The sequence below is a fragment of the Panthera tigris genome, chromosome A3, assembly GCF_018350195.1.
Source record: "Panthera tigris isolate Pti1 chromosome A3, P.tigris_Pti1_mat1.1, whole genome shotgun sequence".
Lineage (NCBI taxonomy): Eukaryota > Metazoa > Chordata > Mammalia > Carnivora > Felidae > Panthera > Panthera tigris.
Genome location: NC_056662.1, coordinates 20,097,053 through 20,241,231, shown reverse-complemented (window position 1 = coordinate 20,241,231; position 144,179 = coordinate 20,097,053). Strand labels below are relative to the sequence as shown.

Here is a 144,179-nt window from a genome sequence, read left to right as displayed (position 1 = left end):
CTATATTCTGAATAGTCTCATTTTTAACACATAGTCAGTGTAAATATTATTTGATGCAATATTCTAAATTATTTTTGGTTGTTTTTTTTTTGCACTGTCTTCTAAACCCGGTGTGTGTTCTACACGTTTGACCCATCTCCGTTAGGATTAGCCACATTTCCAAGGCTTAGTAGCTGCATGTGTCTTGTGGCTATTAAGTTGGATGGGGTAGGGTCTAGAGAAAAACACAGGAGGCTGACACACAGGATGAAAATATCACTTTAGTGCAATCTTTGCTCTCACATCAGCACAGGGTGTGTCAAGAGGGTAACTCAAAGGCCAGGAAAGAGGAATTCAGCTGGGAGGGCATCAGGTTGGAAGGCAGGTACCAATGGGTTCGGTGCCCCCTAACTTCGGTTATTCTCCACACCCCACCACTTGCTTATCTGATTTCTCGTCCTGTTTGTACGTGTCCTGCTGTCTCTTTTTACAGTTTTCTTCACATTGAGTTGCTTTTTAAACTTAGACAAATTCGGCCAACCACGGAACTTTTGGATGCTACCATTAATGGAAAAGCAGGACTGATTGTTATAAGTAAATTAGCCATAAAATAAATAGAAAGCAAACAAAACAAAGTTATTGGGTTCCAGCTGGATATTCTTGCCAGTGTAAAGCTTTGGGGGTCTGCTTTATGTTTGTTTAAAAAAGGAGGGGAGCGCCTGGCTGGCTCAGTAGAAAGAGCATGCGACTCCTGATCTTGGGAGCATGAGTTCAAGCCCCGCACTGGGCATAGAGGTGACATACATACATATGGATATACGTACGTACATCAATGAAGGGGCATAAGGAGAGGGAAGTTCTGCTTTAGTGCAGGATGGAGTATGAGACATTGTATTTATGGTCCCACTAAAACAAATGAAAAACCAACAAAATGCATGCAGTAATGGTTTTCAGGATCTGGACAAGAGGCCACAAAGGATGATGATCCCTGAGAGGTGGTTAAAAAAAAAAAAAAATGGAGGTGAGCCCTGAGATTGTCCCGCTTCCTGTCCGGGGAATAATCGGCCCTACGGTGAGTGCTGCTCTCATCCCACCCAACCAATCTTAAAAACAGACCCCAAAGGACCCAACTGGTTCCAAGTAATTTAACCTCATTTGAGAACAAAGCTGAAAACAATACTTCCAGGAACATAAAAACCACCAGGCTGCGGTGCAGGGTGGAAAAGCCCAGGTGGAGCCTGGCAGCTGGGGAGACGGAGGTGAGAGTCAAGGGGAGGAGGGCAGCTGGAATCCCCAGGACAGACACCTGGAGAGGGGAGAGCTGCACGCAGGGCGGATCCCAGGTCTCTGCAGAGAGCCCCCCTAGCCCCCCTCAAGCATTCAGCTGAGGAGTGACCTGGTGCATTCGTGAGACAAAGGGGTTAAAGAGTGCCCTCTGCTCACACAGGCTGGGAACAGTGCCTACTACCACTAGCCAGCCTGGAAAAGCTCATGACTCATGGAACATGGGGTAAAGTCCACGAGCGTTCTACCTCAGTAGTAGGGAATAATGAGTCCTACGCTGATTTTTATTTTTTATTTTTTTTAAATGTTTTTGTTTATCTTTGGGAGAGACAGAGCACGAGCAGGGGAGGGGCAGAGAGAGAGAGGGAAACACAGAATCTGAAGCAGGCTCCAACTGTGAGATCATGAGCTGAGCCGAAGTCAGTCACTTAACCAACTGAGCCGCCCGGGTGTCTCACTACTTTTTAAAAAAGTATTTATTTTTGAGAGTGAGGCCGTATGCACATGAGGGGGGAGGCAGAAAGGGACAGAGAGAATCCCTAGCAGGCTCCTCGCTGTCAGCGCAGAGCTGGATGTGGGGCTCAGTCCCACAAACGGTGAGATCATGACCTGAGCCGAAATCAAGAGTTGGACGCTGAACAGACTAAGCCACCCAGGCTCCCCGATGAGCCCTACTTTAAAGTGGGTACCTTTCTGATCCCACTTACACATATTAGAAGCAATATCCTAGAACCTGTTTTCCAGGCTCTGTTTTCCAGGCTTCTTTAAACTGTTTTCCAAATAACAGCCTCCAGAAACAAGCTAAAGGTATTTTGGGGAATATAAAACTCTCCTCCACCCAAGAAGGGAAAATTGACAATGTCTTGCATACAGAGATCACCAAGTAGCAAATTATGATCCATGATGAGAAGTCGATTGAAACCGAAAACCGACGCAGATGTTAAAACGAGTAAGAACATTTAAAAAGTTATGATAACCGTATGCCAAGTTTACCTCGATAAATCATGTTTTAAATTTTTTTAATGTTTTTATTTTTTATTTATTTATTTTTTATTTTATTTTATTTTATTTTTTTTAATGTTTATTCATTTTTGAGACAGAGAGAGACAGAGTATGAACGGGGGAGGGTCAGAGAGAGAGGGAGACACAGAATCCGAAACAGGCTCCAGGCTCTGAGCCATCAGCACAGAGCCTGACGCGGGGCTCGAACTCACAGACCATGAGATCGTGACCTGAGCCGAAGTCGGACGCTTAACCGACTGAGCCACCCAGGCGCCCCTATTTTTTATTTTTGACAGAGAGAGAGAGAGAGAGAGAGAGAGAGAGTGAGCATGAGCGGGGGAGGGGCAGAGAGAGAGGGAGACACAGAATCCAAGCAGGCTCCAGGCTGAGAGCACAGAGCCCGTCGCGGGGCTCGAGCTCACGAACCTCGAGATCATGACCTGAGCTGAAGTCAGACGCTCCACCGACTGAGCCACCCAGACGCCCCTGAAATCATTTTTTTTTTTTTAAAGGAGGAGCTCCGTGTTCAAAAACGTTCGTCTAGTACTAAACGGTCTTGTCAGTATCAGGGGAGGAAGAGAAAAGGACTTGGAAAGGGAACGGCTTTCTATGGGAGGCGTGGCTACCAGAAGAGGCGTCCCTGAGCAGCAGGCATTCGTATTCTTCTCCCAGGCCCGCCTTGGGAATATCCTACACTCTGGAAAACTCTCAGCCAGACTGTGCTCAGCAGCAGAAGCCAGAACCGCGGGGGCGCCTTCGGCCACTGCAGGGAGGTCATGGCGCTGGAATGTTCAGTGCAAGGGAGAGACCGGGGGGTGAGGCTCCTGCTGGAACCGGGGGCCGGCGGGAGACTTTTAACGACTCTGGCATGACTCAGGTCAGCACGCTGGCTCGGCTACTGGCCTACGTTCAAAGCCTGTTGTCCTGTAGGAGCTTTTGGAACTGGGACAAGCTGAACCCTCTCTCCGAACGTCCTCTCCCTCACTGACAACCCGAGAAAGAATAGCAACGGCGCAGAGGGACGACCCGAGAGACGGCGCTGGAGAATGTAAGTGGCTCAGGGCTCTCTCTCCACTTCCTCGCGGCACTCCACACCGTCCGCAAAGACTGCCGTCAGCTGGAGTTGGATGTTGCCGAAATGCCACACCCCTTAGCTCCCCAGCCCCGAAAGCGAAAGTGGGGATCTTGTCGTTTCTGTGCCGGTTGCATCCCCAGCGCGTGGTGTGCCCAGCACCGCACAAGGAGTTGGCGCTCGGAAAAGACGTTTGGAGCCAAAGGGCAGCCCCCGGGAGCAAAACGCTGCATCTAGAACCCCGTCGACGATCGGCATTTTTTTTTTTTTAAAGTGTTTATGTAGGTTCTTAGGACAAGGCCACGGCATCAGAGGTTTTGATTTGACTGTTCCACCAAGATCTTGCCAACTTGTCGGCTGATAACGGAGGCAAAGTGGGACCAGCACCGAGGTCCCCCTAAGTTCACCACTTCAAGCAAGGTCAAGCAAACTTTTTCTGCCTTGAGCCAGGTGGAGTCATAGCAGATTTAAGGAAAGAAGCAAGTAAATCAAATGTTCCATCTGATCTGCCTGGATGAACCACACAGTCCTGGCCCCAGGAGCTGCCCCCCTGGAAGGGTCCAATAGACCATGGCACAGAAGAGATCGTTAATAATAAATTACAAACGTGGTGGGGCAACCACAGGGAGACCCTCTATCCCTTCCCCAGGCCCCTCACGTTCACTCCCTGGCCTGCTGTACCCCATGGGCTTAATAGGCATCAAAGCGAAACAAATCCAATAAAACGTTTCCCTGAGCTAGGAGTGAGTGCAGGAATTCATTCTCATTCATTCTCCCTCTCCCTCAATTCTTCCTGCCAAACGGCCGATCATAGCTGACGGAAGAACAAAGGAAGAGGCATTTCAAGGAAGCCTCCTTTGCTCTCTCGCAAGAAGCAAGACCCCGCCCTAAAGCTTACCAAGGCGTCATGACGCATGCCGTTTGGATAATGGGGCCACGTGTGTCCTCCCAGTGGCAGACACCGATGGGACACCTTGTTGCTACCTTTGCGTTGCCCTGTGGTGGCTGTGAAAATGCAGGTTTTTTTAGATTCCCTGCTGCAGGGGATGTAACTGACAGCGGATCCCCAGCTGCGGTCCTTCTGGGTCCGCACAGCACAGACACCTGGGCCGTCCTTCCCCCGGGATGCCGAAGACTGAGTACAAGTTTGGGGCACAAAGGCAGGTCCATTCCTTTCATCGATGACATTTGTTTCTTTGCTCTTTCTTTTATTTTTAGCTTTATTGAGGTATAACTGACACATCAAATTATAACATATTGAGAGTGTACGTTGTGATGATGTGACCTATGTCTACGTTGTGAACGGATTCCCGCCCGCGAGTTAATGATGCATCCATCACCTTGCAAATTTACCCCCTCCCTTTTATTTTTTTCTTTATTTAAAAGAAAATTTCTTTTAACGTTTATTCATTTTTGAGAGACAGAGAGAGACAGAGCATGAGTGGGGAAGGGGCAGAGAGAGGGAGACACAGGATCCGAAGCCGGCGCCAGGTTCCCAGCTGTCAGCACAGAGCCCGACACGGGGCTTGAACTCATGAACTGAGAGATCATGACCTGAGCCGAAGTCGGACGCTCAGCCAACTGAGCCACCCAGGTGCCCCTATTTTTCCTTTTTTTGATGAGAACACAAGTTCTACTCTCTTGAAAAACTCCAACCGTACCACACAGATTTATTAACCATAGTCACTGGGAGATCCTCAGACCTTCATCCTACTGCTAAAAGTTCAGACCCTTTGATAACAGGGGCCTTGGGTTCGAGAAGTTGCCATTGGCCCCGGCAGAGACCCGCTGAGAGTGCTCCGCAGTCTGATAGTCCCCTTTCCGAGCCTCCTTCCTGCCCCTCCCCGTCACACGCGGCAGGCCCGAGGGCTCCCCCGACCCCCGCCTTCCCCAGAAGCCTCATCCTACTTCTATTTAAAAGTTTATTTACTTATTTTGAGGGAGAGAGAGAGAGAGAGGGAGTGAGCATGCATGTGAGTGGGGGAGGGGCAGAGAGAGAGGGAGAGAGAGAGAATCCCAAGCAGCCTCTGCACTGTCAGTTCAGAGCCCGATGCAGGGCTTGATCTCACCAAGTGTGAGATCATGACCCGAGCCAAAATCGAGTCGGACACTTAACTGACTGACCCCACCCCCGCAGGGCGCCCTGGCCTCATCCTACCTCAGAGGCATTCCCCGCACAAAATCCCGGCCACATCAGGTTCTGCCTTCTCAGAGAAGGATGCACGTGGGCGGCCCCAGGCAGCAAGATGGGCTTGGGGACAGGCTCACTCACCATTCGGCTGGCAAACCGCACGTCACCCTGGAGTGGTGGGGGTGGGGGGGGCACAGAGAGGGTCCCCGGCACACGTTGGCGGCCCAAGCGTTCAAGCCCTGTGGTGACCTGGGAAGCTGTCTCAGTGGAAGGAAACCCTTTCAGTGCAAAGACTCAGACATTTGGAAGAGATATCGGGAACAATGCCTACAGAGACAGTAGAGAGGGAAAGGTCCTCCCGGCGGTCGAGCTCAAAGCAGTCTTGTTGGCGTGCCAGAGCTCCCGTGACGAAATGCTGGAGACCCGTGGGCTTAAATAACCGGAATGATTTTCTCACAGTTCTAAAGGCCAGAAGTTGGAGACCAAGGCGTCTGTGGGTTTGGCCTCTTCGGAGGCCTCTCCTTGGCTTTGCAGATGGCCGCCCTCTTGCTGGGTCCTCTGGTGGTTTTTCCCTTGTGGACCTGTAGCCCTGGTATCTCCCCGTGTGTCCAAAATTTCTCCTTTTATAAGGACACCGCTCAGACCGGACTAAGGCCTACTCTAAAAATGCCTCATTTTAACTTAATTACCTCTTTAAAGACCTTAACCTCCAAACATAGTTGCATCAAGAGGTCTTGGAGGGCATGACTTCAACACGTGGATTTGGAGGAACACAATTCAGCCCATCACACGGTTACCATCTCCTTTGTGTGGGCAGAGAAGCAGCCCAGGGCGAGAGCATTTCTAGATTCCCTGGGCAGGGGCCTGGCCATCTGCTCAGGGGACTGGAGAGAAAGACACAGGAAAATCGGAGACCAAGAGTCTGGAGTAGAGGCATGCGGGTGGGTATACGAGAGTGCGAAGACAGGGTAGGGACTTCTGCATCGCACCTCAGTCTCCCTGGAATGCATCAACCACGGACGAGGCACTGGACACCCAAGGAGACAAAATGACTTAACAGTGGGCCGTAGCCAGCTCTCATCATCTGTCACTCCAGAACGGATACAATGAGTAAACAGAACAGTCACAGTGACAGAAATGGAAGCCACTCCGGGCCCACTAGTATGGCTTTTCAGGTGCACGGGCCATTCCTGCTGTTGCTTCCCTGGGTATCTGACTTGCCAGGAGCTGTGGCCACCAGCACTGAGCCCCCAATGTGGCACTCTATCTTGAAGAGACCAAGCAGCCGTTTCGTAGCGAGGAGGCTTCACGTGGCCCCTTCCATGTTGGAAGGGCAAACAGATTGATGGGTTTGCCTCTTGTGACCCTTGAGCTTCCATCAGCACCCAAGTTCAGGGGGTTATGGAATGCCTGATCCAAACGCATGGCTGACCACACAACGTGGCATCTGACCAAGATCCCCACTGCCCCGTGGAGGAAGTCCTGGAATGGGCTCTTGTCTTTCTAATCTACTGGCTTGGGTGGACCTTTCTTAGAACTGCTCAGCGGTCTGAGACTTTTATGACCGAATCTTCCTTTCTCCCTCCAGTCCTTCTCAGACGTCGGACTCGCAGAGAGATCTGAAAGCCCTTTGGCCTTCTCTAGCTTGTTCTCCTTTTACCACAAATAAAGCTCTCGTGTTTCTGATCCTGCTTCAGCAGCTGATTTCTGAGCACCTGAGCTAACGCGAATCCTTTCTCAGGGAACGATTTCTCTTTCCCCTTCGCTTCTATGTGGTCAGCTTCCATAGGGCAACTGACTTGATCGCATCCTTTTATCACCCTAAATGACTGTACTTACAAGTTTTTAATTCGACTCTGACAATCCCAAATGTATTGATAGTTTTAATCACCTTTTCTTTAGGAGAAAAAAATCAAATTTTGGCTCAAATCATTGGACCACAATAAAAAATCACAGAACTCTTCTGTTAATGCATTATACATAATTATATTTGAACTTTCTGTCTTAGGAGGAAATTAATATTTTGCGCTAATGGATACATTCAAATTATTTCGAAAACTTATCTTTTGGCATAGTAGCAGTTAGAATCTTGAACATTAATCTTTTCCATGACATCGTATTTCATGGCTTTTGTAATGTGTTCCAAATGTTATGTATCTTAAGTTTAACGGTGACTAAGGTGATTTTCTCATCCAGGAAAACCAGAATAGCAAAGTTTCCACTTACTTTCTGTTCTCAAAATGTTTCTCTTTTAGGATAATATACACTCAGAGGTATAAAACAACAATCGACGGGTTCCCAAAACATATGAATAACTGGCTTATTTGCTCTACTCGCTAGCTTTCAATTAATTTACATTCAGCTAAACATACACGTTTTGAGGGTTTCGAAAGTATAGTATTTTCCCCCAATTTACCACGGGAAACAACTGACTTTTTTTTCCAATTTAAAAATTACTCTTGATTTCCTTTAAATTCCTTCCAAAGCATTTCCACATCTGTAGTCTATAACAAAAAAAAAGTGATAAAAAGATAAAAAGATAAGATTTTATTTTTCTAAGCATTCCTGAAAGCACAATCTACTGAATTCCTGTATTTCTTCTGTAATTCTTGAGGCTTCCAGAAAATCATAAGATTCTTGTGGACAGAAGCGACATCATTTTTCATGTGTTTCTGTCGTCACCAGTAAAGCAGCGGGCAAGTAGTTAGTGCTCAATAAATGTTTCCTGGTTCTCTCTCAGGTACTCCCCTTCCTATTTTGAGAAAAACCTTGCTCTGAGGAGCAAAGACAGAAGAGATGGACCGTTTCCTGCATGGATGGGGCTTGTTCGAATAGGGAATGAGGAAAATTTGAAAGTGCTTGAAAAAAAAAGGGCTCCAAGCTTTTGGCTTTCCAAAAATTCTCGTGTTTTCCGACTAAAGCCCAGTGTCCAGAGAATCCTGATGCTTTTTTCAATTATATTCTTCTGTAAAGTCCCCTTTTGATCCAAATTATGCTAAAAGGTCGCTCCCATGATCTGTTCAGCATCGAGATAAGGTCAGGCGTTAATTAATGTTGAATTACGAAGAATTCCTATGGAAATGCCTATGACATCTATATTATAACCATAATTAGCTAATTAACCAATCAATTATAATGATTAATGTGATCATAATGAACGTATGGCAAATGGTTATTAATTCCTAGAGTTTCCAAAGTGAATGCATTAATCACAGTTGAATCCATGGCACAGTATAACCTGGGTGCCTAATTGTCTTTTTGAACTCTGGGTGCGATGTCATAACTTACATCTGCTTAGAACTTTAGCAGTTTAACAAATACTTGGTCACATGTTACCTTTTCCCCCCCGCCTTCTAACAAACTTGTGAAGCCCCGGAAGAAAAGTGTTGTTACTGCTGATGTTTTGTTTCCATTTCACAGGGGGCAAAACTAAGTTTCAGAGAAGTTGGATGACTTTTTTCCAACATCACACCGTTTTGTAGTCCCTCTTCCAAATAGGCCTTCCAACAATCTTCGCCGGTATTTGGAGTTCTGGACGTGGACACTTATGCTAAGCTTTCCCCATAATTTCCCAGACCTCTTATTACATAATGCTGTCTGGTGTTTACTTAAAAAATTAATGAGCTTGTCATCACAAAATAGGTATAAATGGGGAGAGAATTTCACCACCGAATGAAAGAAATCCTGAGTCATCAAGGAGAAGAGAAGAGACGTTGGGGGCTGGGAGCCCAGTGCTTCCACTGTGTGACTGTGGGCAGTGGAAAGGTCAAGAATCCTTGGGTTATTTCCCCTAATTTTCCTCCATGGCATATCTTGTGACACCCAGCTCCATTCCAAATGCATCGTAACAATGAACAGGCTGCCTGCTGACTCTGACATACCTAACTGGGTGAAGAACAAAACCAAGGCCGACCAAAACAAAACAAAGGAACCCCCAAATACTGAAGGGTGCTTTGGAATCAGACACCGAGCCCTAGAGTGTAAAGAGATACCCATCCTTCAGCAGTATTCAATTATTCTTTGATTTCCCCTGGGACGTCCGGTAACTTTCGAAGACATGATGACTAGAAATGTGGAATAAGTCAATAAGGGAGTGTCACAGGACGTGGCCGTGGAGTGAGGCTCAAGCACAGGCTTGGGGTGGAAGGAAGAAGAAGGAGGTCATTCTAGACCAATGGGAGAAGTGGGAGGCAAGACAGGTCTTGCAGAAGTTAGGTTAACATCAAGAAGCGGTAGAAGACGGTGCAACCGGAGGGCCAGTGGAGGGAGAGTTCGTGATGGAGGCACCGGAAGACCAAAATGGGGGCCGAAGTACCACGTGGTGGAAGAAAGATCCCGACCCGCTGCAGCCAAAGATCTCCATCAATATCGGTCTACCAGAAATGCTTTCACGTTACAAGGTGTCGGAGCAGTGGATGAACTTTTTGAGGTCTTGCTCTATTTCAAAGTCATTTACTCTAAAAACGACACAGACATTAGAAATGGACTCTGAACTTGTGGCAAGCTTTGGCAAGAAGCTTGGTAACTAATATCAGCCGGATAAGTCACGTCCATTCCGAACTGGGAGGGGCTGCCCGGAAGAGGATCTGCAAATCGGGATGGCCGTGCTCACCTGTGCCACACCTGGCCAGGGAGCGCACTTCCTGCTCATCGAGGAAGAGCCAGGTGTTAAAGTCAGATTTGTGGGTGCACTTAAGAGAGGCTGCAGTTAGACTGTCTGTAGTGTGGGTTTTTTTTTAAATCCACAGTTAATTTTCAACTAACGACGGTGTTGCAGGCATAGACACCAAAGTTAAAGTACCTTTACCAAAGTGTTACATTGATTTCATTTCAGTTCATTTCTCAAGCATTTTTTTATTTAAAAAAAATTTAATGTTTATCTATCTTACAGAGAGACAGAGACAGAGAGAGAGAGAGAGAGACCACGAGCGAAGGAAGAGCAGAAAGAGAGGGAGACACAGAATCCGAAGCAGGCTCCAGGCTCCGAGCTGTCAGCCCAGAGCCCCATGCGGGACTCGAACTCACGAACCATGACATCGTGACCTGAGCCGAAGTCGGACGCTCGACCGACTGAGCCTCCCAGGGACCTCTCGGGCATTTTTATAGTGCCTAGTATACAATGGTGGATGCCAGGAAGACAAGGAGAAGCATAGCATGTTTGTCCCTCCAGGAACTCTGAGCTCAGTAGGTCAGGCAGACATCTGAGCGACTAGGTGCCTATGGAGGTGGTTCCACCCGGCAAGTTGCTCCTGGTTGAAGTGTGCGGAGCAGCGAGCCTCTCTGCCTTACAGTCTGAGCTTAAAGAGATGGATTCAGGACTGTGTGCTTTAGCACATGTTAGCACCTGGCGTGTGGGAAGAGGTTTTACCAACAGTTCTCACCATATTTAACTGCATCCAGAAAGTTCTGTCACCATTGGGAAAATGGGATCGTGTATGGTGGTTAGGAACACAAACACTGAAGTAAAAGGCTGTACTTCTTGGTCTCGCCCCTAACACTTATTGGGTGGGTTGCGTTGGATGAGTTAACCCTGTGATCATCAATTTCCTTTCTGAGAAAAGGGCATACTGATGCTTATTTTAGATGGACAGCTGGGGAATAATAAAATACGGCGTATAAAGTACACACAAAAAAGTGCCTGGCATTTAGTAATCTTAGTCTCGTTGCCCTGGAACAGAATTCCAGAGGAAGTGCTAAGTGTTTTACTGGAAGCTGCGATCCCAAGGCTGTAAGAGTGAGCCTGGGAAGGATGAGGCGAGTACCTATGGAGCCACGCTCCCGTGAACAGCCAGAACCAGCCACTCAGCCACGAAGGAGAACTCTGTTCAGAAACACCGTGCTTGAGAACAGTCCGAGAGAGAGGCGTGCAGAGGGGCTTTACCTGCCAGATCGCCCCCTTCTTCTGCCGCCCGTCAGAGTTTACCAGCCCGGTCTCAGAAATGTTGCCTGTTGAGGTAGCGGTACGGGGGTGGGGGGGCGTCAGTATTGTTCACGGAGCCCCCAGACCGGGCTGGCGTTAGGAATATCGGCTGTAGAATCACCGTGTTGCATGACTCCGGCCTGGGGTATCTTGTTTTCGCCTGATGCCTGGTTTTGATTAAAGGCATATGTCATGTTCAAAGGCCCCTGCTCAGATCAGCCTCTGCGTGCCCTTATGTAATTAGTTTATTTAAACAGTGTCTCCATTTATGTCAGGTCTTGACTGTGGCCCTAAGTACAAGAGTGTAATAGGATATACCTATTAAACAGATGTTGAACCTTAATGGATATGTTTTGAACAATCAATCGGAATTAGACTTTCAATAACTACCGTGGAGCGAGAAAATGTATCTCATTACGTTAAGCAGAGCAATATGGCCTCTTCCTGATTCTCAAGAGTGGTGGCTTCCCCAGATGGGGTGAGTATCAGAATCCATGAGAGGGCATTTTAAATTTCAAATTTTTAGGCCCCCATTCACCAACAGATTTTGATTCATGGATCTGGGGTAGAACTTGGGCATCTGTTCATTCTTCATTGGTTTAGTATCTATCCTCTGAGTCCCTGATAAGCACGAGTTGCTGGACTGGATTCTGTTGGGATATAAAATATGTTTGCCTGAGACACGCTTCTGCTCTAAAAAGTGTCTTCAGTTAACTGAGGGTCGGGAGGTCACATGTTTATTCAGCATGCAGTCTGGTCCATGCACGTACTTTCTGCTTTTACATGTGACATCTTATGACAGCCTAAAGAGGAACCATGCTCATTTTACAGGTGAGGCCCCTGAGTTCACACAGTTTAAGTAACGGATCCACGATCCCTCTGTCTGTAAACGCCAGCGGTGAGGGGAAACGCTGTGCGCAAAGAAAGTAAACATAGAGAAATTGCCAAATCTTATAAAGCAGTCAAGATAAGGAATAAAGTGGGCTAATGAAAGGGAGGGCTCACTTCCAATGTGACCGGGCAGAGGGGAGAAGACAATTGCCCAAGCTCAGAAGCACACAGGGCAAGACATTTCGGTCAAACTGGACACTTAAGGCAGGCGTTCTCCCACCAGGCAGGAAACCTAAATCACCTGGGAGCTTTCGAAACGATTCCGCCAAGACACGGAAGCAGCACAAGCCGCCCACGGATCGACGAAGGGACACAGAAGAGGTGGGAGGCACACACAACGGAATATTACTCAGCTGCGAAAAAGAATAAATCTGGCCATTGGCAACGACGTGGATGGAACTGGAGGGTATGATGCGAAGTGAAATTGGTCGGAGAAAGACACATACCATGTGATTTCACTCATATGTGGAACTTAAGAAACAAAGTGAACAAACAAAAGGAGAAAGATAATAGAGAGAGAGGGAAATCAAGTCGAAGACTCTTACCTACAGAAAACACACTGACGGTGCCCAGAGGGGAGGTGGTGGGGGGGAGGATGGGTGAAACAGGGGTGCACTCGTCACGATGAGCACTGGGTGTTCTATGGAATTCCTGAATCGTTGTACCATATACACCTGCCACTAATAGAACACCGTATGTTAACTCACAGGAATTAAAATAAATAAACAAACAAACCACTTCTGATTCTGGGGGGGGGGGGCCAGTGGTCAGGTGAGGCCTTGGAATCTGTATTATTTAAAAAAAATTTTTTTTTCAATGTTTATTTATTTTTGAGAGAGAGAGAGAGAGAGAGCACGAGCAGGGGAGGAGCAGAGAGAGAGGGAGACACAGAATCCGAAGCAGGCTCTGTGTCAGCGCAGAGCCCGACGCGGGGCTCGAACACACAACCCGCAAGATCGTGACCTGAGCCGAAGCCGAACGCTCAACCGACTGAGCCACCCGGGCGCCCCGAAATCTGTATTATTTTAGAAGCAACTGAGGTGATTCTGAATTATCGGCCAGGTTTGGGAATAAGCTACTTGCGCACAGAAAGGATAAAGGCAGCAAAGTGCCTTCAGGCACTTATTCAATATGCAACTTAACTCTGAATGGAATCCAGTCATTCAGGAGTAGTCTGTATTTGATATCTCAGCAAGCCCTGCCCTCCCTGCACCCAGGTTATCACTTTGATTCTGCTCTCCCTTCTCCAGCTCCCTGGCTCCTGCTTGGCCTCGACTGTCTCGCTCCTGACTTAAAAACCTCTAGTCTCTTCCTCTTCATTTTATATATATATATATGTGTGTGTGTGTGTGTGTGTGTGTGTGTATAAGTTTATATATATATTCATTTGTATATATTCATTTATATATATATTCATTTTTATATATGGGACCTCCACTCATGACGGCTTTAATTCTCTTTCTAAAATTCCACTGATCATGGCGTAAGATGGCCGTAAACCCAGTTAAAAACTGTCCACCCTGCCCGTTGCTGGATTCCTTAGAATGGCCTCTAAGGTGTTTTCAGTCTGATGCCAGACCACTTCTCCATTTATTTGTTCATTAATTTACAAAATGTACTTAGTGCCTATGATTTGCAAACGCTGCATTAGATGCTGGCATTCCAGTGGTCAAAAAGACAAGTCTCGTAGTTCGTAGGCTCACACAGTACAATAAACACTACCAAGAGGTAAATTCAGGCGTTGGGCAACACAGCAGAGGAACTTCCAAGCTGATCTTTAGGACTTGGGGAGGGCTTCCCGGAGGACAGGGCTTCCCGGAGGACAGGGAAACTCACCTGGTTCTACCCAGGGCAGGGCATTTGTGATAGGACACGGGACGTACAAGGACATGGCGGTAGGAGGGAACCTAATTTGTTTCGACAACTTACCACAGTTCTGCATAAATAGCTGTGGAAGGGGTTGAGTATTGAGAACTTATCAAGAGCAAATATACACGTAATTCTAAGGCTGATTTGGGGAAGAGTGGGCGCATCCCAGATCCAAATCTAACTGAATAGATTGAAATAAATGGACACATTTTGCATTTTAATTGCAAAGGCTCATACATTGACCTAAAACCCAACTACGCCCTCACAGGCTGGGAGAACGTGCCCTGACATCAGAAGCACATATGCAACATGTTCGGAGTAGAGGTGATGTCAATGGGAGGAAATGGCCCCAGCACGGAATGTCCAGAAGGGCCAGGATACTTGGGTCCTTGTGTTCAGGGCTAGAGTCACAGCACATATGGCATAGAGAAACCGTGAATGCCCAGAGGTGGGGTACTGTAGAGGAGAAGGGCTAAACCATACCCATGAGGAAATGTTGGAGAATTTGGGGCTCCTCCTAGAGATCCTTAAACAGCTGATTATCCCGAGAGCCGGCTTGTAAGGGGGAACTAGCCTCTAGGGGGCAGGGCTGAGTCCAAAGGGCCGCGGTCGCAGGTGCACAGATCTCTGAAATGTGTAAGAGCTTCCTTAGGACAGGAAGTATCTTCCCAAGGTGTGATAAAGGAGAGCGATGAATTGGATAAAGGACGATATGCAGCAGCATTTCCTTATCAATTTTTAATACCCACTTTATTGAGGTGTATAATTGGCATGTACAAATCTGTACATATTTAATGTATACAACTCAGTGAGCTTGGGGACAAGCGTGCAACCTTGAAACCATCCCCACCATCAAGGCCGCGAACATATCCATCACCTCCGAGAGTTTCCTCCGCTTACGTTATTATTTTTGTGGTAAGAATGCTTTACATAAGATCTTCCCTCTCAGCAAATTTGAAGTATATGGGCACAATACCGCTTGCCGTAGGCACTATGCTGTATGGTAAATCTCCAGAGCTTACGCATCTTCTTTACGTGGAAATTTGTGCCCTTTGACTACTGTTTCCCCATTTCCCCCCTCCCCTGCCCCCAGCCCCCGGAACCATCACTCTGCTATTCACTTCTATGAGTTTGACTGTTTTAGGCACTATGTGTAAGTGAGATCACACAGTTCTGTCTTTCTGTGCCTGGTTTCTTCGACTTAGCACGCTACCCCCCAGGTCCATCCACGTTGTTGTAGATGGAAGGTTTTCTTTCATTTTTTAAAAGGCTACATAATATTCTATTGCGGGTATGTGCCACGGTTTCATTATCTATTTATCCATCAAAGGGCATTTGGGCTGTTTCCACATCTTGACTATCGTGAATAACGCTGCAACGAACGTGAGGGTGTAGATATATTTGGGGGGGTCCTGACTTCGGTAGATACGTGGCCGGGAAGTGGGCTCGCCATTGTCATTCTTGCACCTGCCAGGTCTGAGTCTCTGATCAGAGAAGCCATTTTCTGGTAAAGCCAGGGTTGAGTCATATTTAAAGTGGTCAGAAGAGTTAAGAGGATGTTTTCCGGAAAAGACCAGATGCGTACTCCTCAGTTTTGTGGGCTACTTGCTTTCTGTAGTGACTATACAGCTCTTGCTTTGCAGCCGGGGAGCAGCCACAGACAATAGGTAAACGGATGCGGCTGTGTGCCAAGTTTTTTTGGCGGGGGCAGTCTTCTGCCCACAGGCAGGATTTGGCTCTCCTCTGTCTTAGCAGATGGTGAGAGCCCCACCTCTGAAGCTATTTGGGCAGCTTGGAGGGTTTGCACTAAAATGATATCCGTAAGAGAAGATAACTATCCATGCAGGGCAATCTCAGCAGAGAACTTAGAACTCAGAGAGAGAATAACTCAGATCAATTCTCCTCCTACAGAAGACGAAAACGAAGCCCCCAAAAGAAAGGGACTCACCCCAAACACAGAGAACCAGATAGAAGCATTTGCTATACTTCAAGCGAACTAATAACGTGTTATTTATTTCCCTTCTATCTGCATATTCAAGATACAGGGGAAAAAAACCACTCGTTTTGATGGTTTATAACAAAAGTCTTCCAACTTGCATGCCTTTGATTAAAGCCTTTTCTAACTGGTTCTAGAGCCTTCCTTGGGGCGGGTGAACCGGCTCGTCTCCAGTAGATTAACATGCGCATTATGAATTCACTGTCAATGTCAGCCAGCGAGCTTTTCCAATTTTACGAACGTCTTTTCTTTCAGGAGCTGGAAATGTTCTCAAAACTGTCCTGAAAGCAAGTAATGCTTTCGGTCGTTGTCACCTTCGTGAAGAACAAGCCGCAACTTTGCTTTCTGACTTCATTCTCTGGGTGACATTTTTCACACAGGCTCTGACAGAGACAGCAATTATAAAAACATCCAGGTTGGCATTCAAGGATTCTTGAAGTTAACAAATTGTCCGGGGATAAATGACAATGAAGTTGGCAGACTACACGTCCCCCCCCCCCGAAAACGCACACACAAGGGGGATGGGAATCAAGCCTTGAGGAAGAGGCCGGCCCCCACCCCCACGTCCAAGGCCGGGGTGCGCTGGGGTTACCCCCAGGACTTACCTGTTCAGGAGGCAACGTGGCTCAGGCTGGCCGGGCTGTGGGCACCTGAGCGGCTCTGAAAGTCTGGAAGATTTGGGTGGGCTGGGGGCGGGGGGGCGGGGGGGAAACTGAAAAAATACATACTTGAACAAACGCAACACAGCTTCTGGATTTGCTGACGGTACTCAAGGGGGAAAACGTTGTTTATTCAGATCTAATTCCCTCCTGAATAAACCCACCGTGCGTTGGCCGCTCACTGCCCGAGTGTCGTCCCTGTGCGGCCCGACCACTTCGGCATCTTAGCGTTTTGGCTTCGTTCTGCTGCTTCCCCTTTGAGTGTCCTCTTTTCCAGGTGTTCAGCATCCTGGGTCCGTCCGCCTGGGATTACCTCCCCAAACTGCCCATTGACCATTTCGGCTCTCAGCCCTACTCTTTCCGTGAAGCCTGCTCTTTTCATTCCCAGGAGAGCCGTCTTCATTCAGGACAGAGCCGGGGTTGAGGGGACTCACGGTAGTGCCTCAGGTGCCCTGGCATCGTGTATGCTTCTCCTGACAAAAGACAGAGAGCTTCTGCACAACTTGGACTCCCGAGTCCGCCGTGAGGCAGGGAGCCCGAATGTGCGCAGCCATTAACTGGAGCAAACCCAGTAACTTAGTGCTGCTCAGTGCTCAGTGCTCAGTGCTTGTAGCGTGGGGGGCCATACTTACCGCTCATAGAATCTTCACCGTTTCAGATCTCTGAGACGCCTGCTCCTATACGAGCCCTGTTTTATAGAGGAGTAGATGGAAAAATAGGTCTAGAACTTCTCCTGGGTCTCACAACTAGTACAAGTGATAAATAAGTCAAGATTATCCACGGCTGCAGGTGGCCAATGTGAAGGAAGGTTGGGCCAGGGGTTTGGAGGGGAAAGACTGAGGAACCCCTAAACCTCTGTGCTCATCAGCACCATCCATTTGCTCTGAACACTTAAGAGGTAGCCCTCTCTAGACTTTCTTCCAAGGGTGGTAGCTGGAGTTGGTTAGAGTTCTTTTCTAGAACCTTCCTAACTCTTAACCCCTCAGCCTTTCTGCTGCGTGCAGAAGGGCTCATCCTGCTCCTTTTTCCAGGGCACCCAGAAGTGCTTCCTGGGTTGTGCGGTTAGCAGGCTTAGTCCTCATTGCCACCCCCATTTTGCCCATGAGGAGGGTCAAGCTGAGAGTCATGGAGTCCGGGGCTGCCTAGCAAATAAGAGGCAGGGCCGGTTTTCAGAACCCAGCTCCTCATAGCTCTGCTCCGCTCCCCGGAGAATGTGCGGCCCAGCGGCCCAGGCCAGGCTGGGGGAAGACCCCGGGGCTGGGGGCAGTTCTCATTCTCAACATCTCTTCTGGAAATCGGTGCTGCTTTGTGACAGTAAGGCTTCGGAAGGCGCTGTGAGATTCCATCTGGGTAGAGAGGTCTTTTCCTCCAGGCCAGTTCTGTCTTGGTAGGAGAGAAAGACTGGCCATGCTGTCGGTGAGTCATGTGGCCGTGGGTGTCCCCCAAATACCTGACACAGGGCCTGTCACCATGGGGACACATAGTCAACGGTTCTTGAATGCAAATGGAAGGAAGTCACAAAGGGCACACTAACATATGTGGCCGGCTCCGACCTCTGACCTCCCTGCTTTAGGTAACTCCCGCTCCAAAGCTTGGAGAGCACCCCAATACCAGCCAGACTCTCTCCCTTGTGTCTCGGGGCACCCAACTCCTCCCCTGGTTTCAATGCCGCTCAGCCTAGGGCTGTAACGACATTCCTCCCACCTCCCTACCACTGCGTCTTTTCACCCACCCGCTCTCTTAATCTCCAGCTCAGAACCAGCCCAGCCATTTTCTGTCCCCGCTCCTTCCCTGGGTCTCGAAGTCCCCCTGAGGAAAAATCACAGCTGTGTGAAATGATCGTCTTTACGAATGTGTAGTTCCAATCTCCCCCGAGTCCTGGACTTTGAAGGTATTTTGCTTCTTTCCCATCACCCACCGCAGGTTTTGGGGGGGGATGTGATGGGAGGGGGAGGGGAGATGACACGGTGTGCTCGGGGTTTGCCGGTGCTAAGTTTTAATGTTTTGCATTGAGGAAGAGGAATAATTTTTACTCTCCCCCAAACCGAACAGACCCTTAACTCCTGTTTTACAGCGTATTTTCCGTGCTTCGGACAGAGTCATCACGTCTATGACACTTGACAGCTGTTTCTCCCCCGGCTGCTGGGTGGGACGGGACAGCCCCACATTTCGCTCAAAGCTACGTTTATGTCTTCTGCCTGAGCGTTCTAAAATGTCCTTGGTCCCCATAACACATTTTGTATCCTCTTGTCTCAAATCCGCTTGGTTACATTTGAGAGCTCCCCTCCTCGCTCTCAGCATATGGACTTGGGTCTCTGTATATACCTTCAGCCAGCACAGTTCTCAAACTTTATTGTGTGTGAAAATCACCAGAAGGTTTGTTCACACCCAGACTGCTGGGCCCCATCCCCAGGGGTTTTGATTCACTGGGTTTGGGCTGGATAAAGAATCTGCATTTCTAACTCATCCGCAGGAGAAGCCGATGCTGCTGGCCTAGGGACCCCGCTCTGAGAATGACCACTGTGAACTCCATCTCCTTAATTCAGCAACACACGGGGCCGAGTTGGACCCTCTGCCCTTCTGGAAACTTCGCTCCGGTGGGAAGAGATGCTTCCTCGGGGGTGAGAATAAATGTGATTAACTCTGAACGGGGGAAAGTGTTGCTTTCCCTAAACGCGATGGGGAAAACATGACGAGAGTTTGCCTACATGACGGTAAATCCTATCTGGATTGGAGAGCATAGCATATCCTACGCTGACGTTGTCAGATTAAACAATCAAGCGATTCCCCAAACACTGGGACAACCGAAGAGAGCTTGACTCGTTCAAACGAGGCATTTCCAGCAACAGAACGTTGCTTTCCCTTTGCAAACCGATCCGTGGGGCTCCGTAGATGTCAGCGTGTTATTTGCCAAATAGAGTTGTTTACTCCTCGCTTTCGCGTCTTTTGCAGGGTATTTCAGTGAGACACAACCAAAAATAAGATCTAAAAAAAAAAAAAAAATCTCTATACATACACATATACGCAGGAGGGTTGGCGGGGAGATACAGCAAAGACCTTTAAGGCAACTCTTAAATCATTTGATCTTTCTGAGGCTTTTGCTCCGTTGGGAATCTCAGAACTCTGCAGTCCTGTCCCCAGCGGAGCAGGATGCAGGGGGAGGCAGCAGAAAACCAACACGCCAGGTTCCCCCGCAGCGGCCCAGAAAGCACTTGTGAATGTGGCAGGAAATGAGGTCTTAAGTCGGTGCATAAAACAATCAAATCCATCACAGCCTTGGAATGGCCCCTCATAACTCAGGGACTGTCGTAGCATTCTGTGTGCACAGAGGCGGTCGCGGAAGGAGTGACAAACTGAGCTCGGAGTCTGCTAAATCCATCCTGGCAGCCGGAGGAATATATTTCTGAAGCCAAGTCACATCATTTTCCTTGAGCTCATTTGACTGCGGGCTAAGAAGCTATTGCAGAAAACAAAGGGATGCTGATGGGGGTGCTGGGATAATGAATATTAATGAACTCAATTCTCTGGCTTGTGGTTGGTCTAGGACCGGAGCAATGTGAAGGTGGATCAAGAAGAACAAATTCAAACTGATGTTTCAGAACGCACGGGTGGTGTCGGCCACCCATCGGTGCACCTTATCGTGTGCCTACTATGCGCCTCCTACCGGGGCTTGGCAAAAGCGATCACCTGCCCTCCTTCCCCAGGGACCCCATAGTCTGTTGGAGACGTGGATGTGCAAGTGATCGTGACAGTTCAGGGCTTTGCTTTGCATTATTGAAAACACACGAAGCAGAGGGGGAGTCAGGGAGACCACCCCAGAAGATGTGGCTGCTTACACAACCCCCCCAGCAGACATGTCGCCTGACCCTCCTTGTGGGATGAACTTGAGATTTGGTGAAAGCTGGCACCGTAAAGGTATAATAACCAGACCTCCCGATTTCCCGGCCAAGTCTTGGCCACACCCATTCCTCCCGATGCCCCGTGTTGTGGGTCGACTTGAGTCCCACAAAAAGAGATGCCTGAGTCCTAACCTCCAGTACCTGTGAATGTGATCTCGTTTGGAAACAGGGTCTGTGTAGATGTAATCAAGCTAGAATGTGGCCGTGGCATTTTGTTACAGCAGCCCTACGTTTACAATTTGATTCGGAACGTGTGTCTATATTTTAGTGTTCACCAGGATCAAAAATGAGGCTGGGAAGAGAGCTCCCAGGGTTCTTTCCTGCCCTTCCCGGTCCCCGCCGAACCCGTCCTGGATCCAGTCTTGGATTAGGAAGTTGGCTCCTACCTCTACTTGGCATGGGCACCCCACTGACCGTGTATCTTCAGTTTCTCTTGGACTCGGCGGAGCGGCCCTGGTCCTAAGCACTCGGCCTTCGCCAAACATCTGTTGACTGGATTTGATTTTAGGTGGACTCCAAGTAGAGTCCGAATGTTCCATTCCTCCCAGAAATGTACTGACTTCTCTGCTTTGGATGAGGCCAGAACCTCCTGGCAGGTATGTTTGAAACCACTGAAGAGAACAATTTTCATAACCGTGGACCCTCAATTTGGGACAACACTCTCAGATGACTGCCATTTGCAGATTATATTAGCATCTACTTTGGGGAAGCCATTTTGTATCTTCATCAATCTCTATAAAATGTTTGGATTCTTTGATTCAGTAATTCTGCTTTCGGGAATCTACCCTGAAAACCACCCCGAAATGCAGACAAAGTTGTTACCGCACGGATGTCATCATGGTAAAAGAACTGAGATCAAGCAAAATGTCCAACAACAGAGGAATGGCTGAGTAAACCGTTATAACGTATTCATTTAAAAAAGAATATTATACAGCTACTTAAAAGGATGACTTGGAACATCGTGTAGCCAACATTGAAATGATTGTAATGTGATGTTCACTAAAAGGAACACGTTTAAAAAATTGTGTACCAGGCTGGTAATTATGTTAAGTATCCACTGAAACCTGGCTGGAGGGAAATCTGCCAAAATGGTAATTTTATTTGCATTTGCTCTTAAGAAATCCCTTTTTTCATCTCTGCTTTTATATTTTTCTGTGATGGGTTTTTTGTTTTTGAAATTTAAAATACAAGGGAGTAGACCAGGAGAATAATTTATTTATGTGCTTAAAACTGATGGACAATAGCAAATCATTTTTATCTGTTCATTAATTCAACACCAGTTGCTATTTCGTGGGCATGCATAAAGTAATCTTGCCTATTTCTACCGCATGTCCTATAGGGAAATTACCTTCCTTTAAACTATGACCCCTGGCTGCCCAATCCAGCCCACTGCCTGTTTTTGTAAATAAAGTTTATAGGAACATAACTACATCCATTTATTTAAAGCTACATTGTAACAGCAGCACTGAGTAAATCATACGGCCCGCAAAGCCTAAAATATTTAATCTCTGGCTCTTTACAGAACGGTTCTTGACCTCTGCTTTGAAACATTCTTCTACTCTGACTTCAAGTAACTCTGCTTGGTCTTCTCCACTTAGTTTCCTGATAGAAAAATCTGTTTGATCTTTTGGAGTATGCAATTGACATGAGCCGAATCCATGAACCCAGGCCTTGATGTTTTTTACACTATCATTTATGAGAGGATTTATTTTGGATGCGGTTGGAGAGATACCGTATATCGCTGGAGAATTCCAAGTTTGTTTCTTAAATTCTTATACTGTGACATCCATGCTTCTGGACACATCCCTCCCATCCCAGCCAAATAGGTTCTGGATAACTAACTCCCATTCCCATGCTAAATCCATTCCACGTCGTCGTTAAAACAAAGGTCCAGGGTATGGGTATGATTGTTATTATCCACGTCTATAGATACGATTGAATTTGATTAGCAATAGAGCAGGAAGGTTGCTCCTCCAATGACTACATAGTCTTACCCAAAAGCAGTTCAAGTTCATTAAAATCATTATTATCTGGCTCTCAGTTAAGTGCGATGATAATTTAATTAACAATGGCCACTTAATTGTTGGTGGCAGGAAACTGAGACAGGCTGGCTCCACCGTGGCCAAGGCAGCTCTACCCTGGAATGCAGGAGATGATTTCTGAACCAGCCAGTTCAGGGAACTCTGTGCACGGCTTTGGCAAAGGAAAGACCAGAAATAAACAAACCTGGATCTGCTTTAGAAAATCGAATTCTGACCTGGGATGGTGATGCTGAGGATTTACACGGGATGCCCAAAATGAAGATCCTAGATCAGCAACCTGAATGCTTTTCGTTAATTTCATTCATTCATTCATTGACTTTCTGTCTCTTATTCTTTCTGTCCCTCCCTTCCAACGTCTATTAAAACCTGAAACCTGTTAAGTACCTAGGTGCTTTGTAGGACACCAGAATGAGCAAGGAGCCACCTTTAGGACTGAAAGAGGCCAGGGTGGTCTGAACTTCAAGGAAAGGAATGATCATGTTGATGAGCACAGTTTATTGAGCCCTTATCGTGTACCAGGCACTATGCTAAGTGCTTCAATCTCATTATTCTATTTTATGTTCACAAAACAAACCTAGTTCAAGTTTGGTAATATTGTTTGTATTGCACCAATGAAAAGGAAGCTGGGGCTTCGGGAAATCTAGTAACATCTCTAGGGTCACAGGGCTAATAAAGGGCAGAACCCAGATACACCACTGATTTCTTGGATGTTCTTACTCTTAAAAACTGATAAATGCTTCCTCCTTCCTGCTCTTATCCCGATGGAATGGCACAGGCTTGCACTGTCCCTATGGGCACCTCCCCTTAGCAGACACACATATGCGTGTATCCTGAGAAAGGCGTAACCTGCAGCTCAGGGGAACCAGGTCCCTGCCTTTTATTAAACATCCTCCTTTCTTGCTGCTCGAGGTTTCTTTTGTGGGAAGTCAAGTACCCAGCAGGACAGGATTTAGAAGAACAGGGCTCAGGGCAACAGGGTTCTGTTTCACTGGGACATCGCCCGGTGACCTGGGCATTATTTGCTGTCTCCCGACACCGTGATCTCCCACCTCAGTTCACCCCCTCTCTCACTGAGACACAAGGAGCGTGCTTCGGCACGGTCCATCAATCCCTGAAATTGTTCAAAATCTGGTAAAAAATGCACATGTGGCTTTTTCCAGAATACCTTCCATAGCCTCAGCAGATTCTCCAAGAAGTCTGTACGAGGTTAATAAACATGCATCCAGCCTCTTCAAAGGTATTTCTCAGATCAGCGACCCACACACCACCGAAGTCATCTTGTTAACAGTGCAAATTCCTGGGCTCTGGCCTAGAATTGGCTCTCTGGCGGGTGCCACCCAGGAATCTGCATTGTTGCGCAACTACCTTTCTCAAGAGATCCTGATCTTCCAAGTGCTGTCGCCAAGCTATGGTGTCATTTGCAGTCTTGGACCGAAGTCTTCCCATGACCTTGCTGGGATCTGGGTCTGGAGGAAAGCCAAGGTCCTGCTGGGGGCTGGAGGGGCTGGAGGGGAGGGGCCCGCCCTTTGCAGGTGCAAACAGGGTTGGATTTCTCAGTGGCCTTCTCCCGGTGGCTTTATTCTGCCCATTGTTCCTAGAGACTGTGAGTTTCCCCAGCCAGTGTGTGGGCGAAGCTTGCCTCAAACTGAGTGACCAGCTTTTGTTTGGAGCAGCCCCCGGGGCTCTGTTTGCAAGGCAAGCTGGAGGCCTTTGGGGCCAGGGTTACAGTTTCCTCCCTTTGGGGGCAGAAGGAGCACGAGTTGACCTTTCTCCAGCTTTCTGTGGCCATGTTCACGTTGGAGTTTGTGCGTTTGCTAGTTCTTTACAATGCCCCCAGCCCCTCAGGTACGCAGCTCAGGGGGCTCAGTGGCTCTGAGGCCCTGGGCAGGAAGCCTTCACTCTGGCTTTTCTGCTTGCTGGACTAGGGTCAAAGCTGGTCTGGCGGGTGGCACAGTGTATACAGCTTCAGGGGGTGAGGTCTCAGGTCACAGAGGAGTTAGTGACACTAGACCCACCCCTGACAGCCAGCCTAATGGCTCCGTTCTGGGGCTCCTCAGCACCCAGTGGAGAAGAGGTCACCCCACGTGGCTGACCACCGGCCACTTTGGTCTTCGACTCAACTTCCCTCTTTCAGTACCTCGGGCCCAGAAAATGGTGTGAGGGCTAAAAAGCACCAGGAATTCCCTCCTGGGTCCTGGTTACCGAGAGCCAACCTTCTAGAACTTTCTCCCCAAGTTTCTGAAGTTCAAAACCAGTCATATAGAAGACAGTCATTGATAATTTAGTGAGTATTTATTGATGAGGGAGCATAAGGCAAGCGGAGGGCGAAGCCCAAGCTAGCACCGCCCCCGCCCCCAGCCCCCCAAACTCAGGTGGGATATGTGTAATATTCCTCAGGCACTCCTGGCTGCCCAAAAACAAAGGAAAGGAAAGAAAACACGGTTATTTGATGGAATTCACAGTCCTGCAGGACCCGAGTCTCCATCAGTTTACAAATATCTTAGTAAATCACAAGAAAAAGGCAATCTTATCAATAGTCTAATCTCTAGAAACCTAGACTCAGTTTCCTGGAGCCCCCACACCACCTTCCCCTCCATAGTGATGTGGGGAACAAAGGCGAGAGGAAGTGGCAGGTAAAATTAAATTTCTTTATAATCTGCAGCCCATTGACAAATACTTGAGGCAAATACAGAGTATAGCATTTCTCTAGGAACCCCCTACCTTCCTAATGTTAATGCCTTACTAGAGGAAAAACAAACTTAGCCTGACAATAGCAAGGCCTCAGGTGTCTTAAGAGTCCTCTTCGGCAGAGCAAAGTCCTTCTGGAGGCCTCCTTTTTGACGTTACTTCCCCCAACTCCACAGTGTATAAGCAGTCACGCTTCACAACCCCAGTGCAGCTCTTTCGGCCCACGGGTCCTGTCCCCTTGGTTTAATAAAATCACCTTTTTTTGCACCAAAGACATGTAAAGAATTCTTTCTTGGCCTGCACCTCCGAATCCCCACCATTCCCAAACCTCATCACTGGTTTGTGGGTGGAGCCCACGGAAGGTAAACAGCATTTCCGGGAGATTAGGCATTTGCCTCTTTTTTCACCCCAAAATGTTATCCTTCCTTCGGAGAAGTTTCCCGGCCCCTCAATTCCTCAGGAACCCTGTTCAATGCTCATAGCACTTTATGGCATTTATCTGTCTATAATTATACATTTTCCACACGATTCTTCTTAGTTTAAGTTAAAAAAATGTTTTTAACGTTTATTTTTGAGAGAGAGAGAGAGAGAGAGAGAGCACGAGCAGGGGAGGGACAGAGAGAGAGGGAGACACAGAATCGGAAACAGGCTCCAGGCTCTGAGCTGTCAGCACAGAGCCCGATGAGGGGCTCAGACCCGTGAACTGTGAGATCCTGACCTGAGCCAAAGTCGGACACTTAACCGACTGAGCCACCCAGGCGCCCCAATGTGGTTCTGTAATTCATGCCTATCTCTTCCAACCCTACTGGGAAGGCAGAAACCCTGCTTGGTTTTTTGTCTCTTTTCTGCTCTGATGCTCACCACTCTACCAGGCCCACTATACCAGGCCGGCCTCTCTTTCTACTGAAGGAACCTACTGAAGAAAAGAGTAACTTCCTGCATGAAAGCAGTTTGCTGCCTGGATTGAAAACATTGAAATCCCCTCTCTAACTCTTACTAAGCAACTCTTAGCTGATAAGGGAGCATGGGGCAAGTGGAGGTTAAAGTAAAGGCTAACACCACCGCCCTCCCACTCCCCAACCCCTCCCCTTCCAACCCCACCCCCCCCCCCCCCCCGCCCCTCCGTGGGATATGTGTGATATTCCTAGGACACTCCTGGCTACCCAAAACAAAGGAAAGGGATTTACGTGCTTGCCTATGGTGATGTGGGAAACCAAGGCAAATGAAAAATTAAATTCCCTTACTGCCTACAGCCCATTGACAAGTCTTTGAAACGAGCAGAGTGACCTCTTTCTAGGACGCAGCTGCCTCGATGATGACACTTTGCAGGGGGCAAAAGGGAATCTTGGCCTAACATTATCCTGACTCCCCCAGGATCCTGTGAGTCTACTTTAACATATACAAATTCCTTTGGAAACTTCCTTTATCTCAACTCTCCCAAGATATATGCCGGTAATCATACTCCAAGCTGCTGGCCCCCTGATATACATCTGAAGGGCCTCATGGCTGAGGTTTTACTAAATGGTACGTAATAAATGGCGTTTCCGTAACAGCAGCTAGCCTCTCCAAGTCCTGGAAACCTTGCTTCCAAAGTTCCTTAGAGACTTACTCTATCCCTAACCCCCTCCCAACCTGAGCGTATATAATCAGTTACCCCTCACAACACCAGTGCAGTTCCTGGTCCTGTCCCTGGGCTTTAATAAAATCACCTATTTGCACCAAAATGTCTTCAAGAATTCCTTCTCGCCTGTCAGCTGTGAGCCTCACCCACCATCACCCCAAAACTTGGTCACTAGTGATGTGGAAAACAAAGGCGGAAGGAAATGGCAGATAAAATTAAATTTCCTTATAGCCTGCAGCCCATTGACAAATACTTGAGGCAGGCAGAGGAAAACATTTCTCCAGGAACTCCCTTCTGTCTTAAAGTTAATGCTTTGTTAGAGGGAAAAACAACCTTAGCCTGACGATAGGTGGGCCTCCAGTATCCTGTAAATCTTCTTTAGCATCTGGAATTCCCTTTGGAAACTTCCCGTGGTCTTTACCTCCCCCACCTCCCAAGTATATCATCAGTCTCTCTTCAGGGTCTTGGGGCAGCTCTTCCTGCCCTCCGGTCCTATCCCTGTGCTTTAATAAAAATTACCTTTTTCGTACCAAAGACGTCTCAAGAATTCTTTCTTGGCCGTCAGCTCTGAACCCCCGCGGCTCCAAAACCCCATCACTTGGATTTGTGTGACAAAAACCCACGCAAGGCTCAAACCCACCTTGGGGACTCTGCGGGGCCTCTAGGTCACCAAGAGCACATGGCTTGAGCTCGGAAACAATTAGCCTGACTCGGGCTGCATTGGATTTTGTTAAAATGTGTGCCGATTGCTACGGACATTGTTTGCATGTAATCAATCTTCAGCCACAGAGAGCCGTCTGGTGGGGGCGGGCACGTCAGGCCGGCTGCTCCAAACCCTGAACTCGGGCTGAGGACACTTCCCCACACGGCAGAGGCCGCAAACCCCGCACGCCCTTTCCCAAGGGGTCCATTGTGCGAATTATTCTCCCTTTGCTCTCTGGAAACCCGATGGGCCTAAATGGGGCCCGGGGTGAGGGAAGAATGTGAGGCAACGCAGGGAAGGAGCCGGGTGAACAAGGGTGCAAACAGCGGTGGGGTCCGGGACATGCGGAAAGGATGCTGGAATTGCAGCCATCACCGCTGGGCTTGTTTGACTGGGGACACCGCACGGCCAACTCCGTCCTGAAGCCAAGTCCAATTGCGCAGGGTCGGTAGGCCGCCTGTTTCAGGGCTGCTTTATGCCTGTCCTTGTATCTGTGACGTGTAGTGGGCGTGGCTTCTACTTCACCAGCTGATTGGAAGGATCTGTAGGGATGGTCCAATCAGAGCAGCCGGAACAGTGCCCGGCAGGCGGCAGCCACCGACTAGACGGTGCTTTTGGTGCCAGGTCTTCATGGGCTCTTGAGCCTCCACTGCTCCTTCTGCTGCTCATGTTCTTGTTTATCAGCCATGGCTGGTACCAACCCGTCTGGGGAGCTGTTTACAAATATGAATTCCCTGGCCTCATGGAATCACAGTTACCCAGGGGATTGCAGTCTGGACAGCTGAAGAAAGAAAGAAAGAAAGAAAGAAAGAAAGAAAGAAAGAAAGAAAGAAAGAGAAAGAAAGAAAGAAAGAGGGAGGAAGGAAGGAAGGAAGAAAGAAAGAAAGATAGAAAAAGGAAGGAAGGAAGGAAGAAAGAAAAGAAAAGAAAGAAAGAGGGAGGAAGGAAGGAAAGAAAGAAAGAAAGAAAGAGAAAGGAAGAAAGAAAGAGAGAGAGAAAGAAAAGAAAAGAAAGAAAGAGGGAAGAAGGAAGGAAGGAAGAAAGAGAGAGAGAAAGAAAGAAAGAGGGAGGAAGAAAGAAAGAAAGAGAGAGAGAAAGAAAGATGGAAAAAGGAAGGAAGGAAGAAAGAAAAGAAAAAGAAAGAAAGAGGGAGGAAGAAGAAAGAAAGGTAGAAAAGAAAGAAAGACAGAAATAGGGAGGGAGGAAGGAAGAAAGAAAGAAAGAGAGAGAGAAAGAAAGAAAGAAAGAGGGAAGAAGGAAGAAAGAAAGAGAGAGAGAGAAAGAAAGAAAAGAAAGAAAGAAAGGGAGGAAGGAAGAAAGACAGAAAAAGGAAGAAAGAAAGAAAGAGAAAAGAAAAGAAAGAAAGAAAGAAAGAGAAAGAAAGAAAGACCTCCATTGATTTTGATTCAAAAGCACAGTCGGTGCAGGGGCGGGGGGAGGGGTGCTTAGGGAGCTCAGCCTGTTAAGTGTCAGACTCTCGACTTTGGCTCAGGTCATGATGTCACTTGAGATTGAGCCCCGTATCAGGCTCTGCGCTGGCAGTGGGGAGCCTGCTGGAGATTCTCTCTCTCCCCGTCTCTCTGACCCTCCCCTGCTGGAGCTCTTTCTCTCCAAATAAATTAATTAAAAATAAAAACAAAGCAAAATAAAACAAAAGCACGGTCGAACCCATCTGCAGATCTCATTGGGAGACAGGCTTGCCTCAGTTCCTCCTCCTTTGCTTGAGGCCACGTGTGGCTCTGTCACTATTTTATAACAGGTCAAGGTAGAAACTTGATAACTCTAGTGCTTAACCTGAAGGTAAGTTCGTGTGCATTTCTTGAACAAATGTATTCCCATTTAGCCAAACAATATACCTTTCATCTCTGAGTACTCTCTTTGTGTCTTTGTCCACATACAAACATACACTGGAAATATAATGTGTGCATTACTGCATATCCGTTAAGTTAGTTCCCAGTTTTATAAACATGTGTCTGTGTTTCCATTTTAGTGAGAAAATGTTAATCGTCGCATACAGCTACAGCGACTATGTACATAAACCGAAATTAAGTTAAATTAACCGTAGCCCTATTTTCGGATATTTAGGTTGCTTATGAATTTTTTTTTCACTGTTATCACTAATGCTGGAATTTAGATCTTCAAACACATAGGCTTTCTATATTTAGGAATTTTACTTTGAGTACATTCCCAGAATGATCGTCGCACAAACTTTTTATTGGTCTAGGAATCTACAGCCAAGGTTTTTTCTGAAAAAGCGTTGTCAATATATACTCTGACAACTAGTTATTAACGCCTGTTTCATCACCTCCCAGACAGCATGGAGTCTACGCACTTTATTTTGTGTTTTTACTAATTTAATAATTAAATGTGGCACTTCACGGTTGCTTTATTTGCATTTTGGAATGTGTTTTCGACATAGAAACACCTTGCTGCTGCACGAACCTCCCCTGTGGCAGTATTCTCTCGCCCCAATCTGATAGGCGCAGAGTTCTGTTCTTTGGATTAACTTTGTAGGGTTTATGTCAGGAATTGCCTCAGGTAAGAACACCACCTTTGTCCCCTCCTTTGCCAGCTGGGGAGCGGTAAAGGCGAGGTCACCATCCTGATGAAGCTGATGAAGCCAGGGGAGTTGATGGGACAGGCTCCTCTTCTCCCCAGCCTGGAGCCTGGGTTCGGCCCTGGGACATTTGCCTCTTAACTCCGCTGGCAGGCCCATGCTCCAGCCTCTCTGCCATTCAACACCTGCATCGACCCTCTCTTTGGTAAGGGGAGCCTTACTCACTTCCCTCACTAGTTAGTTACTAATTCATTTAACCAACAAGTATTTATCGAACACCTATCACCTGCCAGGCAATGTGCTGGAGCAGAGGCTATAATATCGAAGGGGAGAAAAGTAAGCGACCAATCAGATCTTGCCTGCATGGATTTGATAGCCCACGAGGAGAAGAAGATGTCCATGAAGTTATCACACGCAACTGTGTGTCACTCATTCCGTCCCACCTGCCCGCTCCATGCCCGGAAGGTCAGTGGTCTTTTCCCACACCACTTCCCCTCTGCCGCAGAGCTACCTGTGCATGCTGATCCCCCTGCAGGCTGGGAGCTCCCCTCCCCAGAGTTCCTTCCCTGCTCCTCCGTTCTCTCCAGCTGTGCTCGGATGTCACCTCTGCAGGGCAAACTCTGAGGACCGTCCAGGCTCCCCTGCCCAGGCCTGCTCCCTAGCTGCCTGTCCCAGCATCATTTTTCTCCATAGCACTCATCACCATCCACCATTTACTCGCGTACATGTTTGCTTATTGTTTCTTCCCTTCACTAGGGATAAGGTCTGCCTTCGCAGGAGCTCTGTCTGCTTCGTTCTCTCCTAGGAACAGTGCCTGGCATGGATTAGCCACCTCATCAGTCTTTCTTGAATGAAACAGTGAACGAATGAATGAATGAGTGAATTTTTTTCTGATTCCCACTTACGGAACTTGTATGGACACTTGTTAGCTGTGGTGAGCCTGGGGGCGACGGGTGGGGTGGGCAGCGAGCAGGGGGAGGAAGTCAAAACCCCCTGTCCACTTTGGGGAGCTTTCTGCGGACTGCTACTAAGTCACGTGATCTGGCTACTCGCCGACGGATAACAATGAAAACAACAGCAGAGCGCCAGCATCTCCTAGGGCCCTGGCCACCGTCCTCTTCCTCGCAGCGGGACTAGCAAGAGAACCAAGAACCAAGGCTTTTTGCTCTTCACAGAAGGGGACCCTGGGCTCCTGGCAGTGGCTCAGGCATTTTCACATGACAGGCAGGGACTGCCATTGATTTCTGGAGATGCTGAAGGGTGGCTTTGAGGAGGCAGAGCCCAAGTCAGCCAAGAAGTCTGTGATTTCCTGTCTGCACAATTAACATCATTATGGAGGTGTAATCTCCCTAATTAGTTTATTTCATCAAGATTTGATTGAAGGCTTTTCTCATCTGCCTCTGTGGCCTCCTTCTACCTAAGGCTCATGAATAATAGGAAGCAAGATGTTACATCTGACTCGGCTCCCTCCTAAAGAGACCAGCCCATAAATAAAACATCTGGGTCTTAGTGGGGAGGGGATGGCGAGAGGGGCTCTGAGTGGGAGCCCACTGATTGATGCAGACAGGAGAGTGTTTTCTTAAGTGGGGCAGGCGGTGATTTCGTCTCTGGACCTGGGCCACGGAGCCTGGCTTCCCTGCGAGAGCAGCCGGCCTGGATGTGGGCACCGATCAGTGGGGCAGGAGGGCAGGAATTAGGTAGCTGCAGTACAAGCCCACAGCCTCACTCTCTTTCCTTGTTTGCCTTTTCTATTTCCTAACTAGACTTCCCTTAGAGGAGAGGATAATTTATGCCTCCAGAAGTGTTTGCCTAACAGATTCTAACAGATCTTCATGTTGTCGTGTAGTTAACCAACAATCTCGAGGATTTTTCGGCAACATACAGAAAGAATGGGTCCAGTGCTGTCCTTGACTGGACCAGGTTTCAGCGACTCGTCTGTGTAGGTTGGACGAAACATCAGATGGCACCTGTTCCCCTCACCAGCAGCAGGCACGATCGATCACAGCTGCTGACTTAGCAGGGTGCCCTCTTGTCGTAACACCCAGAAGGCTATTTTCCGTAGATGAGACTTGGTCCGGGAGAACCGAAACCTAGTCCTCATCCCCGGAATCCGTGATCCTTTAAGAAAAGCCTTAAGTTTTCCTCTGATGATGGCTGGGAAAAACAAAAAGCAAAACCACAGGGGTGCCTGGATGGATCAGTCGTTAAGCATCCGAACTCTTGGTTTCAGCTCAGGTCATGATCTCATGGTTTGTGGGATCGAGCCCTGAGTGGGGCTCCACACGGAAAGTACGGAGCATGCTTGGGATTCTCTCTCTCCATCTCTGTCTATGCCCTTCCCCCACTTGTGCACTTGCACGCACACACATACACACACAGACACACACACACTCTATCTCTCAAAAAAAAAAAAATCAAAACCACAAACATATCCAAGGCACCCTCTCCCCTTAGAGGTAAGAGACCACCTATAAACCAAAGCAGCCATCACAACCCAGAATACTAAGGGGAAGTCTTTGTCAGGAAGATGCTGCCTTGGCTTGGGGCCAGAGAGGCACTCTTGCCAGTGGGAATCCCCATTCCCCTGGGTCCTGGCCTCTGCTCATCTTGTCCTCCTGGCTCATCATAACCCCCCGTGACCCACAATGGGCAGTCCTCCTGGCCAGACGTGGCCTGATGAAGTGGAAGAGAATTGGAGGAGGACTCAAAACACCTGGACTTGATTTCAGTTTTGCCCCACGTGGGATGCCTGGCCTCATGCACCTGCAAGCCTCAGTTTCCTTCCTGGGTCTGGGAAGTGGATTTGGTATCACGTCCTTTTAGCTGTGCTTGGGTGACCTCCCTCTCACCTCTTTCCTCTTGTCAGTTGGTTGCACAAAAGGGTAGAGGGGTGGCCATATGCCGGTAGCATTAGGCGGCTGTGGAGAACAGAGCCTTGGGCAACGATTCTAGAGTCCTCTGGTCCCTAATGGAGACTGACTATAAAGTCATAGCTGACCCAGAGTCTCTCAGTCAAGTCCCCAAAGAAATGAGACAATTACCTGGGGAGGTCTCCCAAGCCAGACTCGTCCCCACAAGGTAAAACTGGCCAACTTATGTAAAACAGAGACATCTTCTTAGCAGTGTGAAGTCTCAGGGCTCATCCCCAGAGCTTTGGGGGAAATGTGCTATTTAAAAACTCATCGATGCCTTCCGCATCACCAATCTATTTAAAGTATGGTTGAAGAAGAAGTTAAAAAAAAAAAAAACGATTGAAATTGAGAGTAAAAAAAAAATATCTCTCCATCCCAGAAACCCAAGGGGTTAATCCTCTCCTGTGGCTGAGGAAATGCCAGCAAGCCTTTGGCAACCTTCCTCCTTCTTTATATAACGGCACTTCCAAGAGCTGACGCTAGGACCGCCCAGTAATGCTTTTAATTTGTGTGCAGTTGGGGAGAGGCCAGGATTTAATCGAAATCGTTAGGATGCCTTTGCTTGGAGTAGCTGAGTGCTCGCAGTGGAGCGAGCTGGGCAACAAGGTAGCACTGGAATAATTAAAAGAAATACCTAAGGTCGTCACTGTTGCATGAGCTATTCCAGATTCCAGGCTTCGGAGTAAAAATGGTGGAATTAAATAGCACTTTTGTGGCTGAAATAAAATCGGTGCACAGTTACTTTCCAATTACGCTTCAATTTTCTCTCTTTCCACCCACCTACTATAAGGAGCTGGGGCTCCATGTTTGTTTAATGGGGGTGAGGGACAGACCCTGGGAACCGCCTGTTCCTCAGCCAGCCCAGGTGCTCAAGGTTCCTATTCTGAGTCCCCTCTGCACTGTGGGTGGTCTGAACTGGTTCACCCTCCTGAATTGCACATGGTACACAGCTGCACAGAGAACATTCCACCCGCCCAACCTTCCCAGGGTAGTCCTACCCGCATGAGTCCTATCTGTGGGCAAAATGTGGAAAAAAAGGCACAGGCATTGGGATTTCCATACCTGCCCTCATTCCCATTCTCTTTCTAAGGGGAGCGATGGCTCCCAAGGCCCCCAGACAACATATGGTCAAGATTAGGAATCATGTCCCTAAAAGACTGAATAATTCAGGTGAAAAAAGGAGCACATCTGTGAAGTAGAGATATTCACCTGACTTATTTATATGTTATAAACACTTATAAGTGTCACAGGGGACCAAGCATATGCCATGCCAGTTATTCACTCAATCAACAAGGGTTCATTTACGTCTACAAACCATCCATTCCTTCTTTTCCCCAATTCTGTAAAGCCTCGTGCTAAGTTCTATTGTGAAGGTGAGAGAAAGCGGTGAGGCTTCTGAACACTGGCTAGAGACAGGTGTCACACACAGAAGGGCTCAGATTGGTGTTTGTATGATTCGCTTGGGTCAATAGGGCATCTCTCTTTCTCTGAGACGATGCGTCACCCGTGGTATCGAGGGCGAAGGCTTTAGTAGATACTCAAGGCACACTGTGGTCCAACTCTATTTTGTTTTTCAAACTCAGCTCTTCAGGAAAGCAAGGTCACTGCTCTCATTAGGTGGCAAGAGGAGGACCGTGATGGTGGGAACAGGTGTGACCACAGAAGACAGGCGCATGGCTCTTTCCTCTTAGTAAATATACCCATTAAAAAGAAACAAAAAAAAACTGTGACCTAGGTGTTATATTGATTTCCATTTTATGTCCCAGAACACTGCACTTAGAGAATTTAAACAATTCACCTAAGCTCGCTCAGACGGTATGTGGTGGATCTGAAGCTCCTACCCAGGGCTACCTGAGCCCACACTCAAGACCCTCAAGGGGAGGAGAAAACAGCAAGTGAGCCAATAAGTTGGTAGCTCGGAGGAGTCAAGAGATGATTTGAGGAGAACTGATGTGTATATTTGAAGAGCGGAAAATCCATGAAGACAGGGAGATACACAAAGGAGAAGACAGCTGAGGGTGCTGGTCCTAGAGCAGGGAGTGGATGATAGAATGAATCATGAGTACCAGTCACCTTGGCCAAGAGGGACAGCTCCTCCTTGAAATGGAGGGAGGATGGGTGAAGCTCTGGGTGGCAGGGGGCGGGGGCACATGTGAGAAAGAGGGAAGGTAAGATGGCAAGCTCTTGCGGTTGTAACTTTGAGTTTGGGAAAGAATCAATTATCTGCTGCTGCAGAACAAGCCACTGCACAAAATAATGGCTTACAGCAAGTCTTTATTTCTTTCCCCCCGGCTGCACTCAGCGGATGGGTCAGCTGGGAACGCTGCGAAGGCTGGGTCTCTCTCAGCGTTGTCTTTCATCACGGCTTCTTCAGGGTATGGTGGCCTAACGGTACCAAGAGGGTAAGAGTGGAAGCTGCAAGACTCCTCAAGGCCAAAGCCTTGGAATGCACACAGAGTCACTTCTGGCACATTCTAAAGGTCAAGCCAAATCACAAGGTTGAGCCCAGGTCCATGGAGGTAGAGAAATGAGCTCCACCGCTCAATGGGAGGAACTACAAGTCCCACTGCACAGGGCGAGGATAGAGGGAAGTCTAGTTTGTTGACACCATTATTTTAGCCATCTATCATGAGACGGAGGCTCGTGGTCCAAGTTGAGGTTCGAGGAGGTGAAGGTAGAAGACATCAGAAGAAGATTTAAGAGGACTCCATGGGAGGACCAAGTAAGGACATGTCTGTTTCCTCAGATAGCCCAGATGCAGTTGCGTTAATTTGGAGCGGCACCCCACTTCTGAGGGTCAAGTCTGGACTCCTGAATGAGAACACGTAAGCCATGACCTAGCCGTGGCTAGAGCTGCTACAAAGCAGGTGCTTGGGAAATGCTGAGGATGGGACACCACTTTCCATTTCCTGTCTATGTCTTTCAACTCCAAGGTGGGATACAGGAAGTGACATTTCCAGAATGCCGTGGGAAAGGAAGTGAGCATGAGAGCCTCTCTTAATCCGAGGGTCCTCTGCTTACTCAAATCCAGCCACAGCCAGACTTTCCCCCACGGGGCGTCCCGCCTGTAGGTTGTCGGCGCTTGCGGCTAAATAGTTGACCTCCACAATCAAATCAAGTTGGTTTTTCAGGAGGATACACTCATCTGGGCAACTAAATGCCAATAAAGTCCATTCGGTCCAAGTCTGGGATGTTGACTCTTTCTTTTTTAATTTATTTTGAGAGACAGAGAGACAGAGAGAGAGCGAGAGAGCGACCAGGAGACGGGCAGAGGGAGAGAGAGACAGAATCCCAAGCAGACTCCCGTGCTCAGTGTTGAGCCTGACGCGGGGTTCGTTCTCACAACCATGAGCTCATGACCCGAGCTGAAATCAAGAGTCGAACGCTTAACCGACTGAGCCACCCAGGCGCCTCTAGGATGTTGACTCTTAATTAAGGGCCAAGGTAAAAACTTCAAGGAAATGCAGCGCGGCTCAACAGGGAAACATGGAGGCAAAGGGAAGTATCTCCCTTTGAAGCAAAGATCAGAGGCACTGGATTTCACTAAGGAGGCTGGAGCCCACATCCCAGCAAGCGGCAGGCCCTCCGGGCTGACCTGCCAGAAGCAGAGACTTTAGTCGCTGCTACCAGTTCCCTCTGCAGGGGAGCCTCCTAACTATGGTTTCCTCACAGGTCATGTTTGATCTGCCTGTGTATTAGCTTATGTGATATTTTACACACACACACACACACACACACACACACACACACACCATTAGGGGATAGACCCTAACACTGAATTCTCAGCACATTTGCTTTGTTCACAAGTCCCTTTTGAAGCCATCCACCTAGCATCCGACATGCACCGTGGACTCCATGGGCCAAAATGTTCCTGGGTTCCCTCCGCTCCTTCTTGCTGGCCTGTCTCCTATTTTCAACCTAGCCCACACTAGCAGTCCTTGTCAGTGCCCTACCTGTTTGGTAAGTCTTGCAAGGCCAAGGCAAGGTCAGGGCACACCTTTGCCTGGGGCCTCGCTGCTAGCCCCACCCCCACTCCACCTGCCGGCCCTACATGACCTTTCTACAGCCCTAAACCCCCCTCCGGGATCTGCGCTGCTCCTTCTATTGTAGACACAACGTCCAACTTCCCTCTCAGCTCTCCTCTCTACCTCTTGATAAGCATTCACGTCGAAATCCAGCTCTGCTGGCATGTTCCTTTAGCAAGCAGGGTGGGGAATGGGGGAACACAGCTCTTAGTTTAAGGTTTTCCTTTCGGGAGAGGCGCGCTTTGCCATGCGCATGCGCCCTTTATCTCCGCTACATTTGCGTGGGTTGCACCTGCCGGCCTGGGGTGGCCGCCACCGGCAGGTAACAGAGGACCCACAGCACCCACGGAGCTCCTCATTCCCAACCCGAGGGCCCGCCACTTCGGGTTTGTGTCAGCTGAGTCGTTTCCCTTTCCGCGATGGGCCCCGTCCTCTGTTTTTCCCGAAAGAAAAGGATGAAGTTGTTTCCCACACTTGAGGGCAACTCTTTTGTCAGCAGCGGCAAACAACTTAATTCTTCTTCTACAAGGCAGGGCTGGAGCTGGTTCAAGCACTCCACCGATGGCCAGCAGGAGAAAAAAAAATCATTAGAAAATCAATTTCTACTTAATTGGAGATTCTTCCTCCGAACAGGAACAAAGTGGGATTTATCACCTCGGTTGCCTCGCAGCCCGGGTGATGACCGCAGTTTTGCCTGCCCGGGTTTCCCTTGGTAGATAAGATGTCCCCGGCATCCAGGCTTAGCAGTACCACGCGGACTGACTTCTGAGGGTCAGAGGGTGCTCGGGGCGGCAGTACCCCGGGTGATGAATCCACTCGGGATGTGGGCAAGAGTCACTGCATCAGAGGATGATGAGGAGTAGTGCTCAGAAATGGGAGAAATCAGGGAGATTGACCTGCCGGTCTCTCTCTTCTTGCGGACAATTTAAAGTACACTTCTCCCTAGAGCTGACTGTATTTCTTCGGCACCTGCTGTGGAGACTCCTAGGAAGTCCCGAGCCAAGGTCCCCAGCATCTGCTGGGACAAACCTGGAGTGCCAGCAGTCGTGGACACCACCCTGGGGCCTTGATCCCCCAGGAGTGATGAGCAGGATGGTGCCTCATCCGAGAACGCCAATATCTGAGGGACAATTGGTGGAATTGGGGGCATTTTGTTTTGAGAAAGGGAAGTTAAGAGGAGTGAGGAGAGCTGTCTTCACACCCGTGAGGGGGATGGTCTTGCTCAGAGTGGCTGACATGGGCAGAACCAAGGTGCTCCTTGCAGAAAGACAGATGATCGTGCAAGTAATGAAGATACTGGGGCTGCTCAGAAAAGTGTAGGATTGGTTTAGGAAGCATAGGCTTGAGGAAAGTAACATTTTTGAGGTCCTAAACTTTCCATTTCCCCCCCAAATACAACGTTTTTCCCCCTTCCTTTCTTCCTTCCTCTTTCTTTCTTTCTTTCTTTCTTTCTTTCTTTCTTTCTTTCTCTTTCTTGGTTGATTGCCTTCTCTTTCTTTTCTTTCTTTCTTTCTTTCTTGGTTGCTTGCTTTCTCTCTTTCTTTCTTTCTTTCTTTCTCTCTCTTTTCTTCTTTCTTTCTCTTTCTTTCTTTCTTTCTTGGTTGCTTGCTTTCTCTTTCTTTTCTTTCTTTCTTTCTTTCTTTCTTTCTTGGTTGCTTGCTTTCTCTTTTCTTTCTTTCTTTCTTTCTTTCTTTCTTTCTTGGTTGCTTGCTTTCTCTTTTCTTTCTTTCTTTCTTTCTTTCTTTCTTTCTTTCTTTCTTGGTTGCTTGCTTTCTCTTTCTTTTCCTTTCTTTCTTTCTTCCTTCCTCTTTCTTTCTTTCTTTCTCTTTCTTTTCTTCTTTCTTTTTCTCTTTCTTTCTTTCTTTCTTTCTTGGTTGATTGCTTTCTCTTTCTTTTCTTTCTTTCTTTCTTTCTTTCTTTCTTTCTTTCTTGGTTGCTTGCTTTCTCTTTTTCTTTCTTTCTTTCTTTCTTTCTCTTTCTTTCTTTCTTTCTTTCTCTTTCTTTTCTTCTTTCTTTCTCTTTCTTTTCTTCTTTCTTTCTTTCTTTCTTGGTTGCTTGCTTTCTCTTTCTTTTCTCTTTCTTTCTTTCTTTCTTTCTTTCTTTCTTTCTTTCTTGGTTGCTTGCTCTTTCTTTCTTTCTTTCTTGGCTGCTTGCTCTTTCTTTCTTTCTTTCTTTCTTTCTTTCTTTCTTTCTTTTCCTATCTATCTACCTACCTACCTACCTATCTGTTATCATCTATCTTTATGTAGTGATTGAACAGCAAATCCCAATTCAACAGGCATTTTAATAAGAGATCCCTTCATAACATAGACCCTAGAGAAATCAGGCCATGCACCTTTCTTTACATGGAAGGGAATGCAGTGTCCTTCACAATCTCGCTCCAAATGTCCCCTGTGCTTTGCAATCTTCCCTTCTCTCTTCTATAAGACTTCTTCTCCATAATGCAGACACAGTGACATTATAGTCCTCTTGCACGAATGCTGTGCCTCCTCCTATCCGCTCACCTCTGCCAACCCCATCCTGTGTGGAGACCCTTTCTCCCATTTTCTTTGGGAAATACACATTCATCCTTCCAGACTCAGAAGTGGTGTGTCTGGCCTTTCTGTCTCTGGGACACTCTTTGGATGTTCTTCAGCACATTATACTATGAGCTTTTATTTATGCATTCGACCCATTAGACTAAGACTGTATTCAAGGGTAATTATTATATCTTACTATTTGTTTGGAAAAGTGGTCTCCACAAGGCCTGTTTGAAGGGGCAGCCATTGCTTGTCAAACGTTCACGCCCAGAAAGGCATTAGTTTACATCATGAGTTACACGCTGGGGAATAAAACAGGGCAGAGCTAAATATCAAGTGGAAGTATTTAAGAGGACTTTAGATTTGCCCAAGGGGTATCAAATGTGGTTGCCATGGCAGATGAAGAGCTATGAAGGAGCACTGAGTGCCCTGTGAAGGCTGGGAGATGAAAATAAATACTAGGGATCATTTAATTAAGAAAACTGGTGACAGTTACCCCATTAGGAGCTTCTGGGGATATTGCCTTATTACTTACAATACAATGAGAGAGAACTACTCTCCTCATTTTATGAAGGAAAAGACCAAGACTCGCAGAGTTTACTTTTACCGCCACACAACTATTAGTGTGTTGATACTTGAGTTTAAGCTCCGATTAGATGTGAAACACCATGTTCTTCCACACTATGGAATCATACCTCCCTGGATCAACTAAGCTGGCTTCAGAAACCTGCCTCTTGGACGGACCCGTGTATTTCTGCACAACAAAACGTCTCGAAACAAGGAACACTTATTAGCTCATTTAGTTTTGGTGGGGCAGGTAACTGGGTCTGGTCCGGGTCTCTGGTGAGGTTGCAGGAACGCTGGGGCAGGAACGATGGTTTCTTCCGAAGCTCACCCACGTGGCTGTTGGCCAAAGACATCAGTTCTTGGACATGTGGGCCCTCTCCACAGGGCAGCTCGTGATATGGCAGCTGGCTCCCCTCAGAGTGATCAGCAGAGAGAGTGAGAACAAGGGAAGGTGAGCAAGACAAAGTCACAGTCTTTGTGTAACCTCATCTCAGAAATGACAGCCTGTCACTTCTGTTAGAAGTGAATCTCGAGGGGCTCCTGGGTGGCTCAGTCGGTCAAGCATCTGACTTCGGCTCAGGTCACGATCTCGCGGTTTGCGAGTTCAAGCCCCTCGTCAGGCTCTGTGCTGACACCTCAGAGCCTGGAGCCTGCTTCACATTCTGTGTCTCTTCCTCTCTCTGCCCCTCCCCGGCTCATGCTCTGTCTCTCTCAAAAATAAATAAACGTTAAAAAAAAAAGTGACTCTTGAGTTCTACCACACTCGAAGGGGAGGACAATACAAGGGGGTGGAGGTCACAGGAGTCATTTCAGAGGCTGCCTCCTGCCCCCTGACTTGTTGCAGTGCTTTAGAACGGGTAGGGTATTTGGGGTTGGGGATGTGAAAGTGAGGCTGCCCGTCACCGAGGACCTGGAAGGCATGGGCCTCCCACAGTATGGAAAAGATTTTCCTCAACTTACCAGCCGCCTTTGTGAAGACCTCTGCTTCACAAGAACTCTCAGAGGCAGGCAAGACGGGGATGCTCCGCCCATTTTCAGGTGTGCAAACCCAGGCTCAGAGAGGCCAAGGTACGGGAATCTGCTCTTCAGGGCAGGAGGCACTGTTAGCAGTGTGGTGACCATCAAAGGCAGAGGAAGACAGGCAGACCATTCTTAGGCTGCACCCAAGAGAAGGCCAGCGGGAATGGGGCACATGGCTAGTGCTGACCTCATCACACTTTCTCTGTGTCTGTACCGTGTTCTTCACATGGCATTTGTCCCCAGGCTGCTTGGAGCCAGCTCTCCCAAGGTGCGGGGGAATCAGAATTGGAGTCTCTACATAACAGTATTTTGACAGTGGGGTTCTCTCAACTTTAGTCACCAAGAGCAAAGCCTTGATCGCTGCCATAGGTCACTCCCAGCTTGGCTAGACCGTCAGTCGTCCACAGATGTCTGTGCGGCGGAAATACGTGGTGAAGTTCTTCACCCATTGTGTGCCCACTTCCTGGAAGTGATTCAGGATTGACTTTGCGGCTACCTGAAAATATTCTCAGGTCACCTCTACCTTTCCTCCCTACTGGGGTCCCCTACAAATGGCCATTTTGGATGCCCCCAACCCCCCTGCAAGATAACCATTGCCGACGGTTCTGGGTCTAGAGAGTTCCGAAGTGTGTTCGCTCTCTAACCAACTGGTCTAGGAGATTCAGTTTGAAATAAGAAAGGGAATGGGTCATCGGGGTAAATCAGATCTGGGTGAACTTATCAAAGTTCAATAAACATAAAAGTGATGAATTTTGAAGTCACATAATTAACTCAGGATTACATGAGCAATAACTGAGTAATTACACCTTTAATAATGCATTGAACTTGTCAGGAATACTTACTCATTCTGCTCAAATTTTTTAACAAGATAGCCTATAGCAAGTGACTGTAATTAGATATTGCCTCTGAAAACATCGACAGCAGCTAATTGATACCTTTTATTATAAAGCTAGATGCCAAACATTGCTGTTGAGTGGATTAAGGAATAATATTAGATGTGTTAGGATCCTAATACCTACTTGCAAGAATCTAATGCAAGTGGGAAAAAAAAATCCCCCTCGACCCATCAATCACCCACATAAAGTTGGTTCAAGTTTGCACTGGTTTGCTTTAAATTACAGCCTGACAGCAATTGCTGCTGCCTGGTCTGTCAGGAAAGGAAACCGGGGGCGGAGGGCTGGGATGCAGACAGGGTTCCTCCCCGCTTCCCCGCCTCCAGGTGGATGGCGGCGAGAGAGGGTTCTGGAAGGACGGAGCTGGCAGAAGGTCTCCGTGTGGGGAGGGGAAGGGGAGACTGTATACGCTTTTGCCTTTGGAGGAGAGATTATTTTTTCTCACTTCAAGCATGGTTTTCAGGGCTTTTATTTGTTGTTTTATATTTCTCTACAGCTCATGAGACAGGGTTCTAATGTTCATAAAGGTAAAAGAGAGAGAGGGAGAGGCTGCCGTTTGGGGGTGCCAGGGAGGTTCCCTACCCTCTGCCCTGGCCCCGGGATGTCTTGTCTGGGCTTTTTGTTTTCGCTAGACCTACAATTCCTATTAACAAGGAAGCCTTGAGAACCTTCTCAAGGAGGCAGGTGTTTTAACCGGATCAGGGAGCATGTGCATCTGCCCCCAAACAGCAAACACTTCCAAAGGCCCAGGAGAGGCAGCCTCTTGGGGTTTAAGAACCCTGCACCTGCCTTGTTTGGATTCAGCTGAGAAGGATGTCAGGCAAATACTCTGACCGCTCCGTGCCTCAGTGTTCTGGTCTCTAATATAGGCTTACGCTCCCGACCCTTGATGTTTGCCGGGCCAAGGCAGGGGTACAAATAGAAACTGTCCTACTAATGACGAAATATTTAAAAGCTGTGCGTCAAGGTAGTGAACTCTTAAAGCCAGTATTTTCTATCCTCCTCCTTTGATAAGTACACCTTCAAACTGAAAATGTGTAAGCTACGGTATATATAGGACTAAAAGTGATCAAAATGTAAAGGATAGCTGAATTTAATTGTTACCGGTCTGGGTGTGCTGTTAGTGGAACAGAGATGTTGGGTGAGTAATACAGGCAGATGCGATCCATAAATTACTTTGTGTTTATTCCATAAAATTTATCTATTCCTTCAATTTCTTAGCAAAATCACTAATGATGTTGTTATACTCAGATTTCACATAATTTTTATTCTATTGGCAATGACGACCTAAATAAACATTATAAAGTTATACTCAGTGTGTATATGTTTTCACATATTCATATTTTATATCCATCAAAAATGCAAACTAAAGTCAATGTTGAAAATGTAAATATCAGTGTAGAGAATAAAAAAGTAAATGTAAAATATAAATTTTTTTCATGTTTTAAAACAATGTTAGTATTCTCATATACTGAAAAGCCCTTATCAAAAGCAAAAGGCAAAATAAAAAGTTCATTTAACGAAGCAAAAGGCAAGGGGTGCCTGGGTGGCTCAGTCGGTTAAGCGTCCGACTTCGGCTCAGGTCGTGATCTCACGATTTGTGAGTTCGAGCCCCACATGGGGCTCTGTGCTGTCGGCGTAGAGCCCACTTGGGATCGATCCTCTGTACCCCCGCCCCTGCACCCCCCGCTCTCTACCTCCTCCCCCCCTCAAAAATAAATACACATTTAAAAAATTTCCTAAAAAAGCAAAAGGCAAACAAAATTAAAATGAATACGTATCAATAATTTAATAACACTTGAATAAAACTGCGTTTGCGATGTATTGAGAATTTAATTAAAATTTTGCAGAAAAATTAAAAACAATCACCACTCTGGGATTTAATATTCATCTAGCTGTCTGTGCAACGAAGTAGTATCATGCTTCATGCATGTTATGTCTAGACTTACGTATATTCAAATTTCAGAGAAATACGAATTGCTTAACATTGCAAAATATTCCGCAGCGGCTATGTGCACTGTTTTGAATACTGCACTGATTTGTGAATAACTAGAAAACTCTAAATTGGAACACGAAAAGAAGCAAGAAAATGGATGCTTGTCACCACCAAAAAAAAAAATCATACTTTGTTGTACAAGAATCTATTGCATTCCTGCCCAGAGGAAAGATTTGACAACCTAATTAATGTATCTCTTCTCTCCTCTCAAATCGTCCCCAACTCCAGGGCCGTGTCCATCTCTGAAGACAACAGCCACATCCCACACACCTCATGACATCCAAACACAGTCTCTCCTTTGGGAAAGAGCAGGGACACACCTTTCCCTGGGAACTTTTTTTTTTTTTTAATGTTTATTTATGAGAGAAAGAGAGAGAGACAGGGCACAAGTGGGGGAAGGGGCAGAGAGAGAGAGAGAGAGGGAGAGAGGGAGAGAGAATCCCAAGCAGGCTCCTCACTGACAGCAGCAAGCCTGACAGGAGGCTCGAACTCACAAACAGTGAGATCATGACCTGAGCTTAAGTCAGATGTTCAACTGACTGAGCCACCCAGGCGTCCCTTCCTGGGATCTTAATAGTGTTAATCATAACAGTGTCTATATAGGACACTGGTTCCCATGTGACAGAGGCACTGTGAGGTATTTAAAATTTAAAAAAAAATTTTTTTTTAACGTTTATTTATTTTTGAGACAGAGAGAGACAGAGCATGAACAGGGGAGGGGCAGAGAGAGAGGGAAACACAGAATCGGAAGCAGGCTCCAGGTTCTGAGCCATCAGCCCAGAGCCCGACACGGGGCTCGAACTCACGGACCGCAAGATCATGACCTGAGCCGAAGTCGGACGTTTAACCGACTGAGCCACCCAGGCACCCCTGAAATTTTTTTTAATAAACTTTTCATTTTAGAATGGTTTTATATTTACAGACAAATTGTGAAGATAATACAGAAACTTCCTAGACTTCCAGTTGGCCCGATTTTTAGCATCTTACATTAATATGGTATCTTTGTTACACCTGAATCAATATCAATACGCTGTAATTAGCTACAGTCCATACTTTATTTAAATTTTTCTCAGTGTTTTTCCCAATATCCTATTTCTATTCCAGTATCCCATCCAGAATATCACATTATATTTAACAGTCTTGTCTCCTTAGGGTCCTCTTGCCTGTGACAGCTTCTCAGACTTCCCTTGTTTTTGATGGTCCAGAGCAATTTGAGATTTGAATTTTGAAATGAAATTGGGATTTGTCTGATGTTGTTCCTATGTTTTACTGGGCTTATAGGTTTTGGAAAGAAGACAACAGAGGTGAAGTACAGTGCATACTATCAACGGGACTTAACCACTGCTGACGTTGACCTTGGTCACCTGGCTGAGGTGGTGTTTACCAGGTTTTCTCCCCTGTAAAGTTACTCACCCCTGCTTTCATACTGTGCTCTCTGGAAGGAAGTCACTGTGAGTAGCCTGCACGTTAGGTGTGGGAGTTACGTCTCCCCTCCTCGAGGGTGAAGTATCTACATAAATTATTTGGAGTTCTTCCTTAGGGGAGCTTTGTCTCTTCACTTCCATTTGTTTCTTTGTTAAATCACTTTTTAGATCAATGGGGATATTTGTCTTATATTTTGGGTTATAATCCAATACTACTTTAAACAGTGCTTTGCCTGAATCGCTCCAACTTTGGCCATCGGGAGCCCTTTCCGTTGGCTCCTGTGTCCCTTAGGTGTACTTCTGTCTTTTTCTTTTGTTTGTTTTTTAACTTTTTTGAGCACATCCTTAGTTACTGGCACTATGGGATGTTACAGGCTCATCTTGTGTATTTTCTGCCCCTGTCCTAGGATCAGTCACTTCCCCCAAAGAGTCCATGAGATTTTAATAAAAGTACTTTTGTGTGTGTGTTTGCAGACTCTCCAAAGTGCAGAGTCCGGGAGATGGTCCTTTCCTGCGGGTCCAAGAACGATACCGTTCACCCTCCCTCCATCACGAAGTTGAAGGGGCAGTTAAAAGAGTTAGTGTGTACAAAGTACTTGAAGCAGTTCCTGGCACAGAGCAAAAACTCAATAAATATCAGCTATTATATAATCGCATGCAATATAGACTTCCCCAAGTCTTGCCAGCCAGCCCGCTAACGGTGGTGACACAGCGCGAGAGACGAGGGCCAATATTTGAAATGGCACGCGACAGTGTGAAAGCACCCGGGAATTGGTCACATTCAGAGATGACTCCTATGGTTCGCTCTCTGGGGTGGATCTTTGCAACTTGCATGCAGGTGGGTTGTCCCATAAGTAAAATAACTCTCCTGATACCCTGTCCCGCTGGGATGGGTCGGCCGGTGCCTTTCATTGTAATTCCTCCTTACATCTGAAGGTCTTATGTGGTGTCCTATTCTATTCAACTTGCACTGTCCTTACTTTCCTGGCCCACACTCTTCATGCTTCGTTGGCGGCTCTGTGCCGAAGCCGTTCCCTTCCCCACATTCGCTTCATGCTTCGTTGGCGGCTCTGTGCCGAAGCCGTTCCCTTCCCCACATTCGCCTCGGAGAGTAGACCCCGTGCTTTCTGGCTATAAAAGCTCTCAGTATTTACGAAAGGAGAAGAACCCCTGCTGGAAGCCGAGGCAAAACGCGAGGAGGTGACAGCTCCCGGGGACAGCGGCAGAGTAACTAACTGTGCGTCCAGGGCTCGCTGAGACCACTGGAGATCCCGCCTGAGTCCTTCGACATGTAACACCTTCCTGCCCCACCCAGGTCCGACTTGCAAGATATCATTATGCTGCTGTAAGAAAATATAAAGAATTTGGGGGAGTTGGGTAGATGAGACAAACAGATACAACCGTAATAGCAGGCATTATACAGGAGCTGTCAAATTACTGCGAGGGACAAAAATTCTGGAGGAGGCTGGGCAGGAGTGGGGACAGAAGAGGGACGACAAGTACTCACTGAGTCTAGTCTCAGGGCTGCAAGGGCGTGGATGCTGGATCCGGGCTCCGTTCCCAGCTCTGCCACTTGTAAACCATATGACCTTGGGGAGGAGATTCTGCCTCCCTCGGCTTCCGTTCCTCCTCTGTCAAATGGACATAATGATATAACCTGCATCAGAGGTTTGGGTATGAAACAAATCAATGTCCTTAAAACAGAGACCGGCACATATAATGGCTACAGGAAGTTGTTACCATTTTTACTAAATGCCACGTGCGGGGCGGGGATACCTCATTTTGCCTTTCGGGCAACCTTGTCAGGCTACTCGATCCACATTTGAAAGACAAACTCAGATAAGGAGAGGCTGGGGATCCCGGAGGCTGGGTACTGGTAGGAATGGATTTGGCATCTATGCAGGCAAAGTCCAGTTCTGGCAGGACCAGGGACTGGCACAGGACAGGCTGGGACATGCTGAGGTATGGGGGTTGGGGAGGAGAGGCGGATCCCGCATCATGGGATGAGGTGACCCAAGACTATCTGGGGCGACCATCTGCCTTTTTTTTTTTGTACCTACTGGGTGACATTGGGAGTATAACTTCAGTACCTTGAGCTTCCATTTTCTCGTCCGTACGGTGGAGATAGACTGACCTACCTTTCTGGTTGATCGTATGTTTAAGTGCACTTTCGTGTAGAAAATCATGTATCTTGATACGTGTAAAAAAGCATCTATACGTGTACAGCTTTGTACATGTTAGCAGCGCCTATCTGGTTCATATCACGTGTCTTCAATTCTAAGCTGCTGGTATTCGCAGTATCCACCATCAATTCAATGGCAGGTGTTTAGAGGCCCAAGAAATACTGCCACTTTAAATGTAAATGTTACATTTTAAATGAATCCTTATTACAGAAATGATCAAATACAAAATGAGAGTCCTTCTAAGAACGCAGAAATGGAGCATTGGAATCTCATTAAGTGCCCCGTCCTCTCTCCCCTGCCTCTTCGGGTAAACCCTCCTTCTAAATTACAGACCTACTCTCTGGGACCTGACCCACCGCCCTGGGCTTTGCCCAAACTCCACCTGTGCTGGCCCAAAGGTGAGGCCCGCAGCGGGGAGAGGGTGGGGTGGGGGGTGGGGGGTGGTCTCGGGGCTCACAAAGATGCTGCGGAGGACGGCCAGCTCCAGGGAGGTAGAAACCGCCTTAGGGGCTGCACAAATTCCTGGGCTTTGAAGAACTTCAGAGTTAAACATCATTAAATCATTAAACAGTCCACCCAAGGGGCATTAATACACAGAGAAGCAAAGCTAATTTGGGCTCTCAGGTGACTGACTCAGAATTGCCCACTTAAACTCTGACCCTTTAATTCATATAAATATGTCCCAGAATGTATTTCTCCAGGGAAGATTGTTCTTCCCGAATTCAAAGTCTGGTCCTCCCTGCTAGCCCGGGTAGAGGGCGGAGGTAGCCTCCCTGGAGCCGGCCTCACCATCCAGAAAATCTCCGCTAATAATCTGCAGAGCAGAGGGCTCTCTTGGTGAGAGTGCAGATTATCAGCTCCCCCCTGGGGACGCCTCACCAGCCTCGGATTGTCAGGGGTTTCAGACACAGCTCTCTCTTGCCGGGACATCCTGGGATAAGAGGAAATCAACGCTTCCCGACTGGGGGGGTGGGGGGTGGATTTTGCTCCCCCTTTCTGCCCAAAAGGACATTTGGAAAATTCTGCAGGTGGTTTGGGTTGTCTCTTGACTTGGGGTTTGGGGGGTGGGCGCTACAGGCAGCTGGTGGGCAGAGGCCAGGAATGCACAGGCCAGCCGTTACTGGAGAACCACCTGGCCCCCAATGTCAACAGTGCCGACACAGGGGCACCCGGGGTTAACCGCCAGAATGGGCCTTCTCGCGAGGCCGCTCTTCCCGAAGGCAGAGGGACACAGAAGGCGCCCACTTCCTTTGCCTCCAGTTTCTGCCCCGGAGAAGATGTGGAGAAGCTGTGTCTGGGTTCCCGAGTCAGGCTACCTCGCCTTGAAGCTCCGTTCTGTGACTCAGTAGTTACAGGATTCGGGGAAAGCCCCTTCGCGTTTTTAAGTCTCAGTTTCCTCTTCTGTAAAATGGGGGTAAGGACAGTCATCAGCGGGTTGTTGGGCAGCGGCATTTAGTCCTCATGCAGTAATAAGCCCTGAACGAATATTCCCCGTTAAGCCTGAGCCGCATTCAAGCATCCGTGTTTTGGAAAACCTGGGTTTCATACGCGATGCTGGATGCTGCCCATACCTGAACGTGCTTCCCAACTGATGCAGGCTTTTCGCAAGGTCACAGGCTTTCGACCCCAGGCTCTTCTCCCCGTCGCCGATCCGGGTCCGCTTCCTGGGCTTCGTCTTCCACCATGACCGTTGCAACAGGGCCGGGTCCCCAGCCTCCCCGGTTTAATCAGAATCTCTGCCAGAGTGAGCTATTGAAAGCGACAGTCTGAACAGATTACTTGCATGCTGAGTCTGGCCCCAGGGCCCCAGGGCCGGCCTACAGAATAAAATTCCTATTTCTTACCCTGCCCCCCAGGCCCCCGCACCCTCACTCGCACTACCTGCTTTGTCCCACCTCCAGCCCTACTCACTTTATACTGTTTCCCTGATATATCTGTCCGTGTCGTTGTTTCTGACATTTCCTCGGTCTGGAGTGCGCCATCAAATTTTCCCATCAAGTGCTTAGTTTCCAAGATTCAGGCCAGGGGGTCATTCAGTTGGGAATCCTTCCCCAAGGCCCAAGATGTCCAGGTTTCCTTCCCTCGCATGCCCATGGCAGAAAGGGCATGCAGTTAGCCCACTGAACTCCTCATAATGCCAGATTGGGGGGAAAATGCCATTTCACCCACTGATGTTTTTGGAAAAACATTGTTCTAGAAAGAAACCACTGCCACCAGACTCTCCTAGCTCTCTAGTTTTGTTAGGTCCTGTCACCACCATGGGACATCCTAGGTCCCCAGCCTCATGGCCCCGGGAGTAAGAAGCCCAACCTGGCTCTGCTCCTTCCTAGCTCTGTAACCTGAGGGAGTTACTTAACCTCTCTGGGCCTCGGTTTGTTTACCTGTCAAAGTGAAGTAGAATCCGCCTCGGATTCTGGGTGCAGCTGGACTGAGACAGTTGACGCGGGAAGTCATGCACAATGAGTGCATGCCGATAACTGTTGTTCAGGTTGCGGGTCCCCCCAGCCTCGAAGGGAGCGGTAGCCCGGGTGCTCGCCTGGGAGGCCAGGGGAGCCCGGGGATCTGGAGGCGGTATCTCAAAAAATACCTTTGTTCACGGGGTGCTGGGTGGCTCAGTCGGTTGAGCCTCCCACTCCGGCTGAGGTCACGATCTCCCGGTTTGCGAGTTCGAGCCCCACAACGCGCTCGCTTCTGTCAGCGCAGAGCCTGTCTGGGATCCTCCGTCCCCCCTCTTGCTGCCCCTGTCCTGCTTGAGCTCTCTCTCTCTCTCTCTCAGAACTAAATACACGTTAAAAAAAAATGAAAAAAAAAAAAAAGACCTTTGTTAGACTTCAGCCAGGAGTATCAGGCTGAACCGCCTGGGCCCCAGAGTGCGTGCGCGTGGGTGCCCGCGTGTGTCCGGGTGAGTGACGAGGGGGTCATCGGGTAGCCCGGTACAGACGCAGACACAGCATTCTGCTCTGACGAGCCCCGTGGACCATCGCTCTGTTCTGAAAAGCTGTGAACACGTCAAAGCCAGGACAGGGGTCTCAGAAGTCAGGAGTGACGATGGGGTGCGAGCTCCCCCTCTGGGGCCGGGTCATGCCACGAGGCAGCACGGGAAGACCCTCGACAGGCAGCTGAGAAGCATGAAGGCCCTTGGGGGACGAGCCCCAGGAAGCAAAGGGAGAGGCTAAGCAGGGTCTAAATCTCCCCTGAGTTGAACGCATTTGTCTCAGGGGAGGGGGAGGGTCAGGCCGAAGGAAGGTTTTCTGTTGTCAAACTCTCCCCTAAAGACTCATCCTGACCTCCCGCCTCAGTCTGTAAGGGCTTGAAGGATGGGAGGCTATGAATGGGTCAGCCATTCAGCCTCTGTCCCGAGCTCAGCCACCGCTCAGTGTGACTTGGGGAGGTGACCCTTCCCCTCTCTGGTCTCCGTGTCTGCATTTCCACAATGTCACAGCCTGATACCGGCTGTTTCCCCCTTTGCCTCGTGACGTCCAGGTCAGGACCTGCATTGCCTTCGCCTTGTCAAGGAAGGGCCTCTCTTCTCCAGGCCCGTGGCTCTCCCCCTTGCTTTCTGCACTTTCTGTCCTTTGAGGGAGCCACCCAAGGCCCGGTGTCCCCCAGCTTCCGCCCCCCCCCCCCCCCCGCCGCCTCTGCTGGGCCTCTGTGAACCCGTTCCCGGCTTGTTCCAGGAACACATCAATTTAAGGCGGTGGATAAATGTGCAAACATCGGGGGCAGACACGTAGAGTTCCTTGTGGGGTGTCCTTGGGCAAAGAATTTAGCCCCTGGAAGTTGAGTATCTTCAGTTATCAGGTGGGGATGATCACAGCCTTCCCTTCATAAGGCGGATGCAATAATTAATGGTTAGAACGCAGGAGAGCACTGAGCTCTGTGCCCGACTCGTTGTAGGTGCCCAGCAATGGGCTGTTTCATAAGTGACCGTATCTGGTGTAGCCCTTTCCAGAACCGCTGTTACCGTAAACTCGAGCGCCAGCTTGCTCTCTTTATCCTCCCCTAGCCTGTAAGGTTCCATATGTGCTCCGTGATCAGCAACGTCCCTCCCTCCTCCTTGCACACAGGGACATGAGCCTTAACCAGTGACCCCTGGCCCTGCGGACTAAGATGTCAGCGGCCCCGGGGTGGGGGGGGGGGCAGGAAGGACATGGTGTGGTCATCTCAGCTCCATGGAGAAAGGACTTCCACACCTCTTCCACCTCTGTGTGTGGGAGGCCCCATCTAATCATTCCACCAGCTTCCAGGACGCGTTCCTCCAAGTCCCCGCAAAGTTCCGGGAAGCATGTCACATGGCGGGACAGGGAGTCTGTGGCTGAGATCCTGGGGCACACCGGTTTCTGGTGTGGGAGAGACAGTGGGTGCCCCCCTTACTAATGGAGTAGGATGGGAGGAGGGTGGGGGCAGGTGGCCTGTGAGTCTCAGATTCAAAGGACAGAACTCAGTTGTCACAAACACGAGTGCCACTTGGTCAGTTTGGGTCGGTGGCGAAATAGACACCAAGAGGAGACTACACATGTGAGAGACTTATTGTGTGTGTGTGTGCATGTGTGTGTGTGTTGGGGGGGGGGTCTGAACAGGATAAAGGGACAGAAAGCAAAATCAGGCATGGAGGGTCTTTGGACCATGTGTGGTGGGTCTGACCCTAGGAAAGACAGAGGTGGGGGAGGGAGGGGCAAGAGGACTCAGCGTGGACTCAGACTGCAGCGAGGCTCTGACAAAGTTCCGGCCAGGCCCATCGATGGAGCATTTCAGCTCCAAAGCTGTCCCCGAAAGGCGTCCAGGAAGCCCTCTTCCAACCCTCCCTGCTGTGCCTGATCCTTGGCCTTCAGCCGGGAGCAGCGCGAGAGTTCGGCCTGACACTGACCACAGGGGAGGCTCTGAGGTGTGACAGCCAGAAGCTCTCGGTCAGCCGGGCACCAGGCAGCAAGTCCCCAAGAGGGGAGATCTGATCAGGCAGCCAGCTCCATAGCGGCCACAACTGAGACCGCTTCTTCCCAGAAGCCTCGATCTTGAACGCGTCTGTGAGAGAGCGAACGGCCTCCCTTTCCAATGGACACATGTGCGCACCTTTCCTCGCTAGGCATACACGAGCCCAGAGCAAGCACAATGCACATACAGATGGATGCACATATAGTACGTCGTGCACTAAGCCCTGAACCTGTATGGTCTGCCAGGGACAAGATCCACGACCTCGGAAAGACATTCCCTCTCCGCGAACTTCATTTTTCTCAACTGTGAAATTAGAGGCGCCGTTCTTTTGTTGCTAATATTGTAGGAGTTCACGGATCACTCCTTTTAACCCAGAGCAGGAGAGACAGGGACTATCAGGGAATGGTCCCGGCGAAGAAGAATCATTCCTTCATCTGCCTCGCATGGACTGAGTATCCAGGAAGGCTGGTGAACAGATGATATGATTCTTGTCTTCCAGACGATATTCGAGTGGAGGCACGGAGGGGGGAGAAAAAGAAGCAGGAAATAGTGCCAGACACTTGAAGGGAATAAATAAGGTTCCGCGTCACAGAGCTGCCCAGGATGAGGCCTGGTGAAATACGCCGCGCAGTGTCCATTCGTTCCCCGGGACGGGCGATTTATCCGGTCCACACATATTTATGGGTCATTTACCGCGTGCCAAGCTTGGTGCTATCTGTTTGGTTAAGTGAGTCCTTAGTCAAGACCGTGGACAAAGGCCTTCCTTTCGGACATTTTTCCAGACCTGCCCGGCTCTCTGTTAAAACGGCGCCTGTCACAAACTGGCCGGTGCCTCTCTTATTAACGAAAGCATCCCACGGCCCAAGCTCTTTGTGTTTTATTTTCTTCTGTGGAGGAAAAGGCGATGTGACGCGGCCGGAGGATGCGTCTTGGGCTGAGGGTCGGGCGCCACTGCCTGTCCCGCTCCGCCGCGTGCAGGGGCAGCTCACGCGGGCTCGCTCCCCGCTTTGCGGGATGGGGTGGCGACCTGGTGGGGTGTCTTCCAGCTCCCGGGGGACTGCACCAGAATGTTGACTTTTCTGTGGGATTCAGGCAAGTCTTTTTGTTGGATCCATTCATAAGTTTATGTGTTACCAAAAATGGGGTATTTTTGTTCCCTCCAATAAGGACTTCCTACTTATTATCCTAGGGCTGGGACAGTCAGGTGGCTCTACTCTGAATGTCCCTATGCTTCAATTAATTTAAGTAATTAATAGTCAGCCCTTTTCCCTACAATCAGTGCTATATAAGATTCCATGTGCATGTAAAGATTCCAACTCAATAAAATGGTATATCATGGGTCTGGATCAATCAGGACAGAAAAACTGGTATTTTTTTTTTTTTTTTAAACAGCAACAACAATAAAGAGCCCCGACCTGCTCCTCCCATGGAATTATTAAAAAAAACCTAATGTTTACTTATTTTTGAGAGAGAGAGAGACAGAGCATGAGTTGGGGAAGGAGACGCAGAATCCGAAGCAGGCTCCAGGCTGCGAGCTATCAGCACAGAGCCTGACGCAGGACTTGAACTCACAAACCGTGAGATCATGACCTGAGCCGAAGTCAGACGCTTAACCGACTGAGCCACCCAGGCGCCCCTCCTATGGAATTCTTCTTCTTTTTTTTTTTTTTTTTTTAACACAACGTACTTTCAATTCCTCACTACCCTTTTTTAGCTGTGTGGCCTTGGCCACCTTACCTACCTCCTCGGAGCCTCAATGTCCTCACTGGGAAGATCGTTTCAGGCCATACCCTTCCTTCTGGCAAAACCTTCCTTCTGGGTTTCGTCTCATTTGGGAAATCCAAGGAGAGGCTCTGACAAGAGCCGGCCAGCTCCTCCGCCCCTGGGGGCTGATGGAAGGGGGCTGCCTCGTTGGGCATCCTTCTCTTGCTTTGGCATCCTAAGACCTCGAGGTTGCGGGAAAATTGGGTGACTTTTGTCAAACGGCTGCACACGGCATTGTGTTGGAGGTCACGGTGCTCCGTCAGAGGCGGTGGTAATGTATTTATTTATCACTGCCGACCGTCCACGCCTCCGCCTTCCCTGTTTGTTCTGCCCAAGGCCGTTGGGGTCCGACAGAGATCAACAGTGTTTCTACTGAGATGAAGCAGCTCGTCCAAACCTGAATTAGATGTTAAATCTTTTTGAAGTGGGGAGGAGGTAAAGGAGGGAGGAATCATATTGTGCTAAGAATTTATCCTGTGTTGTTTCCTGTGAGATAATGTCCCCGGAAAGATTTGTTACCCAGCGAGTTGCAAACTGCTGTTTCAGGCTGATAGGTGATGCCAATTCATTTTGATGAATTCTGCCAGTCAGAAGAGTATTTTTCCCTCCTTTTTGTCGCCGGGGCTGGTTGGAAATGGATGATGGTTTTAAGAGCTGGGACAGCATACGCGGTCATGCCCGGGATGTGTGGAATCAAAGATGCTCGGGAACGTCCTCGGTGCTGCAAAAAAGGCACCAAAGACGGCCAGGCTGAAAATTGCCCTCCGCCGCCAGTCTGTGTTTCCAGACGCTTCCTTACCCAGTCACTGATCATCCTCCTGTGGATCCCTCCATGCAGATCCCCCCATACCCTGCACAGTTCCAGATTCCAGACTGCCCTAATGTCCCGTCCCTTCTAGGCGGGGAGGAAGCACAGTGAGCCAGACTCTGGACTCCGGCAGAGCTGGGTACAAATTCTGGTTCCATCCCTAACGGGCTGACCTGGATAAATTACCCGGTCACTGTGACCATTGGTTTCCCCATCTGCGCACCGGAGATAAACACAGTAGAAGTCTGAACATTTGCTCTCCAAATATGGGAACTGAACAGATTTAGATAGCTTTTTTTTTTTAAATTATTTAAGTCTATTTATTTTGAGAGACAGAGAGAGTGGAGGAGGGGCAGAGAAAGAGGGAGCGAGAGAATCCATGGAGCCTGATGCAGGGTCCCAATCCACAAACCGTGAGATCATGACCTGAACCGAAACCAAGAGTCTGAGGCTTAACCGACTGAGCCACCCAGGCACCCCTACCTCTTTTCTTTTTTAAGCTAATTCCTTGCTATCTGTACTCTTGCTACTCATGCCCTGAAACTGAGGAACAAAATAGGGATGTCCCCGTCAACAGGCTCACTGTCTGCTTTAACCCCATTCCCCCTTTCCGGACCCCTCTACATCTCTTTTGCTTGTGTCCAGCTTCCTCCTCTTGGCTTTGCAGCTTTAAATCAATGATTCCTGACATTTGCTTCCGTTCTCCCCAAGGAAGCATCTATCAGATCACCTTCCTGGGCCCTCTGCACAGGCTGCTGCCCCGGTGAGCCACCTTTGGTCATCGCCAGCAGGACACCAGCGTCGTCTGATCCTGCTGTGTGCCGAGGGCAGCCCAGCGTTTTGTTCTTAGGTCTGTGCCACTCCCGTGGAAATACTCTGTCAGACGGATCCGTCTTCCTTCTCTCCGATGCCTCTGCCACACCTCCGCCACAGCCAAGGGGCCCTTCTGTGTGTGGAGCCCGTGGACTCTTGAAAATGTCTTCCAGACAGAAGGATGTGTGGAAGGAAATCTGGGATCTTGATTTCGGCTGCAAGATTCACATGAGTCTCCTTTCTCTCTGGGCCTCAGTTTCCTCCTCCATCCAAAGAGGTGTGTGTGTGTGGGGGGGGGGGTCCTCAGGATATCTTTGCATTTTTCCAGGGCCTCTGTCACCTTCTGGGATTACTTTTGGGGGGATCTCTCCTGGAGAAGGTGGGGGAGGGTGGGAGGAAGGCCATGGGAAGGGCCTCCTGTTCCAGTAGGTTATAGGGTGAATGAGGGGCTCCAGAAGCTTTCACCCTCATCAGGCAATGCCACCCCAATTCACTCCCCTCTGCCCTCAGCAAAGGGTAAGCCAGGCTCACATCACCATCCAGGTTCCCAGCTTCTCCCTCTTCCCCAAACTACTCAGTTCTCAGAAGCCCCCTTTCCATGGAGATGCTTAGGCCAAGCTGGAAAGGTTCCCTAAACAAACGGTCAGTGAGGCAGTGACTGGTAATAAACATCACCAGAAGGCACTCTGGGGACCCACAAGGGGAATACAGACAGAGATCTTGGCTTGCACGGCCCCAGAGTCCAGGGAGCTGAATGGAAATGACCTGGAGCCCAGTGGTATGTGAATGTGACAGTCCAGGATGCTATCCATCACGTGGACAGGGCAGGGGGAAGCCTCCTTGGGACTCTTGAACACTCCCACATAGGAAGTTTCCATGGACCTTGCCCCCTCAGTCTGAGCCTCCGCCATGACGGCTGTAGGACATTTACTGGAACAAATGGATGTTCTTTGTGGATAGATGCTTATTTATGTGGGCTGAAAGTGTCTGTCCCCTTCTTCAGAGTTCTGCTTGGTTATAGAGCAGCTTGGGAACCAAGCTTAAGTCCCAGATCCATGGCATCAACTGCTCCGTATATAGAGGGGAGATAGAGAAAGGAGGAAGAGAATCGCCTGCCCCAATTCGGATTCGGCCTTTCTGGGAGGATCCCGGGTGTATGGACTTTAATAAGCTACCCAAGCAATTCTTACTGTGGCGTGAAAGAAAAAAAAAATCAAAGACATAGATGACTTTGGTATTTGGCTTCCTCGTCATTTATGAGCAACTCCTACAAAGGAGACAACGTAACGGTCAAGTTCATGGACTCCTGTGTTTGAATGTCAGGTGCGCTTGCCGGGGTGTGAGTTTGGGGGTGCCATTTTATGCCCCGCTTCTTCCCAAACTTGGTTCCCCATCTATGAAATGGGGAGGTTGAGAGAAGTGCCCAACTCATGGCACTCATGAGGAGTAAATCATTTATATACAAAAACCTTCCCAATGGACACTCAGCTGGTTTTCACCTCCTGGACGACGCAGAAACTTCTGGATTTCTGCTACACAACAGGGGAGCCAAGACGGTCTGGAGTAGCAACAGAAGCCCTCTCTTTGCTCGCCCATACTTTTCTGTTCTATTAATTCTGAATCCACCGCCTTCATGCTGTTGTGGGGACAGCCTCTAAGGTCACCTTCTGTGAGCGTCCCAAGTGACATCTTCCAGCTTCCTAACTTCCCCAGTTAGGCCTCGGTGCAGAGAGGGAAAGGAAAAATCCCCATCTCCCACTGTCCACTACCCTTCTGTCTTCCACAATCCTCCGGGGTCAAAGGAGAAGCTCTCTTCCACTTTACCTCTAATCCCGAAGGAAAGAATGAGCTGGCTTCCCTTTCCTCTTTATTCTGGAGCAAGACCCCTCCCCTTCCTCTTTCCCAGAAAGCATCTTTTGCCCCTTTTCCTGGAGTTATAATGAAAGACGAGAGAGAGAGAGAGAGAGAGAGAGAGAGACAGAGAGAGAGAGAGAGAGAGAGAGAATGAAAGAATGAGAAATCATATATAAGGTAGCACACAAAGTCTGATATTTCAAACATATTATACTTAGGCATACATAAATGATGCCCAAAAAATACTTATTGAGTTGCACAGTATGGTTGAAAGAGCATGGACTGAGAATTCAAGCTGGTCTGTTTCAAATCTTGGCTTTGTCACTCATTAACTGCAGAAAGTCAAGACTGGCACAGTGGCCAAGGGCAGGAATGAAATTGTGCCACATCACCGTGGTGATTTAAGCAGACCTTATTCACGGTGCTCTCTACAGGCACGAACCTGAGATTTTGTTTTACAAGCTGATGATTATGTTGGCTGTCAACGGAGCTTAAATCCTGGCATCTAGGAACTCACTTAAATACTTGTTCAAAGAATATCTGGGTCAGAAATAGTCCCCTTTTCCTTCTTGAACTGTTAAAATTCAATAGGAAAGTGACCTGTTCAAAGATGAACTCTATTTTATAAAGATGTTTTCAGTGGGCCCTGGGTAAAAAATATTTCATAAACCAGAGGAAGCCACTAAATCAAGGAGCGGAAAAAGAAATAGACTTGCTAGAGAAGTACCATTTTGGTGTGGGAAGGTGATATATGCAACATTTTTTACTATATTTGGCTGCAAACTCCAGACAGTTTTGGCCTTGATCTATGGCTGAGATTCTGTGGCAGGGCATCATTTGAACTAGCCTTCCTCAGGGCTTCTTGCTGCAACAGGAGACCATAAATGATGATGACTGGGTGACTATTTTGAAAAGAGGAGCAGGGGGCAATTTCAAATAGAAAGTTCTGGCGAATTAACGGAGCTACTGAATATGCTGATCGGGCTACAGGGAAGTCTGCAGGTGGAACATGGGCCATCACTGGTAGAAGGCACGGACGTGCCTAAAGTGGCTTCTGACAGGGGTGTCTCTGTTGCCATCTCTGTTCCCTGGGATGTGGATCGAGACAGAGGTCAGCAAGTGAGGCGTTTGCTAGCAATGCCTTTAGGACCCACGCCTGTAGACTAGAGGCGAAGGAAACAGAAGCGGGACGACGGAAAAGTCCGGTCGTGAGGCGGTTCCAGAGACGATCTTGGTTGGCCACAGAGGGGGAAACCGGAGCTAGAACTGTCCCCAGTTGGGCTAGGGAGCTGGGCTTTTCCACTATGGCATCAATCCATCATTGGATTCAGGATGAGCTTGGGTGCGATGGGTCAATGGGACAGTTGAGGCAGCTGCAGAAGGGGCTGACAGGTGAAAGGTGTGGCCAACAGGCTTCCCAGCCGCTGAACAACAAGGCCTTCACTGAAACACAATTTGGGGGGGCACGTCACAGTACCCACTGTGTTCTTACACGGGGACTGGGAACGTCAGGTCTGTGCATGTTTGGCTGGAGGTCTGACCGGGATAATCTCCTAGGCTTCTCTAAATAAGATCCAATTACTAATTGATTTGATAACTCCTTGCTATACCAGAGATCTGGGTGAGAGTGAGCACACAGCCATCCCTGCCAGTGGCCCATTCTGTTACGTCCCCTTCCTGCGAGCATGAGGAGAGAGCAGTGCCATTCTGATTGATGTGGGCTTTGGAACTGGACTTACGGACTTTCAAGCCTGGCTGAGCCCTGTCCCAGCTTCCCAACCTTAGAATGGTGGCTTGACTTCTCTGAATCAATTCCCTCCCCTGTAAAATGGGAATAATTACCCTACACACCTTGTATGTTGTTAGAAAGGTCTTTCCCAGAACATGTAGCCGTCAAAGTCTCTGTTGTTACTTGCGTGATTGGTGGTGCGTCAGAGAAGGGAGAGGATCCACTCATTTGCCTTTTCAATCCAAGCAAGACGGCAGCAGTAACCTGGGCTTTGTGGGCAGAGGTCCCGTCAGGGTCACACATCGTGGTTCAGTAGAGTCTCTGGGGTCGGCTCCTCCTCTCAAAGCCCTGGAGATGACGGGAGCCGTGAAATTAGTCTCCAGGTTGCCTTGGCAATGGGTGTCCTACCTGATTGAAACTGAAGGGAATCATGGATCACCTCACTGTCAGGAAATGTCCATGTCAGGCCCTGGGGTTTCAGCTGTATGTGTGCCCAGATGTGCCCATGGAGACACGCGGGTGTGTCTGAATATCGAACACCACTGGTTCTCAGAGTGGGTCCCTGTACCAGGAGAGGCAGCATAAATTGAGAATTTGTTAACAATGCAAATTGTGGGACCTCATCCCAGACCTACGGAAACTCTGGGGGTGGGTCTGTATTTTAATAAGACCTCCAGGTGATTCTGATGCGTGTTTTTGTTTGAAAATCAGTGGGAAAGATAAGAGGTCGACAAATATTTTTCTGTAAAGAGCCAGATGATATACATTTTAGGCTCTGCAGCCCTCGCATTCAGTCTGTCAAAATGACTCAGCCCTACCCTTGCAATGCGAAAGCAGCCATACACAACATATAAATGAATGCATGTGGCTGCACCAAAATAGAGTTGTACTTTACAACAGGCAGGCTATAGGTTTTCTGGCATACCAGTCTCCGGTATAGGCACATGCAGGATCACGGTTTCCTCCCTCAAGGTGACTCCCCTCCTCCACCATGAGATGTTCATTCCTTTATTTATATATTCAATAACTCATTTTATTTCTCTATGGTATTATGGACCTCTGCATGCTAGGAACTCTAAGGACAGGAGGTGCCAACAGGAAATGAGAGACACCATCCCTCCATCACGGAACTTAAAGTTTAACAGGAGACCTAAAAAGCAATTCACAAGTAACTAAGATAAATGCAGGGCACCGAGGAAAGAGGATTAGAAGGGTTTGAGGGTGACCTAATCTAGTCAGAGGAAGGTGGAAAAGGCCTTTCTAAGGAGCTGTCTTTTAAGAGGGAATCTTAATGATAGTAACTAGGTGTCTGATACTTTTTCTGTAAGACTTTGTGCTCATAGCTCACTTCACCCCCCAATAACCCACTGAGGTAGGTACCGTTTTTATTCCTGGCTCGCAGAAGAAGAGAGTGAGACTCAAGAAAGATGTACAGTGTGTCCCTAGGTTTGAGCCCAGGCAGTCTGGGTCTAGAGGCTGTGTTCCAAGCCACAGCTCCATATTAACTAGATAACAGAAAAGAGAAGAACATTCTAGGCAAAGACAGTAGTTTACAGTCCAGTGGGGTGAACAGTCCCTACTTTAGTAATTTTATTTCGAGGAGTCTCTTATAATCTAGACATCATGTTAGACATCAAGGATGCAGCTGGAAAGAAGCCAGAAAGGCCTTCACAGAGCGTACAGATGAGTGCAGAAGACAGACGTCTCTGAAAACTAAGAAGGAAGGAGCAGAGGGGTAAGTAGGACAGGTAAAAGTGCACACAGGAGTTTAGGGGATGGGCTGAGGCTTTATTTAAACTGAACAAAGAAAGAGCTGGGAGATTAAGATCTAATCACCCTCCTAGACTTTTGTGTCTGGTGACATATCTAACACTCTGTTGGTTAAATGCAATTTCTGGCCACAGATATTTATATGGCTACACACACACACACACACACACACACACGAAGTGTTTTGTCATATAGGGAAGGGAAAGATATGTTACTAGCTGCTATGGGGTTACTGGATTAATGATTTGTTAATAAAACAAAGTAAATGCTCACTTAACACCCTATCCCCAAATACTAAATTCAAGATGAATTAAATAATTGTGTTTTATAACAAAATTCTACCCTAGTATAAATAACATAAATATCTTAATATATTTAAGTTTAAAATCCCAAAGTGTTGTTCTGTCAGAATATATATTCAGAGGACGAGAAGCAAAATAAAAATAACACCACACGGAGACAAATTTGCATTAAGTGTGGCAGAAAGAGAATTACTATCTGTGCTATAAAAGGAATTCATACAAATAGCAAAGGAAAAAAGTCCATAATTCCCAAAGTGAAATGTGAACATAATCTCAAAAGACACGGACAGGACCTAGAGCTCATGATGTAGAAAACAAAATTGGCTAATAAATGTAGACGGTGTTTAGTCTCAGTGGTAATCAAAGAAATTTGAACACAAAAATCAGTGTGGTACAGTCTGTCATATAAATTAGCAAAGTCTATAAAAACAATCATATTATGGGGAGATTATGATGAAATGAATACTCTCAGAGTTAACGGAGTTCGAAATCAGCATCAAATTGGGAAAATCTTGCAAGTTGGCAATAGGTACCAAGAACACTAGAGATATTCACACCTTTTGACCAAGTGTTTGCATTTCTGGGAATTTTTCTAAAGACATCGTGTTTGTTTCCTAGAGCTGCTATAATGAGGTACCACAGACCAGTCATCTCAGGACAGAACAGAAATGCCTTGTCTCACATCTGGAGGGTGTGAGCACGACTGGTTGCTTCTGAGGGCTGGGAGGGAGGCTCTGCACCATGCCTGTCTCCTAGTGCCTGAAGATTTGCTGGTGATCTCTGGCGTTCCTTGGCTTGTGAACGCATCTGTCAGCCCGAAATTTGCCTCCATCTACGTGTGGTTCACCAGTAGGCATGTCTGTCTCTGTCCAGACTTCCCCGTTCCCCTAGTCCTACTGGGTTTGGGTTCACCTAATGACCTCATCTTATTTAGCCCACTTGGTAGCTTCTTCTATAGGGACCTCACAACTTGTGGATGTTCTAACGCCATCCCTAACCCTCTAACCTCCAGCTTAGGGATCTAAGCTAGTCCTGCCTGCTTATTCTTCTACCAAAACCTCCTTCTGGAATATCGAACCAGTTCCTATCCCTGCCTAAGTCTTTCTTTTCTTAGTGGGGTTCTATCTATTCAACTTCAAGCTCTTCTTCTTGCTTTCGTTCCTTGGCTTGCAAAATTTATTTTTCCTGGAAGGCTTAGGAGTGCCGGGTAATTTTATTATGGAATTGTGGAATTCCAGAATTTAGTTCTAGAACGATTTCTAAAAAAGATAATGTGTCCAACTAAGGACCACCTCACTCTTCTCTGTGACAACATTATTTGCATATTTCATATTGATGATCACATTATTTAGTGTCATCAGATACCATTTTGACAATGTGTATATATGCAACGGGGGCCAACATTTTGCACCTCTTGTTAAACACTCTCTCAGGACATACTGCAGCAGCTAAAAGATTCTTAGGTGTCCTAAGAGAGAACTATGTTAATTCCGCATGACAATTTCCATTTGCACCAGGAAAAAAAAAATTACCATTGATCTCACCACTGACTTCTGAGAAAGGATGCTTCTGTTAAATGAGGAGCTGCTTCATGAGCTGATTGTTTCGATTCATTTAGCAAACGGATCTACAAGGAAATGCCAGCAGGTGCAGAACGGCTCACCAAGGTACACAACGAGGAATCTGACATCTTCCGGGAAGTCGAGGAGGCTGAGGTGAGGAAGAGGCGGTAGGGGCAGGACGGTGGGAAGACAGGAGGCAGCACAGTGGGCCAGGGAAGGCCGGGATGAGTGGATCTCTTCTGGCAGGCAAGAAAGTCTATGATTTTTGAGTTCCTATCATGTGATCTCTTGGCGAAAACTCCAGCTTGGTATGAAGTCCACTACGTTTAAAACTGCCATGTGTAAGTGATTTCTGTTCTATATTTTATTTGTTATTACGTACAGTGCTTTACTTGATGAAAAGCTGGGTATTCATCCCACACTGAGGCAAGCAGGAACCCCAGAGGTGGAGGAGACAACGAGATTGTAAGGATTCCAAGCACCTTGCATGGAATCTGGAGAAATTTGGGGGAGGCCACAGGCTAGTAAGTGGACTCAAGAAAATTGTGGCTGTGTGTAAACGGCTATGAAGGCTCCAGAACACCTGTGGGTTACAGGAGCGTGACCAGCTTCTCCCTCTGGTAGGAGTGGACCCTTGGATGCCTCTCCACCAATCTCCCTTTCCTCTTGGGCTGCAGCTGTCCTACCAGCTGTCCCTGGGCCTCTTTTAAATGGAAGGAAGCAACGCCTCCAACCTACATGTTTTAAAGGACCTTTTTTTTTCTTTTTAATTGAGGAAAGTTTGCACAATGCAAATGAACAATGGGTCTCATTTCCAGCCTCCCCCAGAAAGGGGCCGATCTTTGATTGATGCAGGAAGGAAATCGAGGCTAGACTTTCCAGACACCAGTGTTAGAATGAGGGGACCAGCTTGAGATACGATGCAGAAGAGGAAAGCCAAAATTATTTTCCGATCGCAGATCCAAAGCTTTCCAATTTCAAGCCCCTTATGGGATTTGGTATTTTCGGGGATAAACAAGGTACCTGTGAGGCTACCGAGAGAAACACGAACCATCTGAGCATTTTAGACCCTGGACTTATCTTTGGATGAAGACAGAGGGAACACCTGAACACCTGCTGTGTGGTAGGATCTGTGATACTCACTTCACAAGTGTTTTCTCATGTAATACCACATGACGGCATCCCTAAGAAGCATGTGCAATTATCCCACTGTACAGGTGATGGATCTGAGGCTCAGTAAAGTGACTGTCCAATGCCACTTGGCCAGTGGGTGTGCCAAACGCTGCTGATGTGGCCTGCAAGTGACTGGTTGGGGAAGATGATATGGCTAGCAGCTACTGTCCTGAACAACGCAGAGATAGAACATTCCCATCACTGCAGAAAGTTCTACTCTAGAGAGGGTAGAACAGATTGAAACAGTCCCAGGCGACAGGGAAGGATGTTTGTAAAAGTAAAGGGTTTAGCAGGAACAAAGCAGAGGGTGGGTGATTGGGACTCCAGGACCGAGATGGAGCTCCCTAGCCTAGGCTCCGTAAAGAGTAGATACGGAGGGCTCGAAGCTGGCAGGAGAATAGATGACCCCTTTCTAAGACTCGTGGTGAACAGGTTGGAGGACGTTACATGGATAGTGCAGCTCAGTGGGCAGGGTCGCAGACAGACTTTAGATCATGTCTGCACCTTGACGGTGGTCATGGGGAACGTGACATAGAGTCCGCTTTGTCCCCAGCTGGATAAGGGGTTGGTATGGGTGAGCCTGCACTGACTGATAGGGCAGAGCTGTGGCAGGTGGAGGCTGGCAACAAAAACCTTCAGCCAATCTTATGCTCACATTTAGACTGTGTGTGTGTGTGTGTGTGTGTGTGTGTGTGCTGCCTTTCACTCCCAGGGAATCTGAAACAATGATGGTATTTGAAGGAGATTGCAATTTCCTTGGACCTGTCCTGAAAAGTCGGGGGATAATCCTCATAACTCTGTGACCCTTTTTTAAGCCATTACCTGCATTTTATAGTTGAGTGTAAGTTCTGCATAACTTGTTTATTTATTAGTTCAGTTTCAAATATACCAACTCCATGATCACTACAGGCAAAATGATACCTTCTTACTGCAATCTTCAGAGATATCGTATCTAATCCTTTGATAAAGATTATGGCGGACTGATGTGATTTGACACGACATTAGTCTTTTACCATCTCTTAATGTGGTATGTTACACGTCCTCCTAACCTACTCCACTTTCTCACAATGTCATCTGAGCTCTCCCTTTTGTTCCCTCCCTTTCACTGTGACGCAGATTCTCATACAAAAGATTCCCCTACTTAAACCACATTGTCACTCCCCACTGCCAGTAAGGTAAATCCTAGTCAATTTCTCAGAAATCATTGGTGACCCCAGTTGTGCTTTGCCAGTGCTGTTCCTTGTGATAGGCCCTTTTTCTCACTCACCTAGCAAATACCCAGTCACGCTTAAGACCAGTCCAATTGTCATGGCTCTTGGGAGGGGGGGTATTCCCCAGTGTTGCAGGAAAAGTTATTTGTTCCTTCCTCTATAGTCTCATTGATTTTGTATTTATCCACATTTTTGGCTTTTTGCTTTTAAGATAAAATGAGAATTATTGGAAGGAAGCATATATCAAAGACAGTTAACAACAACAAAAAAAAACTATATTGAACTCAATCTCCCCTGTCTTCTAGCTTTCTTTGATACACTTAACTATTGTCATTGTTAAATGATTAACCATATTATGTGCCATTCAGCACACTCCATGTTTATAATAATTACCTGTAATTCTCAAATAAACTTTTCAAGGCAATTGTTAGCATCCACATTCATAACCAAAGAAAGTGAGTCTTACTTGCCCAAGATCATCTACCAGGTGGATGATAGATTAAAATCCTGTGTTCTTTCTAGTGCATCACACAGCCTCGGGTTTCCATTATTAAGGAGACAGAAGCCTGGGTTTACAGTGGAGACCAGGAAGTTCTACTGAACCCTTAGTCATAAAAGCAGATCCAGGAATTATAGTCAAGGGTGGAATGATTAACTGTTAAGAACATACAGGGGAAAGAGGAACGTGCTAAATAACACCATGGCAGCGTAAACAACAAAATCCAGACAAATGAGCCTTTTTCTTCAACTCACAGATTGAAAGGAAAAGAGAGGAAGGAAGAAAAAGGGAAGAGAGAGAGAGGTACTGAGAGAAATGCTACTTTAATCTAGAGACTTAAGTGATACATCAACAGTTGCAATGTATGTATCTTATTTCAATCTTGATTTTCACTAAAAAAATCCAGAAAAATGAATTAAAAAGAGATCAAAGGAAATCTGAATGCTAACTGAAGATCTGATAAGATTAATAAATTATTATTAAACTTTTAGGTGTGATAATGTAATCATGTTTAAAAATGAAGTCCTAGTTTTAAACAGATAAATATGAAAATATTTATTGGTGCAATGATAGATATCTCGGATATGCTTTAAAATAATCTGGAAGAAGGGCTGATGGTAGGAGTATAGATACAACTAGATTCGCCATGAGTTTGTAATTGTTGAAGCCGGTGATGGGAATTTTGGAGTTCACTTTATTCCTCTAAGTTCAATTTCTAATTACACATTATGGGGCACCTGGGTGGCTCAGTCGGTTAAGCGTCCGACTTTGGCTCAGGTCACGATCTCGCGGTCCGTGGGTTCGAGCCCCGCGTCGGGCTCTGGGCTGATGGCTCAGAGCCTGGAGCTTGCTTCCGATTCTGTGTCTCCCTCTCTCTCTGCCCCTCCCCCGTTCATGCTGTGTCTCTCTCTGTCTCAAAAATAAATAAACGTTAAAAAAAATTAAAAAAAAATAATAAAAGTGATTAGCCAGATATGCACCTCCCACGAGCAGAAGGATTGATAGGTATTTTGGCTATTTTGCTATTAAGAGATTAAGATGTCAAAGCAGAAAACATATCTTCGAGCCAGATTCTTTTTCCAGTAGCCAGTTTGCTAGACCTACCCTTTTAGAAATAAATTCCTGGGGGTGAGGGGAAATCACAGCGTTTCTTCTTGTGCTCTGTCACTTGCTGTTATGAGAGCCTGTATTTTGAAAATGGCTTTGGATTTACCCTTTGATTTATTAAAATATGTGAATTTTTGTCCTCGAAACAATTTTTCAGTTTTGCGTTACGTGATTAGTCTAGGAGATTCCAGAGAGAGGGAGAGACTCTAGAGAACCCATGTTTGCCAAAGTGCCATTTGTGTGCCAGAATTAAGAGTCTCCATAGAAACTCTTTCTACTCCCATGTTGGTCGGACTGAGATGAGGGCATGCTGAGATTTTCCCACCAGAAGGAGGGAGTGAGTTGGAAGCAACATGAGTTGGGCCCTGGGAGGGACCAGTTACTTGCTTCAGAAAGAGGAAGGTCCCTTAAATCACTCAGCCCAAGAGTAAAGCAAAGTCAACTTCCGTCTGGGTCAAGGTTGGTATGTAAGAAGTCTTATTGCAAGGGTAAGGGATAGTGGAAGAGGGATTTGGGTCTCAGCAGGGTTTTCTTCATTCTATCAAAGTCAAGCTCCCTAAAGAGGTCTAGTCAAGATGTGGATACAGTGGGGCTGCTCAAAAAGGTCTTGTCTGGTGGAGGTGGGGTCTAAGCTGGGAGGCCACAGTTTTTTTCCTGGGCTACATCACCCACAGCATGAAGAGTGAGAATCCAGAACAAGTGAAGGAGACCAGTCAGTCAATCAGGTGTTAGGCAACATAAAGGAGCTTGGGATGAAAGGGCCCATGATGCGGCATCCGGGAATGTGTTGTGTTCTCTCTCACACCCACATACGTCGACTGCAATTTACAGAGTGTAACTATTTCTGAGCCCACTTTCTTGGTGGGCAGGAGCATGTTGACATCTTCCTTAACTGGGTCTTTATTGCCCTAGGATTGGGGAAGGCTATGGAGACTGGGGGCAGTAGTCAGTGCCCACAGCTGTGCTGGGAAGGGCTGGGGCAAGTACAGTGAGTGATTTTTTTCCAGCTGCATCTTTGCTGACCCATGAGGAAATGCAAGGCACCGTAGCCTAGAAGATGAGGTACGTCCTCTTTGCCAGGGTTATGGCCCAGTTTTGAGCTGAGCCTGAAGCTAATGCTCTGGGCCAACAGCCATTGAGACCTTTAATGGCCAAGGCTTCCCCCAGTCAGGGAGCCTCAAATTCTGCAATCTACACTCCACACTTTATGCTGTTTACTTATCTGATGGAGCTGTTCTTTTGGAAAGCTGTGTTATTCCTGTAATGCAAAGTGACAGAGAAAATAAAAACAGCCAGCTGAGAAAAAGCCACAATGTTAATGTGAAACACAAACTTTCTGTTCATCTGAATCTTAGTTTATTTTAAAACAGAACCATAACAGCTCAGATCCTGGGGACCGGGAGGGGCTGTTGCTGCAGCTGCCCGGCTCTCAGATCCTTCCCTGACTTGCCTTTTGGTCTTAATCCTTTGCACTGTTCCCAGGAGTCAAAGTGGTGTGATGTGGGTTTGCCCTCCTTGAACGTGACTCCAAGACCAAGGGCAAGCGAATTCTGGGGTTTACAGTAGATGAGCCTACAACTAATGTCACCGAGTTCTGCCCACTAACCCTGCAGTCTCCCTGACTGAATAAAAGCTTGGCCTGAGGTTCCTGGGGGCTTTGTTCTGGAGGAATCTGGCTTTTGTGTTTCATCTGAACCAAGTTTGGGGTCTGATCCCAAAATCTTACAGCTGGCATTGTGCAACATCTGGTTGGCATCTTCTCTGCCCTGTTTCCTGGTGTTTGCCTGCATTTTTTGGAATTAGCTCCGTTTTCTTAATATTCTTTGTTTCTCAATGTTTTCTGAACGGCATTATCCACATAAAGAATGTTAGCCATATAAAGCCCTGGGGAGGATCTTGCTATGTAGCCTGCTTCCTGTCCTCACTCTCCCTCCAAACTAGAAAAACAGGAGCCCATGGTGGAAAATGAAGAGCAGCAGTCCAAGTTTAGAAGAAAAGCAGGAAATTATCCCAGAAGAGAGGGTTTCATGAAACAAGGGGAGGCAGATTATGTCACATTGCACCTAAGAAGGCAGACCAGAAAAGTGGCCGCTGGGTGAAGAACTGGTGCCCTTCAGGAGGGCTGTGATGGTCAAACCCAGAATGCAATAAATCAAGAAAAGTGCACGCGAGGGAAGAAAAAGGAAACAGTGCCTCTTCAGGAGATTTGCTCTTGAGTACCATGCCCCACTTGGGGTGCACATTAGCATCCCCCCTGGACAGCATTTAAAAAGTACTGATGCCTGGGCTCCATCCCAGAGATTCTGATTTAACTGATCTTTCGAGGGGGAGCGTTTTGCTTATTTTAGTCTATTTTTAAGATGAAAACCAATGGAATTGTTTGTGGCCTGAGTGTCAACCGTCAGTAGAGAGGAAGAGATTAAAGGCGCAAGGTGGGCGGTGGACGGACGATGCCATGAGATTGCCCAGGAGGCAGCAGCTGGGATCAGAGCCCAGGTGGTTGACCTTGGACCTGGGCAGGTGAGCTTAGAGCACAAGGTGGCTTCCTCTGCCAGTACGTGTTCTCACTTGATGGTTTTCAGTCCTTGACAAAAGAGGCCAGGTTATCTTCTCAGAATTTTTTTTTTTTTTTTTGACCAAAGCAGAGTGTCTAATGAGGTTTTGGCGTGGCTTACGGACACTACTCACTCTGAGGAGTATAATAAATGATATGGGGAAACTTCCTCCCTGTGCTTAAGTATAATCATAAATGTATTTGCAGGATGCCTGGGTGGCTCAGTCGGTTAAGCGTCTGACTCTTGATCTCGGCTCAGGTCATGATCTCACAGTTCATGAGTTTAAGTCCCGCATCAGACTCTGCACTGATGGTTTGGAGTCTGCTTGGGAGTCTCTCTCTCCTCTGTGTGCCTCTCATCTCTCTCTTTCCCTCTCTCTCTCTCTCAAAATGAATAAACTTAAAAAAATAAATGTATTTGTGATAGAAGTGAAAATGATGGAAACTGGGGGTGGGAAAAGGGTGGGCAACAAAAACGGACCAGGAGTAAATCATGACTGGAGAAGGGAAGAATGGATGTATTTAGACACCTACCCAAACCCCTCTACAACAGCTCCTGAAACTGTGGGGACAATTCGTTCCAAACTACTTGGTTTTTTCTTAAGGTGTTTCATTTGAGGAAGGCCACGTTCAAGCTAGTGGCCTATCACGATGACTCAGTCTTAATGTGTTGTGCTAGAGAGAAGGAGATAAATTCAGGAGAGAACATACCAATGAGCCAGGGAGACTGAGACACAGGCAAGTGGTGATATCTCAGGTGAAAAGGCGTGAAGACATCGAGTTGAGTAATGCAGACCAGGTGAGGAGAGAGAACAAAGCTGGGTGAGGAGGTGGGGGCAGGCAATGGAGGTGGGTGTGTCCTAGGCAAGGCTTGCACATGTCTTTTCCTTGACTCTGACATTTCCTTTGCAATAGAGTGTGGTCTGGGACTTAAAAGGGCTGGTAGGAATACCTATCACCAGGTTTTATAATTATTGGTTCATGTCTATCACACTTAGTAGGACATGTATTAAAAAATTGTTTTGGAGCACCTGGCCGGCTCAGTTGGTTATGCATCCAATTTGAGTTCAGGTCATGATCTCATGGGTCATGGGTTCAAGCCACGCATTAGGCTCTGTACTGACAGCTCAGATATTGGAGCCTGCTTTGGGACCTGTGTCTCCCTGTGTCTCTGCCCCTACCCCACTCACACTCTATCTCTCTCTCAAAAATAAATAAACATTAAAAAAAATTTAATAAAAAATTAAAAAATTGTTTTTATGGGGCAAGTGAGTAGCTCATTCGGTTGAGGATCTGACTCTTGATTTCATGAGATCGAGCCCCGTGGCAGGCTCTCCACAGTGTGGAGCCTGCTTGGGATTCTCTCCCTCTCTCTCTGTCCCTCCCTAACTTGTACTCTCTCTCTGTCTGAAAATAAATAAACATTTAAGGGGCGCCTGGGTGGCTCAGTCGGTTAAATGGCCGACTTCGGCTCAGGTCATGATCTCACAGTGCGTGAGTTCCAGCCCCGCATCGGGCTCTGTGCTGACAGCTCAGAGCCTGGAGCCTGTTTCAGATTCTGTGTCTCCCTCTCTCTGACCGTCCCCCGTTCATGCTCCGTCTCTCTCTGTCTCAAAAATAAATAAACGTTAAAAAAAATTAAAAAAAAATAAACATTTAAAAAATGTTTTTTATGTAAAGATCAGATGTCCGAGACAAAAAAAAAAAAAAAAAGAAAATCAAGTGATCTAAGAAATACAAAATAAAAAGGAAGATATCTCTCCATCTCTCCTACCCTGTAAATCCTGTTCTCCAGAGGTCACCACCATTAATATTTTGTGGGTAGGAATTCTTAAATGGGCACTTTTTTGATACCATTTTTTAAGGGTAAAACTAGATAATTGTATAATAATGTGATAAGTAAAAAGAAGAAGTGTTGTAAATCTCCAACACAGCTGCACAGGGAACTCTCTGACAAGCTCAAGTTTTTGAACGATGTCTGCCACTGGTGAGGAAAACAGGCTGAGTTTATCGGCGTGACTTTTGAGGAATGATGGATAAAAGGAAGGAATGTAGGCAGACAAAGATAGTCACAATCTATAAAGGTGTATAAAGAGGGATTATCACATCTGGCAGCAATGATTTTACTGGCTCTGAGGCACCATTGGAGAATAGATGGCTAAAGAGATCACTTGTGTGCGTTTAGACTGGAATGTTATGCTCACCAGGAGCCAGTATGCACTTACTAATATAAATCCGGAATTAGCTTAAACCACCATTCTTTTTAAAAAATAAGGTCTTTAAAGAGGTTGGTAATTCAAAGAGAAAGAAAAGAAATCCTAAGCCTGAAGTTAATCAGGGACTTGAAATGTGATCTCATGATATTCTTACAGACAAGACAAAGGGACGCATTCTGGATAGTGTTGAAGTTGGGATGGTTTTAAGCTAACAATAGCCAAAGGATGTTATAAACTAATCATCCTCAATGGAAAAGTGGAAGGAGCTGTATTGTGACTCCTGTCTTATTTTATATTTTATTTTCATGGTGAAAGCATATATTCGGTATCTGGTACATAATAGATGTACACGAAGTATTTGCAAGAAATGAAGTGTGAGAATGAATATACAAATAAATGAATGAATGACTGTATGAATCTGAAAGGGACAGATAACTAGTAATCTGGCTGACACAATTAGGAGAAAAGAAAGAAGAGAACAGGAAGAAAAGAAAAGAAAAAAGAAAGGAAAGGAAAGGAAAGGAAAGAAAAAGGAAAGGAAAGGAAAGGAAAGGAAAGAAAAAGGAAAGGAAAGGAAAGGAAAGGAAAGGGAAAGAAAAGAAAAGAGAAAAGAGAAAAGAAAAGAAAGAAAAGAAAAGAAAAGAAAAGAAAAGAAAAGAAAAAAGAAAAGAAAAGAAAAGAAAAGAAAAGAAAAGAAAAGAAAAGAAAGGAAAAGGAAAGGAAAGGAAAAGAAAAGAAAAGAAAAAGAACTTCTCGAGCAGTGGACAGGAATGGTCATCAACCTGCCACTCAGTAGGTAGGAATGTCAGGATTCTCAGTTTCTAAAGCACAGAGAGGAGGCTTGGCGGCTGTAAGAAAATTGCTATTTCCTGAGCCTCCTGGTTTCCCAGCTTTATGCTGTTTTAACATTGCAATGGAATTGGGTGGAAACTTGCAGAGTCCCACCAAATCCCCCTCTCTCTTCTAGTGCTCCCAGAGAGAGTGCATGGTTCACCATTAAGACTTTATCAGTTTCCTACCTAACAATCTCTGCACTGTAGAAACTCTCCAGCATCACATGGCAGCAATGAGCCCCTGGCCCCTTGGCCTCTGGATACATTCCTGGGAAGCTGTTCAGTCTCTTTGCCCTCCTCCCAATTTATTCTCAAGCACGCAAATGAGATTCCCTTAGCTATGTTTTGGAGGTCTTAAAATTGGAGTCTAAACTTTAATGGTTTGCTCAGCTTGTGCTTAAAAGTACCATCAGAATCCTGGGCATGCTGCTCTCGTCTGACTCACCACCCAAACCTTCTTTTCAGGGGGCAAAGAAGGAATGTCCCCCTCTCCCCTTTTCCCAGTCCCACATTATTCTCTCACAGATTTCTCCCCTTCAGTGATGAATAGGACTTTTAATGAGAACTTTTAAGATCCACTCTCTTGGTAACTTTCAAATGTACAATACAGAAGCATTAACTACAGTCGCCATGATGTACATGACACCCCCACAACTTATTTATTTTATGACCGGAAATTTGTATCTGTTGACCACCTAACCCCTTTTTGTTCACCCCATCCCCACCTCAGGCAACTACCGATCTATCGGTTATATCTCAATTTAAAAAAAAGAATGAGTTTGTATTTTGTGAAAAACAGACCTGGTCAGGATGTGGCAAAGTCAGGGCTGGCCCTAGACGGTCATCTTGTTGTGAGAGCACAGTCTCTGCCTGGTTCGTCCCCCATCCTTCATATTCTTGTTACTTAAAGTGTGGTCCAAACTGCCTGGGAGTTCGTGGGAAATGCAGAATCTCAGGTTCAGCCCTAGACCTGCTGAATCAGATTCTACAGTTTAACACGATCACCGGGTGATTCATGGGCACATGAATGTTTCAAAGTACTGCTCTGTATCCCCCAAGGCAGGATGGTGAAGAAGCAATCAGCCAACATTTGTTTGTTGTGTGAGTAGGCAGGGAGAAAGAGGAAGGGAGAGAAGGGGAGGGGAGGGAATGGAGAGAAGTCAAGTTGAAATCACACGAATCAGTACGAGGTGAAACAGTCTGGATCTGTGTCAAGGATGACATAAAATTGTACCTAATCGCATATAGTAACACAAGGCAATTGCTACAGGTTTTTCCCACTTTAATAAAAGTAAAGTACCATGCACCCTAGGAAGGATCACTGGCATATTCACATTTCATTTCCTGTCTTAGAAGAGTGTTTCTAAATAGGTTAAATATGCCCATCTTTCCTTGGGTCAAATTTTAGCGAACTCTTCATAAAAGGGGACAAAAGGGAATTCCTCCCTGAATGAGAAGAAGTTGGGGAGACCACTGGATGGGTCCATCCGTGCAGTCAGCGTGGCTTGAAAAATGCTCAACTGGTATCAGGGAGCCCACCGTCCAGTGTGGGAGACAAGCCTAGAAACACTCCTACACAAAAAGCACAATACACGTATTCTATCACGTGCTATTATAGCCAAATGCTCTGAACATCATGGGAGCTCATGGGTGAAAACAGGTCTTTGCTGAGAGTGGGGAAAGGGTCAGAGAGGCTACCCCAGAGGGTACAGTGCTTCAGGTGAACCTTGAAGGCTAGCCTGGCATTCACCAGATAGTCTAGAATAAGGTGGTAGTGTATGCTAAGGTGATAAAGAAGAAAGCATGTCTTGGGGACTGAGGTAGTGTGGTGTGGCTGACATGCAGGATGTGGGGAAATGGGAGGCCAGGGGACACGAGACTGGTGAGGTGGGTGGGGCCAGATCAGAAGAGCTCTGAATGCCAGTCAAAATAGGGGAAGGTGTGAGTGAATATTCTCATTTTATTTGTATATTTTTTAAATGTTTATTTATTTATTTTGAGAGAGAGAGAAAGAGGCAGAGAGAGAGAGACAGAATCCCAAGCAGGCTCCACACTGTCAGCATATTTTGAAAGAGAGAGAGGCAGAGAGAGAGAGACAGAATCCCAAGCAGGTTCCGCACTGTCAGCATAGAGCCCAACGTGGGACTCAAACTCACAAACCGTGAGATCATGACCTGAGCCGAAACCAAGAGTCAGATGCTTAGCTGGCTGAGCCACCCAGGCGCTCCAATATTTTCATTTTAGAAAGATCATTTGTAAGGTAGTGTGGGTGACAGACAGACAGGGATGGGGATGAGAAGAGAGAGGTAGGGGGCAAAGGCCAGAACAGGGGGTAATTCTGGAGTGAGGGGACCAGCGAATGGGGCAGCTGCATCATTCAAACAAGACCAGATGGTCCTGAGAGAGGAATTTCAGGCAGTGACCAGCCACGGAGGCAGAAGGACTCAGGAGTGTTTCAGTGAAATTCAGGAAAGATTAAGGCTTTGCTGTGCTGCGACTGCTCTATGTGTTGACAAATGATCCACAGCAGTCACAAACCTGGCTGCTGAGATTTCAAGGCTAGTTGTGGGAAGGACAAGAACACTTATCAGTCCGGAAGCTGTTTTCTGTCGTTATGACAATTTGGTTTGCTTTTTAAGTAACTCGTGCCATTCTGCGAAGCTCTGGAGAAAACCCCAAGTGTCTTTTACCACCAGGATAGACGTTTCCCCAAGTTAGAAACTCATACTTGTAAAGAATCCAAGTTCACACTTGTGAACTTCCAGTCGGCTTCTTCCTAATGGGTCCACGGAGCTCCTCTAAAGGCATATCAGTATGGTGCAGCACATGGAAAAAGAAACACGGGTGAGAAGGTGGGTGGGAAGGGAGGTTTGTCAAATATTTTAAAGAGCTGACAAGAGCCCAAATGTCTACTCTGCTAAATCTGAGTATTTAAACTCAGAAGCAAATGTCACTTGGCTTTCTGGGAGGCATGTGCTCTGGGTACGGGTGGGGGTGGAGGTCAGGACACTCTTCTATTTGAATTTCTTCTTCTATTTGTAAACTCTTCTATTTGAATTTCTCCTACCTTTTCACCACCCAGGCTACTTACAGCCAGGACAGCCAGGACCTCATCTTCCCTATACTCCAGGGTTTCTTAACTGAGGCTCTGTGGTTCTCTAGAGTCTTGGAATCTCCTGAAATTGAATGCAGACTCTATGTGTAAGCACAGAGCTTTTGGCCAGTTTCCTGATTTGAGTCCATAGCATTACATGAGATTCTCAAAAGATTCATGACCTAGAAGAAAGAATCATAGCTCTACACATCACCACCCCTCCAAGCCCTGAGTAGGCACATCATCTCCTTTTCCACCAGCATGAATCCTAAATTCTTTCCAGCTACCATCACTGTCCTGAACCCCCAGCCATTGTCTCTATTGCTTGTTGGGCTGCTTAGAAGATACACCTCAATGAGTGCACCCCAAAGCTGACCTTATTATCTTCTTCTCAAACTTGTGCCCCCTTTGTGACAAAATGCCTCATACTCATTTCTTACCGTCTGCAGCCAACCTGTCACTAACTCCTGATAATATAACCTCTGTTTTTTTTGAAAGTTTTCTTCCCTTTTGGGTTTTCTGATACTTAGAGAACAGAATCCAAACTTGTAAACAGGCTGTAGGAGCCCCTGAATGAGTGATCCCTGCCTCATCTCCCAACATCACGCCAGCTAGCACTCCACCTATACCTTGCACAGGTTTACACATGTCTTTGTGTAAGCTGGTCCCTCTTCCTGGAATACTCTTTGCCCCACTGGGTGTCTGACAGTCACATCTGCAAAACTCAACTCAACCATGTCTTCTCTCCAATGGCGTCGTAACTACCAAGCTACCTCCTTCTTCTATGTGTATACGGTGTCTTTGGCATAGCACTTAATCCGGTGGGTTTATTTCTTCGCTCGTGTGCCCATCTCTCCAACTGGGCCTTGCATTTCTCGAGGGCAGCTACCGTGATTAATCTACTGCCGAATCCATAGTGCTTAGTGTAAGAAGGCTCAGCATTCTGTGGGCATCAAATAAGCATGTGCTTTGAATTGTATGAACTCAATATTACTCTCCACAATCATCCTTTACACCCATCTGACTGATAGAGGATAAGGCTCCTGAGCCAAAGACCCAACAAGATCTTATTTGGAAAGTGGTGTTTGCCTGAATTAGGATCTTACGTAGAATATTTGTCAACAAGAGTTCTTGGGTCAAATATCCCCAATAAGTAGGGATCATCTTGGATTTCTTTGTTATTTCTTATCAGAAACTAGTAGTTTTTTGGCACATTCACCAAAATGTATTAAGCTAGTACTAGGTGCCAATGTCTGTGCTCTGTATTGCAGGTACAGTCATAAACAGAACAATTTTGTGCCCTGCCCTTATGAGCTTACATTCCATCATGGCTCTTTTGTCTTTACTATTTGCTTCCAGCATTTAATCATGTGATCATTTCTGCCTGAACAAAAATATTTAGCTTGGATTTGGGTTTTTTTTTGTTTTTGTTTTGTATTTTTGAGGAGTGTCCTAGATCTACTCTCAGGTGTCCTATTATAATTAAAATCAGGGTGGTCTTAAATTATAATGATAGGAACAATTCTAATTATTGTGAAGAGCTGTTCAGTAGGAAATTTTCTACCATCTATAAGACTCGGTCTTCTTTAAAGGGTGACAGGGATTCAGTGAGATAATGCATATAGAGTGGAACATGGTAAGCAACTAATGAATGTTTGTTATGAATATTACCATTATAATTATTAGATATTTTCATGTAGCTCCTTCTGCTCTAAACCAGGCTGTACTCTAAAATAATACTAAGTGACACAAAATCCAGAGTTGCCTAGGGTCATGGGTAATAAATGCCCATTCTAAAACACAACTAATTAAAATGGCTGTAATTTCCAGAATTCCCTCATGCCTTCTATTCCTTTGCTATGTTAATGAGTTGCAATAACCATTTAAAAGAAAACCTTTTAACATATTTTCTGTTTATCTCAAATATTTCCTTCCTTTGTCCTCAAGGTTGGGCAGTAATTAGACAAAAAAATTCTATTTTCCTTTCTTTCTCAGATCCCTCTCAAGTTGAGCAGGCCCTGGCTCCTTGCCCACCCACCTTTATTCCAGATGTTACCCTGGCGAACCTCTCAGGCTGTAACCAGGCAACCACTGGGAAGAGGGCCCTCCTGGCTCAGGGCCTAGAAACAGAAGAAAAACAAATAGGAGGATGTCTTGAGTCTTCTACTTACTTTGGTTTTCCAATCTCATTTCCCTCGAACTTTTATTATTTTTGTAATGGAAACTGGGGGTTGGTATCTGGGCTGTCTGTTCACACACCAAATGTCCGGTCTGTTCTGGAGCAGGACTAGATCTGGGCTCTGGTTGGATTTGATCCTATTGGTCCTGATTTGGGACTAGGACAGCCAAGCAAAACATTCTTTCGCCCCCTCTCACCATACTGGAAAGGAAGGCATTGACCGTGTGTCTTTGTAGTGATGAAGTTTGGGGCCCAGCAGAGAAAAGGCTCTCGGGCAACTGAGTGGCTTTGTACAGATAAACTAGGCATCCGAAATGGAATTTCTCTGCCCAGTTTTAAATCCAGGAACATCTCTTCCAAGCATACCACTCTTGCTCTCAAGGCTTCTTGCCTGCACTATGAGTTAGCCCTCTTCATGGACTCTTTTTATGTGCATGGCTTGGAACTCCAGGCCTCCTTTCCTGATTCTGTTGGAGAGATCATTTCAGATGCAAAAGTGAGGATATTATGACCTTATTTAGACCTATTCAGTGACTCTCCAGAGTCTACAGTACAGCCTCATTTCTCAAAGTCTGGAACCCTGTCTTTGACAGCCATCATTCATTCATTCAACATTTATTTCCCAAGTACCTATCTTATGCCAGGCATTGCCACTCTTCCAGGTACTTTGGCTATACCTTGTAAACAAAACAGAGATGGACCGTGCCCTCATGGAACTTACATTCATGAGGCAGAGGGAGAGAGTCAATTAGCAAGTAAAAAAAACGTGGCATGTTAGATGGTGCCGAGTGCCACGAAAAATACAGCAGTGGGCACATGGGTGGCTAAGTCCGTTAAGCATCTGACTCTTGGTCGAGGCTCAGGCCACGAGCTCACGGTTTTGTGGGTTCGAGCCCTGCATCGGGCTCTGCACCGGCCGCACAGAGCCTGCTTGGGATTCTCTGTTTCCCTCTCTCTCTGCCCCTCCCCTGCCTGTGCTGTCTCTGTCTCTCTTAAGATAAATACATAAACTTAAAAAAAAATGAAAGAAAAATACAGCAGGGATAGTGGATGGGGGTACGAGAGCAGGGGCAATCTGTCACCGAAGAAGTGACAGCTAGGAAGAGATCAGTGATTGGTGACAGATCTAGCCAAGAAGGGGATATTTGGAGGGAGGACATTCCAGGCAGGAGGAAGAGCAGGTGCAGAGGCCCTGAGGTGGGAGCTTACGTGAGGTATTTGGGTAACAGCAGGGTAGCCAGTGTGCTTGGAGTGGAAGCAAGTGGGAGGAGAGTGACAAGAGATGAATTCAGAGAGGTGGTCATAGGAGGGATTTGAGCAGAGTAGTGACATGATCTAATATACTCCTGGAAGGGCCATTCAGGCTTCTGTAGATTCGTTTTTCTTGTTTCTTTTTGTTGAAAGGCAAGGCCAAAGCAGGGAGATTTGCTGGGAGACCCTTGCAACAACCTGGTGAGAAATCATGGGGGATGGGGCAGCAGTGGTTTTGCTCACGCGTGTTGTCTGGAGATTCTTGCCAGACAGACATCTACTTTCTGGTCGAATTCCTTTGGCCACAGGGAACTCACTTCCTACTGAGATTACCTGGACTGCTCTGAGGACGCCTGGAGTGTTAGTTATTCCTTTTAATGAGCTGGGGGTCTATCTTCTATAGATTCCTTTCCTTCATGATTTTGGTCCTACCCCTTGAGTTTTTTAAAACGAAACCCTGCTCCTCTCCTTTAAGACCATGTCCTTTCGGGCCTCCCCTGCTCCAGATTCAATATCCACAGCTGTTGACTCCTTCATCACATACATTGTTTCAGCAATGCCTCCCCATCTTGGACACCCTCCCGTGAAAGTTCTTTAGTTGGGAGAGCTGAATCTTCACCATCCTGGTGGCCAGGGGCTACAAGGAAGCAAAGACTGTGATCTGAGTCTCTGCCCTTCTACAACATTTCATCACTGATCTTTCCATGCCTTTGCTTGCTTATCTATCTATCTATCTATCTATCTATCTATCTTGTAGGCCTGGTAAGAGTTAACTTCTAAACAAACTCACACCACTTTGCAGACGACAGCAAACAGCCAGGGTAAAATTATTGTTATAAAACATACCTTTGCATAATGTGGTCCAAAGCATAGACAGTATTTTTACTAAATCTAGCATTTCCTGCCATTAACATCTTCCTTTTACCATCTTCAGATAATGTTAGGAGAGAGGTTTGTGTTCTAAAAAGCTACATAAACACTCTCACCTCATAATCCACTGCAATGGCATTAGTTAGACAACCACAGGCCTTTCTGTCTTCTCTTCCTTTGCTCCTAAGTGTAACGGCAGTAAAGTGTTATACCTTTCAGAGCTGGTTGAGATAATGTCTCTTAAGAGTAGCTGCGAAAGGTAGGGAACATTATACTGACACTCTGAAAGCAAAACGCGTGTCCAAAGCTTGGCAAAATTCCCATTCCACGTGGTAGCCAACAAACTGTCACACATGTATTTCTGTTGGAATTATTTTATGAAAATAAAAGCCTACCTTAAATAATGGCAGAGGAGGCGAACCTGGGAGTAGCAAAAATGAAAACAATTTCTTTTCTGTAAATTGTCACCAAGGGGTTGGAGCACGTGCTGGACGGAGAGGGACAAATGCGTGTTAGATCTACAATCATTTATCAATTATCAAATGCCTGTCAAAACAATGGACCAGGCTCTGTAAGGGTAAAAATATGAGTTGAGCCTCTGGTAGACTTTAAGTGGGGAAGAAAGAAATGTGTTCAGATATCGGCAGTGCTAGAAGGAGACGCTAGGCAAAGATGTGGTATAAAGAAGGCAGTGATTAGCACACTGGAAATTATTTAGCAGTTCTCTAACGATACAAGTATAAAACATATCAGAGAGCACTAATGACACAGAAACAGCAGGAGCTTCCTGTAAAACAGGCCTAATTATGGAATCTGGAATCTGCCTCTTGACAGAAACTTCTACGTCCCACTCAATATCCATTTTCTCTTCTTTCTTAGAAAAAACAAAACGAAACAGAAATCCCAATTCCACTTAGGATGACAGTGCCCAGCTACAACTTGACATTTTCCAACTCCCTTACACCTTGGTGTGGTCATGTGACTAATTACTGCCTGAAGAGGATAAGCCAAAAGACGATGGGGAGGCCTTTTAAAGAGAGCCTCCCTGTGCTTCTTTCCTGTTGTCTGGAATGCAGATGGTGAGAGCTGAAGCCCAGCAGCCATTTTGGAGACTAGAGGCTGCATGCGAAGAAGGTAGAGGATAAAGATAGAAGCCGTCTACTGTCTCTGATGAATCTACGGGGTAGTTATACCTGTCCTGGATTGCCTACCTCTAAACGCCTTTACCTGATCTTCAATCTCATATATGTTGCCTTTACTTCCAGTCTTTGTCACTAGCAGTAAACAAAACTCCTGATATATTCTACTTACTGTGAAATGGAACATAAAACCAGCACACAGATGGCAATCCAGTAAACATATTTTCTCTTTCATCAAGCCACCATCTCTCCTTCGAGGAAAACTCTTAATTTGGAACCTACGAAAACTTAGGGGCAGAGACATCATTTTAAGGTAGGAGAGACAACATCCAAAAGGGAGCCGTCAGGAAGGCAATTATCTTTTTGTGTGCGTAAAACATTTGTTTCAAGTAAGAACCGAAGAATGAAATTTGGAGAAGTTTAGAGATGATGTGAAACACTCCATATTGCTCCCTCCTTGTCAAGTCACTTGTGATGCCACTGAGGTCACATGGAAAAGTTTTATAAGGGTCCCCATCAGTATTTTTAAGATGTTAGCCAGGCTTGGGCAATGGGTAACAGAAGTGGCCTGACTTGGGGGGCTAGGTACAGGAAACTAGACAGAAGGTCAATGAATGAGAGAGTTGTTCAGACGTCAACCACTAGATTTGGGCTGTTTTACAGAGGCCAGTTGGACCTGGAAGAGTAATATGGCATTACAACACTAGGGGTCAGGTAAGGGCAACAGTAGGCTCCATTAGAGGCAGAGCTGAGAATGGACTCTGGGGTCCGGTTAAGAATGACGTCCATTTCTTACAAGCAGACTTGCATTCAGGTAGCTGAATGAAAGAAGAGCTTTAAGTAGGGCAGGCTTGAAGATAACCAAAGTTTAAATAATGGAGTGTGTGTACCAAAGGATTTAAGAAAGACCAGCGGGTACCAGCAACTCGCGGTATCAGCTCTAGTCAGGAGTAGTGGAGGTTGAGAATGAGCTGGTTTGAACTGTTCCACTCGCTTATTTCACAACTTTATCAGCAACACATGCTCATCAACTTCTAAAGACACAATGCAGAGGTGCCAAGGCTGAGCCTCTGAAAGATAAGGCTCCTGACGATGCTCAAGCAGACAGCCTGATCAGGAAGGAAGGCACCCAAGTCATCTCCAAAAGGTGAGGATCTCTAGGTTCCCCACAAATGTATACAAGCATTTTTTTAAGTTTATTTATTTATTTTGAGGGCGAGAATACAAGTGGGGGAGGAGCAGAGAGAGAGAGAAGAAGAGAGAGAGAATCCCAAGAAGGCTCCGCACCATCAGTGTAGAACTCAATGTGGGGCTGGAACTCATGAACCAAGAGATCATGACCCGAGCTGAAGGCGTCCACTCAACCAACTGACCACCCAGGCGCTCGTATTCAAGAATTTTATAATAGCATCCCCACAGTGGCCCACAGCATAATAGCTGGGGTGTCTATCAGTAGAAGACTTGATTGAAAATTGTGGTATAGTCATACAAGGAGTACTACTCAACAACGAAAAGGATAGAAGCACTGGCAAGGGTGAGTCTTGAAAGCTACACTCAGTGAAAGAAGCCAAGCCCACGTGCCTTCCCGGCCAGTCCCACCCCCACACCACTAAGGGCAACCACAATTCTGATTTTATTTTCCTACCACAGATCAGTTTTGCCTGTTCTAGAGCTTCGTATACACGGAGCATACCATATGTATTCTTTGGGGTAAGTCTTCCCTCGCTCAGCATGTTTTTGAGATTCAGCCCTGCCGATACTCTATGCATCAGTAGTTCATTTATTACTGTTATTCCCGAGTGTGAATAATTGTGTGAATATATTCTATCGTGTGAATAATCCATGGACTTTCATTACTCTTTTATCGACGGACACCTGGGTTCTTTCCCGGTTGTTTTTGATTGTGGTTTAATGATTATGGGGACAGCTGCAACGAACATACTGTGTACCTCGTCTTGTGGACATGCATTTCATTTACCATGCATAAATACCAGGAAGGGAACTCTGAGGCATAGGGTAGGTGAAATTTAATTTTATAAGAAACCACCAGACATTCCTCAATGGTGGTACCATTTTATACCCTCACCAGCAACACAGGAGATTTCTAACGTTGCCACATACCTGGTAACATTTGGTGTTGTCAATATTTTTAATTTCTGCCATTTTGGTGTGTGTATAGTGATATCTCATTGTGGAGAATTACTGTTCTCAAATCTATGAAGTAAAATACATAGGTTTATAAGGAAAAACACTTACCTTGAAAGAGATCAAAATATGTAATATATTTGAAATACAGTATTGTGTACGCTTCTTTATTAACATTAAACAACAATATCTAGCAGGAGATCAAATAACTATCATTTTGAGGCCATAAGGAGACTACATGTTAAGACAGCTGTGATAACTAACTGAAATGAACTACCTGTGATATCTATTAGTGATTAAGTTCAAGGTACTACTAACACAGCTGTAGTTATCGCTTATAGTCATAATAGGAGGAAAATGAAGATAACAGAATAGAAAAATTGAAGGTGTAATATTTTCCACTGAGGTTTACAGACCCCAGACGAAAAACCTCGGGTGCGGAGGCTATAAAAACATTCCACTTGAGAGGATGGTAAGATTAGAGAATCTCCTGGGTGCTGTCTGATTCTGAGATTCTAACTGTTATGATGCAACCAATTCTAAGGTCAAGGCATCAAGTGAACTGGATAGAAATGAGAGCTTGGGAGCAATACTCAAGGAGGAAGGTTGGTGCCCAGAACAGCAGGTGGGTGGCAAGGCAAGAAGAGGCAGGGCAGAAGAGAAGGAGGCTGAAGTGACTGTGGGGACTGCGCTAGGGGAAACACATCTCATGCTCTAACTCAGTGACTCACCACCATGTCTGCTCTACAGAATCATCTAGGTGGTTTGCAAAATAAAAATAAAGTGTCTTGGTTCTATCCTTGAAAATTTTGATTTAGGGCTGGGTGGGGCCCGGAAATCAGCATTAAAAAAATATCCATTGGTGGCTTAAATGAACACTGATGGTTGGGAGCCACCATTAGAAATAGGGGGTTTGTGCTACGGCATAACTGACATGTTTGGGGACATGTAGGAATGGTTTGGATGGGACAGCAGGCCAGTGGCGTCAAGGCTGGGAAGAAGCCAGGGAGCACATGGGTGATAGCGGTAGGGCAAGTAAGAGGCTGAGGGATAAGCTCGGATGGGAGAGGACTGTGGGCTTGTTAGGCAGGGTTCCTTACAGTCGTGGCTGGGCATTCATCAGGCCAGGTGTTCAAGACAGGGATTAGCATCACAGTGTTATTTACATGAAGGTGGGCATGAACTTATATTAGTCAACACTCTCCAGAGAAACAGAACCAACAACGTGTGTGTGTGTGTGTCTGTGTGTGCGCACAAGGAGAATTCTAGGAATTGGCTCATGTGGTTATGAAAGCCAAGAAGTTCCCTGATCTGCTGTCTACAAGCTAGAGAACCAGAAAAGCCAATAGTGAACAATTTAGTCCAAGTCCAAAGGCCTGAGAATCAGGGGCCTGATGGTGTTAAGTCCTGATCTGAGTCTGAAAACCTGGGAATCCAGGTGTGCCCACGTCCAAGGGCAGAAAATGGAGGCTGTCTCACCTCAAGCAGAGAGAGAGAGAGAGAGAGAGTGAATTCACCCTTCTTCCACCTTTTTGTTTTATTTGTGCCCTCAAGGGAGTGGAGGTTGCCCCCCACATTGGAGAGAGCCATCTGCTTTATTCACTTCACCAATTCAAATGCTAACCTCTTCCTGAAACATCCTCACAGACACGCCCATAAATAACGTTTTACCAGCTATTCTGGCATTCCTGACACAGAAAATTAACCATCACAGAGCTTTACAGCTGACAGAGAGTTAAACATAGACAGCATTCTAGGGGCGCCTGAGTGGCTCAGTCGGTTAAGCCTCTGACTTCAGCTCAGGTCATGATCTCACAGTTCATGGGTTCGAGCCCTGCATCAGGCTATGTGCTGACAGCTCAAAGCCTGGAGCCAGCTTCGGATTCTGTGTCCCCCCCTTCTCTCTATGCCCCTCCCCTGCTAACATTCTCTCTCTCTCTCTCAAATAAATAAAATATTAAAAACTTAAAAAAATAGACACTATTCTCAATAAAATAAAAATAGACAGTTTTCAGTTCCTCCTTACCTCACTTATGCTCAGTGTCAGGTGTTAAAAATCATCAGTGTTCAAAAGCACCCAATTACCAATAATGGTATCTAGATTTTTGTCTTTGTGTTCTGAGTCTTAGTTTTTTTTTTTTTTTTCTTGAAAGTTTGGGTAGAAACCAAAGGTATCTGTGCTAACTGAATTCCATGGAAACATACACCAACAATACCAGATTGGCCTCTGAGCACTGAAGTAGATTAGACTGAACATTTCACCATACCCTCTTAAACAGTATAAGGTCAACGACACATGTGAAGGTCCAGCTCACCCTATCCTCTATAATTTTAAACATGTTTCAATAAAAGTTGGTTTGTATAAAAAAGCTTTAGAGATAGAGGAAGAGAATATAAAATAATGATAGAGTTGTTTGCAATAAACATATAGAAATTGTCTCCATATGAGACCATAACCCTTAGAAACAATCACAAAGAAAGACTTCCATCATTCAACACTTCCCTAAGGCCTCCTTTCTAGGAACTAGCTCCAGAGTCAATTCTCTGATCACAAATTATGATCAGTATACAGGACCTCAGAGATGTGTTTTCTTAGATTCACTTGGCCTGCCCTGCCTGCTGAGCTCTACTCCACTTGCTGGATGGGAAGCTTTCACCTGCCACTATCATTCCCGGCATTCTCGTTGGCCTTGGCCTTCCTGATGATGGGGACTGGGTTTTTGAGATGGCTTCCACTGAGAACCCAGGACCAACAGCCAGCCAGGGAGGGCTATGGCTCCTCCCTCTACTTCCTAGTTGGGATGAAGCTCCCCATCATTGAACATAGGAGCTCATTTTCTCCATGCCCGAGGGGCTGGATCACACAACTCTGAAGCATGAGTTGTTAGTGTCCCATGGAAAAAACTTGACTAAAAAGGAGACAGGAGGGGCAGGTAAATGCCAGTCCCTTTCTTTCTCCGATGGGCTATTCCAAGGGGTGGCAGTTCTTTATGGCCTGTTCAGGGACACACTGTATAAACCAGCAGCCAGATGTGTTTTCGCATAATGCTGTGGACAGTGTATTAAAGTATTATCCCACTGTTCTGGCACTGGATCTCCTAGCAAAGCATGAGCACATAAGCTCTGTGTCAGGCTGTTTTCTAGGGAACATGATCTAACACCACAGACGACTCAATCGTCTTTTTCGTAAGACTCATCCAAACTCAAGGAGAACAATCTTCCTGGCATTTAGGAGGGTAAGAAGAGTTTTCCCAATATGCAGAAAGATGGGGCGCCTGGGTGGCTCAGTCGGTTAAGCGTCCGACTTCGGCTCAGGTCATGATCTCGCGGTCCGTGGGTTCGAGCCCCGCGTCGGGCTCTGTGCCGACAGCTCAGAGCCTGGAGCCTGTTTCAGATTCTGTGTCTCCCTCTTTCTCTGACCCTCCCCTATTCATGCTCTCTCTCTCTCTCTGTCTCAAAAATAAATAAATGTTAAAAAAAAATTTTAAAAAATATGCAGAAAAAAATTCCATAGAGTAGCTTCACAGTAGAAACAGAAGTGAAAGCAAGGTTTGACCATCCCGTGGGTTGGGAATAAGACCACAATTAAAAAAAAAAATTGGAGTATAATTAACATAGAGTGTTATGTTGGTTTCAAGTGTACAATATAATGATTCAATAATTCTATACATTACTCAGTGCTCATCAAGATACACATACTCTTAATCCTCTTTATCTAATCGCTGCCCCCTCCCATCTCCTCTCTAGCAACCAGCAGTTTCTTCTCTGAATTTAAGTCTGTTTTGTTTGTTTTTTTTTGTCTCTTTTATTTCTTTGTTTGCTCATTTGTTTCATTTCTTAAGTTCCACACATGAGTGAAATCATATGATATTTATCTTTCTCTGATACACTTATTTCATTTAGCAGTATACCCTCTGGGTCCATCCATGTTGCTGCCAATGGCAAGATCTCATTCTTTTTTATGGTTTTATCCATTCATCTATCAGTGGACACTTGGACTGCTTCTTTACCTTGGCTATTATAAATAATGTTCTCATAACCACAGGGGTGCACATATCTTTTTGAATTAGCGTTTTCCTTTTCTTTGGGCAAATGCCCAGGGTGGAATTACTGGATCATATGGTAATTCTAGTTTTAATTTTTTTGAGGAATCTCCATACTGTTTTCCTCGGTGGCCACACCTATTTGCCCTCCTACCAATAGTGCATGAGGTTCCTTTTTCTCCACGTCCTCACCACCTGCTTTTTTTCATGTTTTTCACTTCGTGTCCAGAATGTATAAAGAACTTATATAATTCAACACCAGGAAAACAAATAATCTGATTAAAAAATGGGCAGAGGGGGCGCCTGGGTGGCTCCGTCGGTTGAGCATCCGACTTCGGCTCAGGTCATGATCTCATGGTCCGTGAGTGTGAGTTCGAGCCCCGCGTTGGGCTCTGTGCTGCCAGCTCAGAGCCTGGAGCCTGCTTCTGATTCTGTGTCTCCCTCTCTCTCTGACCCTCCCCCACTCATGCTCTGTCTCTCTCTGCCTCAGAAATAAATAAACTTTAAAAAATTAAAAAAAAAAAAAGGCAGAGGCCCTGAATAGACATTTTCCAAAGAAGACATCCAGATGGCCGACAGACTCATGAAAATATGCTCAACGTCGCTCCTCATCAGGGAAATACAAATCAAAGCCACACTCAGATACCACCTTATACCTGTCAGAGTGGCTAAAATCTAAGACCACATATTTTTGGAGTTATGTACCTTGATCCATTTGTTTAAAACAAACAAAGACACAAATAGCCTGAAAATTTTTATTTAGACCAATCTGCCATTCTTTTATTCTGTTTGTTCTATTTTCCTTCATAGCTTTTATGAATATCTGAAAGAATGTCACTCCCTCTTTTTTCCTTTCTCCTTAGCTTACTGAAATGAAAACTCCACAGGAGTCCTGTCTGTCATGTTTATGGCTCTGCATGGTCAGAAGAAACTTGAAGTATTCTTAAGCATTCATTAATTCATTGATTTACTGTTTCATGGATTTAATGGACATTTATGCAAACAGGTCTGTTTTTTCAGATTCTCCCTATAGCAACACTTTAAAAGGGTCTGGACAGTTTCCTCATGAACATTTCTTGTAACTGAGAGCCCACCAGCCTTCAAAACCATGTACTGGGTTCAAGCAGAGCTGATATTCAGCTGCTATGGACTTATTTAAAAATTTTTTAAGGTTTATTCATTTTTAAGAGAGAGAGAGACAGAGGACAAACAGCGGAGGGACAGAGAGAGAGGGAGACACAGAATCCAAAGCAGGCTCCAGGCTCCGAGCTGTCAGCACAGAGCCCGACACTGGTCTCAAACCCACGAACCATGAGATCATGACTTGAGCCGAAGTCAGACGTTTAACCAACTGAGCCACCCAGGTGCCCCGACTATGGACTTATTTAAATGCAGAAGTTGGTAAAATCATGAAATACTTTCATTTTAGTTAATAAGTGTATAATAGTAACTGAGAAACTATATGATTAATTTATATTATTTCTAATATGCACTCATTAGTTCAAATTAATTATCATAGGATGTCCCAATGATTACAGTTAAATAGGTTTTCTGACACAGAATGATTTAAGTGACTACAACAATGTTGAATAAAAGAATACCTTAAATAGTTTTATAAGAATTAGAAGGGGCGCCTGGCTGGCTCAGTCGGTTGAGCGTCCGACTTCGGCTCGGGTCACGATCTCGCAGTCCGTGAGTTCGAGCCCCGTGTCAGGCTCTGTGCTGAGTGCTCAGAGCCTGGAGCCTGTTTCAGATTCTGTGTCTCCCTCTCTCTCTGACCCTCCCCCGTTCATGCTCTGTCTCTCTCTGTCTCAAAAATAAATAAACGTTTAAAAAAATTAAAAAAAAAAAGAATTAGAAAACTTTGAATGTAATTGTTAGTTTAGCAGACATGGGAAGAGGCTTCTATAACGTGTAGCATCATTCCGGTAAAGGACATTTCCTATTTAAGGATTCTGAAAGTATTTAATGATGCCATGACAACAGTGGGCATGAAACCTGGAGGTGGGGTGGGCATGGATGCTGGCTGGGCAAAGCCACTGGGCTCCTGAGCGGACCAATGTGACAGCAGCCCAGGGGGGCGTGATCCCCATCCTATGCTCTAGGTTGACCCAGATGGGCAGTGGTACTGCAAGCTGTCAAATGCCGGGCACATGGAACGTGCTGACATCTGGGGCTGGGCCCCCTTCAGCTGCCTTCTGGATGCATTGAAGTGTTGGACGTCAATGACTTAATGATGCTCATCTACATGGGGGAATCAGTGGACACTTTTTATACTACTTTTTACGTCAAATCATGGCTCAGACAGGGACATCGTTAGCTGGAGACCCATATCCAACAAAAGACCTTGCAAGAGATTTCTCCAAATCAACATACGACTAGGAAATTATCATAATGCTTTAATAAAGGTTTTGTACCGTGACTTCTATGAACGATGATGATGCCTAGTTTGTGGAGCAGTCAAACTTTCACGTTTGTGTTGTTGTTGCTATTGTAATTGCCTTTTCTCACTGTGAAAATCATTCTTCAAGTAGTTTAAGACTCATAAGAAGCTGCAACAAGAGGGAAGCATTCCTGTGTGCCCTTCGCCCAGCTTCCCCCGATGATAATAATAACACACATAACCACAGTACAGCGTCCAAATCAGGAAAATCACATGATATAATACCATTAACTTGAATTCAGAACTATTCGGATTTCACCAGGTTTTACATGCACTCTTTTGTGTGTGGGTGTGTGTTGGGGTGGTGGGGGGTTACCTCTATTTTTCCAGTCTTTCCTTAGGTTCTCTGTGCCAAGGTCTTGGAGTTTTCTCCATGGCTACGTAGAGGGGGAGGCACAGCCATACACGAGTGCACCCCCACAAGCCCACATTCCTTTCACTTAACAATATTCATCCCATATGGAGAAATAGACCATGTTTATTAATCACTCCAGAAAGTATGTAATTTCATTAGATTGAGCTCTGTCTCTGGGCATTGAGTCATAGGAGGGAACAGCTCCCCAGCGACCCAGAGCTCCTACGACACGCTCTGTGGAGACCACACTTTGGGGCCAGCTGCTCGAATGCACTGCTGGAATCCCAGGCAGAAATGTGTAATGGCACGCCAAGGGCCGCTGAGCTGTCATGGCCCAAGCAGGGTTATTTGTGGCTTCCAAAGAGGGGCTGTAACCTTTTATGTTATCCACAAATCTCAGCCTTCAAGAGTCGGGGAGAAAATGCAACCATGCTGTTTGACCTAGCTAGCTCGTTCCCACCTTGCTCCTCTCCCCCTCCCACAGCCATTGCAGTCCCAGACCCCGAGGAGCCTGCCTTTCTGTCCCAGAAAAAAAAAAGGGGGGGGGAGACACTATCTTTAGCATTGCACCAGGCCCATCTGAAATGGCTAGGCATTCCTTCTGATTAGATAAAGGAAGGTCCAAGAAAGTCATTGACAAACGGAAACTTTCTAGTTTGAGGCCCTGAACATACTGTGTTATTTGTAAGCAAGACAGGAAAGTCAAACTTCTTGACTGGGACACTTTGAATGGCAGCTGTGCACCGGGGACAATCATGTCTATGTCTGTACTCTTGTATCATTCACCAGACCAATCACAATGTCAGAGTTCAAGAGTGTCTCTCTTGTGCTTTGCAAGGTACAGGGAGAAGTTTCTGTTGTCATGACATAAAAGCAGGGCTTTAATTTTTCTCTAGCAACATCTTTGATCTACTTGTATATTTATTCACTTACTTCATTTACCAAGGAGTCTAACCAGTGAAATGATTGTAAGTGTGGGCTCTGGAATCACAGTCCTGAGTTTCACTCTTGCCTCTAACACCTACCGGCTGTGTGACCTTGAGATTAGGCTGGTGTTACGGTTGACCTGTGTTCCCCCAAAATGTATACGTTGAAGTCCTAGCCCTCAGTAACTAAGAATATGACATTATTTGGAGATAGAGTTTTTACATAAGTAATCAAGTGAATATGAGGTCATTTGGATAGGCCCTAGTCCAACAGGTGTTCTTTATAGAAAGGGGAAATGTGGACACAGACACACAGAGAAGAAGGACCCCAGGTGGACGTGAAGGCACAAGTTGGGGTGATTGTTCCACAAGCCAAGGAACATCAAAGACTGTCCAAATTCCACCAGAAGCCAGGGGACAGGCCTGGAACAGACCCACTCCTCACAGTCCTCAGAAGTGGCCAACCCTGCCAGTACCTTGATCTTGGACTTCTAGTCTCCAGAATTATGACACAATAGATTTCTGTTGTGTAAGCCTCTCAGTTTGCGTCACTTTGTTACAGCTGTTTCAGAAAACCAATACAGCTAGTTATTCAACTCCAGGAGATGTAACTTTCTTACCTCTAAAATGCAAATGGTAACTTCAGCAATGATTCTCAGTGTCGTCCCTGGAACAGCAGTGCCAGCATCACCTGGTATGTTGTCAGAAAAATGCAAATTCTTAGGTCCCCACTCCAGATTTGCTAAATCAGAAATTCTGGACCTGGGACTCAGAGTTCTGTGTTTTAACACGCCCTCCATGTGACTCTAAGGCGTGCTTCATTGTGAGACTGCATAGTATTAGAGTGAGGATTATATCAGAATAATATGTTTAGAGTTCTTAGCATAATGCCTGACACAGAGTAAGAAACTAATATATGATTAACCATAATAAGATCTTCTCAAACATGTATAGAACACAAAGTATTCTAGTTACGAGAGATGTAACGATATACATAATACTGTCGTTCCATAAATTGGTGGGATTCACAACTATGGGAAAGGCATACACACAATGATTAACCATAGTGCTTTTAGGTGTTTTACTATTGTTTAAGATATGCTTTGGTAACATAGTAGATGCACTAAGGCAGTGGAAAGTCAAGATAGATTTTGATAGATAGATAGATAGATAGATAGATGATAGATAGATAGATATAATCAAGTAGAGGAGACATATCCAAAGTGTGATTTATTATTATTAAAATGATGTTTTGTCTTTAGATAAGTTTATCTAAATTCTTACAACATATCCCTGGTGTAAGATATTATCTCTATCTCTATCTCTATCTCTATCTCTATCTCTCTCTATCTCATCTATCTATCTATCTATCTATCTATCAACTGAGGCTCACAACAACAAAATAACTTGCTACAAAGAACACATATAACTTGCCATAAAGACAAAACCATAGAACCTCATTTCAAGCCTTCTACAGATTCTCCTCATCTTTGCCCATCCCCCATTCTGTTGTGCAGTCTCTTGTATGAGACGGGTAGGCTTCTCTCAGCCTTTGCTACAGTTGCCATAACTGCCCCGCTAGATCCTCTGCTCCTATAACTTGTGTCCCCACTCAAATGACTGTAACAGGGCATCTCACTTCAGTGCTCAGTGGCCCCGCGTTCTGATGTTTCGGAGAGAACCAAAAGTCAAACCCCGGGATTATGATTCTTGGGTGGGTCCTCAGAATGGTGGACATTTGGAGGGAAGGGGATTGTGTCAGGCTAAAAGGCTCAAGAAACCATTTTGCTGTTTCCCTCTTAGTCTGGGGCTGATCATGAGGCCAGACTTTCTGGGCAGGTACCGTTGTAGTAGTCCCTGCGGTCCAGGAGGAAGAGGCAGAGAACTTTCTGGCCATAAGAGATCTGGAGAATATGAACCGTGAAACACTGAGCCTAGAGTCAGCTGGCTTGTGAAGGAAGACAACTTTATGTTCCATGAACCTCTAGTTTGAAATTATTTGTCCTCCCACTCAAGGCTCTCTGACCTCTGGCCCTGGTCTCCAGCATTATCTCCTGCTATTTTTTTTTTTTTTTTTTTTGCATACTCTTCCAGTTCCAGCCAGACACCATTCACTTACCTATTTCCCTGAGTGCCGTCACTCCAGGTGTCATGTGTGCTGGGGCAGATGGGTTTGGCAAAGGAAGAGGCCTCTCAGGTTGTGGTCACAGAGTTCCTATGGCAACCTCTGCGTCTTGCCCTAGACCATACTGAAGAGGCTTGTGGGGATTCATAGACTTAATCAAGTCTTTTTTTTTTTTTTTAATTTTCCCTGTCTTTCTATTTCTCTAATTTATTTTTTCCAACTTTTGCCCTCATTCTTGAGTGGCCTTCATGTCCCTCCTCCCTCACTGCTCTTGGTGGTGTGAGTGGCGTTCTGGGAAAATGGTGGGCATTGAATGATGCCCCACCCTTCCTGCAGCGTCTGTTCCGTGGCAGGGCTTGAACATACTTGTGAGCACTCCAGCATGGGAGTAAAGGAGGGAATGGTGATGCTTCTTTGTGTCTTAGGAGTGGATGTCAACCTCCTTCTAGACACGTGAGACTCAGACCCAATGAACTGGAGCCAATTCTCCTCCCAACATATGCATATATCCCCATATGTAAACAAGCATTTCACCCAACATGTATTCATTGAGTACCTATGCTATTGTTACACTCAACCAAACCCTTGAGGATGTGGTTGCAAGTGAACAAAACAGATTTAATTCCTACCTTATCAATGCTGACTACCAGGAAAGCCATCCTTAAGAATTCCTTGAGATTCCTTAAGAATCTCAAAAATAAACCTTTTTGTTAAACTGATATTCCCATATCTTCAGATGGCCAGTAGTTTTTCTTCTGGTTTTCCTTTGAAGCCAAAGGGAGGTAGGAAGTAAAATGACAAGGATTCAGGAATCAGAAGACTTGAGTACGAATTCAATCTCCTCCCAACCCAATTAAGCGAGCCTGGCCAAGTGTAACCTTTGATCTATGGGGTAAATGCCCAGATGAGGGGATTGAGCCCTTTTGGGAACGTGGTCATGGTTATAGAGCATTCTGAACTCTGAAGATACAAAGAAAACTAGCGTTCATTCTTACCTCTTTTGGGTCTTTGACCCAATAGTTACGACATTGCAGACCACTGTAACCGATAAACACTCAGTAGTCTACCAAGATACATGTACGTTTCCTATCCACATCAAGTTCAGCTGGTGGAGGAACTGAGGCCAGTTACCCAGCATCCCAACGTGCCATAGTTTTGTTGCTGTTGTTTTAAGGTGTGGATACCAAGAGTACACTGCAATATGGACATTCACTCACAAGATGAGGGAATAGAGAGAATGGAGAATTGCACAGAAGTGTTACAGGTAGCCTGAAAGAGTGTGCATCACTTGCCCAAATTCCATGGAACAGCATTCAATCTCATGGCTGCATCTAACTGCAAGGAAGACTAGACATATAATCTACCTGTGTGCCCAAGAAGAAAGGGAAATAGACTTCCTAAATTCTTAGCAGCCTCTGCCATAGCCTCCTTAAGAAAGCAAAGACAAATTTGCACCTTATACCCAAAAAATAGATGCTAGCACCCAAAGACATGAAAAGAAAATGGTGATTATTTTTAGAGTTTAACACAGCCCCTGAAGCCACAATCCCTGGGATGAAAACCACTGATACACCAGCTCTTTACAGAAAAGGGTGATAGGTAATAGGTGATAAGTAATAAGTGATAGGTACCTGCTAATGTCATTTGGGGACCTCTCTAGTAATAAAGAGATCTTGGTTGAAGCCTTTAAAAATTCATCTTTTGGAAAGTGAAAGAAGGAATTGCTGTTGACATCTGTGACATGACTGTTCCCTGCTTGGCCTCTCCAGATGTGGCCCAGGGGAGATAACTTTTCAAGAACATTTTGGCACATTTTCTTTACAGACCAATCAACAGAACAACCTACAAAGTGGAAGAAGGAAACCAAATGGAAAAGAGCATGAGAGAAAGTGTTTTATTTCTTCTGTCTCATTTGATGTCTCCCTATCCCAATGCTGAGCCAGTGAACGCAGGAGTTATCATAGGGTCTGGCAGTCATAGAAGGAACCCCAGAGCAGCTATGTACTCTCAAGGTTCCGACTCTCATGGCTCACCAAGTTTCTTTCTCTTATCTCCATCTTATGGGTCAAGAGAAGCTGAGCTTAAGACTGACCAAGTGAGAAGTTGGGAATGTGGGATTTAGTCAGTGCCCTGCCAGTAAATGATAATGTGCAATTAACTCTTTAAAGCAGTCTTTACTTACTTTTTTGAAGACTTACTAAAAAAAAAAAAAAAAAAAAAAAGAAAGAACGTGGTGTAGCAGACAAGGAATAAACTTTGCAGCAAGAGGAATTAAATATAGAGTCTAACTCTGTTACTTCAACTTTAGAGTCTCTGTTTCACATCTGTTAAAGTGGGAGAAAAGACATTTACTCTTCAGAGCTGTTGTGAACATTAAATCAGATAACTGTCGGGGCACCTGGGTGGCTCAGTCGGTTAAGCGTCCGACTTCAGCTCAGGTCATGATCTCACGGTTCGTGGGTTCGATCCCCACATCGGGCCCTGTGCTGACAGCTCAGAGCCCGCAGCCTGTTTCAGATTCTGCCTCCGGCTCTCTCTGCCCCTCCCCTGCCTGTGCTCTGTCTCTCTGTCTTAAAATAAATAAACATTTTAAAAAATTTTTAAAAATCAGATAACTGTCTTAGAGCACACAACACAACCTCAGATCCACAATGAACACGTAAGTGTGAAAGGTAAGGGGCCGTCTTCAGAGAGAGAAAAAAGGATACAAAGCGATTCCTGCAGTGAGTACATATGCGAAACAATATAAACTCAAGGGCAATTACCCGTAACCAACAGAAATCTTTGGGCAATATTATTGCTATATTTCTGGAAATCATTGTCTGAACAGGATTGAGTTTGGATTTATTCTAGAATAGTCTTTATTCATATACATCTTTATCAAAAAACAAGATCATGCTGGGATGGGGGCCCCATCACTCTCCCTCACCCTCCACTATAGGAGTAAGAAGGCTGGGGCTGGGACTGTTGAATCCATAAGTCTCTGCATTTACCCACTAGGAATCCCAGGAATTCCCCAGCATCGGGGGAAGAAGACAAGTTCCTTTTGGAAGAAAACGTATCGAGACAGGAACTGAATCCCAGGACCACTCTGTCCAGAGGATATCTTGACTCCTCAGATCAAGAGGAACATATGGGATATTTCACAAACACCTTAATCGATGTACCCTGGAGACATTAACTTATACCTTCTTCACCCAGTCCCCCCATTCTGGGAGCAGAGAAAGAAAGTAGGGGACTTTCAGCTCAAGTTTTTCATTCCTATCTCTGTCATTCGGTGCACAACATGTATACTCACACAGATTGTCAAGCGTGATTCTCGTCAAGGCAAAAAAAAAAAAAAAAGACAACAAAGGGGTTCTCTTTGGGATGGTATAGCTTGTAGGTATTCCGATTCTCTTTTTTTAAAGGGAGAGGAGTGTCATCTACCTGGAATCCTAAAGAGATTTATAGAAGCATATTTAATTGGGGGGATGAGAGAAGAGGGAGGTCCTTGAGTGAAAAGAATTATCTGATTATGAGCCTACCGCCTACTCCTTCCTGCCATTGGATGAGCTGGGCAGAGCTTGATTCTTAGTCTAGGAATTCCAGGGCCTCACCACCTATTCTCACAGATAATTACCAAGTCTTTTGGAATGGACCGCTCAAATACCACACAATACAGAGTGGCCTCTGGAGTTCTATGGGAAAGATGGACAGATCAAGGAAGAAAAATTCTTTTTCTGCAGCCAACTAGAGGAGCCTCAAAGACTAGGTTAGGAGGTAGATGCAGGTCTTAATTTAGGTTACTCTAAGATCCTGAAGCAAACGCTTTGGTGGAGATAGTTTATTTGGAAGATGATTCTAGAATGCACAGTGTGGACATGGAGAAAGGAAAACAAGGAAGATAAAAGAGTCCATGATCTGTTGAAGATCTTCTGAAAAACGGTGTAGAACCTACCTCAGAAGGATCCCACTTCGGATGACGGCCTCCCATCTGCCATGAGTTGAAGCTTGCCCTGGGTGTTAATTCTCCCACCTCACCACACACTTCTGCACTCAGCCTGAGTGTGGCAGAGTAAGCTCCTGTGGCCTGCAGACAGACCTCAGACAGAGAAGATGACAGACATAAGCACCTGATGTGTAAAGCTGGGAACTCTGGTGGCCTGGGGGAATAAAGGGGACTAAGCATCAACAGCATCTACTGAAACACAATTAAAATGCAAAGAGTCTACCTTCCCCAAATCTTCACAGCTGGTAAAAGGCAGAACTGACATTGGAACATGAGTCCCTTGGGCTCCAAATTATTAGGTGCTCAGAAGAATCTTGAGTTTAAAATAAAACTTAAGTTCAACACATGACACTCTGGATTATGGAAGTGTTCTATGACTCAGTCCCTAAGATAGAAATTGAGATATCACTTCTATTAGGCAAGAAGGGATTGAGGGAAAACAGAGTGGAAGAGAACGAAAATTGTATGAAACATTTAAAATAATCATTGGCAGCATTAACAAGTAGAATTGACAGCATGGAAAATTGAATTAGCTAAGCAGAAGCTCAACCCAAGAAATAAATCAAGAACACAGAGATTAATACTAACAGAGAAATGAAGGGACTGTTAGCAAATCTGACATTGAGCACCGTGTGTCAATATGCATATAATAGAATCCCTTACAGATGATATGGGGAAGTGAATGATCAATACTGTGGCTATAGAGAGACATGATCAGATCTTCAAATATAATAACCATGTTCATAATGAAAACATATATCATCAACTCACTGAGCTAAATTGCCAAAGGCCTGTTTGAAGGATTTTGAAGCAGAAAAGAGATGTGAGGAAGACTGAAAACCAAACTTGGTGTCTGTATATAAGAACACTAGTTATGAGTGACTAATATAATTATAAAGTGGGTTTCTTTTTCGTAAAACACAGAAGCGTACACATAAAAATAGATGCCTACTTTTGTTTTACATACCATCTACTACAGATTTTATAGTTGTTCTTGTAAGTTGGAAACTTGTAGCACTTCAGATATTTAATTGTCTTTATCATGAAATCCATTGTGAAACCGTTATCCTCAAATGCGTATTGATTACTCCCATCCCTTTCAAAGTTTTATAATGGAGAACTATCCTCATTGGGTACAAGGGACAAGTTTAGGAAGAGCATTCCCGGTCAACATCCTTCCCACCTTTACCGCCTCCCCAATTCCCAATACTGCGCGTCGGCACCACGAGGAATGTCTAATGCTCCAACACTATAATCCACAAACGTTAATCTCTGTGTTTCTTTTTCTTTAAGTTGTTCTTAATTGGGATATAATTTACATGCAGGAAAAGTCATTTTCTTATAGCGCAAACCATCCTGGAACCACCACCACAATCAAGAGACAGAGCAATTTCCTCATGCTGAAAAATGTCCGCACGCTCCTGGCAGTCAACGCCTTCCGCCTTATGCCCGTGACAACTACAAATCTGTTTTCTGTTCCTTTAGTTTGGAAATTTCCAGACTTCTCGTTAGTTTTTGAATCTGGCTTCTTTTATTTAGTATGATGGATTTGAGCTTTATTTGTGCTGCTGCATGTTATGGGTGGTTGATTCATTTTATTGCCAAGCAGAGTTCCATTTTATATACGTACTATGGCTTATCTGTTCACCCATTGAAGGGTATTTGGATTTGGGGTGGTGGTGATGAATAAAGCCACTAGAAACGTATTCCTTTCAGGGTTTTGTGCAAAAATATGTTTCCATCTCACTTGTGTAGTCAGGATGGAGATTTCTGAGCTGTGAGGTAAGCATATCATTGAATTTTACAAGAAAATGTCCAACTGTTTTCCAAAGAGGCTGGACCATTTTAAATTCCTATCACCAAAATTTAAATTCTAATAACAATATTACTAGAATTTGTATCGACTCCCCTCCCCCATCCCAATCTAGTAGGCACGGTATCTTATTGTGGTTTTAATTTGCATTTTCCTAATAACTAATCATATGGAGCATCCTTGTGTGTGCTTATTTGCCATTTCTATACCATCTTTTGTAAAATATCTGTTCAAATCTTTTGCACTTTTTAAAAATTAGGTTGTTTGTGGGGCACCTAGGTGGGTCAGTTGGTTGAGTGTCTGACTTTGGATCAGGTCGTGATCTTGCAGTTTGTGGGTTCAAGCCCCACCTTGGGCTCTGTGCTGACAGCTCAGAGCCTGGAGCTTACTTTGGATTCTGTCTCCCTCTTTCTCCGCCTCATTTCCACTTGCACTCTGTCTCTCTGTGTCTCTAAAAAATGAATAAATGTTAAATTTTTTTTAAATTAAGTTGTTACCTTATTGAGTTTTAAGAGCTCCTTATATATTCTAGATACAAGTTCTTTATTAGCTAGTGTTTTGCCAGTATTTTATTCTAGTATGTGGCTTTTTTTTTTTTTTTTTGGTCATCTGAATTATTTTGCCCTTCCCTGTTGGCTTAAGTCTTTTGATTCATGGGGCTGTGTTTGGGGTTGAATTATATTCTCCCCAAAATTCATACATTGAAATCTTAACCTCCAGTACCTCAGAATGTGACCTGATTTCGAGATAGGATATTTACAGAAGTAATCTGGTTAAAATGAGTCCATTAAAATGAGGTCAATCCAATATGTCCTTATAAAAGGAGGAAATTAGGACGCAGACACTCACGGAAGGAAGACGATGTGAAGGCAGAGGGAGGAGATGACCATCTACAAGCCAAGGAGAAAGGCCTGAATACATCCACTTCTCACTAACCCTGAAGACACCTTGATCTTGGACTTCCCGCCTCCAGTGAGAAGAAAACTTTCTGTTTTCTACCCAATCTGAAGCTACCCAATCTGTGGACATTTGTTACAACAGCCCTAGGAAAGTAATACAAGTGAAAGATCTGGGTAGGATTTCTCTTCTTTCTGATGGAGGTATTTCCTTCCTTGCCAAGGCTCGGAATACAAAGGAAGATTTCTCCAGATCCCTGCCTGCCCCTCTTCTTACTTATCAACATCCAGTGAGGCCCGTGGAAGAGATTCTATGAAGGAGTGTAAACCACCCTCTTGCACACTGCTCGTGTGGACTGGGTGTCTACATTCTTAGGCTAGTTCTCTCTCAGCCTGGAGCACTTTCTCAAAAGTTCAGCTTCTTGCTTCCTCGTATGGCAGCCTTATTCTCCTCCCACGTGCTGTTCCCGGCAAAGCAGTGTGTGTGCTTTGTGTTTCCTTGGAGGTATCCGTCTGTACTGAGATTTCACATTTGTTGCTATCTCTTTGACCCCCCAACGTTTGGTGGACTCAGTAAAAATGGTGAGTCTGTAGAGTATCCAGTCTTTTCTGGGTTGTCAAGTGGGAGCAATCCTGTCTTCGGTTTTTGACATCCTGAGCAGGAGCCAGAGATCTCTTTGCATTTCAAAATCCTGTACACATTTCATTTTTTCTTTTTCAAAAATGCCTTTCTCCTCATCTGTTTGTTGGGAAACTCCAACCCACATATCAAAACTCACGGATTTTGCCACTTCCTCCATGAAGGCTTCCCTGACTCCCGCGGATAGAGTCAACTGATGAAAATCTGTGTGTCCGCACAGCACCCCGTGTACCTCTATTTTATCATATTTGTATTACAAGTATTTCTTAATATGCCTGTACCTCCCACTAGATTGGGAGGCCTCTGAAGGCAGACTCTCGGTCTTTTTGGTTTATGTTGCCTCATAATTTCCATAATTTCCTTACCATAATTTCCACTATGCAGTCAGTTCTCAGAACATGTCTGCTTCAAGAACAGTTCTCTTGAGGAAAAATACTGAAAGCTTGGTCCTCCCTTCCAATGGCCCAAAATAACACTACAGAATTTCACACAGAGGAGAGACTTCCTGGTCTCTTGCTTTTTAGATAATCCGGTTTTTCCTTTTTTAAATTTTTTTACATTTATTTATTTATTTATTTATTTATTTACTTTTGAGAGACAGAGAGAGAAAGAGACAGAGCACAAGCGGGGGGAGGGCAGAGAGAGAGAGAGAGAGAGAGAGACAGAATCCGAAGCAGGCTCTAGGCTTCGAGATGTCAGCACAGAGCCGGACGTGGGGCTTGAACTCACGAACTGTGAGATCATGCCCTGAGCCAAAGTCGGACGCTCAACCGACAGAGCCACCCAGGCGCCCCCAGTTGTTTCTTTTTTCTTACCATATATACCTGCCAGGTACACTCATGACCAAGAGGAGAAATGCATTGAGTCATAATAGGTGATAAGACACAGTGGCTAAGAGCACAGTCTCTTGAAGTCAGGATGCCTTGGTATTCAAATCTTGGCAATAGTACTCCTCAGCTGGAAGATTTTCTGCAACTTAAGGGTCAAAAACTGTTTTCTCATCTGTATAAGAGTATCCACTTCAGAGGGACTGTTGGGAAGGTTAATTGTGAATCTCGATGTAAGGTACTCTGCACATGGCAGATGCTTCGTCAACACCTCACAATATTAGCATTCGTGTGTGCTACTCCACATCATCTCCCCTGCATGCGTGGGCCCAGGTCATGAATTCCACCAGTACAGTCATTTACCTTTAGATCAATGACACCTTTTCCAGAAAGCAGTATGACACCCTTCAAAATTACAACCATGAAATCCACTCCAGTGGAGCTTTTGGGAAGTGTAATGGTTCGATTTTACATGTCAACTTTACTGGGCTGAGAGATGCCTCAATATCTGGTAAAACACTTCTGGGTGTGTCTGGGAGGGTGTTTCTGGAAGCTATTAGCCTTCGAATTGGTAGACAGAGAAAAGAAGCCGGCCTTCAGTGTGGGTGGGTCTCATCTGATCTTTTAAGGGCCTGAACAGAACAAAAAGGCAGAGGAAAAGCAAATTTGTTCTCTGCTTGACCTTGGACATCCATCTTCTCTTGCCCTTGGATGTTGGTACAGCTGGTTCTTGAGCCTGAGGATTCAGACCAGAACCTACACCATTGGCTCCTCTGGTTCTCAGGCTGTGGATTTGGACCGGAAGTTACACCATTGGCTCTCTTGGGCCTTCCAGCTTGCAGATGGCGACCGTCAGACTTCTGAGCCTCTGTAATGTGAGCCAATCCCTCAGAGTAAATCTCTTTTTACATATCTCTGTATATCCTATTGGTTCTGTCTTTCTGGAGAGCCCTGACTAATAGACGAAGACATACTCATTGGTCACATTTTAGGGGGGAGCAAACACACTGGGGATGACTGTGGGATGTGCCAAGCGCCCAAGCCCACTATAACTGGCGTAGGGGGATGGCTTGGAGCACAAGCTACCGTGTTGGACAGACTCGATTTGTTTTGAGCCCCGGCTCTGTCACTTACACATCAACGGGACCTCAGACAAACTGCATCCCCCTGTACGCTTTGTTTCTTCGTTTCGTAAAATTGTGCTGATTGTGACAGTACCAGACCCCCGTGCCCGGTTCAGGGCACGTGATCCAGAACTGTTAGCTGTTTATTTAGCCGAGATTATCTTGAAAGGTTGGCACTTGGCTGCACGGTTGGCATTTCCTGCGGCACGCGGCGCTGCCGGGCCCCTGGCTTTGCCCTTTCCCCTTTTCCCAGGCCGGATGGAGCTGGTTTTCCTTTCTGGCACACAGTCGACAGAGGGCCTTGGGAAAGGAACAGAGACTGGAGAACAAACCAGTCACTTTTTCCGCTTTTTACAAGTAGCTCTATCAAAAGGTTGCCCTGGGAGGGGTTTGCGGCCATTGGCTAAAGTGGGGGGCTCTCTTTCCTGTCTACGGACACCCATGAATTCTACCCTCCACTACTGCTCTCTGGCAGGACAGACCCCGGTGGTGGACCCCTCCCCCGACCCCCGCCACCCCGGTCTGTCTCCCGGAACTTGGCACTTGCCCCTTTCCATGTTCCACGTTCTTCTAGAAAAGAGCTCTGGCACGGGGCACAGCCGGCAGGTAGCCGGCACACCGAGGGGCGTCCTGCCTTGAGGCTGCTGAGCGAGGTCCTGGGCCTGACAGGACAGATGAAGCCTTTTGTTCCTGCAAATGGGCCTTTCCTGGCAGTGATGGAACTGCCTGCAGTCGGGCCCTGCTCCTCCTGTGCGCTGCAGCCATTATCCTAAAGTGGTTCTATTGATCTGCTGACTCTCTGTCTCCTCCCGCTCTCGCTCTCCTCCTCGCTCCCCTCCTCGCTACCCCCCCTCGGCACCCCGTGCCCGGGATCCTGACCGCTCTGCAGCTGGCTTCACGGACACGCGAGGCTTCTTCTTCCGGGGTGAGTGGTGCTTTGGACGTTGGCCCGCACGGCTGCACCTGCCCCGTGTGAAAGCCGAGATCCCCTCGGGAAAAGCGGTTGCGGTCTGGCGAAGGCCGCATCTCCATTGACCGCCCACCCCGTGGCCCGGAGTTTAGTTTCTGTCGCTTCAAGTTTTTGTATTCCAACTAGGAACACGCACGCTACGGAAGTCTGATTTCCAAGGTTGCCTTTTGGCAAACCGTTGCACGTTTTGCAACCTCGTGATGACACCTCGTTTTGGACAATCCTGTTAATGTTACTACAGTTTATGTGTAATGCAAAGAATTCAAGCTCACCCAGCATTTCTCCGTAAGACGTAGTGACGAGGTCCTTAAATGTAGTATTCTTGTTTCGTTCTCACCGATCTTGGGAGATAACTGTTTTTAGCCCCATTTTCAGGTGAGGAAAAAGAAACGGCTGGTAATTCATAAATCTGGCAGCAACATTGATGGGACTCGAAGCTGGGCCATCTGACACCAAAACGCGTTTCTCCACGTGACAGGGTGCATTTCTGAGAACACCTGAGATTTTAGGCACCTGTCTGATCAAGCAGGTGTGCTACATTAGACAATACTTTTGAAACTCGGGAGTCCTCCTCTTTCGGGGGGGTAGGAATGACCTAGGTGTTCATCACCTGAGTGCTGGGCCATCCTGGGGAGTTTTAACTGAAATGTCCCCACTTAGTTCTACTCTGGCTCTCAACACTATGTTAAGTTTTTGAGAGAAGGTGGAACAGCTCTCCGTCAATGAAAACGGGAACCCTGGATGGTGATTTAAGCCTCGACCCGAAGTCCATGAAGAAAGCCCGCGAAGAGCCTTTTTCTCCTGGCGAGATAACAGAAGCAGAACACCGACGTGGAAGGCCCACGGGCTCTGATTCTTGGACGCGCCAGGCATCAGCTTCGAGGCAGCTTGCTAGGAACAATAGGAAGGATGAGGGCTTCCTCCTGAGAGGCCAGGAGGCTGTCATGACCTTTAATTAAACTTATGATCACCCTATATGCCACTACGGAAGGCACATTTAGAAGAGATGTATGTACTTTCCACAGGCCGAGGATGAATTACAGCCTTGTTAGAATCAGAGTGAAGGGTGGTCTCTGGAAGAAGCAGATTCTGATTATTCGGGAAGGCAGGGGAATGGAGCAGCAGGGAGACAATGCCTGTACATAATTATTATTTATTACTATTGAACAATACTATCTGCCGTGCACCAATCCGGTCGGCTGCCATATATAACATTGACATGCTCTTGGCCCTAGCCAAATCAATACCTTCCATTGCAGACTACAGAGATGACTTTTGTCCTTTCTCTGCCCCCCACTCCCCATTTTCAAAGTGGGGGATGTTTTAGAGTGGGATACAATTTTCAGCTTTTTTTCATTTTAAGATTCGCTCCCGCAAATGTTGATGGCTTTACAGCAAAGTTTGGCTGTATTTTTTTTTTTTTCTGCTGATTCACAGAAAATCGGCAATGCGTTTTTACAAGAAAAAAAAAAAAATAACAGCGTATTTAGTAGAAATATAGACTGGAAAAGGTGCCAGATTGGGAATGAGGACGTCCAGGATCCAGCTCTATACCGGTCACTCCTGTCAGGACTTTGCTCCTGCGAGAGTGGGGACGGGTTATCTAGCAATCTTTGAGCCTCGGCTTCCACATCTGTACAAGGACAGGTCTGGACGAGCTCAGAGGTGGCAAATATATAGCATGTAAGCTATCACTCACGGTTTCTATGCCTGTAGCAGACATCGTTAGTCAATAGCATTTCTCTTTCTGATCGAGCCAAAATACAGTCTCAGCACACCCGTAATAAATGAGGACTGTGCACTGACCAGAGTTCAAACCTAAAATGCTTGAGTTATATGCTCTTTCAGGTTTTCTCCAGGGCAGACCTCCTCGGATCCTGAAAGAGTGGCCATCTTCTTGCAGCTTTCAGCCAGAAGACTTCCATACATTAAGTGTATCCTTTACGTAACTCTCTCAATTCATTTCAAAGAGTGGCAGCAGTAGAAAAATGCAGTAACAAAGAAGACTGGGTCAATGTCACACGAAGTATTTTCGTTAGAGGACGATACTGCTTCCTCTTTAGCCGATTTGGTCAAAACGACTCTTGCTCTGGATCTATTCTAATTTGGTCTCCCTTCTTCCTCTCTGCCTTGGCCAACTCTCCCATTCTGGTTCTCCCCATCGTTTTAAAAACCGATTCTTAATAAAAATTCATAATTTCAGCAGTAGCTATGCCCTCACGTTGGGAGCTGATTTTCTGTAGGCACTGGACAGATAATCTCCACCATTTATTGCTTCACAAGAAAAGACCTTACGCAGGTACAGCCACACAAACGCAAAGTGGAAAAAAAAAAAAAAGACACAGTCCATAATGATGGCAAGGGTTAATTCTACCGCTGTATTATTCTGAAAGTGGACGCTGAATGACTGTCTCTAAGGAATGTTGGTTCTACCACGCATTTACTTCTTTTTGTTATTGTGAAAAAAAGTATGCATGAATGAATCATTCTTTTATGATGCCATCTTGAAAGAACATGCATTTTAAATGAAATTGGCCTGTTATTTCTAACATGAAAGTTGTAACACTCAGCCCTCAATTTTGAGGAACATCTTTATGTCACGTTACATGTCTTCAGTTACTTAAAAAGAGGGATACTGGTATCGGAGGCTGAGGGTGTTTTTTTAAGTTTATTTATTTATTTTGAGAGAGACAGCAAGAGAGCATGGATTGGGGAGGGGCAAAGGAAGGGGGTAGAGAGAGAGAACGCCAAGCAGGCTTCATGCTGCCAGCACAGAGCCCGATGTAGGGCTTGAACTCATGAACTGTGAGATCATGACCTGAGCCAAAACCGGGAGTTAGACGTTCAACCAACTGAGCCACTCAGGCGCCCCAGAGGCTGAGTTTAAGTAAAGATTGGATAGAAACTTTAGCTGGTAGCATGAAGTTTTCATCTTATAAAATATATGCACCCTTCCCCCTCCCCACCATGACACATGTTTGCTCTTGCAGTTATGGCCATTTGGGATCAGGTAATCCTCAGCTGAACAGGTCACGTAAAAGATCCACTGCCTTGCAGGGACGGTGGGTCCTCTGAAGGAGGCATGTTCATTCCAGACGGAAAGAGGAATGAGTGAATTACTGAATGAATGAAGGTGCGAACCTCTGACTGTGAAGGGACAGGCGGCACGACAGAACACGAGGAATCCAAGATGCGTGCTAAGGCGGGGCTGTCACCACAACTGGAGCTGACACTTACCTGTGACCTAGAAGGATAAGACAGAGGGGCATTTCTATTCCTGTGGCTACACCTCTGGCCATACTTTTCTTACAAGCTCTACTGTCAGTAGTGAAGATCCGAGAATTGGGTTCGTGGGAGTACGTTTTATGAATGGGAAAAGCGACTCTGAGTTCCAGGTCAGGGCTCTCAGAAATGTTTGATTTTTTTTTTTCTCTCCGCATTCTGGCTCCCCTGTAACAAGTTCCACCATAGCAGGTGCACTGATCTTCTGGGTCTCTTTTTCAGGATTGCCCCTGCCCTCGGAGCTTCTTCATAACAAGGCAGGGATTGCCCTCGGGCGATGATTGACTAAGGTTAACTTTTAGATTTGGAGCCAAGATGAAGAAAGCCTTATTTTGACATTCAGTACAAGCTGCAGGCATTCGTGAAACTCAGACTCCACCAGAGAAACTTGCATTTTGTGTGTCTGTGGGAGAAGGGTGGTGACTGCATGCTTGCCTGGGTATGAAGAAAACAGAAGCCTTTGCTCAAGACCGTCTGGCCCCGGTGAGTTGGTGTCATTCCTGCAGCACTATTCTGCTGTCCTACCTTGGGTGGGAATAGCTGCCCTTCCACGGGAGCTGTGAAGTCACGAAGACTTAGAGGCAAAGGCCTCTAAGGGGTGCAAGGCCTCTGACTTTCTAACCCATTCTCGTGTCTCCAGTAACATCCCTCTAAATTTGGGAACACTTAGGGGGATCTCAGAATTTCTTATGCCTCTTTCCTGAAATGAACTGCCAAGTTTTTGAATAAAGGACGGTTTGAAAGTCACCAAAGTGCTTTCGATTTTGCCAAAATGTGTTGCACTTGTCAGAGAATTTGGCGACCTGGGGTTTGCGGTCCGAATTTTGGGTTTTATCTTCATGCAGGTTTTTATAAGTGCACTTATGCCACCATAGAGCCAAAATGTCTTCTTAAAAAATGTCTGTTGAGGATAAATACACCCGTTCTCAAAAACATATTTTCTACTTTTAATGCTTAACGTTAATTTTCTAGTTTTCTACATGCTTTTAATACATGAATTTTAAACACATCCCACAATTCATGTGGGGAACTGGAGAACTTATTCGTAGTCCTTAATTATATTCGATCGTCTTTTTTCCCCCCAAAGTTTATTTATTTTGAGAGAGAGAGAAAGAGAGAGAGAGTGCACATGCAACTGGGGGAAGGGCAGGGAGAGGGGGAGAGAGAGAGTCCCACTCAAGCTCCGCACTATCTGTTTAGAGCCCAATGCAGGGCTCCGACTCACAAACCATCAGATCGTGACTTGAGCCAAAGTCAGACGCTTAACCGACTGAACCACCCAAATGCCCCTAGATTTGATCATCTTTAGCAACACTTCCTAACTCTTAAGGGGGATTTAATGGCATTGATAATGAGTTACACACTCTGACATGGGGAGATGACCAGAAGAAGAAACTTCACCTAATTTATGTCAGTTTGCACAGACTTCTCCCTCATAATCATCACTAATTAGAAATGATAAGGGACAATGATTAGAAAGTAAAGAAGAAAAGCCCTCATTTAAGAGAAAGAATAGATCGAAGGCAATCAGCTTTCCAAGAATCTGCCACCAAAGTCACAGTGAAGCTCTAGGATTTGAGATCCGTAAAAGCTGTATCTAGAACGTGCTTCTCTCTCCCCATCGGGATGGTGTGATCTTCAAGGAGTGGAATAAGCAATCACCAGCCTCTGTGTGCTGCTGGTCGGTAGTCCTGGATCCTCTGTGACCTATAAGAAGAGGGCTGGGAGACCAGGAAGACCCCAGCCCCTGGGAGGACTTAAATTTTTATAATCAGTGCTCTTCATATACTCAAAACTCTAATGTATATTTTCTCATGATGAGTCCCTTGGGTAAAAACCAAGAGCTATTGAAATTTAACTATATTAACCACTGGGTACGAAGCTTTCCTCATGAGGATTTAGAAGCCAGAGGCTGGAAAAGGGCCTTCTATAGAATCAAGGTACCTTTCCACCCTCTCCTCAGGTTTAGTTCTGGTTTCCACGGGCCCTTACCTTTTTTATCCTGACAAAACCAGGAGAAACTTTAGGGTGCCCTTTGGCTATTCTCTGAGGCTGAGGACTTCATCAGGCTCCATTCGGTAGGCTTTTGGATAACAGGGATTTGAAATGTCTCCGTGACAGGAAATTCTCACTGTTATATTTATGCTTTCCTGTTGGACCTAGTGGATTTTGTTTTCATATTATTATTTCATTTACAGACAGGAAAATCATTTGGATCTGGAGTCCTCTTGATAACACTGTTAATGCAATAGCCAGGACTTCCCTGTGTGAACTGTCCGAGCCCGAGGACACTGAATGGCCGTCCTTTCAAAGATCCAGGTGTAGGTTTCAAGGGTGATCACGTGACATCCCATAATCACATTTATGAAAGAGCTAATTAAAAATACAGATGTCTTCGGCTCACAATACTCAGACAGCTGAAATACTGATTAGGTTTTTTGTTTTAATGTGAAAACTGTATCCTCACCTCTCTCCAACAGAAAAACTAATAATAGATACCAAAGCCCAAAGAGGAGGGCCCTTGATCTTCTTTTCTCCCAATAAACGGTATGCTTTGTTTACAGAGAAAACACCTATACTTCTGCAAATTGGTATTTTACAAAAATGCCCTTTTAGATGACTTTGTCTTCTATTTCAGGATGACTCAGATGCACAATGTTGTTGGTATAGGGCAAGAGGGATTTGAAAGGCTTGTAGCCCAACCCTTCCTACAGAGCTGATGGCCATTCAAAAGATGGTCTTGTCCCAAAACAGAGAACCCTGTAGAGTCATTCAGTCTGAAGAAGAGAGTTCCTTGTGCTGCCAACGTCAAGTTGTCTCTGACTCCTGGGAGGCAGAATAAACAGGACGGCCATCATATTAAAAATATGTCTTAGAGATGTGTGGACCTAAGAACTTTGCCCCAATGAGTTAAAAACCCTTTAGAGACATGCTGGGTTTGCCTATATGAACCAGGGCAAATGCATTTCCCCTCTCTGGAAGACAAAAACTTTAGATTTGAATGTATGGTTAAAAATACCAAATTGATGTTCTACCAAAATAATGCCCTGTTAAGGTACAAAGCTATATTAAAAATGCTGATATGACCTTTTGTTAATTTCCTCCCTTCCTCCCTCCCTTCCTTCCTTCCTTCCTTCCTTCCTTCCTTCCTTCCTTCCTTCCTTTCAGTATATACAACCACTATTTTTGGAGAGCTTGCTGGGTAAAAGGCACCATGTTGGGCATTGAGGCACTTAACACAGAGATGAACAAAACTTTCCCTAGAGGAAGTCCTATGTGGACAAGAATTATACTCTGTGGTCAGTTTGGAGAGTGGACTGGAGGGAGAGTATAACTAGACATCATAAGGTTGGAGAAATGATCCAGATCTTTGCATTATCCTTTTCTACCCAGGGGAGATGATGAAACATCTCTGGGCAGGAAACCTACAAACACTTTCAATGTCCCAGCCCCTTGGAAGGAGAGTGAAGGCAAGGCACAGCTGGGAAGTGGGGGCATTAAGGCTTCCTCTCACATGGATTTTCCTTTCTGGCTCTGTACCCCTATATCCAGCTCTCAGGAAAATTTCATGGGCTTTTTCTCTCTTTTATTTTTTCATTTCAGAACTATTTTTTTGAGCATCTACTAAGGTACAGGCACTTTACCAGGCATTGGGAATTCACCCATGCCTAGGACTGATTAGGCATCCACCCTCATCCAGCTTATAAAACCACATGGTCCTGAGGAACCACATGGTCCTACCCTAGACTTCTAATGGCAATGGCAAGTATTGGCTTTGGGAAAACAAAGAGGAATTTCTCATTATGATGCTACTTCCTAGTCTTTATTTTCTCTAAAAGTTTTCTCCTATCCCTTTTCTTTTCTTTCTTTCTTTCTTTCTTTCTTTCTTTCTTTCTTTCTTTCTTTCCTTTCTCTTTCTTTCTCCCTTCTCTCTTTTTTTTTTTTTTTTGTTGGAACTCATGACCAAGAATCTAAAGTTCAACTGACGGAGCCACCCAGCACCCCCTTATCAGTTTTCAAGTGCTAAAATATCACTAGCCTTTCTAGTAGAATCCACTGTGGTGAAACGACTCCCTATTAACTTTCTCTCTCTCTCTCTCTCTCTCTTTTTTTGGTCATTTGAACTCTGTTTCATGTTCACCATGAACTTAAGTGTGTATAATGTCAGTTAAATAAGATGTTCTCACAATAGTCAACAATTACAACCAGACAATGATTTCTGGCTCCTATCCATTTACTAGTCTGATTGTTCACCCCATATCCCCAAATTTTGTGTTGTACTCGGGAAGTCTCTATCAATGATGTCTAATACAGTGGCCACAAGTGGCTATTGAATACTTGAAACGGGGCCAGCCCAGCTAAGAGGTAGCTGTCGATATCAAGTACACATCAGATTTCAAGGGTTTAATATAAAAAAGAATGCAAAGTATCGTTATCACCCTGTTTATACTGATTACATGTTGGATAGACGGTGTTGTACAAAATACAGTACTAAAATTAGTTCTGCCTCTTTCTTTGTTTTACTTTTTAGAAGGGAGCTCTCAGAAAACTTTAAATTACATAGCAGCCTCATTGCATCTCTACAGGACAGCGTGGCCTTTCTTCCATGCCATACCCCTTACTGATTCACACATGCAATGTTATTGTTAGCTCTTACAGCTGGTCATTTGCTCCCCCCTTCCCCCCTGGCAACATACAGTACGCATTACTGGATGTTTACCAGGCCCCATGCATTGTGATGGATGCTAAGACTACGTTTGTGAAGAAAAAAGGGAAAAGAAAGAAAGCCTTGTGACCTCACAGAGCTTCTGTTGTATAGGAATGCCCAATGGCGTTACGGTGATCACCCCGGCCACACGCTCCGCTGCAGCAGTCATTAGACTAAAGCATTTAGGGAGAAGTGCCACCCGTTCAGATGTGAGTCACATTATGATCGGCCCAGAGTTAATCATACGCCTCATGATCTTAGGGTCTGCGGCATCACCGGTGCAATGTTTCCTGAAGCGGCACAGAAAATGTTTGGAAAATCGCTTTGGAAATGCTGAAAAGAAACAGATTGAAAACACGTCCGTGGTCGAAGGTGTTTGGGGAACTTTGGGGGAAAATAAACACATGTCTATTGCACAACTCGCTCTTTCAACGCATCTTTATGAATTACCGACAGGAGGAGACCACGAAACCACGAAGATTCCCTAAGTGGATTTGACAAAGGATTCTGTTTCTCGGCTTCCTGTTTCTCTCAGCAATGCCTTTAGCAATCCTTCTTCACCCTGATACCGGCTCTTCCCCATCTCGGCAACTGAATCCAGTTGGCAGCATTTTTAAAATGACACTTGCAGAATGAGCATCATAACACCTTCTACGGATTGAATGTGGCCTCCCCCCAAATACACACATTTGAGGCCCCAACTCGCCGTGTGACTGTATTTGGGGATAGGGCCTGTGAGGAGGTGAGAAGAGTTACGGGAGGTCTCAAGGGTGGGGTCATAATCCAGTAGGGCTGGAGGCTCTATAAGAAGAGGTAGAGACCAGAACGCTCTCTCTCTTCCCCTTCTGCGAGGACACAGCGAGAAGGCAACCGTCTGCAAGGCAGGAAGAGAGCTCTCACCAGGAATGAGATCTTGCTGGAACCTTCGTCTCCCACCTTCCGGACTCCAGAAATGAGAGAAGATACATTTCTGTTGTCTAGGCCACTCAGTCTGTGGTGTTCTGTTATGGCAGCCGAGCGACTGAGGAAACCTCCTTTACCCAGCCAGCACTGGCCGGCTGGAACCCCTCCTCACTTGCTTGCTTCACCTCCGGGTTTCCCTCCTCTGAGTTTCTAAGTTTTCATTACTCAAATCTCTGTCCTTTGTTCCTGCAGCCTAGAGGGGGTGGTTACTTCCCGTAGTCGCTACCTGTGGAGACCCCGGGGTCGTTCTCTTTGTCTTTCCAGCTCCTCACCATGTAGTTTGTTATACTGAATTTTCTATGAAAATCACCTGTGTGGTTTCTAACTCCGGACCGGACCTGTCTAATATTACATTCTTCCTCTCCCCGACTTCCTAGGCCACCAACCCGAGGGGTAAACCAGGAAGTTATTTGACTGAGACCGCAGCACGCTGTTCCAACATCAGGTCAGCCAGTGTCTCTGGGTGAGCCCTTCTTACCCCTCAGGAAATCCGGGTCTAAGACGAGGAGCTTCCATGGAAACAAACCTACCACGAGCCTACCCCTGCTGACCTTTCCTGGTGTGCTCAGGCATGAACAGAGAGATTAGGATCTGCCATATTTGGTCTTCTCACTTAAAACCCTGATCCATATGCTTTGACAAAATCAGAAAGATAAGTCTTGCCCACACTTCTATTTGCTGATTGTCCTGGCGATTCAAGGTTGTGACTTCCCTGTCTGGCTGCTGGAGTAGCTAATCGTGTCTGAAGAGTGAAACCTTCTAACTCAAGGAGCGTTTGGTTCTCAGAACCTGACTGTGGCCTTTAATGCATGTTTGCCCGCCATTTGTGCATACGTGCATGTCTGTGCGTTGTGGGTCTATCTGTGTCTATGCATGCACATTTGAATACACACGAGCATGTGTTGTGAAGGTGTGTGAATGTGTGCATGGAAATGCTTAAGATACACGGAAACGGGCTACTTTTTTATTGCCGTATCTCCAATACCTAGCACAGGGTCTGTGCTAGTGAATTTGTTCAAAGATACTTGTTGAATAAACAAATGGATGAATTAATGTGTGTTAATGTTAATGCAAAAGAGAATGAAATATGGCCATTGCTCTTGAAGGTAGATCCATCTAGATGAGCTCTAATAGAAATATTATGCAAGCCACACACATAATTTTAAATTTTCTAGTAGCCACGTTGAAGAAAATAAAAAGAAATACGATAAATTAATTTTTAAAATATTTTCAAATTAACCAATATATCCAAAATATCATTACTTTTCTATAATTGATAGAAAATAATTATTTATATAACTTACAGGAAATAATTCTTAGTGATATACTTACATTCTCTTAGTCTTTGAAATACAGGGTATATTTTCCATGCACAGCACATCTCAGTTAGAAGTAGCCATATTTCAAAAGCTCAGTATCCCCATAAAGCTCATGGCTACATTATTAGTGTAGCTCTTGATAATATCCTATGGGTGGTACAGCGTAGTATGAGACACTTTCTATTTTCTATATTGGAAAGTTTGAGATCAGGAGTCTTGGGAAGTGGGGGCTCCCTCTTGGATTTGGAAAACATTGGTTAGGAATATGTATCACTGACACTCTTCAAGTCGCAGCAAAAGTTTACACAGTTCAGCTTACAGCACCTTCCCTATCCTCCCACACCAGCACAGTGGGGGTGAAACACAACCTAGGACCCAATTCTGAGGCCCATTACCCTTTCCCTAAAACCCAATCTTCTTGGCTGGAAACCCATCTCCCACTCTGGAACTTGGTCCCCTATACTAGAAAACTAGAGACATCTCTCCCTAGAATAGTCTCCAACCGATCTTTCCTAATTCATGCTTCAAGTTCGGCCATGAAGAAATAAAAAAGTAGAAAACAGAAATATGCACACATACACCCCCACCCCGTCTACACACACCAGGAAGCATGATTGGCCCTCTTCTTCTCTCTCGTATTCTGTATCCTCCATCTTTCCTCATTACATCTGATATGAGCCACTTTATATAGGAGTCTGATTTTTCTCCCCACTCTTGTCTTGAGCCAGAGATCTCCCAGGTTCACAATCTCTTCACCCACCCGTATCAATACCCCATTTTATGGTTGTGACATTGATAGAAATCCCACATTGGTAGAAAGCTCCATGTTTTCTCTTCCCCCCTCCTCCCTATCTCTGTTATTAGATGAGATGGACTCTTGGAGATGGTTCCACTGGCTTCAGACCATCTACCCATTATACTCTTCTCAGTGTCTCTTTAAATTCTCCAAACTAGAGTCATTTGTAACATATAGGCAGTTAAAAACAACAACAACAACAAAAACAAACACAAAAATCACACACAAACTCCATATTTTTCATTAACGTATACTGTTAACTATGCCAGTAAATTATGGATAATTTAATTTAATTTAGACTTAATGGCAACGTTTCCCTTACTAATGAAATGGTTATTTGTTATTAGGAAAATATTTATTGAGGTGGAATTGTGTGATCTCTCACATCACTATTAAACCTTGTTAAACCATTTTTAATTTCAATTTGGGTTTAATTAAGATTCATTAAGCATTTTATTAAATCCAAATTAAATCAAAATGGAAATGGGGTTTGCCAAGGAAAGATGGTGGTGCCTTTCCTTTGCTCTCCATTCTTTCAAAATGCCACAGTTACAGAAGTACTTGGGAGGAAGTTGGGCTCCTTTATTATGGGTAGAATGGAAAGAGCACAGACTGGGTCACAGATTGATCAGGGTTCAAACTGAGGAAGTGCTACTGGCTCACAATGAGACCTTGGATGAGTCAGATCATTTCTGTGATGATCAACTTACTCCATTAGAAGATAAGGATTGCAGGTGTATCTGGCTGGCTCAGTTGGTTAAGCGTCTAACTCTCGATCTCAGCTCAGGTCTTAATCTCAGGATTGTGAGTTCAAGCCCCATGTTGGGCTCTGTGCTGGGCATGAAGCCTACTTAAAAAAAAATAATAAGATGAGGATAGCAATATTAGAGTGGTTGTGGGGGTGGATGGGCAAGGATTAGGTACAAAATGGATATTTACATCTCATTTCCTGTCTCAGGTATCTGCAACTCCCTAGAAAAATAGAACTAAATAAATAAGTTCTTAGAAGAAGTAGAAGAAGAAGAAAGAAAGAAAACCATGACTTTAAAAAGTGGTACATGCATGAAGTTGTCCATTGGAAGCCTAGATTCAAAAGAGGGTATAGGTGGAACAAAAGCAGGAGAGTCAATTAGAGCTTGATGAACTGGGCCTTGGAAAAGACTGGACCAAGAATACAGGAGCTGTGGCTAAATGCAGGTCAAATGGGATGGGTCTCGTCCACCTGAAAACTCAGAGAGAGGGCCTCCCCTTGGGAATGAAAGTAAGTTCATGGCCTGGATTTTGGGGAGGAGTTGGTTAAAGTGAAGCCTGAATGGCATGGATAGCTCTTTCCTGGCCCAACCCAGTAGAACTCAGAGCTACACCCTAGTCCCATGTAAATAAGTGGGCAAATAGCAGTGTTCATTTGTCCAACAGGCTACTGCTGTGGACTTCCTCAGTGCTAGGCCACATGTTAGGGATATGGTGGTCAACAAGAGTTTCATGACCTAATGATACAGACATGCCAATAACACACTCCAAACTAATCGTGTCATATTGTGGACTTGAATAATGTGCTGTGCTAAGGAGACTGTGTAATGTACCGACTATTAGAGATCTACTGTATGTGACATCAATTTGATCTCTGATTCAGAGTGTCTGAATTCCCCTTTAAATCTCTACTTAGCTGTTGACTCAACCCAGTCCTTGATTTCAATTTCACTTGAAGTTCCCAGGAAAAGCCCCTTTCCTTAATGCCCCATCATTTAAGTGAGTCTCTATTACCCCCATTCAGGTGATGTGGTCGGGATGTACCTCTTCAAATGGAAGGATTCACCCTTGATTTGACTTTTCCTTCTCCTGGAGTAAGTTCTTCAGAAGCAGGAACAGGTCTTTCCCTTTGACATATCTCATCCTTTGACTGCAACCTTTTGCCACCTTGATATCTAAAGATAGTTTCTACACATATGATCCTAGAGGAGACTCTCACTTCCAGTACTCTGCCCTGCTCTTCAAACACTAGGTGATCAGAATTGGAGGAAGGGGCGCCTGGGTGGCGCAGTCGGTTAAGCGTCCGACTTCAGCCAGGTCACGATCTCGCGGTCCGTGAGTTCGAGCCCCGCGTCAGGCTCTGGGCTGATGGCTCGGAGCCTGGAGCCTGTTTCCGATTCTGTGTCTCCCTCTCTCTCTGCCCCTCCCCCGTTCATGCTCTGTCTCTCTCTGTCCCAAAAATAAATAAAAAACGTTGGGAAAAAATTAAAAAAAAAAAAAAAAAGAATTGGAGGAAATCAAGACTCTCAGTAATCTATACAGACCAAACAGAGCAAGGTGTAGCCCCTGAATGACTCCTCCCTTGGAGAAAACCAGGTATTTCATTTCATCAGCCTAGCACACACTCATGTACATATATGCATGTACATATGAGCATAGAGGTACATGTACATACATGTTCATTTTGCTGAATAACTTTCATTTGCCCCTCCAGATCCATTCTCCACCCATTCCCACCCTGGCCTATGACTCAGAAGTCTGACCATTATGGACAACCCCAGTGGGTTCTCTTGACTTCTGGTTTTTTGATTAAGGGCAGCCAATGGGGAGTCCCAGCAGGAATGTTCAGAGGGGAAGAAGTGGGATGGAAGCTTGCAATTTCTCATTGCCCTTCCCATGAGTACCAAGTCTGGCTGCATCCGTGGGCCAAGATGGCACTTCCTTCCATAGGGTTCTTTCTCTCCAGAGGGCTGCTCCCTGCCCTTATCCTTTCAGGAGTATGGTGATAGCAGAACTCTATTGTTGCTATCCCCAGGACACTGCTCTGTCCTTTGTGGTTTCTCTGCAGCCTTGGTAAATCATTTTTATTAAACTCTTTTTAAGTTTCCCAATTTGAGTGTGCCAAATGCTTTCTGCCATGGCCCCAACTGAGAGGTACACATAGACATGCTCAGATCAAAGGTCCCACCCAGGGCATAACTAGACTGCCTTTATGGAAACCAGGAACATTAACTGTCCTAGTGGCCAGTCAAGATGTCTTCAGCTGTGTTACTAGTCTATCTGAGACATAATAAAAGTTCTGGAAAGATCAGCAGGTGGATTTAGCCCTTTGCTAGGCCTTTCTGCTCTCAGGGGCAGACCGGGCTCTCTGAGTTTCAAATACCTCCCTTTGTCTTCATTCCAGAAACGGATTGAACCAAGTGGCCCAGATGGAAAGCAGAAATCCAGACAGAGGGTTGTGGAAGAGGAAACTTAAAAATAACTGAACAACTTAAAGAAAACAAGCAGGGATTTATTGGAAACAACTGCCTCAAGAGGGAAAAAAAAATACTCCGGCTTAAGAATAAAGAAGATGAGAGGACACAAAAACAAGCCAGATGAGAATCACTGGAAGGAAAACCAGAAAGAAGCAAGAAGGGGAACAGTCCTGCAGAAAATTGGTTGAGGGAATAGAGGTCCAGGGCAGCCTGGCCTCTCTTCCTTTTATGCAGGAACGGGCCATGGCGGGTTTAGGTGCTGGAGTCTGTGCTCTGCTACTAAAACACCATAGATGGAGAGTGGGGCGCACAAGAGAATATTGTGAGTGTCTCCTTACCGGTGCGAAGTGTCAGGAAAGCCAGGCCATCTCTCCATAGGGTGGGATGGATGCTGACTTTGTGGGGACAAGCCCCCAGGCCGGCCTGGCACCCCAGGCCACACTTAGCCCGGGACCAGCCGGGGAGAGAGCACCGGGAGGCCTGGCCATCCATTCCACCTCCAACCCGGACTCACTAGCTATGAGGCCGGAGGAGTTGTCCAACTTCTTTGTTTCTTTATATGCAATAGAGCAGACAACTCATGAGGTAGTTCTGGGGATAATAATAATAATGATGATATAAAGAGGCATTGCTTGTGTGGTCTAGTATAAAATTAGGACTTTGAAAATTCATTTCCCTCTCTCCATCCCTTTCTTTTCTTCCATGTTCTTTCTTTCCTTCCCCTTTGGGTCTTGTGGTAAAGCTCCATTTCCATATTTGACACTATTGCCATCAGTGGTGGTGGTGATAGTATTATTATTTTTTTATCCATGTCGTTGTTGTTGGTATTGCTGCTATGCAATTTTCTTCATTCTGCTTTTTTTTTTCCGGAAAACCGCTGCCCTGAATTCCCTCTCGCAAGGTCCCTGCCTGGAGAATATTCTCCCCTGCGTGCCCCGCCCTGTGTCCTGTGTCTGTACCCTCTATGGGCAGGGATGATCAGGGCACTGGCCATTATCCCACCGATTATAATCCTAATCCTTGCTGGGAGGGACCCACTATGAAGAGGGACTAGCCTCTCTCCAGGCTTTTCCACTCCTGGAGTCCTGGGACCAGCTTTTGGGTTTTAGTGCACTGTTTTGTCTTACTTTTCAACCAATCCATTAGCAGTAGACCGAACAGAAGGTGGGGGGGTGGGGAGGCAAGAGTAATATCTCCAAAAGATACAGTTTAATTTCGTTTTGTGCTTGTTGGTACTGGCTGTTCCTGCTAATCAGTCTGTCTATGTCTAGAGCTCAGGTTGAATGTCATTGCCGATATGACTACTGATAACAAAGACCATCTTTTCAGGGCAATGAGTCTGAGATGGCATCCCCCTGTAGCTGACTGGATCAGGCAACGGACATAGAGGCTACGGAAAGGCCTCCATCTGCCAACTTGGACACATGCTTTCTTTTTCCAGCCCGGTCGAACCCTCTCATCTGTCCGCTCTGATGATAAGCCTTGTTAAGGCTCGAGCTTTCATCTGCCTGGGTGGTATCAGGATTTGGGGGACATGTGGCCTCAGTGCTTGTGTTTGGGTGGCATATGGCTGTGAGCCTCTGCTGAAGTAAACAGGTTTTATGAAATAGACAAGGATGACAGTAAAGATAAAAAACATGAAAACTAGTTTTGTAGGGCATCCCCTCTGCCACCCATGGAGTGGGGGACTCTGGCGAAATGATGTCTGACTCTTACAACAACCACAGAAGTTAGGGACCATTAGTCCATTTCTTAGATAAGGAAAGAGGCCCAAAGGGTTGGATATTTTCCCCAAAGTCACATGCCCTACAGCTAGCAAGAAACAGAACTGAAATTTCCTTTATATTTTGTTTTCCCTCTCTCTCGGGTGTATGCGTGTGTTTATGTGCGTGTGCACACATTTGTGTTGTCTCTCGATTAAAATATTTTGGGTGCCATTTTTCTCTTTGCCATGCATTAAGTACCTGTCATAGTCCCCAAGAGAAGTGAGAGAAGAAGGAAAGACAAAGGTAAGTGGGGGAGCACTGGTCTTGCTAGAACTGCCCACTCCGGGAGAAAGGGTCTCACACCTTCTAGATGTTAGATCCAGGCCACAGTATTATTGAGACTACTCTACACTCCTCCCCCAAAGCTGTTTTCCATCCGTTCATTCAACAAATATTCACTGAGCGATGAAATGATTAAAAATCCAGGCTCTGGAATCAGATTGGCTGAGTATGTGTCCTAGCCCCCCCACCCCCCCACTTTATAAACTTTGTCAACCTTGAGTAAGACACCAAAGTGCTTTCTTCAGGCTTTATTTACCTCTTCTGTAAAATGGGGTCAACAATGGGTAAGTGCTGTTGGGATTAAATGTCTGCCAAGTACTTAGCACAATCGCCCAGCACATAGGTCGTGAAATCAAAGATGTTTTGACCTCTGGAAGACGTCTACGTCTGCGTGTATGTATTTGAGAGAAGCAGGGAGAAACTGGAATTTTTATATGGCCCCCCCTCTATGTGACTCCTTGTTTCTATTTACATGGCTATAGGCAAGTCACTAGTCTCCCTGACCCTCAGCTTCCTCATTTCACGGTATGAGACTTCAGTAAGTGTGTAAAACATTCAAAACCATTCTTGAATAAATGTAATTGCTCATTGAAATGCTGTTTTCCCTTCTTTATCTCTTGTTTTATTAATCCACCAGGGCTGCAGATCCAGGGACATGTATTAGGGTTTTCAAGAAGCCATTATGAATTCTCTCAACTATAGCCAGGAATGTTGTCCAATGGGGACAATGTGTCAGGGGGAAGGGGTACAGAGTCATAAGATATTCATTGACTTTTCTGAGAAAAATGAGCTCAGGAAAACCAAATGTTGGCCACTTTTCCCTTCTGACACCTCATCTTTCTCTCAAATTAAGCTAAGCTGGTGACCAGGCTCTGGCATGGAGCGGGCCCCTCCCCTGCTATAGCCAGATCTAGAGAAATGAGAAAAACAGCCAGGATGAGGCCACAGGAGTGACTCTCATGCTGGCTTCATCCAGGGACAAAGGGCTCAGTCCCTCCATCCCCTCTAGGTATCACCCAGGAAGTAAAAATTAAAGACATGACTTTAAGTCTAAGTGAGTCCACTGTGGAAAGTTCTCCAAAGGCGAAAAGGATCTATTTGATTTTTTTAAATAAACTTTTTAAATTTTAGAAGAACTTTAAATTTACAAAAACATCTCAAAGTTAATGCAGAGAATTCCTGGGTATCTTTTCACCCAGCTTATTATAATATTAACATCTTATGTAACCAAGCACATTTGTCAGAACTAAGAAACCACCAGTGGTTGGTTTACTATGGTTAATTACTATTAACTAAACTCCAGACTCCCTTTGGACTTTGCCCGTTTTTCCATTATTGTCATTTGTTTTTGTTCCAGGATCCAATCCAGGATTCCACATTGCATTTAATCTATTTGATGTTTAATGTGTCAGTATTTACCTTTCTTTTAAGTTTATTTATTTATTTTTGAGAGCAAGAGAGAGAGGCAGAGGGGGGGGGGGGAGAGAGAATCTCAAGCAGGCTCCACGCCGTCAGCATAGCACCTGATGTGGGACTCAATCTCACAAACCTGAGCTGAAATTGAAAGTCAAACACTTAACTGGCTGAGCCACCCAGGCACCCCAGATCTCTTTTGATCTAGAGATCTCTGTGTCTACTAAAATAAGTCTGGAGTTTGAGCTCTGACTTTAACATCCTCCCTTCTAGAACAGACTACCCCCAGCACCTTCATCTTGGTCATATCTGAAGGATGTGGTCAGGATGCTCAGATTCTACTTGATGCCTTTATGAGAAAGTGTTTTGACTTTTTATCCTCACCTGGGTGGTTAACTAATAAATTCCCTTGCCTATGGAATGCATTGATTTTGTGCTGGGCAGCATGCTAAGTGTTTGCATAGATTATCTAATTCAATTTTCATAGCATCCCTTTGAAATTGGTACTATTATTATTAGTATTTTCTAGATGAAGAGACTGGGTTTCAGGGAGGTTTATAACTAGCCCAAAGTAAAACATTTAGTAAATGGTAGGAGCAGGATTTCAAAGACAAATTTGTTTTCTCTAATGTTTCCATCTTAAGACCTCTGCCTTGTGAAGCTCTGCCCTAGAATTCCTAGTTTCTCTTCCGCATATCTAGTGGAATGGTTAACAAGGCTGAGGGATGGTACCCTTAGTTAGAAGGCCCTCAGGATTAAATGCTTCAGAGCCTCAAGAGGAAAATGTCAGTGGCTCCAGCTGATGGATCTAAAATAGCTAGCAAATCCTGAAGTGATCTAGAATGTGGGTGTAAGAGCTTATCTGCATGATATCCCTCCCTCCACAGATACACCCTTATTAAAAAAAAGCCTGACAGTTTATCTCCTGAATGCCCAGAATTCTATGCACACATTCCACCCCCACCCCCACCCCCAGTACTGTAGGTGTTCCTTTGGGAAGAGTAGAAACACACAGTCAGCCAAGGAAAGCTCAGGATCAGGGTGTGGAACATCTGAGTTGAGCATAGAGGACTCGCACTGAGCACTCAAGGAAAGGTCAGGGAAATTGTGCAATCAGGCTGGAGACTCATTTAATCAACTTGGGGTACAGGGTGTGTGTGTGGAGCCATGTGTAAATCCATTTCAAAGAGACAGAGGTAGGACAGATACAATTGTAGATTTTTAGACACTCTTAGGTGCAAATCAGTTCATTCATTTATTCACTCATCCATTCATAGAACAAGCATTTATTATGAAAGTTTGATGTGCCAGGCCCTGTGCCAACACAGGTTTCTGGTCCTGGTCTGTGGTTCAAGACTTCAGTTAAATCTTACACGGGTACAGCTCAAGAAACTCATCTTTTTGGAAATTAACAACCATCTTTTCACTTTTGTCAAGGGAAAGAAGGAGCTAGTTTCTAAGGGATGTAAAGGATCAGAGAATTCATTTCAGAGCACTTTTCAGGGTGTCCCATTCCTGGTAGCAGAAAAAAAAAACATGGCCCTGCTGTCCTTTGGTGATCAAGAACTCCTCAGGGTAGAGCAAATGCGGGGACTCTGGGGCCATCTGAGGTTTTTGGTACTGCATCCTCTCTCTCTTCCTTCCTGTGTAGATCAGGAATCAGGATGAAAACGAGAGAGGCACATTTAAGTGTCAGGATAAGGTGACGTGTCTGGAGAGGATGCCCTTGGTGTCTTCCGGGCGGGCCCATGATGAACCCTGTCAGGAAGATATAGAACAGGTGTGCTCTGATATGCATGGACCATCACCACTAAACCGGACAGTGTTCGCACTAATAGGGTTGAACTACAAGACCATCAACAGGAAGGACACACACTCTCTTGGGAAACACCCACTGTAGCAGTCAAGAAGGGAATAGAGTCACTTGAGAAAGCCAGAGTGGTGAGGAGTAGGCGGAGCATAGTATCCACACTGCTCCTTTATATCCTCCAGAAACAAAAGATGTACCGACAATTCCGCTGGCATGTGAACTGTGCCCAGAGATGGGCACTTCCTAGGCAGGCTGGTTGAGGAGGGTGCTAAAGGTGAGAGAATCTTTTCCTTACCTGGAAGTCAGGTACGCCCTGAAGGAAGGAGAGCAGAAGGAAGGATTGGAGCAAAGGAGAGGGAGGGAATAGAGGGAGCATCTGTCATCCGTCTGCTTTGGGCTCAGTAGGGTGTTCCAACAGGGCCCACACTGGGAAAGTTCAGGTGCATTTGAAGTTTTCTACTTGGCTCTGTGAGATGGGATGATACTAAGGAGAGACTGTTCAGCTGGATGTCAACAAATATTTCCCTCCTAGGAAGATAAATTTGAGCAGGGGCTGGTGTTCACAGGAAGTGGTTTATGCCCTGTAATTTGTGTAAAAAAGAAAAATAAAAACTGGCTAGGAGGCACATGTGAGGGGCAAGCTGTATCTGGTTTTGTCTGCTGGGTCATGTGAGCCTGGGAGGAGCCAATAGGGATTAAGCTGGGCTCTGGGTTCAGGGGATTGGGCTGGTTGATTGGTGATACCAGGATCGGTGGCCCCAGTGCCCTTCTCGATCAGGAATTTACAAGAAGACTGGCCTGACATAGCTTTCGTTTCTTGAGGTTTCTGGTCATCCTTTGACTAAAATCTCTGTGACTAGTCTGGGCCTTGGTGGGTTCAGCGCTGGAATACAACCAGTAATTTGACCAACAGACAAAACTGGCCAGAAGGCATAGCAAAAACCAGCATCACAGAGATTCATGATACTTGTTATTCCCCATCATTCCAGAAACCATGCTAGACTTCAGTAGTCCATCATGGCCCTTCTACTGTGCTCAGGTATAACCTCACGATCCTTAGTAGGACAGAGTTCCAGAGAGCCATATTATTCACTGGATGCCCTGAAGATGAAATCTGCTAGCCATCTTGGAGAAAGAGGTAGCGAGGGACAATGGGACACTGCCAAGCAACAGGGGGCATTAATTCATTCACTCATCTCTGTATTGATTAGTTCACAAAACATTTGCTAAGAATCTATGATATACTGAGCTTCCTGCTAGACACTAGGGACCATGAAGATAAAGTTTCATCTCTTTTGTACACGATCCACTATGGGAGAGACAGAGAGAGAGACAGAGAGAGAGAGAGAGAGAGAGAGAGACAGACAGAACAGGAATCTTTCAAATAGGATTTCAAACATGTTGCAGGAACAGAGGAGGCTGTGGCCACCACTACATGGGGGTTGCAGGTTTCACAGAGATGGTGACATTTGAGCTTGGTCATGAATGACTCAAAGAATGAATGGGAATATGGACAAATAGAGTTAGTGCAGTTGGCAGTCTAGAGGAGAATTAATATCTGGAGATATTACTCTTCTTAAACATTTCATAGGACATGCTTGGTCAAATGAGATAATTTTTTCATTCTTAAGTAGTCAGACTGACTTATAACCACAAATGACCATCTAATAAGTAAGATGGAGAGAAAGATCCAGGAAAGGGGGGAAGAGAATTACTTCTTTGAAAGCCTCCTAAAATGATCAAGAGTTAATCCAAAGCTGCCCTCCATGAAAAAAAAATAGGAAGGGGGGGATATTATTTTCTATGTTAGCAACAGCCATTGAATAGGACATGTAGGTTGACTTTCTCTTCCCATCGTCCATTCAATCGTTTTTTTAGAAATCCCACATAATTGCCTTCTGGGGAACCATATCTTTTACTCTAAGCCCATATGATTTGGGGGCTCCAGCTCTGACTTCAGGATGCAAGATGTCACCTGAGCTTTAGTCAATCAGATCATTGAATTTTGTTATGACTTACTGAAAAAAAAATTATTTATTTATTTTTGAAAGAGACTGGGGGTGGGTGGAAAGAGAGAGAGAGAGAGCTGGGGAGGGATAGAGAGAGGGAAAGAGAGACTCCCAAGCAGGCTTTGAGCTGTCAGCATAGAGCTGGACACAGGGCTTGATCTCACCAACCATGAGATTATGACCTGAGCCAAAATCAAGAGTTGGCTACTTAACCAACTGAGCCACCCAGGTGCCCCAATTATGACTTACTTTTATACCCAGTACGACAATCTGAACATTTTAACTGGGTTATATAAATCATTTACATGGTGTTCATTAATATGGTTCAGTTTAAATCTACTCTCTTGCTCTTTGTTTTCTGTCTTATCTCATTGTTCTGTTTCTGTTATTTCTGCTTTCTTTTGTGATAATTGAGTACTTTTTCTGATTTCATTCTGTTTTCTTTAGTATTAACTATAAATTCTTTTTATTATTTTATTTTACTCATTGCTTTAGGGTTTACAGTACACATCCTAAACTCATCACAATCCACCTTCAAGTAATATTATACATTTCATGTATAAGAACCTTAAAATAGTATACTTACATTTCAATCCTTTGGGCTTTTGTGCTATTGTTATAATACATTTTACTTTTGTGGAAGTAATAAATCATGCACTTCATGCTTATTATTTCAACAGTCAAATATATTTTAAGAATTTAAATAATAACAAAATTTTATATGTCTACCCATATAGCTATTTCTTGTGCTATTTATTTCCTTGTTTAAATCACATGTGGTAGGCAGAATCATAGCCCCTCAAAAATGGCTGTGTCCTAACCCTCAGAACCTAAGAATATGTTTTCTTACATGGCAAAAAGGACATGGTGGATGCTATTGAGCTTAAGAATGTTGTGATGAAGAGTGCCTAGGTGGCTTAGTCGGTTAAGCATCTGACTATTGATTTCAGCTCAGGTCATGATCTCAGAGTTCATAAGATCGAGCCCTGTGTAGGCTCTGTGATGACAGTGTGGAGACTGCTTGGGATTCTCTGTATCCTGCTTGGAATTCTCTCCCTCCCTCTCTCTGTGCCTCTCCCCAATTTGTAGTCTCTCTGTCTTTCTCTCTCAAAATAATAAACTAAAAAAAAAAAAAAAAAAAAGAATGTTTTGATGAGAACATTATCCTAACTGGACCCATTCTAATCACATGATTCTCTATAAGTTAAGAATCTTTCCTGGCTGAATTCAAAGGCTGAGGTTAAAGGGAGATACCTCTTTAAAAGAATGGTCAGAGAGTTATAACATCATTGACTTGAAAATGGAAGATAGGGTCATGAGCCAAGGACCTTCTAGGTCCTTTGTGAGGTCAAGAGTAACCTCTAGAAGCTGGAAAAGTCAAGGAAACAGATTTTCCTCTTGAGGTTCCAGAAAGGGACACAGCCATTTCGGACTTTTGACCTGTATTACTGTTTTTTTCTTTTAAATTTTTTAAATGTTTATTTATTTTTGAGAGGGACAGAGACAGAATGCAAGTGGGTTAGGGGCAGAGAGAGGGAGACACAGAAGCAGAAGCAGACTCCAGACTCTGAGCTGTCAGCACAGAGCCCGAAATGGGGCTCGAATTCACAAGCTATGAGATCATGACCTGAGCCGAAGTCGGACGCTCAACTGACTGAGCCACCCAGGCACCCCTATATTACTATAAGTTAATAAATTAGTGTTGCTTTAAGCCACTAAGTTTGTAATATGTATTTTTTACAGCAGCAATAGAAAAATGATACATCATGTATTATCGGTGTAGATATCATCCCCACATGGGTGAAATTGGTTCTTGGGAGGCAAAACTATTATTTTTAATGTAGAAAGCAGAGATAATATACTCCATACATAAGCAGATGTACAGTGTATCTGAGATATTAAAATTATATGAGGTGGAAATTAGGGAAAAAGTCTAAAAAGACTCCTTAGGGGGATGATAATAAAAAACAGTTGGGAAACAAGATGCATATTTACATCTGGTATAGCTTTTCTTCTGCCTGAAGTATTTCTTTTATCATTTATTGTTGTGTAACTTCACCATCTTGAGGTGATTCAGTGTTTTTATGTCTGAGAAAAATCTTTGTTTTGCCTTCATGTTTGAAAGATATTTTTGCTAGGTATAGAATTCTACATCAACAGTTATTTTCATTTCAGTCCTTCAAAATGTTGTTCCATTGTCTTTTCTATGTGTTTCTGATATGAAATCTTCTGTAATCTTTATGTTTCCTCTTTTGTGTTTAACATGTCCTTTTCTTTGGGTAGTTTACAATTTTCTCTTAGTCATCAGCTTTGAGAAATTTGATTAGGCTGTGTTGTGGTATACTTTTCTTTGCATTTCTATGTTCTAGGGTTTTCTTTGCATGTCTATGTTTTAGAGCTTCTCATACCTGTATATTGATAGATTTAATAAAAGTTTCCATTGTTTCTTCAATTATTTTTTTTCTGCATCCTCCTTTCTCCTCTGCTAAGTACTCTGCTTTAGTGTACATTGGGTCACTTGAAATTGTTCTACAGATCACAAATGCTCTTTTCATTTTTCAATTTTAATTCCAGTATAGCTAACATACAATTATATATGTTTCAGATTTATAATACAGTGATTCAACAATTCTATACGTTACTTAGTGCTGATCATGATAAGTGTACTCTTAATCCCCTTCACCTGTTTCACCCATTCCCCTATCCACCACCCCTCTGGCAACCATCAGTTTGTTCTCTACAGTTAAGAGTCTGTTTTTTGCTTTGTCTCTTTGTTTGTTTTGTTTCTTAAATTCCACATATGTGTGATATCATATAGTATTTGTCTTTCTCTGACTTATTTCACTTAGCATTATACCCGTTAGATCCATCCATGTTGTTGCAAATGGCAAGATTCCATTCTCTTTATTTTTTTAAATTTATTTTAGAGAGAGAGAGAGTGAGTAGGGGAGGAAGCGACAGAGACAGAGAGAGAGAGAGAGAGAGAGAGAGAGAGAGAGAGAGAGAGAAAGTATACACACACACACACACACACACACACACACACATATATATACATATACACTACCTCTTCTTTATCTATTCATCAGTTGATGGACACATGGACTACTTCCATATCTCAGCTATTGTAAATAATGGAGCAATAAAAATAGGGGTGCATAGATATTTTAGAATTAGTGTTTTTGCATTCTTTGGGTATTGCATACCCCATAGTGTGATTCCTGGATCATCAAGTAGTTCTATTTCTAATTTTTTTCTGAGAACCCTCCATACTGTTTTCCTCAGTAGCTGCACCAGTTTGCATTTCCCCCAATGGTCCACAAGGATGCCTTTTTCTCCACATCCTCGCCAACACTTGTTGTTTCTTGAGTTGTTGATTTTAGCCATTCTTATAGGGGTGAGTTGATATCTCATGGTAGTTTGATTTGCATTTGCCTGATGATGAGTCATGCTGAGCATCTTTTCATGTGTCTGTTGGCCATCTGGATGTCTTCTTTGTAGAAATGTCTGTTCATGTCATTCTTTTCATTTTTAGGACTTTTTAATATGTCCAGTTTTGGAATAAATTTCTATTTCTATGTCTGTAAGTTTACTAATTGTTTTCATTTATGTCTAGTCTAGACATATTGTCACTTTTTCTTGGAAACATTTCAGACTAGACTAGAAATTTGATTTGGTTAATATTTATATCTTACCTGTCTCTGATTTTTTTAAACATATGAACTAGAGTTATAATAACTTTTAATGTAATTGTCTGCTAATTATAACATCTGTGTCAATTCTGTAAAATTTCAATTGATTGATTTTTCTCATTTTTTTAATTTTTTATTTGCATGCCTGATAACTCCTAGTTGAATTGCAGACATTATGAAGTATACTACATTAAGGGTTTGATATATGTATATTCAGACAGATAGATGGATAGACAGATCTTTTGAATCTTGCTTTTAAGATTTGTTTGGGTGAGGTGAAAGTAGGGTTTATTTTAGGACTAATTTTCTCTCATTACTGAGGCAACACCTTGTGTTGAGAAGGAAACTCAAGATCTCTTTGAGTTCAGCAAGAACACGTGTTGTTATTATCAGCTATGTTTTTTTTTTAATTTTTATAATGTTTATTTTTGAGAGAGAGAGAGAGAGAGGATGTGGGGGCAGAGAGAAGGAGACAGAGAATCTGAAGGAGGCTCCAGGCTCTGAGCACAGAGCCTGACACGGGGTTCGAACTCACAGACCGTGAGATCATGACCTGAACCAAAGTCAGATGCTCAACCGACTGAGCCACCCGGTCACCCCTATTATCAGATATGTTTACCATGGGTGGGAGATGGGAGTGACAGGATACATAGTCATCACATGTAACTCATATTATAGAAAGTAATGTGACAAAAGACAAAGAATATAGCATCAGAGAACAATGGATGTCTTGAAATTTTCCCAAGAAGTTGGGATACTCCCACTAGGAGAGTAGGGAAGATGTCTTCGATTATTACCCATGTTTTCAAGAAAGTAAGATTCAATGAAGTTAAGCGACTGTTTAAGGTCCATCAGATTTAAATGCAAGAACCAGGATTTGAATCACATTTAGACTGGTGTTACCATTTTTTAAATTGCCAATAAATAGGAGATGGCAGCAAAATGACAGACAATTAATGGGATATTTGGGGCCTTACAGGAGTTTGTCACTGTTCCCCAACAACATTATGTGGGCTGCTGTTTCATCTACTTATTCTCAGACAGGACAAAATATGGAAAAGGGACCTGTTATGACCAGATCTGGGAAAAGGAGATGGAGAAAGTATGGGAATGGCAATGTGTGGCTCTGATGAGAGTGCCAGAACTTATGAAAAAAAAAATCATCAGAGAAGTAGAGGAGGTGCACAGGCACTTTTTAAAGGCACATCTGGGCTCAAAGTTTTTAGAAAAGATGCCTTAAATCATTATCAGCATATGCTTTGAGCATGGTCAAAGGGAGGTGAGGGCGTATAAATAAAGGCCATTACGCCAACAACTTGGTCCTTTTTTTCAAATATCATAACTAAGACATTGGTGGGAGAAAATCATACTTGGGCATATTTTTCTTTTGATTGTATGTTTTTTATTCTAGAATCCCCTGTGTAAAACCATTCTTTCCCCTCTCTGAGTGTTCTTTGTGTATGGAACTGCCGCTGTCAGTGTCCCACCCCCTTGTAATTGTTATGAGTCCATGGGATGCACACATAATCACAGAACCAATCAGAATCCTCCCTGGGGTGAAAACACAGATGCAGAGACACAGGAGACCAGCCAGCTCCCTTTGAGTCTAACATCGACCCAAAGTAGGGACATGGAGTCCTCCAGTAAGAATGGAGCGTTTCCACATTCAAACTATAAACATCATCTCATTTTGTATAGGTGTCTCTGTAGGAGCACCCAACTGGGGAAATGTGACCATAGGCCACATTCCCCACTGCCTGGCCCCAGACCTTGCCAACACAACAGCCTCCATTAGAGCATGCCAAATCAGAGACAACCTAGTGCAGCCGTTAAGAGTAGGAGGCGCATTGTTCAAAAGCTCTGTGATCTTTGACAAATTTACTTTTTTGGGGGAAAAAAAAATACCCTGTTTTTAAGCATCTACTACACTCCAGGGTCTATTTTCGACACTTGATATAAAATGATGACTAGGATGGCCAGTCCCAGCTCTCATGGAACTTCTATTCGGGTTAGACAAGCAGAAGACAAATAACAAATACGTTAATCCAACAGTTATATAATGTTTCTGTGCCTTAGTTTCTTCCCTCATCTGTGAAACGGAGGTGGTGACAACACCCACCTTGTATTGTAAGAGTTAGGTAACCCAGGGTGGAGGGGATGGAAAAGATCTCAGCCCTTTTTATCGCTGTTTATCATTGTTCCCCGTGTATCTTCTCCTTGTGAAAGGTTGGATTCTAGAGGTCTAGCTCAGTGAGGCTCTGGATCTCAATAGGCCTGAGTCAAAAGAATTCTGCAAGGGGCAGGCCTAAGACAGGACACCTTTCGCATACTCTAAACACAGGCCCCAAGCCAGTTCTGCCTGGTCGTGGTCTTCCAGGATGCACAGGAAGTCCTCACTCATTTCTGACTTGCCTACGGGAGGAGGTGAGAGAGGCCCTGGGCCTTGGCTTTACCCTTCAGTTTCACCATTCAACTTTGCTAGCACTGCCCTCCCATATCTCTTACCCCAAGGCCTGGGAGCATGGTCTTTGGTGCCCAGTGGCCGTCTAGTTGTGCCTCCAGGTTCAGACGTTACTATCCCTGCTTATTCTGGTTTTCATTTCCTTTTCTTGTCTGCTAGGCTTTTGAAATGCATATTGCAGCCACTTGTTGCCCTGTTTTCTAAGCTGCCTTGAACTGCCGCCAGGGGCTGTTGCCAGAGGAGCTAATGACTAAGTCACTCTCCTTTCAGCCTCTGGCAGGACTGGGAATTCGCTTGAGGATGGGGGTGGGCAGCAAAGGCCCAGCCATCCTGAACCAATCATGAAACCACAATAAAAGTGCCGACCAGGGAGTAAGTCACTGACTCTCAAAGCCCAGCGCTGAGCTCAGCTTGGAGGTGATGACCAGGCAGAGGGTGCTCTGGTTTGTTCCTGCGGAACCACATCAGAGGCAAGAGACTTGGGCAGAAAGGCAGGCCCATCAGAACGGCCTTGCGGGGGATCCCAGGGTCAGCGAGAAAGAGATACTCACTGTGTTTCTGAGCCAGGAAAGGTCACAGAAGAGCAGAGAATCACAGGACGCGAGCCAGCACAGGCAAACCCAGGTGAAGCATATTACAAACGATCATAATAAACTAGCTAACACCCACAGAAAACTTACTTTGTGTCGGGCTTTATCTTAAGCACTTATAAAGTACTATGTCATTCGGTCCTTCCAATATCCCTGTGTGGTAGGCTTTACTATTATTCCCACATTCAGAAGAGGAAACTGAGACCTCAAGAGATTTTAGCTGGTGGTGGATAGCCTGAGGTTTTCCCACTGATCCTCTCACCTGGACAATTACAATGTCCCCCCCACCCCACCCCCACCCCCCACCAACCGGTTGTCTAGCTTTCTAAATGCTTTTCCCAGATGGTTCATCGGCTCAAATGTATCCAGCACTTGTACTGAGTTTTATCATCAATTACATGATGTTAGAAGTGGATCCTTCCCTGCTCCAGCCTCCAGATGAGATCTCAACCCTGGCTGACACTTTCGATTGCACTTGGAGACATCACGAAGCCAAGAACCCATCTAAGCTGTGCCCAGATTCCTGACCCACAGAAACCACGAGATGATAAACGTGTGTGGTTTTAAGCCACTGAGTTTATGGTAATTGTTATGCCGTAGATAATTAGTGCAGGGAGGTTCAGCAGACAGTGACATGCTTCAAGAATTGAAAGGTACAACGAAGGGAAAGGAGGGAGTAAGGAGGGACATTCCAGGCTGGTAAATGGCTCTAGCGGAAGGTTCATCAAAGAGCACCAAACAAACCTAGAGAGGTTGATTAGGAGTTAATGAGGGAAGGCCCTAGAGGATTTCATCCATTTGGCAAAGCAAGAAGGGAAAATGGCAGAGGATGCAGGGGAATTATGAGAAAGTGAGGGAAATGTACCTCCGTCAACATTTAGGAGAGCAAGCGAAGGTGCTGGTTTCATCCCAAACAGCTTTGATGTTTCTGCAAAAGCAAGCACTGAGATTATCTGCTCAAAGTGAGACAGGATGGGAGGGCTTCCAGACTGGCAATACTACTGATGATCCTAAGTCATCCTAGCTTTACACGGATCATCTCACTAAGGATTCACCGCCTCCTCATGGGAGGTTTTATTTTTATCTACGTTTTACAGGTAAGTGTTAAAGTATTCAGAGAGATTAGGTTATCTTCTGACTGTCACCTAGTTCAGAAGTGGCAGAATTGGAAAACGAACCCAGGTCCTGGGGTCGCGGCGTCACACTGACATTCTGGAAGCTTTTTCGGCAGACGCCACGGGGAATGTGTGCTCTCTGCCAGAGTGGTTTGGCTGCTCTGTAACAAGAGTGCTTTGGAGACTGTTGGAGAAGGCATGGTGGGGTTCAGCCTCAGAGGAGAAGGGTAAGAGGGGGAGGCAGATGCAGGCAGAAAAGAAGGCTCTTTCGTTGGAAGGACAGGAAGTGAACTGGTGTCGTCAAGGGTAATCTCTCAGGAGGCGGGAGACACTCCATGTGCAAAGGTCGTAGCCACCGGAGCATCTGCACACGGGAGGCCATGGACTTCCCAGGAACTTCAAAACAGACAGCTCAGGAGACAGAGTGGTAATGACGAGAGATGGAGGTCTGTCCCCAGTTATGAGGCAGAGGGCGGGGTGAGAGGGCGAATGGTGAATGACGGATGTAGGCAAGCAATATGGGAAGCCTCTCCTCTTCACCGCCGCAAACCAAACGCAAGTGTCCAGAGATTCGTCGAATCTTTGTGAGTTCTGGACAAGACACCGCCCGCCCTGGAAGAAGAGCCTCCATCTGCGCAAACATCTTTATACACCACGTGACTGAGACGAGGCTTCCAGGAAGAATTCGGCCTTTGCATTTGCGGTGACCCCTGCTAGTCCAAAGCAAACACTATCCCAAGGCAAAAAGATACGATGTTGTAATGGATCTGAGTCTGCAGAGCTGGCGCGGGGAGGCTACCGGAAAGGGTGCAAGGGTCTCCCTAACTTTGAGCGGAAGGGTGGATGGGGCGCTCACCTTGCCTTTCCAGGTCTGGAGAGGTGGCCTGTGATCCTGGGGGACTGAGAAGCAGCCCTCGTGCGAGACAGAGAGAGCCTCTAGGAGGGCAATAACTATGCTTCTTTCATTTTTTTTCCTTTCTCAGTGCCTGGTTGTGTGTTTGGCAACTCACAGGTGCTTTATGAAAGGAAACTGAATGAATGAATGAATGAATGAATGAATGAATGAATGAGTGGGCATGATTGTGCATGTTCCTCGGCTCAGTCCGCTTGCAGCCCGTTTTAGATCAACAAACATCCTCAAGATTACCCCGAAGACAGTGCACACGCATGTCAGAGACAGAGGGTCGGAGACGTCCAGGCTGCACACACGCTCCCTCCTGTCTCAGGCTTCACTCCCTTTTCACGGAGGAAACTCACCTCCTCTCCTGCTCCCCCCCTCACAGAAGACGGAGGCCAGCTCTAACGGCCTTGGCCCCAGTTTGCTTGTATAATTAATGTGGGATTTTTCCTCCTCTAGTAAAAAATGACCTTGTCAAACCAGAGACGACAAAATCTTGGTTACTGAGCGATTGCGGGCTCCCTGCTGGGATGGCATCCCGGGCCCTGCAAAGAGAAATCTAATAAAATCAGTGTCGGGGGCTCCCTGGGTGCCAGGTCCCCTGCTGCCTGACCCCACGATCCCAATTTATTAGCCAAACCCAAGGAAGCAGACAAACCTCGCTGGCTCCAGACAGGAGACTTCCAAGCGGGAGCTAATGTGGGGGCTGGGGCTGGATTTCAGCAAAAATGACAAGGGAAATGACAGGAGGTGCCAGCTCGACCGGGGAGTCTGGGGAAGCCCTATTCAGAGGATCTTGCTGCCTTGACAGGGCCGATTTTAACTCGGTGGAGGAATGTGTTAGACTGGCCCATTGGGAAGGGAAGCTGGTCTTTTCTCTCTGCACTGTTATTAGCCGGACCATGGACCTCACGCCTTATAGTAGCCATGTTCCTGGGAGTCAGCAGGCGTCAGTAGAGGGATAGCCAGAGCATAACATTTGCACGAGGCGTTTCCATTTTGTAAATTGAGCACTTCTGGCTGTGCCCGGGAGTTTTAAATGTACTGTCACTATTTACCCTTCGGCACAACCAAAGCCCTCTGTGATGGGAATACTGCTTAGGATCATACACTAGCTTCTTCCCTGATTAGCTGAATGATCTTGGGCCAGGTACTTAACTTCTTCACCTATAAAATGGGATAAGAGTGCTCATCTCATAAGTCTGCTGATGAGGATTATAATAGGAGAAAGCAAAATCAACCCACAGAAACTATAGCGTTTCTCCATAGCAGCAAAAATCAAGTAAATGGGAAAAAGGGGGGGAAGAAAAGAAAAGAGTTTATTCCAAATAGTTCACGAGAATTCTCACGTGTCTAGGAATTACCTGAACAAAGAACATAAAAGTCCTATGGACAAAATGCTAAAACTCGATGAAAGGATATACAAGATAGTCTGATGATTTGAGGGATATTCCATATACTTAGGAATGAGACGTCACAATTTTGTAAAGCTATCCGTTATCTTCAAATTAAACTATGACTTCAATGCAGACACACACAAAAAATTCCAGCTGGGTGTTTTTAAGGATCTAGAGACTAGAAACACACACACACACACACACACACACACACACACACACACATGTATATGGAAATGTAAAGGTCCACATATATCTAAATTCATTTTGGAAAAGAAGCCTAAAGAGGAGACATACGCTGCACCAAATATTAAAATATATTATGAAGCCACAGAAATAAAAACAATATGGTAGTGGCTGCCCAAATGATAAATGCCATCAATGGAACAGAAGAGGAAGCTGTTGGGTGGATATATATATATATCTGAGTGGTTGATATATAATGAAGATGACAAGACCATCAGGAATTTTTTCCACCAGGTTTGACCTATGGTGCTGGAAAACCCAACTCACTGCTTGAATTTCAGTGGAAATCTCTTCATTATAAATAAAAGCGTCTTCAGATGGATGAAAGGGCAAAAGGTAAAAGGTAAAACTCTAAGGTGAATCACAGAAAATACTATTCTTGTAATCTAGGAGTGCGGAGAGATTTCCTTAAAAAGTCTCCTAAAGAACAAATCGTGCATGGTCAAGATTAAGAATTCCTGATTATAGGGGCACCTGGGTGGCTCAGTTGGTTAAGTGCCTGAGTTTGGCTCAGGTCATGACTTCACAGTTTGTGAGTTTGAGCCCCATGTTGGGTTCTGTGCTGACAGCTCAGAGCCTGGAGCCTGCTTCGGATTCTGTGTCTCCCTCTCTCTCTGCCCTTCTCTCTCTCTGTCTCTCTCTCTCAAAAATAAATATTAAAAAAAATTTTTTTAAAGAATTCCTGATTAAAAAATGCCTCAGACATGGTTAATAGACAGTTAACAGATGGGGAGAAATTATTTGAAAATTATGCACAAGTTTTAAAACTGAAAAAGGACTAATATGTAGAATATATAACAAATTCCCACCCATCAAGAATTACACAATAAGGCAAAAAGCACGAACAGGCTGGACACAGAAGTGGTGTTAATGCGCAATAAATACAGGAGGGACACTGCAACTCAGCAGTCAGCAGAGAAATATGAATAGAAAAAAGCAATGAGATGTTACTTTACCCCATCATATTGACAACAACTATGATCATTGGATAATGTTGGGAGGGATGTGGGTATGTTTGTATGAACTATTGTTAAACTGCTCCGTTCAGAATGAAACCCGAGAAATCCTTAGTCTGGTGATGTTTGAGATTACTCTATGATGCTGTAATTTCACTCTTGTGTGTACAGTATACTTGAGAGGAAGATGTCCATCATTAGCCTTGTTTGCAGCCGGACTTGTCAAACTGTGGCCGATGGGCCACGTCTAGCCACACCCATTTATTTACACACTGCCTCTGGCTGCTTTTATGCTACAACAGCACTGTTGAGTCCTTGCAACTAAGACCTTAGGGCCCACGGAGCCAAAAATATTTACTGTCTGGATCTTTCTAGAAAAAGTTTGCTAACCCCCAGTTGAAAGTATCAGAACTCCTATAGGCAACCTGGGAGTCCTACTGCTGAGGGCAAAGTCACGTAAAATATAATGGACATGTACCGTGGAACACAACTTGGCTCCTACAAGCCATAAACTGTGTGAGGTGTATACATTTCTGTGTATACAAACACAGAAATACCTGCTCAAAAGGATGCTGAATGCAAGGAAGGAAGAAACAGAACCACGTTAACAGTACTTGAACTTATGTTTATAACTTGTTATCGTGATGACAACACTGTACATTTTGCAAAGGTAGGCACAAGATCAAGGTGTCACATCAAAGGCATTATGGTGGCCGGAATGAGGAGTGGTAACATACGGATAAAACACCAGGAGGGGGCCATTGCATGACCTGATGATGGAGGCGTGCTACAAAATGGGAAACGTGATTTGCTCACTCCCTCATGCCTAAGATACAAGGGAGTTAACATAGAAATTGCTTCGTACAATGTCAAGCACGTTGTGAATTTTCAAGAAGTACTCATTGTCACTGTCATCGTCAACGTCATCAGCACCGTCACCACCACCATCATTCTCATTTCATTATTAATCTTTTAAAAGTGACATACTAACCATGGAGCTAAAATCACTAAAGAGGAACATGCTTAAGACAACCCTGTTTCATCGGGACCCTCACATAAACAGACAGACAGTAAATCTCTTCAGAGGAGCAAAAGGGATTAAATTTATGGAACCCATGAATTGATGGATAAGGAAAAAGGGCTTATTTACTGCCACAGTCATCTTTTCTGTTCACCAACCATTTGTCTTCCTGACTGCACATCCTTGTTCTCCTTTCGGTTGGATGGGGCTAAGGTACTCAGATACCTTAGCTCTGGCTGAGGAGTTGTTTGTGTAAGTCCTATGGGCCATCTTTGGGTCAGAGTATTAACTGTTCTTTCTAGACCTGCCAGAGCTCTCTTTCCTGCTGGCTTGGTGGCTAGCTGCATTTGAGAAGGTAGTTGGAGGGATTACAGTGATTGGAGCCCCTGACGTCCCGCAACGGAGATGCGGATGAAAGCCACTGAGATTTTCAGTGTTGTTTCTTACTCCAGCATAGCCTAGACTACCTGACTGACACGCCTTCCAAGTTCAACACTTACATGCAGGCACTTACAAAGATCCAGACACAGAATCGGAAAGACTCTCAGAGGACAGCGAATCCCAAAATTCTGACGTGGATTGAGTCAGATGAATGTCTAGACCAAGGGACCCGGTCCCAGTGAAGAAAAGCCCACATCCCCCCAACAAAAGCTCCTACTACCCGATCTCACCTCTTATCACTACTGAAATTCTTCTGTTTGGAGTCAAATGCTGCCTCCTTGCCCACATTTCACCCATTTGTCTTAGATCCTTGAGAGAGGATCTTGTCCCTTATCCGTCTCTCACATAACAATCCTTCAGGGAAGTGCAGAATAATGGCTCTGCAAAGATGTCCCCATCCTCATCCCAGAAACCTGTGAATCTGTTACCTTACGCGACAAAAGGGATTTTTGCAGAAGTGATTATGTGAGACGTCTCGGGGTGGAAGAGTGCCCTGGAGTATCTGAAGGGGCCTAATGCAGTCACAGGTGTCCTTATGAGAGAGAGGCCGAAGGGTCAGAGCAGGGGATGTGATGATAGAGGCGATGCAAGTGTTGGAAGGGAGACTTGGTCCGAGGAACCGAGGCAGCCTCTAGCAGCTGGGAAAGACAAGGGACAGATCCTCCTCCAGAGCTCCAGAAGGAGCGTATCCTTGCCAGCCCTTGGGGGTCAGCCCGGTAAGGCCCACCGCAGACTTCTGACCTCCAGAATTCTACGATACAAATTTGTACTGCCACCCTAAACGGGTGGCGACGTGTCACAGCAGAAACAGGAAACCCAAAAAGTCTGATTAGGGGCCATTATTTCTTTGCATTTTCTGGTTCTAAGCCAATTGCTTTTTTGCTACACCTAGCTTCATCTGTTAGCGTGGTTTCCCGATACTTTAAAAATTCGACCTCAGAATCCGGTTTGTTAATAAATGGATTCCTAGAACTTTGGCTTCATTTTTATTCTTGTTGTGACCTGACAAAGGAAACTTCCTGCAAGAATTCACCGTAGCTAGAGTAGACACCAAAGCAACATGGACTCTTCAAGAAGCTCCCTGAATCTGGGGGTCTACACGGACTCTAAATCCTTCCCACGGTTGATATCTGGTGCCATTTAGATCCACCTCCCTGATCCCATACTTGTTCAGTTGATTTTTTTTTATACTAAATACAGGTTCTACCAATCTCTTTGTATTACCAAGCAGGAGTTTGTTAACTTGTAAGTTGTGTGATTTAGTAAAAACGAACTACCTTTAAGAGTCTATATTGTGGCTTTAATAAGAAATCAAGAGTTTGACAGAACTTATCATATTTGAGAAAAGGACATGGCAGCCAGATCATAACTATCTAATTTTTTCTTCACTGGTTGCGATTTCGCAGGCCCTTTGTTAAAAAACAAGCAGTTATTGCCTTATTTATTTTCCAAAACAGTCGTCTGAAAAAGTCATATGAATATCATTACTGCTGTTTCCTAGCGGGGAAAATGTCAGTAAGGGATGGTTAAGCAACTTGCCCAATTTTCACAGCTAGTGCGTTGAGGGAGCTGGGCTGAAACCCAGGCCGTCTGACTCTGCGTATGGTGCCTTGAGTCCGTGCTACGGCATCACCCTTGAAGACATCTGTATGGCCCTCACTTGCCTCTGACTTGGATTTGTCTGCTTCCAGGTCCAGAGGCAGCCTGGAATGTGTGGACACTGTCCTTGGATATGAAAGGACCTGACAGCTCATTTTTGATGGATCACATTTCTTAGAATAAGCACAAAATAAATATTTTCCATTTGCTGAGTGATTTTATCAAGCCTCTCTGGGTTGAGCTTCGGAGGGGAGAGAGGAAACAGGTTTCACGGTGAAAGCCTGAGAAATACCTCTCGGGCAGTCAAGGGTGAGGGGTTAGTAATGGGTGACTTCAGCCCCTAGTCATGCTCACCTGGCACAGGGAACTCTGGGTGGTTTGGCCCAAACTCTTCACAATAAGCTCCTCGTTTGTCCTCCTGAGTTGATGGTCTGGTGGAGAGTTTGTCTGTGGGAATTTGTTCCAGGAGAGACCCAGCTGCATCTGACAGGAAATGAAGAAAAGAGAGACAGAGGCATAAATCTTTGGCCTTCTGCCTCTTTCTTGGGAATCTGTTCTCTCCGGCCCAGAAGTGTGGAAATGAGTAACTAGTGAGTTTCAAAGCCTGGATGAGTGTCATACCAGTGGGTAGACATGTGGGGCCCCCTGAAGAGAGAACTGTCCCTTTTGGAGGAAATATCCCTATCCAATCTGAAAAACTGACATTAGCCATTAAGCACATGAAAAAATGCTCAGCCTCATTAGTCATCAGGGAAATGCCTACCAAAGCCGCAATGAGATACCACCTCACACCCACTATAATCAAAAAGACAGACAATAACAAGTGTTGGTGAGAATGTAGGGAAATTGGAACCCTCGTACCCTGCTGGCGGGGACGTAAAAATGGCACAGCTGCTTTGGAAAACAGTCTGGAGGTTCTACAAAAATGGCAAACATGGGCTTCCCCCAAACTCAGCAATTCTACTCCTAGGAATGTACCTAAGAGAGCTGAAAGGCGTCGGCTAGGTGTAGTCTCTTGGGAAGTCTCAATCGTCTTGATCTCCGGTGTGCCCTATGCCCTCCAGCCGTACCCTGGTTTATTTTGTGCCATATTCCCTAATGATGAAAGTCGGAGGAAGAGGAGTACAGACAAACCTGTAATTGGCAGTCACCAGCGATGTAGCATGGTCCACACGAGAGAGTCGAAAAGCACAAGGTAGGAATGGAGGGTGAAACATCGGGAAACGGATTTCAGGGAGCAAGAGTGGAGGCAAATGAAACGAACATTTTCAGCATAAAAGAGAGAAAAGTGTAACCCTCTGGGCCTGATCAACAATGGAGCCTTGGGGGAAGATCCCGCAGAGTATGAAGCCTCATACTCTTGGGTGTTGGAACCTGATCCCTGGGACTTCTCAAGGCTTTTGGTTCCTTGGAGGCCCGTAGGAAAACCAGCAATGCTCTTTAAAGGGTTTTCTCCGTTTGCAATTACTACCTTCAGGTAGAATGCCTACACTCAGCTAACAGTCAGTTCCAAGCAATCCCAGACTTGTCCACATGGGTCCGGGCTTTACTCATAGGCAGCGCGTACATTCTGTGCCATGGGAGTGCTGGGTCCCGTGTTCACCAACTTGAAAGTACCAAAGAATGTGAAGGACTTCTCACTCCACATCGACGTATTTGGCCGATAGAATTCTTTCGAATTGTCTGATTCCTCTAAGTTTTTGTTTCCCTTGATCCACCTCCTCTCAAAATCAAAGGCAACTAGCCTTCCACAATTATTTATCCTTCCTGACCATTTAATGCTATGTCTATGACTTTCTACGTACGTTGCTTATTTGTGTGTAGCATATGAGTTTCAAATTTCTATCAAATAGTCAAATGCATTTGAACCTGTTTCTACTGTGTTTTCTATTTACCATGCGTTTTCTGGGTGTGTCCCCGCCCCATCTCATTTCCTGTTTTTGCTCAGAATGTTCTAGGCAGTTTCATGTTTTATGGGGGTTCCCCCCCCCTTTTTCCCCTACTTTTTTTTTGGGAAGTTACAGATCGCCCATTATTTTAGTCGTGACCCTTGAAGTTGTTAGCATGCATAATTACCTTAACAAAGTCTCAGGTTAGGCTACCCGTCTGTCTCGTTTCTTAGAGTCAAAAAAGCCTTTGAAATTCTTTGACTTGGGTCTTTCTACCTCCCATCTTCTATGTTACTGGTTTCCTTTATTTTAATTTCTCCCTTTCTCAGCTATCCCCTAAATAAGACATTATTATTATGAATTGTTACATTCTAAGGGATTTTTAAAAGATTTACTGTTATGTCTACCACTTTTTTTCTTACCATTGCTTCCTGTATTCCTCTTCTTCCTACTTGAATCAATTTCTATTTTTCTGAATCACATCCTGGTAGAAGAGAGAAATCACATAGGATCTTTGCTAAACACATAGTAACCCATCATCGCTTGTAATCATATCAGCAATTCTACAGAATATTGATTATTATTCCCATTTTACAGAAAAAAAAAAGAAAGGCATGGAGAGGAAAGTGACATGCTTAACCGAAATTATAGAACTGGTATACTTCAGATGCAACCAGATGTTCTGTTCAAAGACATTAAGGAAGCATCACACTTATAGTCAAATAGAAATATCTTGGGGGGATCAAGAAGAAAGGTGGGGGTTGTGGAGTGCTTGTTGGCAGGCCGTGGTGCTTAAACTCAAGTGACTTATATGAGAAACGTACTGACAAACCATCCATTATCCCCAAAAAAACTGCTTCAATGGAGAGTTTTCCAAGCCTGAGGGTTGGATTTGGCCAATAATTAATCTGGAGCAGGGAGGGTGCTGTGCTGGGGAGGCAAGTAATACTGTCACATTGCTAGTTTGGCTTTACTCTTCCTAAACATCTGAATCCTACAGTTTAAGAGAAAATGTTTGGAGGTAACCATTTAAAAATTTTAAATTAAAATGTATTAATTTTAAAATTAATAATTTATTACAATTTAAAATTGTTAGCTACATAGGTTTTTTTTTTTTTAATGTTTATTTATTTTTGAGAGACAGAGAGAGACAGAGCATGAGCAGGGGAGGGGCAGAGGGATAGGGAGACACATAATCCGAGATAGGCTCCAGGCTCTGATCCGTCCGTTTAGAGCCCGACGTGGGGCTCGAACTCACAAGCCGTGAGATCATGACCTGAGCTGAAGTCAAACGCTTAACCCACCGAGCCACCCAGGTGCCTGCTACATAGGTTTTTTTTAAAGACTTTTTTTTTAACGAGCACTTTAAGTTTTACAATAAAATTGAGAGGACGATACAGAGATTTCCGATATACTCCTGCCCTTTCACATGAACTGGCTCCCGTGTTATCAGCATCAGTCCCCAGAATGTATATGTTTTACTAAGGATGAACCTACTTTGACGCATGATGATCTCACAGAGTTCATAGTTTACTTTAGGGTTCATTCTTGGTGCTGAACATTCTATGGGTTTGTACAAATGTATAACGATGTATACCCATTATTATAATAACATCAGAGTATTTCCACTGTCCTAAAAGTCCTTGTGCTCTGTCGATTCATCTCTATCTCCCACTGCTAGATAGGTTTTTACTTTAAAATTTTCAAAACATCTGAGTCAGAGCCTGAGCAAAACACATTCCATCAAAGCTCATTCAGGGTGGATGCATGATGGCTGGTGATGTTTATGAAGATAACATTATGATATTATGATATGATATTGGTAATTTGTCGTTGCCAGTCATTGCCTTTGGTGATGTTTATGGTTGTTTGTTGACTTGAAGCCCTTTGGGGATAATGATAATAATAATAAATAATAATAATAATAATAATAATCTTAAAAATGTATCCAAAGTCAATGTTAAACAGTGCGCAAAACAAACCACACCAATTGCTGGACAAGATAATGCACCCAATCTGTCCGTGGATGCTATGCTTCTCACGAGCATGGAATTTACTTTCACAACTAAAGTTAGATCATTAAAACTGCCGCCTGTTTGGCGGTGACACATTTTGCAGCTCAAATCCTCCTTAAAACAAAACTTGCGCTCATTAGAAGGGTGACAATGTGCTGAGAACACCCACAAGCACCCTCCCCTGGCGCTCTGTCCTTACTGGCTTGCTTACATTCCAGCAAGTTGACACCTTGGTTTCACGGGCAATTTTAGCAGACCGTTGATTCTGGGGACCACCCATCCTCAGGTGAACTCAAGGAGAGTTGTTCCTCCCCAAATGAAACCCGCCTCACCTAATTCAAGTGACTTTTGTGTGAAACTTGTGACTTTCAGGGAACCTGCTGCCCACAAGCCCTTCGATGGTGTGGACGTGTCAGAGTCAGGAGAATTGCCATCACTGAAATGCCAAACCACAATCTGATGCTAATGCTGGCT

General features: G+C 45.4%; 3 long non-coding RNA genes across 5 annotated transcripts; 1 reads left to right on the top strand and 2 right to left on the bottom strand.

Moving 5' to 3' along the window:
- Positions 1 to 56,861: 56,861 nt before the first annotated feature.
- On the bottom strand, positions 56,862 to 61,248 carry LOC122237198. Its single transcript, XR_006215465.1, has 3 exons — positions 61,133 to 61,248; positions 59,875 to 60,100; positions 56,862 to 58,097 (listed from the first exon to the last, which is right to left on the bottom strand). It is a non-coding gene; the product is annotated as an uncharacterized LOC122237198 (long non-coding RNA).
- A 14,456-nt stretch (positions 61,249 to 75,704) lies between these two features.
- Positions 75,705 to 142,176, bottom strand: LOC122237196. Its single transcript, XR_006215461.1, has 5 exons — positions 142,113 to 142,176; positions 140,156 to 140,284; positions 92,045 to 92,115; positions 78,112 to 78,193; positions 75,705 to 75,777 (listed from the first exon to the last, which is right to left on the bottom strand). It is a non-coding gene; the product is annotated as an uncharacterized LOC122237196 (long non-coding RNA).
- On the top strand, positions 92,012 to 118,731 carry LOC122237197. 3 transcript variants are annotated; one of them, XR_006215462.1, is made up of 5 exons: positions 92,012 to 92,118; positions 107,315 to 107,575; positions 113,141 to 113,208; positions 115,837 to 116,139; positions 118,033 to 118,731. It is a non-coding gene; the product is annotated as an uncharacterized LOC122237197 (long non-coding RNA). The 3 variants fall into 3 exon arrangements; XR_006215463.1 differs by lacking the exon at positions 107,315 to 107,575; XR_006215464.1 differs by lacking the exon at positions 115,837 to 116,139.
- Positions 142,177 to 144,179: the final 2,003 nt, after the last annotated feature.